The sequence below is a fragment of the Cuculus canorus genome, chromosome 7 (genome assembly GCF_017976375.1).
Source record: "Cuculus canorus isolate bCucCan1 chromosome 7, bCucCan1.pri, whole genome shotgun sequence".
Classification (NCBI taxonomy): Eukaryota; Metazoa; Chordata; class Aves; order Cuculiformes; family Cuculidae; genus Cuculus; species Cuculus canorus.
Genome location: NC_071407.1, coordinates 3,308,724 through 3,452,902, shown reverse-complemented (window position 1 = coordinate 3,452,902; position 144,179 = coordinate 3,308,724). Strand labels below are relative to the sequence as shown.

At 42.9% G+C, this 144,179-nt stretch overlaps 3 protein-coding genes across 3 annotated transcripts; 2 read left to right on the top strand and 1 right to left on the bottom strand.

Annotated features, from left to right (window-relative positions):
* The first annotated feature begins 141 nt into the window (after positions 1-141).
* Positions 142-6,668, top strand: KCNK18 (potassium two pore domain channel subfamily K member 18). The gene is made up of 3 exons (XM_054071528.1): positions 142-280; positions 1,422-1,568; positions 4,753-6,668. The coding sequence occupies exons 1-3, from the start codon at positions 142-144 to the stop codon at positions 5,550-5,552; spliced, it is 1,086 nt and encodes a 361-aa protein (XP_053927503.1). The 3' UTR covers positions 5,553-6,668.
* Positions 6,669-36,124: 29,456 nt separating this feature from the next.
* On the top strand, positions 36,125-67,518 carry SLC18A2 (solute carrier family 18 member A2). Its single transcript, XM_009570565.2, has 15 exons — positions 36,125-36,331; positions 37,944-38,295; positions 46,991-47,049; positions 48,952-49,035; positions 51,847-51,939; positions 52,338-52,427; positions 52,531-52,574; positions 52,650-52,710; positions 54,597-54,692; positions 59,504-59,582; positions 59,822-59,873; positions 60,320-60,383; positions 61,862-61,981; positions 63,237-63,370; positions 66,067-67,518. The coding sequence occupies exons 1-15, from the start codon at positions 36,211-36,213 to the stop codon at positions 66,169-66,171; spliced, it is 1,554 nt and encodes a 517-aa protein (XP_009568860.2). The 5' UTR covers positions 36,125-36,210; the 3' UTR covers positions 66,172-67,518.
* Positions 67,519-68,860: 1,342 nt separating this feature from the next.
* Positions 68,861-123,623, bottom strand: PDZD8 (PDZ domain containing 8). The gene is made up of 5 exons (XM_009570591.2): positions 122,689-123,623; positions 103,920-104,042; positions 99,245-99,347; positions 74,082-74,244; positions 68,861-73,433 (listed from the first exon to the last, which is right to left on the bottom strand). Exons 1-5 carry the CDS (start codon positions 123,528-123,530, stop codon positions 71,236-71,238), a joined length of 3,429 nt encoding a protein of 1,142 aa, XP_009568886.2. The 5' UTR covers positions 123,531-123,623; the 3' UTR covers positions 68,861-71,235.
* Positions 123,624-144,179: the final 20,556 nt, after the last annotated feature.

The following is a 144,179-nucleotide window of genomic DNA, read 5'->3' as shown; positions in this document are numbered from 1 at the left end:
ATCTGAAAGCTTGAAGCAGAACAATCCTTGTTTTCAGAGCAGAAGCTTTTCAAGGATGCAAAAGCTTTTACATCCTCAGCCTTGTTTCTAAAAGCTGTGTCTTCTCCACAAAATCTGAAAAAAAACCAAAGTGAGCTTAGAATGGCATCAACATCACGGACTCTGCGAGGTAAAAGGGCATGTAAAAAAATATTTTGGGCGGTGTTTCCTCACGCCTGCTTCATTCTGTCTCTTGTGATCTATGCATTCCTTGGGGCTCTCATGTTTTCCCACATTGAAGGTAACCGGCAGGTCAATTTAAGTGAAGAATATAGGAATTTTCTGCAGAGTCTGTGGAACATCTCCAGAAATTTATCAGGTATGTAATGGAATTTCAGAAAGACTTAACTGTACAGGAGGTTACTCATTCCCTTGGTTTTTGTATGAGATTTATGGCTTTTGAAGACATTCTTCAAAATGCTGACAGCTGAGCCGGCAAATAAGTCTTTCCCTCTGCCTCACTAATGACTGCTGCTGTTTGCTTGCCAGTCTTAGCTGTGATTTTTGACTAAAAGTTTCTTTTGTTTCTGTGTTCCTGCCTGAAAAGATTTTTCCTGAGGTTCCTGTGTTCTTTTTTGCCTAAATTACATAAGGTCTTTAAAGAGGAGATGAGATTCTCATGGTATTTGCCTCCGATTGCTGAATCCTCTCAGGAAGTTCCCAGCTCCTTCTTCCCACCTCTGAGCCTCCCTACCAGACCTCTGGCAGTGGGATGCTCGGATGGAGGCAGGTGCAGCACTGGTGGTCTTGGTGAGGAGGAGGTAGAGAGGAGGAGAAAGGGTAGAAATCCTCCTGGTTCTATGTTGGGGCTTTTACGTGGGCTTGGACCTTCTTTCAGAAAGCTCTGCTGACATGATGATGTGTCTGGGCCAAGCATCCCTGTGGATAATGTCCTTCCAAGCAGGGCTCAGCTGCAGGGAAGAGGAACGAAGGCTGCAGGCTCTGGGATTCACAGCGGGGCTCTGGGTGGTACCGCGAAGTTGTTCATGTCAGTCATGTACTGATGACCCCAGGTCTTTGGGTCAAAAGAAGACTCTTCTCCTAGGGAGACCAAGCTGAAAAAGGACATTCAGGATGGAAACTGAATATTCAGTCTTACTGCCCTGCTTCTTTATGCTTATTTTTATGACATATTTGGACTTTGTTGGAGTGTAGCTTTTTTGTTTGTCCTTGTTTCTTTATTCGTCAAAGCCACTGAACCAACCTGATTTTTATGGGGGGGTGGAGGGGTGTGGAGAAGATGATGAAGTGAATATCTTTCTTCTCTGAAAGAATATGAGCAAATCCTTAGCTGGATTAAATTTCACTGGAATAAGAGGGTGGCTGCTCCTTGGCTGGTGCTCTGCAAACACTTGTGGTATCTCCTGTTGTTACCGTAACAGATAACATGACAGAAAATGAGGAGGTATTTAAGGAACAAATCCGTGCACTGCTCAACACAGCTGAACAAGACTGGTTTGTCAATCCAAAGGATATATGGACTTTCTTTGGGTCTCTCTTTTTCTGCTGCACAGTGTTCACAACTGTGGGTAAGTTCAGAGGTAAAGTAACCCCCCCCTTCCCCTGCAGAATCAATTGCTGTTGCTGCTTTCTCTGGTGCATTTCTTCCAGAGCATGAAACCAACAAACCAATCAAACAAACCCCCCAAATTCCCTTGGATTTTTCTCCTGAGTATTGACAATGAGTCTGGGAGGGGTTCTGTAAAGACAGATTGCAGACCTGTAGCTGAGTCAGAATTAGTAACTAGTTATGGTACTCGTTAATTAGCTGAATCATTACATGCATACTATAACATATACTCATACGTGATACGTGCATAAAACTATTATGGTAATGTAAAAAAAAAATCTCATTTTTCCAGTCAAACCTTGTCTTTCCCACTATTATGTGTTATGTCAAGTAATGCTTTCTTCACTGGCAGAGGTAATTCATTATGCATGTATTGTTTTTCTAATTGATTTCTTGTTATTTGTGGTTAACTCAGCTTTGTGAATCTATGGCTCTATAGCTAACCGTGCTGCTGCTGTTCACGCTTCTCTGAGTTAACAGCAACACAACGACGTTTAACTCGCACCTCTGAAGTCTTTCACTCTGATTTCATATTTCAGATCAAATAGAAATATCTGCTCTAGTTTTGGCTTCTTTTGCTTTGCTAAATACAACTCCTCACATTCCTTCCTAAAGCCACTTTTATCCCTTTGTTGGTCTTTCTCAAAAGCTGTAAAATGCAGACCTTGACTATCCAAAGTTATCAGAGTCAAAGCTGGATGAGAAATAGTCCCAGAGCTTTGTGTCAGATTGCAAAGACTTCTCTCTACTGCCCCAGGAGATGCTCAAGATCCCATCATGGATATGCATTGTAATACAAAAGAAAAACTACCTTGAAAAAGAGCTTATGCTGTTCAAGGGGTAGTGTGAGAGTTAATGGATTCACTTGGAGCGTGTAGGAGACCGTTGGATGCTGTCTAAGCGGACAGCAGAGGCTTGAACCTCAGACTCTGATGCCTGAGGGGACTGTTCAAACTTAGCTTCTCGCAGCCTCTGAGTTTGAAGACAGTCATCAAGGTCGTCAGGGACACATAGTGGAGATGCAGACCTGAATCCTCACACCCCAGTGAGTACTTCCTGGACAGCAATGGACAGGAATGTCTGAAAGACGACATTGTGTCAGAAAGCTTTGCCTTCAGCAAACTGCTGAAAAACCACGTTGTTGACGGCTTCTTGCCTGGGTATACTTACCCATCTCCATTAAGATGGGACTTAACAAATGTCCCCATACACGCTGACCCAACGTGTTTAATTCTAAATTACCATCATTTTTTGCCCTCATAGCACTGAGCATCAACACAGCTTCATCAGGATTTGAGCTGAGTTTTGGGATCAGTAGGAAGCCTGGAGTGTTTCTTGTTAATATGTGGCTATTTCCATTGCAGTGGGTTTGATATTTGCAGCAATAGGAACAGATAAATTACTTCAGGTTAGAGTCAACTTAGCTACCTTAAACTATCTAGGAGATCTAGGAGGCATTTGGCCTGAAGATCAGTGGTCTGAACTGCTGTCTCTTCACTGCCTGCAGAGGTGGTGTTTTAGCTCAACTAGGCTGGACGTCGGGATAGCTAAATTTAAGCTCAAGAGATGTTTTAACCATTGAAACTGCACTGGGTATTGTTAATATGTGGAAATGGAGGGGAAAAAAAAAAGAAGAGAAAATCACTCTGTGCAACTACAATAATTAATCTTCCCCAATTACTTCAGCAGTAAGGATTAGCATTCCCAGTGAGCCAGCGGGGAACAGGGTGATGACAGAGAACAAATAGTTTTTCAGCAGCTCACAGCAAAGGAGGGGCCAAAGTTGGATTCAGACCAAAGGGTACAGCAGCTGTTAGTGAAAAACAAACAGGAATGGATGAAAAAAACAGAAGAAACCATACCTCAGCATGTGAGATAATAGTCTTACGCTAGTACCTGGCCTGGAAGGTCAACTAGAAAAGAACGTTTTTGAAGGGGGAGAAGAAATGCCTTATGTCTTTTTAGAGGGTAAGAAGAAAAATGGTTGTTAAAATTCAAGACAATTCATATAACGCTGTTGTTTTCTTCCAGTGTAATGGAAAAGCACTAATTTACAGTTTAAGTTTCACATCCAGCATGTTAGAGGAGGGAAATATAAACACCCAAATTGAATCTAGGGCAAAGGCATATCTTCTGCTACCGTATTTTGTATCATAAAGGCCTTGTGTCTTGTAGTATTTCCCTATTTGTTGTAATTGATATTTATAAGCTCTAGTACTCTAGAATAAACATGCATTTCTTCATGTGATAAACGTATGCTTCCTCACTCAACCCCTTGTTTCTGTGACTGCATTTATAGACTCTAAAGCTACAAAGCCAGTACAAACACCATGTCAATACATCTGCCAGTGGAGCTGGATCTGATGAGCCAGGGATGATTTCAAATTATTCTATCAGCTCACCAGTCATCTCAAGTAGTTTGGGGAAAGCAATGAAGTTTGAGATATGGGTCTCATTGTCCCAGTCTGATCCATAGTGCTGTCTTGGTTTCAAAACTCAGACCGTCAACCAGTTCTGAATCTTCTCAGAGATCAGGGAGTTTCAGCTGCAGAGATCACTTGGTCCTACTGCAGGATCCTGGAAGCTGGCCAGGAGATGGTCCCCCAGATCCTCAGGCACAATCCATTAAATCCCTCCAGCACCTGCTGTTGTTTCTCTGAGCTCAGCCTACAGCTTGACTTGCCCTGGAGGGTCCCAAGACCCCTCTTGCCAGCTTGTGTTTTGGATCCTTCTTGACCAGATTACCAGGTCAGGCAACCTTCGTGATATCAGTTTCCAGCAGGACAGAGGCTGCACATCCATCTTAGGCTAGCCCAGCCCTTTTGTTTCGCCTTCCTAAAGGGCCTCTTGTTGTCAGGCAGTTAGTTCAAACAACCCATAAGGTGCAGATGAAGTAGGAAGAGTTAATTCAACAGGACCGGCAAACTCCAAACCTCCAAGTCCTTGAAGACGTAGCACGTCTGCATTAGGAACCAGCATTTGAGACTCAGAAATGTTAATAGCTTCAAAGCAAAGTCAAAAAGAATAGTGTGCTCTGGACAAAAGAAAAATGCCTTTTAGAATTGACAGCAATAAAAAGTGCAGAGGATGTGAATACCTAATAAATTACAAAGTTGTCTCTCTCTCCCTGTCCATTCTCTTAGGTTACGGTAATACCTATCCTGTGACACGGGCTGGAAAATATCTCTGCATGGTGTATGCTTTATTTGGCATTCCTCTGATGTTCCTGGTCCTGACAGACATGGGAGACATCCTTGCGACTGTCTTATCCAAGTCTTACAATGAATTCAGAAAACTACAGTCGAAAATTCTAGCCTCTAAACTCTGCTCTGGATCCACGTGTAACAAGGGGGATGAAGCCCAGTCGAAAGTAGTCATCAGTGAGCCCTTGACTATTATGGAAGTGCTGAAAAGTCAGCCTGGTGTTAAAAAGAAGCCAATCAAATATCGCAACGCTGAGATTTTTGAAATGTTAATTGCCAGAGAAAATGAGTACGCAAAACCAGCAAGAAACAGAAGCATTGAGAGATGGAGTTCATGTCCTGAACTGGACAGGGGAAAGACAATGTCCAGAGTAATGGAGAATTTTGATAAAATAGGGAAACAGGTAGAAAAATTGGATGTGCCCATTGTATTAATGGTGCTAGTTATCTTTGTGTACATCTCCTGTGCAGCTGCTATTCTGCCAAACTGGGAAACCAGGTTGGATTTTCAGGAAGCCTTTTATTTCTGCTTTATCACTTTGACAACTATTGGATTTGGAGATACGCAACTGGAACATCCCAAGTTCTTCTTGTTTTTTTCCCTCTATATTATTATTGGCATGGAAATTGTCTTCATTGCTTTTAAATTGGGCCAAGACCGCTTAATTGTTTTATATAAAAAGGTGATTTCATTTTGTGGGGAGAAAAAGATGCCATCAAAGAAGATATATCCAAAATAAAAGCACTCGTTTCTTTTTCACTTGCAAACATTCGCCACTGCAATGAGAAGAAACTGTTCCTGTTCACATATTCTCCCTGCCTTGAGCTGGCAGGAGGCATATTTTACCCTAAATTCCTGTAGGAATCTGCTATACAATGTCTGAATACCTCAAGAGAGTCTTGATGTAGGCATCTCCAGGGGATACTTTCCAGCAGGGTCCCATCTCCTAAATAATAGATGATGACGCGTGATGAAAAAGCAGGTTTTCCCTGCGAGCTCTCCCCAGCACTTCTTGCAAAGATCTTCCAGCAGCCATTCCATCCCTTTTCCCACTGCCAAGCCAATTTAGGATCTTTGTTCCATCACTTGTCAAAGGAAGGCCCAGATCACTTTCTCAGCTCAACATCTCGCCAGCAGCCAGGGACAGTTTGGTTGTGGCTGTTGGTACTGAAGTCTGACAGCATGCTGCTGTGATGTGATTCATCATCACAGATCTCTGGGGAGAAGAAGCAGGAACCCAGCTGCTCTTCCATCACGGCTATGCGTGTTGCAAGCATTGCATCTTCGTGCCGGCCAGAGGGATTTTGAAATTAAAGGAAGGACTCTGAATTTTCAGCTCTTTCTCTGTCCCTTGTCCAGAAATTAGTCAGAATATTGTCCGTCTCGTCAGGGCTTAAACTATTCCTTTCCTACCATCATTTATCGTATTGTACTGAGCCCAAAGTCAACACTTGTCTGATGGTGTCCAGCTGTAAAAGTGCTATGAGGAGTTCTACTCTTGAGATGACCACCTGGGAGAAGGCAAATGACAAACCCAAAGATGACTACAAACGTGGAAGAAAGCTTCATCTTTTTGCTGTTAGAGAAGCATGATTTTCTGGGAACAGTGATTCTAGAAGTCCTCACTTCTAATCCAGGTTTTATTCTGCACAGACTACTTGACTTCTTTCTGCTCAGAGAAAGAAAGTCTACCTGAGATGGTGAGGATCCTGTTGTATATATTTGTGGAGCACATTACTGTGTGAGTAATGCCGTTTCTTTGACATTTTGCTTAGATTATTCATAATCTGAAACAAGATATGAACAGTAGATTTTTTTTTCCTGTAAAAAAGCAACACGAACCACACTCTATAAAAGAAACCACCTGTCTTAATTAATCACCTCTAACTGGTAAATTGTATGCATGCCCATTGAACATGAAAGATGTCTCTAGGTATCAAAGCACGCTTGATTATCAGAGAATGTACATTATTCCCCATAGCAGGTTTGCCATTTGAAGCTGAGATTTTCAGGATGTTTACATGACGACTCATCTCCGTTACACTCCATGTACAAGGCAATGTGTCTTCGGTCCTTATGAATAATTTGTCATGATTAAGCACTGATGATACACAAGATATATAATGAATGATGGTATGTAAAAAAGTGCTATACATGAATAACAATAAAGAATACAGCAGCTAGAAGGAACTCTGGTTGACGTCTCGTGTTTGCTGCATCGTTGGCTTCACATATGAAGCTCCTCTATTCAGACTATTTTCACATCGCTTTATTTTCTGTCTTTGGATTAAAATCAGCGTCGAACTTTGGACCCATGCCAAAGTTCTTAGACATCAATGAAAAGACTCAGATGACTTAGTGGGATTTAGATCAGAGAACTGTGCTTCCTGCTCCTCAGGGCTTTTCTCTGTGATAGGCCCGATGGCACCAGCATTAGCAAGAACTGGTCTTTATATCATTTGGCTTGTTTTCCTCATAGCAGCGAGACCTGATTTACGGAGAGGGATTTATCCTGAGTTCACAAAATGGTCAGGGTTGGAAGGGACCTTTGGAGATCACCCAGTCCCCTGCCCTGCAAAAGTAGGGTGACCTATAGCAGGTAATTCATCTGTAGGTTTCTCCCTGATATGATACCTCGATACCTTCACATTTACTCTATGGACTTAAGGAATTTTGGCCAGACTGTAGTAAAGATTCTGCACCGGTCATTCCAGTTATGGCCAAGGGATGGCAGTAAACAGCTTTCCTTCAACATAAGCCCTGTCAGTTGTGGGGGATAAAAATGTGTTTTATAGAAGAGAGAATAAATCACATCATCATGAATATATGAAATAACAATGCACCTGCCCTTTGAATACAATACGCAGCTCTCGTCCTTCACCTCCCAGAGGATATGTAAAGTTAGAAAAAGTTTATAGGTCAGGGAAAAGAATGAACAAAGACAGAGGACAACTTCCATATGAGACACGTTGAGAAGCTCTCTAGTCTGGAAAGAGGCAAGAGACTAAAGGAGAGTAGTGTAACATTATGAGGACATGGAGGAGGGAAAGAGGGAATGATGGAGTGATTGTTAAACATCTTTCATTATAAGAGCTAGGGCTACCAAATATAACTCACACGTGGCAGGTTAAAGAAAAGAAACAGAAAGAAGAGAAAATGGCACTTCACACAACATATAATTAAGCTGTAGATAGTCCTTGGCATGAGAGGATGTGGTGTTTAAAAGTTCACATTGGATCAATGGAGACGGAACAAAACCACGAACGAAAAACTTGAAAAGCAATTAAATATAAAGATAACACTCTTGTTCAATAATCACTGAGTCCCAAATCGGCAGGTGAGGAGAAAGACTTTCCTGTCCTTTCTGCCTTTGCAACCTGCTGCCTCTCAGAGAACAGAATACTGGTCTGCATGGCCTTGTTTTGACCTGAGTTCAGTGCCTGTAATGCATCAAAACAGGGTGTTGTATTGCTAGCAAAATATTACATAAATTTTATTTCTAAAGAGCTATTTCGTTTCACATTTATGTATCAGGTAGACAAACCTGATTCTGTAAAGCATATCACAAACTAAAACGTGGTTTAGGCAACCCAACCAGCCTGCAGCAAACAGAACACGGTCATTTGTTTTGTGCGGTGAGCCTAAAAGAAGTTGGAGAGCTGGATGCACACTTGAATATCGGGGTTAAAAAGGTATTTCTCAGGTGCACTGGAACATTGTTCCTACGCAATGGGGAATATCTGGCCCTAATTTGCTTTCTGTCAAAGTTGGAAGCCAGTTTCCCAGATGACAGAGCAGCCTGCAGGAGCGTTGCCCTGACAGTGATAGCAGCGGTTTGGTCTGGATAGCAGGATCTGAATGCAGCTCAGTAAATACAGCAACAGTTAATGAAAATGAAACAAAGCAGCGAGTAGTGCTCATTTAGCGAGCCTCAGGCATAAATATTTATGAGTTGACTGCTCTTATCACGGTCTAAATCCTAGAAGCATTCACAACCTCTGCTTCTATTCAACAAAATTGACATGGAAATCAACTTTTTTTGCATCAAAGCAATACAAAATTCTGCTTTTCATAACTTTTTTTTCCACCACGTGCTGCAGGAGATGCTGTATTAGCTGTGAAAGGCTTCATGGAAGAACTTTTGTATCAGGAAAGACGTGACTGATGGGGAAATAGTTGCTGGATGTGTAACCCACAAAGGATATGAGTTATCACAGAACCAGCTGGAGAGCTTTACAGATCAAATGCACTTCGAGCTGAAGGATGCTGGATCAATCGTTCCTGATTGGGCCAAGATGGCAGCTGTCACGAGCACTGAGGAGTGGAGAGGAGGGTATTCCTAGTGTGGGAATTACAGAAGGAGGGTTGGAGGAATGAATGGAAGGGGTAGAAAATAGTCTTTGGGTAAAAGTGTTAGGGGCTGGAAATGACAGCAATGGTAGAGGAAGGAGCCATTTGCTGTATAGATGTAAATATTGTGGAATCACAGACTCATAGAGTGGTTTGGGTTGGAAGGGACCTTAAAGCCCATCCAGTTCCAACTCTCTGCCATGGGCAGGGACACCTCCCATGGACCAGGCTGCTCAAGGCCCGTCCAACCTGTCCTTGAACACTTCTAGGAAGGGGGCATCCAATACTTCCCTGGGTATATGACAAAGAAAGGCTTGAGAGATACTGAAAAGATGGTAGGAGTTGATGCTTCTGGTGTGGTGAATGCACAGCCAGCCCATGGTCAGAAAGCCCTTTAGAGGTCACCATGGTAGTCATGGTTGTTGTGCTCCAGCACAGTTCTCTCCCTTGGCAGCCACAGGGAAGGCAGAAGAGTCTGTACAAGGAAGCCTCCAGAAAGAGAAAACAGTGGCAGACGTAAGATACAGGAGGTGGACAGAAAAGCCATTAGTGAAACCATCAGAAATATCCCTCACATTCTCTGCTTTGACATTTAAAGGATGGCAACCCATTCAGAAGCATCGTTTACATGAGCGATACCTCTGAGGACTCAGGAAATTTGCGATGGAATGTAGGACTTGTCATCTGTGTGCCAGTAGTTCAGATGCAGTCCAGATTGGAGTGGGCTCAATGTTAATAACATCTGATAGCGCTTTGATGGCCTTTTCAACTCGTTCCAGGTGGAGATGCGCCCACATCACAAAACCACTCTTACATAATGAATGTTAATAGCACGCGTGGTGGCGGGCTCTGCAGAGGCAAAGGCTGAGACTCCAGCTGAGAGGAATCCCAGCAGTCGCCTTTGCTTCCAGGTTCCCAGCATACCTCGGGATTCTAATTTCCAGACCACAGGGTGCATCAAATGTAGCATGTGTGGCTGTTGCATGCGATAAGTGGTTTGTGAACCCGGAATGATGGCTCCTATTATTTCCCTTGGATTTCATAAACTGAACGCTGCTTTATTATTATTACTATTATTATTGTTGTTATTATTATTATTTACAAAACACCTTCACAGGCTGTATTCAGCCGTTCTGCCAGGATATATTATATTCTAAGAGTAACTTAAAGTATCTAGTTAAACTACCTTTCCCTTTTTCCTTATCCATGCCCCATATATACTGTAGAAAAAATGTTTTGCACGCCGTCCAAAACAATACACACAAAGCAAAGGAGATTGAGTCGCTCAGGATACATTTCAGTTATCCTTGTTAAAGTACGTAGGCATAGATGGTAACAGAAATACTGCAAATGTTCTCCATCACTCATAGGAAGTACAGCTGTATGAAGAGAACAGATCTTCCACACGTGAGGCCAGGATTTTTAGGAGAGCAGCCCAAGGTATAAGTGCAAAGCTTCATGGATGATGAAGTCCATGAATGCATTGATTGTGCGTGCCAGTAGGCGGTTGTCTGCGTATGGTACTCATTAGAGTTTTAGGAAGTGCTTGGGCAAATGTTAGTTGGCTTGTGTGCTCACGGTTTTGCGTGTGAACCTGAGCTGAAATCAGTCTCTCAGTAGAAAAAAATCTAGTTGTGTTGAGGTTAGTTCAGAGTTTTTCAAGCCCTCAGTGTCTGGGAACAGACTGAATCCCCCAACGCTGAAGTTGTGCATAAAACTTTACACCTGCACCTTTTCAGGATGGACCGAAGTCCAGAGGAAATGGAGAGAAATGGACAAGAAGGGAAGGGAAAGGAAAGCAAAAAAAAAAAGAGAGTGGAGAGATTTGACAGCAAAAAATGAACTGCTGTGTTAAGCATGAGAAATTCCAGTAGCGATGTTCTCTAACAATGTTGACACTACTTTATATGCTTCTACCTAGTCCTGTGTGATGGCAAAAGTGAGACAGAAGGCACTGCAAAATCAGCATATAAAGTTGCCAATGTACATGATGCACTGCTGGAAGAGTTATTTGATCTGCCGTGTGCTGTAAAGTGGCGTCATGGTCTGTGATCAGTCCTGTAGAAAAGCCACCAGTGACAAAAAGGTATAATAAGCAGTGCCAGAGTTGGAGGTCCGGGCTCTGACCATGGGTTTAAGACACTCAGGTTCTACCATTTCCCTGCTTTGCACTTTTCTAGTGACAAGCAATAGAAGTTGTTGCTGCTAAAGGAATCTGGGAGGTTGGGGAATTCAATACGTGTATGAAGCCTTCCACCCAATGGCTTGATCTTACATCTAGTTTTAAGCTGTTTTTCTCTCACAAAGTCTCAGGAGGGCACTGGCTGTCTAGATTTCACTGATGCTTAATAGCTTTCCAAATATTATACAATTGCCAAAAGCACGGGGCTGGTTCGCTTCCAGGATGATAGAATTGGATAATGCCTGGATGAAAACTCCAGATGACGCTTAAAAGGAATCTGAAGAAAAATGGAAGGTTTGAATATATCATAGCAACATTTTCACAAAACGTTTTCAAAGCAAATCTGAATTTGTAGGAGAATTTTGGGTTGAGCCGCAGAAAGACGATGGTCAAAAGAGGGATTTTGAAAATGTTTCGGCAATATCACAGAATGATTTGGGTCAGAAGGGACTTTAAAGCCCATCCAGCTCTGAACCCCCTCCATGGGCAGAGCCTGCTCAAATCCCCATCCAGCCTTTGAATGACTCCCCAAGATGAGCCTTTTGTGGGAGAAAGAAGGGAAGAACCTGAAAGATAAAGCCCTTTGTGCTCCCACAGTGCTGTCACTATAGCTCCTGCTTCTCACACAGAGACCTTGAAGTGTCAGGTCTCTCTGGAGGTGAAACAGGACTGGTGTTCTCCAAGGCCAATTCCAAGTTTTTCCACATCCCACAGGAGAAGCTCAAACTCTTGTAAGATCTACTTCAGACAAAGCAAGACATGGCATTCTTATCAAAAGATGATGCTCAAAGAGCTTAAATAGTCTTATGTTAAGACAGCTTTGTAGTTACTGGGAAGAGGGGGCGGGGAGGAGCAAACGAAGGCTTATGACCTTTCCTTGGAGTTTAAGAGCAAGACATGATTTGCAGTACTAAGAAACTTGATTTACTGTCTGGGTCTGTAAATAAAAAGTGCGTGCTTGGGCTGACATTTGACAGCCAACAGTGTTTCTTTCCTATCTGCTCTGCAAGTTACACTGCCAAATGGTTTTTGCAGCGATTCGTTATGCCGATGGAACAAATATATTTTGTGCTCAAAGAGATTAAGGACTGGCATGTATACATGCTTTTAATTTATAGAAAAGCCACTTATAAATTCTACTTAAGAAGCTGAATTCTGATCTTCTTGAAATCCACAGTAAGGCTCACAGTGTCTTTAGCGAATCCAGATTGGGAAATAAGTGACAAATGGACTATGTGTTGCCATTAATCCCTTTGATCCTGGTTTTAGAAGGGCCTTTTCATACCTCAAGTGCCATTTCATGGAAGCATTTTTTTTGCTACACACCAACTGGCTGCCTTCCTGATGGGTGTGTCTTGTCTTCTCTTTTTCTCATGAAAGCGGTGCCTGTTTTTCTTTGCTCTCAGCAGTGACCAGTGGTCAGGACATGATTGCAGATTCTGCAGACAGAAACTTCTCAATTAAATAAACCCCTAATTTTCTTGCTCGGGAATAAGAAAACGCTAAGGTGTGTCGTAAAGCCACATCAAGCACTCTTGTGGTGATTAATGATTTTTTCCTGTGGCCAAGTTTTGTCATTGGTTTTGGGCTGAGGTCCACATCTCAGTTCCTGTCAATGACCCAGGCAGAACCCGAAACGTGGGATGTGCTCCCTGGGATACCGAGGCTCATGCTGAGATCCAGAGGGCCAAAGGTTCACTCCTTCCTTGAAGAAGCATGGAGATTCCCTCTGTTGGCCTTGTTTTCCATTAAAATTAAAAAGGGAAACAGATGATGAAGGCTTTCAGAAGAGAAAAGGGAAACAATGCTGTAAACACAGCAACCAAGGAAGTAATTTAACTCAGCCTCTGGGTGATTCTAAAATAGATTTTAGAGAGGATGGTCAACTAAACACTTTGACCAATCCTTAAGCTTCACTGAAGCCCAGTTTTTTTAACATGAAACTTTTTATTTATTTATTTATAAGATTTTACTGATGGAAACAGGAAACCGTGAAACTGTTCTCAGTATTTCTGCTGTTCGGGAAAAAGGGGTCATTAAAAACATTAGGGAGTCTGTTCCTATGAAATTCTCCAGCCTGCCGCTTCAGACAGAAGAAAGAATTCGAAGTGATTGACTTTGGTAAAAGCTTTTTTGATCTAAAAATCCCACCTGCTTTTTAGTCTGAATAGCATCACTGAGGGGCTATAGAACCTCTCAGAGTAGCTAAGATACAAGTACCAGGGGCAAAAGGTTTGGACCCTGACTCTGATTACACTTCCAGCAGTTTCAGAGTGAAGCAGTTCTGTCAAAGCCAACGAAATCATTATATTATAAACCCAGCATAGGATTAGGGTCAGACTCCTTGAATTCTGTTAATAATTGTTATTGCTAGTGTTCATTATTTTTCTTGTGGCAGTTCCTCGGGCTATTTCAGATGAGGCCCATCCTTTATCTGAGGGTTTCTAGCTACATGCTCGCTGCAGCATGCATCTTCACTGTAACGAAAGCAGACCTTATCGCTTCCTGCCCGCGCTGGCGAAGCAAGAAAGAAAAAATCTTTATGGCGAATGTACAAATATGTGTCACGGGGTGATTGAGGAGATCTGCGAAGCAGCTGCCGTGTATTTCAAAAAGGAAGAAACCTAGTGAAATAGGAGCTGCGAAGGCAGAAGCCTCATGCAACACAATGAAATTGCATGACAAGGAAAGTCTGTGCATCGCTTGGTTGACCTGTTCCAGCTGCGTCACTTCACCCTGCCAGCTGCAGTCCAACTCGTGAGCACTTGGCTGGCTGGATCCATCAGTCAATGCCTGCCTAATGCATTAGGTTTTTTTGTGTCAGTGTTTATAAATACCTATTGTGATCTCCGCATAAAACTTTTGGATCACTCTGACTGTTGGGAAAAGCATGAATTTGCCAGTCTTCAGCTGTTATTTTTGCATTCACTGGTGATGCGGATCGCTTTGGTTTCAGGTGCTCGCAGCTGCCTGGAAAGATGCAAAAGCGGGGTGATCCAAATTCAATAAGCACGTAGCAGGTAAAACACTTTTCACCTTTCCAGAGAGGGTGAAAAAGAGAAATGCTAGGATTTTGTAAAGCTGCAAATCATCAAAAATGTTTTATAAAACTAGAGGAGCAGGCACGTAAAAGAAGTGCTTATATTAAAGTGTTTTTATGTGTATTATTATATTGTCAAGACCACGTGATTTATTGTAAGAGACTCTGTATTCATGAGTCCGTGAGCATCGCTTGTTCACAGAAGCAGTGCCTTCAAACCAAGCTGGAGCAGGTGCAGAAAAGAGATCAGTCAGGAGAGCACCCACACTTGAACGCTTCTTGTTTGGTGAGAAGAGACCAATAGATCCTATGGGAAGAAGACATGTTTCAGAGTCTCCCCGATTTGCTGTCTGGTACATAGGTCAGAATTGGGCAGAAATGTGCTAAACTGGGAGAGGTCTTCATAGCCGTTCCCAGAGACTTTTAAACCAAATAGGCTCCTGATTACCTCCTGCTTGTGCAAGGCAAAGAGAAGCCAAAATGTCAACAGAAGAAGAAAGTAAAGAAGCTGGTCACCCCCTCTCTGCCCGAGTCCTGAGAGCACTAACAGGCTGTAACGTCCCTGCATAGGACAACCCCAGATTTCACACCGTGTGTTGAGGATATTGTCTAAATGCTCCTGGAATACTGTTAGGCTTTGCACCATTACTGCTTCCCTGGGGACCCTGCTTCTACGCCTCGCCACCGCGCCCGTCTTCATGTACTCTGTGACTCCCCCTACTTCTGGTCAAGCAGAGTTTAGTTGTTCTTCCCGCAGCAATAAAAGCTGAGGTGTCATAGAGTACTGTTGATCTCTCAAAACATTTTAGCAATGTCTGATTCACTATTCTTTCAGCTGAGAGTTTTCTTAGCACGCATATGATCTGTTGCCTCTTCTAGGCACGCGGCAGCCTTCAGAAGGACAGTCAAAATAAATAGGTTATGGCATCTAGTAAGGGCTTAAATTCCTAGGAAGGCTTTCCAAGTCAGTGTGCATTTATGCTCTGACCAAATCAAAGGCTGTTTTGAGTGAAGGATGCAATTTGCCAAGAACTTAGCCCATGTGGTTTAGAAGATCATGTGCTTAGCTTGCAAAATAAATGGAGGCAGATAAATTAATAAGCGACCTCAGTCCTCACCGAACAACTGTGCTAGGAACTAATTTCTTTTTTTTACTTCAGCTTTTCTTTTTGTTCTGGAACTGGAGCCCTTCGGTGGAGGCAATCTAGTAGGCTCTTTGGGGTACCAGGGATCCCCGACACGCTTGTGTTTACAGACAATACGTCAGGTTTGGTGGCTGGTTCTCTGAAACTCATCTGCATGTGGTCACCATCAAGATGCAGATCTCAGCTATTACCTCTGTTCCACCCCCATCCCCAAAACTTCTGCATTTCCAGTTGTCCTGAGAGACATAAATTGTTTCCTAATGGGTGAAGCTTTACTTTCTATATACACCATACTGTCATAGTGAATGAATTATTTGGATTTGAGGAAGTCTACAAGCACCTATTAAATCTGACCTAGAACTTCACAACCATGTGCCTCTGCCTGGATGCTTTACATCCTCTGATGGGATTCAGGTGAATCTCTGTGGTAAGAGGACAAGGTGCTGCTTGCGGGACTGACACCAACTGCAAAACTCTTCTTCAAAGGAAAAACAAAGACCTTAAATGTGACTCTGTCCCTTAATAATGCACCTCCTGCCATTTTAGTTTGGTTGCTAAAGTCATGGGAGATGCCTTAGTGCATTTCAAAGACAGTTCTGTCATTCAAACCAAGGGAAGTATTGACTCAGTAAGACATGTGGAGTCAAAGCCCTTAATTGCCCTCTTCTCTTTAATTGTGTGTGCAGAAGATTCCTGGTGATTACCAGCTTGGGGATTTCCTATATGTGCCTCAGCATCCATTGCAGCATTAATACGGAAAATCATTCACCCAAAAATAATATTCAACAATACTCTTATGTCATATGAAGTATAGAAATAATGCTCTTGTATTTTGTAAGTGAAAGTCTTGAGGTATCAACTTCTGGGAATACTGAGGGGGAAAAGTAGGTTATTTGATCCCAGCACAGGCTGTCCTGGTTTCGGAAGATTCTCTTCGGTACAATGGTTGCAACTGAAAATTAATAAGAATGTGTTTATGGGAAATGATATTTCCTTTTTCTTTATAATTTCTCCCTAGAAACATCCTTTTTGTCCATTCTTCACTCAATAAGAATGAGGGAGACTCTCTCTCTGTACCATCGCTTTCGCAGGTCTGCTCCTCTCTGGAGGAAAGTAAAGCTGAAAGTAAAGCAACTGCAAAATGAAGGATGTGTGATAACGATAATAGCAGCTTCCCAGTACGGAAAAGGGGCCCACAGGAAAGGTGGAGAGGGGTTCTTGATCAGGGAGTGCACAATGGGGAACTGTTGGAAGCTGAAAGAGGGGAGACTTAGATTAGATATTAAGAAGAAATATTTTCCTGTGAGAGTGGGGTGGCCCTGGCCCAGGGTGCCCAGAGCAGTGGTGGCTGCCCCATCCCTGGAGGGGTTCCAGGCCAGGTTGGATGGGGCTTGGAGCCCCTGAGCCAGTGGGAGGTGTCCCTGCGCATGGCAGGGGGTGGAACTGGATGGGCTTTGAGGTCCCTTCCAACACAAACCATTCTCTGATTCTATACGAACGCTCTGACCTCCATAATCTCATCCCTCAGAAGTGAGGTTGGACTAATGCCTTTTTTCTTATGGTGGAAGAACTTTCCTTATCATTCTCTTTCTTATGAATTCTGATTTTTGTGCTTTTAACGGTGACGCTATGAAATAAAAATTGGGGAAAAAATAATTTATGATAAAAAAAATCTCATTATAATAGTGTAGGTGAGTTTGCTTAGAGTTCCCTGTAGCTGCAAATGCCTCGCCTCTGTTTTTATTCTTCAGGTTTGTCGGTCATTTGGACCGTGAACAGAAAAATCTCTTGAGCTCGGTTACCTTAAGCCACTAGATGGTGCAACTGGACCTCCTTCCTTCGGGAGGGCAACCACCACCAGATGGCACTGCTGAGAGCTGGAGACCTGCAGGGAGTTGTCCTGAGTCCATCTCCCCATCTCATCCCAAGGCAGGGGAGTTGGAACTGGGTGATCTTTAAGGTCCCTTCCAACTCAAACTATTATATGATTCTGTGATTCTATCTAACGCTGAGAGCGTTGGGCAAAGCCTCGGGATCTGGTCCTGCACTGCCAGTGTTTGTCGGCTTTGATCACCAGAGAATGACTTTTAGGCAATGTTGGGAACAAGATGCTTTCTGCTGAAATAGTGGCATGTGTAGGTGGAGACCTTAGAAGGAATAGCAGATCAGTAAAGTTTAGGAAGGAAAGAATAGCAAAATGCTTAAACTTCACATAGAAAACTCCATCTATTATTAGCTGAAAGAGGGGAGACTGAGATGAGATCTTAGGAAGAAATGTTTTGCTGTAAGGGCGGTGAGGCCCTGGCCCAGGGTGCCCAGAGCAGTGGTGGCTGCCCCATCCCTGGAGGGGTTCCAGGCCAGGTTGGATGGGGCTTGGAGCCCCCTGATCCAGTGGGAGGTGTCCCTGCCATGGGTGGAACTGGATGGGCTCTGAGGTTCCTTCCAACCCAAACCGTTCTGTGATTCTAAAATTACTTTTAAACTGACACCATAAAGATCAGTTAGTGTTATGCCCTACATTTACCTAGAAAGAGATAAGATAGATTTTAGGATGCTCCTCAATCAGTTCTTATTTTAACCTTTCTTTTAGACAAAAAATATATAGCATGTATCAAAACATCTCAAATTCCTTAGCCATGGTCATATGAATCATAGAATCATAAAATGGTTTGGGTTGGAAGGGACCTTTAAAGATCATCCAGTCCCAACCCTGCCATGGGCAGGGACACCTCCCAGAAATCTTAAAGCCATACAGCAATTCAGGACTAGTGCCAGAAACTGGGGCTGCTGACTCTACAGTGATGCTGTCCTCCTCCAGCTTTCCCCAAGTCCTCTTCTATTCCTCAGAAGGTAAAAATAGAATTTCCTCCAGAGGAAGTGATAAAGTGCCCATTCCTCAGCCAGACCCACCCAAATCCATGCGGGAGGCAGGGAAGGGAAACTGAGGCCTTTAAAGCCCTTGTTCATGAACCACTGGCTGGAGGAGAGAAAATGTGATGTAAAACTGGGTGCATTATGCTCTATTTTTAATTTTTCATCACTTCAGCTTGATGGCCTAAAGCAAATTACAAACTTCCTTGGCTTCATTTGCCCTCATCCATTGAAATGTGGTAATAATACCTTTGAGGACTGTGGCAAAGCCTAATACGCCGTTCAGCATAGGATAAAAGGTTTAATTAATACCAGAGGAGGGACTAGATTCTAATTCTTTCTTCTCAGAATTGATCTCTAAAGGCCTTTCTAGCATTAGAATACGAACACACAAAACACCTCAGACAGAAAGACTTGCTTTGAAGTTTTTCTCTCTTAAAGTGCCAAAATATCACTGGGGTTGAGGGGAAAGGATGCAAAAAGGGCAAAACCAAACACCACTCATCACACTAAAATTAATATAATGGTCCAAACAAACCCTAGCATGGCCAGAACAATGCTGTCTCCAGGGTGTGTTGGAAGGCAGCGAGCTCTTGGAAGTCATGCCACCAAGTGTACCTCGTGCACATCTGGTGGTGGAAGATGAGTCGTCTTTTCAGGAGTTCAATGGAAAGGTGTTTGTTGTCATTTCAGGATGAGGAACAGAGCAAGAAAGGAGAAATAAACCCTTTTGTACTTGATTTTCTTTGAGTAACAACTTTCTTGAAATAAAGAAGCTGCAGGAGCTCAGCCTTTCTGCTCTCTGGAAACAGTTGAGGAATAAAAGTAATGTAATTTGGGGAGGAATAAAAGTAATGTAAGTTGGAGAGGAATAAAAGTAATGTGAGGTGGATAGGAATATGGTTACTTCTGGAGTTTTATAGTGGACAGGTACAGTTGGATTTGATGATCTCAAAGTTCTTTTCCAACCAAATGATTCTATGATTCTGTGACTAGAATTGCACTTTGAAGTGAATCTTTTGCTTGTCCTTACTTATGAACTTGGATTCGCACTCCAGAGAGTGCACATGGATCCCCGGGAAACTGAAAGGTTCTCACCAGGAATGTGCTTGAAAGCACTTCCACTGCTGATGGCTGCTGGGTAGACGGGAAGAAACCAGATGCAGACAGGCGTAATCCAAGGTAAAACTCCTGGAAGCCAGACAGCGTGGAGAGGAGTCCCCATTGCCAGCTGTACCACCCTGCAGACCTGCTCCTGCTGTGCTGCTTTACTTGCTAACGTAGGTATGTAGTAACCAATGCTGAATCCTGTTGGAGGTGAGGTCCAGGAAACTGTCCTCTGAAGATGATTACAAATGGTGATATTCATCCTACCTAATGAATGTCTGGAGACACACAGAAGCATACAGTCTGAGTTGCTTCAAGACCTCCCTTGTCATCAGAGGGAAGAAACAGGTATTTCCCATCCGTCTCAAAAGACTGATGACTGAGGAGCCCAAGCGTCTTCCTTCTTAATGGATGAAACCACAGACATGTCTGTGCATACCTTCTAGCAATGACTTATGCTGAGATCGTGATTTGATGTTGGAAAGGATCCAAGTGAATAATAACCTGAATGCACAAGTTTTCTTTCGGGGCAAATCGATTACCCCACCAGTTTTACACCATGCCTATGAAAACAGCTGCTCAGGGAGGATGTTCTCTCCATGACCTCTTCCATTCATGTCACCACCGAGCGCTTCTAAATGTCACATAGGAGCCTGGGGGGAAATTTATATCTCCACTCAGATATCACAATGAAATAGTGTCCCTGAGAGAGCCCACTCAACGCACACAATTTCTTTTTTTCTGTTTTGGCGTCCTGACCTTTGTTGGAAGCCTCCAAACACCGGTTTTGTTTTGCAGGTTATCACTGAAGCAAACTCAGCCATTTCCATCGCACGGCGAGCAGTGATTTTCCTATTCTGTAGCTGGTCAATATTTGATTTGGCAAGATGGTGGGTGTTACAAAGGACAGATAATCTTCTGTTTGTTTTGTTCCAACCTTGCTCATACTCGGCCCAGAATTCTGCCTAAATGTCACTGGTTTCTATTATTATTACTATTTTTAGTGGAATTTAAGTTGCAATGGTAGAGGCCATGGGGTCTGAATCATTCCAGCTTATAGCCTTGGTTAGCATGGTTGATTATAACCTCATGAGGCAGATCTGATGTAAATACATGAAATGTCAGCTCCTGCACCGCAGCCCCATCCAGGAATAACACCGACCTCACCACCCCTTTAAATGCTGCTCCTGTCGCTGAACTTTCCCTGCCCTGAATGCAGGAGGAAATATAATGCACGGGGAAATACGCCCACCAGCAATGGCAATAAATACATTCAGGATGACTCCATTGGAATTGTGAAGGAAAAGGAGATGTTAACCAGCGGTGACACTCTCCTAAATGGCATTCCCGGGCCATGGAGTACAAAGTGTGACCTTGGGGGATCGTTCTGTGAGGAGAGGGGGTGCAGACGCCTGCTGACAGCGCCGTGCTGCCTCTTTCGCCTTCCCTACAGCCTGCACGCTTGCAAGGGTTTCGCTGTGTTTGCTTTGGAAGGAGAGGACAGGGCAGGTGCTGAGCATGCAGAGCAAACACCGCGGCCATCGTGCCCTCCCCCTGTCCCCATCCTCTCCATCTGCCTTCTCCCCTCTGCCTCTCTCCCAGTAAATCATACATCATTACGGTCAAAAATCTGGGAGGAAATCAGCGTTGCTTAGGGCAGAGTTTATTTGCCAGTGAAGACTTCAGAGAAAGAAAGAGATGGAGACAAGGGCAGCGTGGACGCTGTGCCGAGCAGGCTGCCGTGCAGATCCGAGCCCTCAGAGGCTGCGTGGAAGGGCGCAAACTGACCCAAATTCACCTCCCTGACACAGATTTATCACTCTGGGCTTCGTTAATGTCCTCGTTTGCGCAAGCAGAACTGTGACTCTGTGACTCGGAGCTGCAACAGGCCGTGTTTTCCCAGGCAGTGGTTATTGTCAGATAAGAGCAAGAGAAAACAGAAGTGCGTTTCACACACGTAGGGAGATGGTGGCTCTATGTGTACGGAAAATGAGTAAGCCCGAGTATTAATTGCAACATCTTCCCAATGAATGTTGTTTCTTTTATTTGAAAGGAGTGACTGGAAATCAATAACAAAATGCTTAAGAGTTAAACCAGAGCAAGCAAATTATTTGGGTGCGTATTTGTTAATATTTATCAATTTTCATCTGGGACAAACTCAAATTTCATGGATTTTTACAAGAACAAGGTCTGCTCCCTAACGGTACCATTTGAACACATATCATCAAAGCAGTGTACTTTAAATAGCATTGTATTTCCATGGATAACCCCTGGCAAGGCTGATATGACCCAGAAAGAAAATGTTTAACATGGAAAGATGTTTCTTTTTATTGATCTCCTTTATGCACTTCCGATCCAGGGCTCTTCCTGCTTCTATGAATCTGGTATATAGAACTGACAAATAGAAACAGAAACACGTTATCTGTGCCATTAAAATAGAATCCAATCACACGCAAAAGAGTTTCTAATATTATCAGCCATTTATGCTGAATCACTTGTTGTCTCGTAAAGAAATTAAAATCAATTACAATACGTGATAATTACCAAGAAGGTGTGCTCTGCTTGTGCAATATCTGCAAGGAGAAGTTCCAGCTACAGAACACTTATTCTTTTGTAAGCATTTTAAACGCAGCACTGCCCAATGGTTAATAGAAGCACCGTTTGCACTTAGCCAGTCGGTCTGAAATGGAATAAAATGCTCAGCTCAGTGCTGTCTAATAGAGGAGTGTTCCTTATAGTAGTGGTAAATCTCTAATGACGTGATAGTGTGTGCACGGAGGTAGCTTGAAGAGCGCCCAGTCCAGGACCAGAAGTCCTTTCTGCTATACACTGCGCAACTAAATAATATCAAGTTAATGCCTGACCCAAGCAGCATATAATCTACAACAAACAGAAGAGAGGCATGGAGGGCTGCATTAAGGAGAACAAAAGGAAAAAATGCATCATCTAAAGATCAATTAAGCAGCAATTTCTATGAGCCAGCTGCCCATCTGGTGGCCAGGATTTTTGTACTCATCATGGGCTGAAGGAGGACAACAAAGTTCCTTCAATTTTTCTTCGGAGAACGCTTTGGAGAAGGTCAAGAGTAACAGGAAAGAAAGCAAAAGATGTTTCTTGAAAACATAACAAAGTCTGAGCAGCAGCAGCGCAGTGGAAGCATCCTGGTAGCACAGAAGCACCCAAGGACACCCCTTCAGCCAGGCTCTGCGTCTATTTGTAGCAGCAAGGTTTACTTTGGCATTCACAGCCACAGCCACTGTGCTTTCCAGCAGGTGCAGTGAATGCAATTAGTTGCTATGGATATTGGTCCTGCCTTTAGAGTCTAACTTTGAAGTTGTTTTGGGTTATCTGAAAAACAATAATGCAGCATGATGCTTTCCCTCAACTATGACTGCAAATTATTTCTTTTATCCTTGATGTTTCCAACTATTGCTTTGCTTCCTATCTTTTATTTATCCTTGTGAAGAAAGAGTCTATGCAAATATTGTGATTTGAAAGTCTAGGCGATGGAGGCAGCCTATTGAAATCCCCTTTCATGTAGTTGCAGGGTCCAGCAGAGCTTAATTAGGGGTCATTTTTTTGCAAAAAGGGGAATTTGGAGTACCTGATTGTTTTTGACAAGGAGAAAGCACATCCGAAGCAAAACATATAGTCTTTAATGATAGGTGACTTTATAGAGATGTTCAAGGTATGTTTGGATTCAAAATGAGAATGAGGACAGTCCAGAATTCAGAAGATGTTCAGTTCAGAACAAAACCAGGGGCTATTTACAAATACCAAGATGTGAGTGCTGAATTTCCAGAACTCCTGAAGTTTACAGGAGATTCTATGATTTTAAAAAGAAATATTTAATTTTGGAAATACATCAGTTATAGATATGCGATGTTGAACAACTCTGTTCTGTTAATATTTGGTGGTTCATATTTTTTATTAGAAGCTTTTTGTTACTGTGATTGTTCACAATTTCCAACATCCTTCATTTCCCCAAAAAGGATTTTTAATGAGACTACCAGGAAAAGTTACTGGGAAACACATCATTACACAGAAACCAATTAGCAGCTTCATCAGTTCTTCACCTTCTTTACTGTAGGCGATATAGATCATTAATTATAATTACAGCTACATATATAATTTGCAGCTTTCAGTGGATAAATCTGACCCGGATTCCTCATGAAGAAAGGCACAGAAAGAAAAGGAAAAAATGAATCACAGAATCACACAGAATCACAAGGTTGAATGAAGATCATAGAATCATAGACTGGTTTGAGTTGGAAGGGATCCCAAAGCCCATCCAGTTCCACACCTCCCACTGGATCAGGGGCTCCAAGCCCCATCCAACCTGGCCTGGAACCCCTCCAGGGATGGGGCAGCCACCACTGCTCTGGGCACCCTGGATTTCAACCCACTGACTGCAGTAATTTCTGAAAATGCAAAGCCTACTTCATGCAATAATTTCCTTGGATAAAAAAGAAATGCAAACAAACATAGCCTTTAAACCTACAAATACTTGTCCATAAAGCTGTTCTTGTCCATAACTTTGTTCATATGACGAGACCCACTTGAAGCTAAAAATCAAGGAAGTTTGTTCAAATATTCACTATCAGAGAGTCGCAAAGCTGAGTAAGACCTCGAAGTTGAAGGGAAGAGGTTATGAAAATAACTCTCCCTTAATTTAACCGAATGAAGCAAACAAACCTTTGGAAAATGAAAATGAGGAAATCAGATAATGAATAACTATAAAGGCTCATTAGAACTTAAACGTGCTCCACTCAAATATAATTATGCTTAATATGATTTCATCAAATGTCACTGAAGAGCTGGAAACTCATCATGATGAAACACTTTTTGTTCCCTCTGCCCTTCAGTGGGAAGGACTCATCAGGCTTTATAAATATTGACAATGACTGACTCTTCCCGCAGGGAAAATCTGGTGACTGGAAAATGTGGATGCTTAATCTAATATCCAGCCTGGCTAGCGTCACAGGCTGGGTGTGAGATGGAGCCTCTTGGCCCCACGCTGAACTGCTCAGCCACGGTGCCTGCATCCCACACACCTGCAGAGAAAGCTCTTGCTCTTTTCCCTTGCTCCAGCACCTCCACATCAGCTCTAGATGGTTTGCAGGTTGACCTGTCATACCTGGCACAGAAGAGGGACGGGGATCCAGTGAGGTGCAGCTGGCAGGCACGTCAGCAGGTGGGATGCTCAGAGGTGGGAAGGTCTGTCATCTCCACTCATACCTCATCTATCAGGATGCTAAACATCTATCAGACCTGAATATGTGCCTGTGGAAGTTCCCTCCCCTAAAACATTTAGACTCTTCAGTGATTAACTAACCTGTATTGGATCAAAACTTCAGTTGTGCTGAGCTGCCAGGAAAAGCAGTGGAACTTGAGGGATTTATGACCGCGGAAGAGCTGGCCCCAAATATTTCATATGTGATTGGCTTTATTTCACACATAGAAAACCTGAAGAAGGAATTACATAAGATGGTATAAGTTATCTAAAGGCAGGATTGTAAGACAAAGAAGATATTCCATGCAGCAGAGTCCTGACTTTACATAACTTCTCTCTTGCCTTTTATAGGAAGGTAGGAATTCTGTAGAGTAAAAGTGTCATGCACACAGGAAATCCTTTATTGCTTTTGTAGAAACAGTTTCCTACTCACGCGCTCATCCCTGAATTAAGGTGGATGTACCACAGGTTTTTAAATGCAGCATTCAGCAAATCACATTTTCCCATTTCTATGGTCTTATCCATCATGTTGCATTCTGCTATATTAAATAAAATAATCTCCGGTTGCCAAATTAAGCCTTCGTAAAGCTTTCAGGGAAAGCCTTGGGCTCAGCTTAGTTTTTACAGTTCAAGGCTTCTGAGTTCAAACGAATGCATCTTTTGACTCAGCAGTAGCTTCATTCTTTGTAGTTAACTTAAAAGGGCTGCATCTCTCCCTTCCCTAACTCTGTGAAGAGCTTGGTACCACTCACTGGCTCCGAATGACTGAGTGTTGGGTTGTCAGAGATGCTGCAAACTCCCTCCTCCATGAAGGCCCTTCTTCAAGTCTTTTCCCACCTGCAGGAAGGCTGGTAGCCTTTGGCTCGCTGGTACCACCTGCTTCACATGCACACATCCCGTTTCCTACATGCAAGACACAACTAGTCAAGTTTTCTTGCCATTATGTCCATTAATTAGGGGTTTGTTAGCCATCTGGCACCATGGCAACTTCACTCCTCTGTTACATCAGTATCAATATTTGAATACCATGGCAAAAAGAAGGGCATAGAAGAACGCATTTTCTTGAGCTCCCCAAGCCCATGTACCACTGAGAGCTCGTCTTTGGTCTCCATTGACCCCAAGAAACTATCACTGACAGCAGATCTAACACCCTGGGAATGATGTCATCTTTAGAAGAAGAATCTCACATGAAAATGCGTGGCGAGCTTGCCAGCAGCCAGAACTTTATTCACCACCTGGAGCTTTCTGGCTCATATTTCCTTCCTCTTTCTCTGAATGCGTTTAACACAGCTTCTGCTCAGTCAGAATCAGAGTTCATTAATATTTTGCTCTTTGTGTCCCCGTGGAGAATATCAATAAAGACATCAGGGAAAGCTTTGTCAAATATGCTACAACATAATTATGCAGTTGCAATGCATACATTACACGGTTTCACGTCTCTTTGTTAAGTAGGGTTGAAAATACAACTGCAGAGCACACTTTATACATATCATGTAAACACACAAACATATATGCGTATTTATATATCAACGTGACATTACATGTCCATGCTCATGGATCCTTGCATGTGCAACACAAAATTGTCCATCTCGTTAAGCCTGCACGAGGATAACAAGAGCTCAGAACATGGATGGAAAATAGAAAGTAGCACAGCCAATTTTGATGGTTTCCAACGTGAAATCATAGAATTATCATAGAATGGTTTCAGTTGGAAGACATCTCAAAGCCCATCCAGTTCCTCCCCCTGCCATGGGCAGGGACACCTCCCACTGGCTCAGGGGCTCCAAGCCCCATCCAGCTTGGCCTGGAACCCCTCCAGGGATGGGGCAGCCACTTCCCTGGACGAGCTTTGTTCTACAGTTATGCCAGCACAGGGCAGACATCACACATACAGGCAAACCCTGCTAAAGCTAATGGGAATAGATCCATTAGCAGCTCCAATTTATTCTCTTTTCACTTTTTGGTTCTATAAAGCAAAATAAAATAAGAAGGAAAGCAGGTTTTATCCTAAGGGAAACGCAATTTTGAATTTGAATGAACAGACTCGGTTTTGGGCGCTGACAGGAAAGAATCATTTGTTCAGTGTTTTGAAGGTCCGTGAGATAGCGCAGTGCAATCAAGCACAAGCTAAGTTTGCCAGCGATGGTTCTCGTAGAGCATGGAGTTAATAAGCCCCTCTGAAATTCCTGCACAATCCTTTGTGGATTTCTTTCTGAAGAAACTCAGAAAGTCAATATAAAAGTTCATTTTAATGCATTACGTCTCCAGTTCACCCTTTATTTTTCAGGGTAGGACCAGGAAGAGTATCCCAGTCTTGAAGAATATTCACATCTCATTATACTTGTAAACACAAATGCTATTCTGATTCAAGTCCTATCCTGCCCTGCTTGCGATCTCCATCATTTACTTCTATTCCCTTCCCTCAAAGGCTTTCTGTGAACAATGGTTATGAAGACACCCTCAGCACTGGTGGTCTCAGGATCCATTCTCCTACCTATCACAGAATCACAGTATCACCAGGTTGGAAAGGACCCACTGGATCATCGAGTCCAACCATTCCTAACACTCCCTAAACCATGTCCTAAGCACTTCATCCACCCGTTCCTTAAACACCTCCAGGGAAGGCGACTCGACCCCCTCCCTGGGCAGCTGTTCCAGTACCCAATGACTCTTACTGTGAAGAATTTTTTTCTGATATCCAACCTGACCCTCCCCTGGCGGAGCTTCAGGCCATTCCCTCTTGTCCTGTCCCCTGTCACTTGGGAGAAGAGCCCAGCTCCCTCCTCTCCACACCCTCCTTTCAGGTAGTTGTAGAGAGTAATAAGGTCTCCCCTCAGCCTCCTCTTCTCCAGGCTAAACAACCCCAGCTCTCTCAGCCGCTCCTCGTCAGACGTTCTCCACCCCCCTCACCAGCTTTGTTGCTCTTCTCTGGACACACTCCAGAGCCTCAACATCCTTCTTGTGGTGAGGGGTCCAGAACTGAACACAGTATTCAAGGTGCGGTCTCACCAGTGCTGGGTACAGAGGGAGAATAACCTCCCTGGACCTGCTGGTGACCCCATTTCTGATACAAGCCAAGATGCCGTTGGCCTTCTTGGCCACCTGGGCACACTGCTGGCTCAAACTCTCACAAAGTTACAAACTCTCTATGTTACAAACTCTCACAAAGACTTCCTTAGCAGACTGACAATGCATTTTCTCATCAGCTGAGCAGGACCATCAAGGATCAGCGAAAAATTACAGGCTATGAAATCTCTCTGTACTGTCCCCTCTTCTAGCGGGAAGGATCTTTGGAGCTGAATTCCCTTCCCAATCTTTAAAGTGTGTTCCCTAGGAATACTCGAGCTAACTCTGCTCTAACCACTCACTGTTGGATTATTTCTAGGCATTAAAAGATTTTCTTCAAATAAACACATTTAGAATTTTCTAATAGCAATTTAAACCTAATCTGAGAATGTCTGGAAGTGGAAAATGACTTCTACATGCTGAGGATAGTGTTCCATTACCAGTAATTTATTGTCTTTAAGAGCATCGCTGGAACATTTATTGACACAACAAAACACAGACATTTCTGGTTTATTGTAAAATCTCATTGTGCTCAGCCATTTGTGACTAAGCACAGCAGTGTAATTTATATTCCCAGGCAGAGCATGTGTCTTTAGACTCACATGAAGATTGTATAATCCAAGGGACAAAACGTTGAAAACAAATGCAAGAACACAAGCACTCTTGGTGGAAGAAAATCGATTAAGGATTTTAAGAAGGAATTTGGCTGAAGACATTTACTACAGCATTTCCAGGAACACGTGCAGGTATCTAAGAGATTAGCACAGATTTGATAAAGCAAAGGATTTCAGTCATTCTAGATTATAAATCCTGTTTCTCTGCGCTAAGAGTTACAATTCAACAAGCTCATGTAAGATATAAACTTAGATTGTGTCCATTATGTATATTCCAGAGAAATATAATTTCTATTAAAAGGTTACACAAAAAAGCACCGTTCAGAGAGCTTATTTTAAAAATACTTAATGCTAGCTCGTTTTAGGATCCAGTCCTGCAAAGCCATATCTTGAAGTCAGGGATTATGCCTGTGTGTATCCATGATAGGATGAGAGTAAATGGCCTCAAGTAGCACCAGGGGAGGAGCAGATTGGATATTAAGAATAATTTCTTTACTGAAAGAGTGCTGAAGCCCTGGCAGAGGCTGCCCAGGGCAGTGGTGGAGTCTCCATCACTGGAGGGGTTCAAAGAGTGTGTAGATGTGGCACTTTGGGACACGGTTTAGTAGGCACAATGGTGTTGAGCTGATGGTTGGACCGAGTCTTGGAGGTCTTTTCCAACCTTAAAGATTCTGTGATTCCATGATTCTATAAAAAGGCTCCATGGGGCTGCTAGACATTAGCTAACGAGCATTAAACTCGTTACACTGAGGCAGCAAGAGATTATGTTGTGGGTTTGTGTCTAGTCCGAACTCATACAGGTCAGAGTAGAGAGGGGCAGGCACAGAGGGCAGTTCAGGCTGCAGGAAGGGCAGCCGCCCTCTGAAAGGGTCAATCGCCCTTCTTTGAGCTCTCTGGGAAGCCATAAAGGAAAGAGAAAAGTGGCATAAACCCCTCCTCTTCTTCTGCCATCTCACCTGTCCCATATGACCAGGATGTTTTATTTAAGGCCTTGTCCTTGTGAAAAAAATCGATTCCCTCCAAATGCAGTCATTTCTCATTGTCTGGATTTATATATAACATATTACATACAGGTCTGAAGAGATTTTATTTACACCATGAATACAAATAAGCCACAAAAAAGCTTTTCATTTCCTAGCTAATCTAGTATCTTTGTTCCCACATTACGGTTGTTTGTTTTCTCCCAAGCTCTGAATGTTTCTTTGTGCTCTTATCCCATAATTATTTCATTAGGATCCATCAGGCTGTTGCATCAGCGCAGTACAATCAGCCCAGGTGTTGCTAGAATTATAATCCATGGGCAGCAATCACAGCATTCAGCAGCCTGCAGGTCACGCCTGCTCCGTGTAGTTGGCTTGGTTTCCATTACGAATTTTCCACAAGGTTTAATCCAGGATAATATATTTAGATGTAGGTCTGGCCATCATCTCAAGGATTTTAGAGTGGGTCCACTTTACACAGTGGATAAGATTTTCTCTTAAACATTACTGAAGTACGCCAACTTTTTGGAGCCACTTCCACTAATACTGATTGTGTATTTAGGGGATTCTACTTGTAATATCATAATTCTTAAACGTGGGAAATGAAACCATGCTTTATTTTATTGACACCCAACTTGTGCTTTAGAAAGACAAAGTTACAGCTTCGTTTAACTTTTTTACGTAAGCAGCAGCCAGCTAACCCCTTTCACCAACTCTCGGGTTGTCTTGAAAATACAGAGAAAATTGGGTTGAGTTCAAGCAGGATATTTTCTATAACTGATTGAAGACTCGGCAAAAGTGTTCTCCTGTCCAATAGTCCTCCTCTACATGTTTCTGCCTCTGCAGTTCCACTTCAGTAACTTGTTTGGCTTCTCTTTTGGCTTTTTGACTGTTGCTGTCTCTGAGCATTTCCTTTCTTCTGCCATCACCGTAGCTGATGGTGACTGCATGCCATACTTCAAACTTGCCTCATCTCACTGATGGGATCTCTTTTCCTCAGGAGATCATAGAATCATAGAATCATAGAATCATAGAACCAGTGAGGTTGGAAAAGACCTCTAAGATCCCAGAATCCAAAGGTCAGCCCAACGCCACCATGCCTACAGAACCGTGTTCTAGAGTGCCACATCTACAGGTTTTTTGAAGACCCCTGCATTGGTGCACTCAGCCTTGGCCAGTTCTGCAGAACACAGTGGTGCTAATGCAGACAACGTTGTTATATGCCCACAGAAAGAAGAAAGTGAATCCACTTTCCAATACAGAGCTCTGTTGTGGCAAAGGGCTTATGATGTGCATGAAGGCTGGCTAATCCTTCAACCAGTCAACAAATGTTAAAGGTGAACAACTACTTAAACCAAATTGACTTCAAAGCTTCCTGTACACTCCGAGTTACTGCACAGGCTGATGCCTCGGCTAAAAGTGCAGGAAGGCATTTGCTTCGGAAGCCCAGCCACTGAAGGAAACGCTATCGCTTCCTTCTCCCACAACCTGCTCACCCTCTGCTTTGCCTTCAGACTTCCCAGGGTGTGTGGCTTGTGCAACGTTGCCCGATGCACGGTGGCATCTTACACACACATGTATCTATAAGCAGACAACCATTTATGTGCACCTCTCCGTGTGTATAAATACAAACACACACAACATTCTTATTACTAACAATATTTCTTAAGATACAGAGCTCACAGTTTGTGCCCGGAGGGGATCTAGTTTTCTTGCAAAGCCACCTAAGAGGTATCAGCTTTAAAAGACACATAAGCAGCCAATATAAACACAATTTGCACGCGATGACTGAATTCCTCTAAGCTCCAGGGATAGGAAAGATTTTTTGTCAGATGCCTTTTCGTTTCAGACAGATTTCTGAAGAAAACAATTAAGCTTGTAAAACTGAGGCCAGCGTGTCTTCCAATTGATCATGGAGCAAACAGTGTGTTGCCCTCAAGGCTGCATTCACTGCAAACAGAATAACGGCTTGGAAAGAATGGATGAAACAAGGTGTTATTTAGTCTAGCAATTTTCTGCCTTTTAATCATCTTGGCAGACCTTTTTCTCTTGTCAGAGCAGTGAAACGCATCAGAGCTAGACCTTACCATCGCTAACCTGTGGTCAGTAATACCAGAGTGGTTGGACAAAGCCTGCCACAGAAAACACTAAAAATAGGTTTCCTGGTCATCTGGCAGTGCGATGGTTGTACAGGCAGGTCACGAGGACAGTCACATTAAAGCCTCAGCATCACGCGGCTCTTGTTAGTGTTTGCTCTCAGGAAGGAAAGATATTCTGGGTGCAAAAAGCCGGCAGAGAAACAGTGGTGTTCTGGGTTGTGGGACCAAATGGAACCACCCCTCCCTCCTCTCATGTTGCAGATAGGCAACCTAGCACTGAAAGACAGGAGGAGAAATTACAGCCACTCAGGGCCAGTGTTGAGTTTCTTTAGGCTGAATTTTCCAGTAAGTCTAAAAGAACAGGATATACACCTGAGCCATCCCAGGAAACCATGGCACCGCTCAAGCATTGTTGACATTTATCATTATTTACTGCTTGTTCCAGGCCAGGTTGGATGAGGCTTGGAGCAACCTGATCCAGTGGGAGGTGTTCCTGCCCATGGCAGGGGGTGGAACGGGATGGGCTTTAAGGTCCCTTCCAACCTGAACCACCCTATGATTCTATGACTATTCTGCCATTACTGTAGCTCCTGTACCCATACCGAGTTAACACCCGGAACACCTCCAGGGATAGGGCAGCCATGACTTCTCTGGGCAACCTGTGCCGGTGCCTCATCACCCTCACAGGAAAATATTTCTTTCGAAGACCTTATCTAAATCTCCCCTAACTATTCCCCCCCACCCTGCGCTTTCTGACAGAGCCCCTCCCCGGCTTTCCAGTAGGGCCACTTTAGATACGGGAAGAAATGACCTTCTTAAAAGCAAAATTCCACTTTTTTCCTCTCTCTGATCTTAACCTGTGCCAGTGAACTCTCCTATATAAAACCAGACACTTACTATAGGCTCTATAGAAGAATATTAAAATACAATGCATATCCTCAATGCCTGGAGAAGAGGAGATGCATTATTCAGTGGACCTCACTACAATACAGCCTTACTACACAGTAATTAGTAGCATGACTACTGGGCACAAGCTAAAAAAGAGTCTTGATAGAGCTAGTAATGTTGAAAAAGCTGACAAAATGTATTACTTGTTACTAGTAAAACACAGGCTGCCAGGTATGTCTTCCAACTTAAATGGTAAGAATTATTCATAGCAGGAATTTCCCCCGACAGCAAGAACTGCAAATGATTAATTCATAGAGTAAGCTAAAATAATTATGAATTATTGCAAATTAAACTCCAAGCACTAAAAATAAATGTAAATCTTAGGAAGAGACAGCTTTGAAAGGGATTACTTTTCTCACAAAAACCAGCAAGGCACTGCATTCCTCAGCCTAGGTGATGAGAACTGAAAGTGTTTTTTCCTTAATTTCAGCACTTAAGGAATCTGTAGGCAAAAGAAAAGTCACTTCTCGCTGGTATTTGTATCATAAATTCATCGAGGATGTTAAAGACCTCTAAGTCCATCAAGTCCAATTGCCAGCCCAACACCACCAACACACTAAACTATGTCTGGAAGTGCCACAACCGCGTGTTTTTTGAATGCCTCCAGGGAAGGAGACTCCGCCACCGCCCCGGGCAGCCTCTTCCAGTGCTTCACCACTCTTGCAGTAAAGAACATTTTCCTAATATCCAATCTAAACCTCCCCTGGTGCACCTCAAGGCCAAAGAGTCAGATACCACGTGAGAACAAATCTTTCACCATGAGCTTCATGACACGCGGTGCTTTCAGCCCATGCCCTGACTGCCTTCCGGTGTTTCACACGGAGGGAAGTACTTATAAGTCCTCAAAAGTTTGATTCCTAAATGAATATGTATTTTCGGATCTAATTTCAGAGTTTGTAAATATTTCTTATTAAACAGTAATAGAGTGATAATATTATCAAATCTGGATATAATAAGCACACGTATTTTAAAGGAGAGTTAAAGCAAATTAAATGTAGAGGCTTCACAAAAGAGGTGGAGCTGATTAGCATTTTTCAAAGCACAAAATTTCACTCAGCTGTTCTGTTGAAAACTCAAACAACAACTGGAAATAACCCTAAGCCTTCCTTCCCTCCTTTTGGATCAATCTTAATTAACAATTATATAGTAGCAAAAAGGTCAATAGGAGAACCAAATCATCAACCACTTCCCAAATGTAACCGGTGGTTTGGCTGTGGTCCTATTCCTTTTCTTTGGTAGACACAAAGATAAAGAAATATCAGAGAAGGAATCATTATTTGCTGAATACGGTTTACACCTGTAAAACAGCAAACCCTGCTCATGTCCTAGAGGTAAGCACCGTTTCATCAGCCAGGTTAGTAAAGCAATAGGATCCATGCACAAGTAGGCACATAAATAAATGTATTCCAATGCTCTTGTGCTTATCCATGCAAATAGTGCGGCTGGGATCTCATATTTTAGCACTATTTACCAGTCAGTTATCTGAAGATAAACCACGACAGTAGAAATGGGGAGTGGTGTGAAGTCCATCAACGTGGCCAAGAGCTGTCAGTGGGAATGTCGGCACTGCAGCAACAGAAGGATGAAAAGAAATATTCTAGAGGAAAGAACTGGAAGGGAAAGCAGAGGGAAGGGGAGGGTCACCTTGTCACACAGATGAGACACAGACAGAAACCAGTTGTTTCAACAATCACGTCCCTTATCAGAAATGGCTGGAAAAGCATCTTTTTTCTCTTTCCAGCTGCTTTCTGACAAGCGGCAGACACTGAAGCGAAGAGCAGTTCACAAAGTTCAGGACTGGGTGACTAAAAGCATCAATCGATGCATTACATGACACAAAAGACCATATTTTAAAAGAATGCAAATCTTCGTTAAAATTAAATTCATAGGATCACAGAATGGTTTGGGTTGGAAAAGATCTTAAAGCTCATTCAGTCCCACCCCCTGCCATGGGCAGGGACACCTCCCACTGGATCAGGGGCTCCAAGCCCCATCCAACCTGGCCCTGAGCACCCCCAGGGATGGGGCAGCCAGGACATCTCTGGGTAATCTGTGCTAACTAGTTCTTGAAGAGCTTACACAGTTGATTTCTTTTCTAACATAGATTGAGAAGAAAGCAAACTCATAGGGATGAGGCTCAAATGCCACTGGCTGGGTACAACACCCGGAATTCCGTGCAGGCAAGAAAAGCGAACAAGTTTAATGCCAGCTGGTGCAAATTCCTGATTTTAGAAAAGAATCGATCAATCAGTGGCATGATTTCCAGCTGGATCTCCAATAGGGCGCACTGCTTGTGTGTTTAAGTGAACGAGCAGAGACTTTTTCCCTCTCTTTCTGGCTACACAGTGTTTCTGCCGTGGTCCAGAGCCACAGGCAGCCCGACCCGCAGCCCGGAGCATCCCGGGGAGAGGAGAGGAGAGGAGAGGAGAGGAGAGGGGAGGGGAGGGGAGGAGAGGAGAGGAGAGGAGAGGAGAGGAGAGGAGAGGAGAGGAGAGGAGAGGAGAGGAGAGGAGAGGAGAGGAGAGGAGAGGAGAGGAGAGGAGAGGAGAGGAGAGGAGAGGAGAGGAGAGGAGAGGAGGGGAGAGGAGGGGAGGGGAGAGGAGGGGAGAGGAGGGGAGGGGAGGGGAGGGGAGGGGAGGGGAGGGGGAAGAGGAGAGGAGGGGAGAGGGAAGAGGGGAGAGGAGTGGAGGGGAGAGGGGAGAGGAGAGGGGAGGAGAAGGAAGAGGGGAGGGAAGTGGAGGGGAGTGGAGGAGAGAGGAGGGGAGAGGGGAGGAGAGGGAAGAGGGGAGAGGAGTGGAGGGGAAAGAGGAGGAGAGAGGAGAGGGAACAGGGGAGAAGAGGGAGGAGGGGAGGGGAGGAGTGGGGAGAGGAGAGGAGTGAAGGGGAGAGGAGGGAGAGGGGGAGAGGAGGAGAGGGGAGTGTAGGGGAGAGGAAGGGAATTGAGGGGGGGGGAGGGGGGAGGAGAGGAGGGGAGAGAAGCGTGACCCGCAGCCCTGAGCATCCCTGAGAGAGGGGGAGAAGAAGGGAGAGGAGGGAAGCCCTCCCCTGGCTGCTTCCACCACCCCTGGGCTCCCACAGGGACCAGAACTGCGGGAGGGGAGCCCGACCCGCAGCCCTGAGCATCCCGGGGAGAGGAGAGGAGAGAGGAGAGGGAAGAGGGGAGAGGAGAGTGGAGAGGACTGGAGGGGAGAGGAGAGGAGTGAAGGGGAGAGGGGAGAGGAGAGGAGAGGAGAGGAGAGGAGAGGAGAGGAGAGGAGAGGAGAGGAGAGGAGAGGAGAGGAGAGGAGAGGAGAGGGAAGAGAGGAGAGGAGTGGAGGGGAGAGGGGAGAAGGGGAGGGGGAGGAGAGAGGAGAGGGAAGAGGGGAGAGGAGTGGAGGGGAGAAGGGAAGAGGAGGAGGGGAGAGGGGAGAGAAGAGGGGAGGAGAGGGAAGAGGAGTGGAGGGGAGGGGGAGGAGAGAGGGGAGGGGAGGAGTGTAGGGGAGAGGGGAGAGGAGGGAAGAAGGGAGAGGGGAGGAGGGGAGAGGAGTGGAGGGGAGAGGAGGGGAGAGGAGCACGACCTGCAGCCCTGAGCATCCCCGAGAGAGAGGGAGAAGGAGCGAGAGAGGAGGGAACCCCTCCCCTGTGCTCCCCCGGGGGTGCAGAGGTGCCGCCCCTCGGAGCCGGGCGCGGGGCGGGGGCAGCCGGGGCTGCTCGGGGCGGGGGGAGCCCGGCAGCTCCTCCGCCGCTGCCGCCTGTGCCTCGGCAGCAGAGCCGGGAGCGGCCATGGCGGGGGGCGAGCTCAGCATCCTCCGCTGGCTGCGGGAGAGCCGGCAGTCCAGGAAAATCATCCTGCTCATCGTCTTCATCGCCCTGCTCCTGGACAACATGCTGCTGACCGTAGTCGGTAGGTAGAGCGGGCTTTGGCGTTGGTTTCCCCCTGGGTTTATGCCAGCAGTCACCTCCAGTGCAGCCGCACCACCAACATTTCCAAGCGCTGCTTTTATTAAACGCAAATAATATTCCAAGACACAAAGCCTTCCTCTTATTTCTACATTAATTCCAGGATAACAAACGGTAAAAAAATAAATTCATAATTCTTTTTCTCCTTCATGCCGCTAACTTCGCAGAAACGGCAGATAACGGTATTTTTAGCGCATCATCTTTGTTTTCCTCTTGTGGTCGTGCAACTGAGTCAACAGGATGGGCAGCGCTGGAGGTGACTGTTTCCTTGTGATAGTTCCCCTTCCTCAGCATTGCTCTTAAAATGAGAGGTCAGTAAGGAAACTATCCAGCTGGGCTTTGAGAAAGGCACTGCTATCAGTTAGGTGAATGAAATCACCCGAGTTTTGGTTAACGATGAAGGTGCAGCTTCTCCTGGTTTCGGTGGGACGGTGTAAAGATTTCGGAATCTACTCCAATACAACACTTGGAAGGGTTTTCCACCGGTAGTTTTAGAAGTAGTCGTATTCAAATGTTTACAGGAATTGAAAGAAAAGGGCTCGGAGTAACTGACGGTCCGTGGATGCTCCCAGGCACGAGGGTGAATGCCCACGCTTCTCTTGGAAGCCAGTTGGGCTGTGCAGAGCCAGCGCTCGGACAATGCTTTTCAATCAGACTCCCAAGTTTCTTGGGGGACTTCAGCTTAAAAGCAGCCGCCACGATGTAGACCTTAGCTAAAAACATCTCTATTTTTACCAAGTCGATTCTGGATTTTTTTTCTTTATTAAGGTACTTCATAAGAAAGTTATTAGCCTTTAATTACTTACTCGGTAATATGTATGCTAAAAATTATCGTGGTTTGCAGACTTAGCGAAAGCAGAGATGGAAGAGAAAGAGGGGTGATTCCATCACTTGTGTTAAATTGAATGAGCCTGGCGTCTGTTTTTACAAATTCTGAAATGCTGGTTTCTGAGGTACCTCGTAATGCAATTAAAATGCAGCTAAGATCTTAAAGCACACAAAGAAGATCCCTTCTTTTCACTGTAAATTTAAATAATAAGATATGCAAACAGCAATACATTAGTTCTCATTACTTAATACAGACATGTATGGTTTTTCTTCTTAGGGCTGTTACTTATCAATAGTTTTGGGGCTTATTTTAGAAATGTGTTTTATTACATTTGTAATATTTTGGTTTAACAATAGTTTCAATGCTCTTCTCATCTTTCATATGTTTACAATCTAATAAGTGGATTTGTGCAACAAAGACACTCTTTAGACACTAGAGTTTGCTTTCTGAATGATGTCTGTGTAGAAAAACCTTATATTTACGAAAACTGGCAAAAAAAAAAAGACTAATGTAAAAGAACTTCTTTTGGTTTGAACTGCACTTCTGAGTTATAGGTGTGTTTTTCTCCCCACGAGCAAACTTCTGTTTTAGTGTTTCTGCTGTTCAAAATCTCTGTGGGAAAGCTTTGTATTTCCTAATCAAAGGCAAAGCAAAAGAAGAAACTTGGTGATTACCTTTACAAATAACCTGATAGTAAGATGCCAATATATTCTATTTGTTTTTCCAGTGCCAATAATTCCCAGTTACCTTTACAGCATCAAACATGAGAAAAATGCTACAGAAATCCAGACTACTAAGCCTAACGTAGTCTTAGCAACGATGGACAATTTTCAGAGCATCTTCTCCTACTACGACAACTCAACGATGCTTACTGGAAATGAATCTGATAAGACTCAGCCCAGAGAGCTGCATCATACCCAGACAGAACAAATGATAGCTAATGTGACTCCTTCCCCGGCTGATTGCCCCAAGGAAGATAAGGACCTGCTGAATGAAAATGTTCAAGTTGGTCTTTTGTTTGCGTCCAAAGCCACAGTGCAGCTAATCACTAACCCTTTCATAGGGCCGCTGACAAACAGGTACGTTCCTTCTGCTGCCTTACTCGGTTAGGATTTGATAAGGATGGTTTAGTCCAGACTAATCTTTCAAACAAAGCATCTTTAATTCTATTGTGGCCCTGACTTACCGGTCTTTTTTTTGCTTTATTTGGAGGAGTATTTTAGTGAAATATGTTTGGTCAACACATCTAAACACCTACATCCTTTCCAAAATACGTTGGTAAGCTGCACATGAGCCATGTGATACATTCAGTGCCGTACGCTTTTCCTCCACCTTAGTTTTATGTAGAGACTTTTGCTGAAATGGTGTTGAAACCTCTTCAATACGGGGCCAAAAACCACTACAATGCAGTATTTACAAAGAATTAGTGATGTACCTGTTACACCTACATCAGGCAAGTGTGATATAGAAACTGTAGGCAGGGTTCGTATCCCTCCCTTGCTCTTGTAGAGATGTGCAGCTCTTGGTGTTATTTGGTATTCATAGAATCATAGAATAGTTTGGGTTGGAAGGAGCCTTAAAGATCATCCAGTTCCAATCCCTCTGCCACGGGCAGGGACATCCCACAAAATCAGGATGCCCAAGGCCCCATCCAACCTGGCCTTGATTTGAAGGTGTCTGAGGTAAGAATCCATGGGAAATCCATGTGGACTTCAGTGACAATGAACAGGCATCACACTTTGCTGATCATAAAATCATAGAATGCTTTGGGTTGGAAGGGACCTCTACACATCATCCAGTCCAACCTCCTGGCAGGTGCAGGTACGTCTTTAACCAGATCAGGTTGTTCAGAGTCCCATCTAACCTGACCTTGAACACCTCCAGGGATGGGGCCTCCACTCCCAGATTTCCACCAGTACATGTTCTAGCTCAGCCTTCAAATCATTCTCTCTAAATTCTTGTATATGTGGTATCTTGAACAAAAGATGTTTAAATGGTACATTATAGAAAACCTATCTGAGCGAGAATCGAGGGTATAACAACCAATACCAATGACTTCCAGCCACGCCCCCAATCTGAGCGCTCATTATTTTACATGGAGACTAGGAAGTATTTATAATATCATTTAGATTTCTGATGTTAATAATTAATTTAATTTTATTGCTAGCATTTTGTGTAACTGTTCCCCACAGGAGCAGCTGCAGTCTTCTCAAACTAAACACGAGATCAATCTTTGCAGGAAATAAACTCCAAATTGTATTTAGTCAGCTCACTAATTTTCATATTTCTTGTTTAAGCTATCTTTACATGAAGAAATTTTCCTTTCAGAAAATAATATGCTGCAGAGATTTGTCCTTGTAAAACACTTCTGTTTAGGCAGTCAAAGTACAGGTTGAATGGGCCGTGAGCACCCTGCTCTAGTGAGGGGGTTGGAGCTGGATAGGCTTTAAGATCTCTTCCAACCCAAACCATTCTATGATTCTATGATACATGGCAATAAACAAAGCAATCAACACCTTTTAATGCTACATAGGTCAGGTTTGGAAAACAAAACTACCTTTTCCAGATGTTACAGCCTGTCTATATTGTCAGAGTGTTAGAAGAGTATCCAATTGAGGGCAAAGCAGCATTATGAATTCAAACCTGCATTCAATCCATGGGGCTGATCTAGACTCAAAGCCTTTAAATGAGACAGACAGTTTCATTCTGTTCTCATTTCACCTCATCTCCTCCTGCATACAACCCATGCAGACAAAAGTATGTTATTGCAAAAGTAGTTTTCCACAAATATTGCTGCAAGATGAGGAGGGAAACGAGCTTTTGTGACCCAGCTTTTCTTTATTTTGCAAGGATATGATAGCTCATCCACAGGCAAAGTAGCATAACGTCAAATAATATATTCATAACTATTCTTCGAGTATTCTGGATTTTCCTAAATTGCCCCATTGATATTTGTTTTTCTCTGGATTCTGTTGTCAGTAGCATCTCAGCTCCCAAACCAGGAGAAAAGCAGCTCCACTTTGTCAACAGCCCTTCTAATAACGAAGTTGCCGTATACTGTAGATATGACTTCTGCTCTTTGGTAGTCATCTGCCTAAGTAAGAGGTTGCATGTCCCTGCCTAAGCCTCTCCGTGTCTCTGCGCATCCCGGGATGGGAGCCTGGTGCTGCTTGTGCCAGGGGGTAGAACCTCTCCCCTGGAGCCGGCTGCCAGGACATACGAGACGATCCATCCTTAGGTTTGGTGGTGAGGCAGCAGATGTTCTAGTGGCATCTCATCTTTGCTATTGGGAGCAACACACCACTGTGAACATCAGTGCTGTGAGCCGAGATTTCCTCCTGGAAATGTCCTTCAGGTTTTTATTTTGACTGCAATCACAAGGGCAGGTTTGTAAGCTCAGATGCTTAGCAAGAGAGAGAGAAAAATCAAGGAGCACGTCACCCCAGCAGCGTGTGCATCAAACTCCTCTCTCATACAGCAGAAATAAGTGCCTTAGTGGCAAAGTGGCCCTAAATTAGATTTAAGGATTACTGGTTTTCTTTCATGCGTTGTTTGTATCTTGGCCCCAGTATCTGCATTTCTTCTGAGAAATGTTCAGTGGGAAATATCAGTTAACGCGTCTATCAATTAACTGTAGAAGTCACGGGCAAAAAAGAAACCCCTAAGGTTGACATTTCCTAGTAACAATGTATGCTATCATCAAAAACCAGTGTGAATATTGTGATTATAAATGAAACAGAAAATATCTGAGTTATCATTATAAAGATCCTTCCTTGCTGCTGATAAGCTGTTCAGTGATAATTGTTAGTGTCATTATTCCTTTTGCAAAATTTCAGCAGAATATCACAGCTTAAGGAGAATTGGTTGCTTAGTGCAATGTTAGTGTGCACAGTTGAAGATGCCCAGTAAGGTTCTTTGGCAAATAGCACGCAGTGTTCATGGTTTTACTTTGCAATCGGATATAGTTGCTCAGGAGCAGTTTAGATTTTTAATCGAGTAGGGAGTTACCAGCTTTCAGACACTGGCTTTGAGTGCTTGAGTTGGTACAGGACTCAACAGTTCTGTTCATGCGAGTCTGTGCCAATAATTACTTTCTTGGAGGTTTTCTGGAAGTTGTGTAGGCTGTTTCCCCTTTTTTCCATATCACTGGAGGCGTAGATTTTTAAAAAGAAGTTTCAGAGTTGGTTTATAGAATCATGGAATCATTAAGGTTGGAAAAGACCTGCAAGATCATCCAATCCAACCCTCAGTCCCACACCACCATGCTGACTAAAGTGTGTCCCACATCTACACCCTTTTTGAACCCCTGCAGGGATGAAGGCTCCACCATCTCCCTGGGCAGCCTCTGCCAGTGCTTAACCACTCTTTCGGTAAAGAAATTTTTCCTAATATCCAATCTAAGTCTCCCTTAGTGCAACTTGAGGCCATTTCCTCTCACCCTATCACTTGTTACCTGGGTTTCATTCAAGAAGTAAGTTCTGCTAAAAACATTTCTTGTTTAAAGCCCAGCTCTTTCCATGGAACACCTGACAAAACACCCACCTGGCAGTGTGGACTAGTTTGAAATTTATGAAACAGCACATTTTTCCCTTCATCTAACAAAGTCCTAGCAAAGGAGACGCTAGGGGATGGCTTTGCCATTGGATGTCATCACCACACTTCCCACCACGGCATCGCTTCGGGGCAGAGCTGATAGGATTGTGTGACTTGGATGCACATTATGTTTCTCCTTGTAGTGAAATTGGTAAGAGACTGTAGAGATAGCACAGCACTTGATAAGAGAGCACTTTGTGAGGAGGATGCATTGGCGAGGGGAGATTGAAGGCTCTGCCTGATCCTTTCCAGTGACAAGAGTAGGCAAAAGGCTGCTGTGCCCTCTGTAACCAACAGATTTGCTCCATTATTTTTCTCAGACTCTTAGCAAGCTCTATGAATGAGGTTATGAACCCAGCGGTGCCATACCCACAATCGAAAACACCAGACCAAATGAATGCCCGTCCTGCCATGTCTCTCTGTCTCTCCTTTTATCCATCTGCCTGAAAAAATGGGTAATTTTAGCCTTGTTCTTACCCATATTTGCCTCAAATAAACAAATATTTTCATCTTCAGTTTTTACACCAGCCTGACTACAGCTTTGAGCTTCTTTTCGTGAGAGAGACTGGCTGGGACCATGATATGTTCATAGAATCATTAAGGTTGGAAAAGATTTCTAAGATCATCCAGTCCATCCGTCAGCCCAACACTACCCTGCCTACAAAACTATGTCCTGAAGTGCCACTTCTACACACTTCTTGAACCCCACCGGGGATGGAGACACCCCCACTTCCCTGGGCAGCCTCTTCCAATGGTTCACCAAGATGCATGCAAAAAAAATGAGGACGATAAATAAATAAATAACATTTATAACTACTTAGTTAAGTTCAGTTCCTATGTAAGCTTTTCTTTCAGACTTTGGCAGGTGATTGAAATGACAGATTCTGCAGGCTGGACAAAGCCTTTCTGCTTATGCTGTTACATATGTTACAGCACAGAGCATGGAGGTAGAGAATGCCAGGACCACACTCCCTGTCGCTGCTAACTCTGCACGTTTTTCCTTACTTTGACACATATTCAGCACTTCTCCAGCTCATAACCTCAAGGAAAAGGCTCTTCTTGCCATATGTCCTCCACAGTCTTCACTGGAGGTGAAGAAGATAGCCAGACTGCCAACCAGAGCAAACCTAACCAGGGTGGTCACGGTGATACCAATGTAGCTGTGTAGTAAGACGGTTGAAATTGGTGGATTTGCAGGACTGTAATGGATAGATAATTAGGCTGTGATCATCCACAGCTGCTAACCTGGTCAGTGTAACCTTTATTTTACTGCAGCACAGGACCCATCAATCGGTTGTCTGATTGTAAATTAACCTTATTAATGAGTGCAATCCACTTCTAAAGAGCCCTGCGACATCAGGTCAACATGGCACTGAAATGGAGTAATTTAGGCGTTCTCCACCGGTGGCAGTCTTTCTTCTCCCTCCTTCAGCTAATGACTTTGGCTTTTTCAGAGATCAGAGATACTTGTAGGAAGCACTTTTAGCTGCAGGTAGCCTTGATGAAACATGTTAGGCTCTGCTTCGGAATGTCTTGAAGGGTTTTGAAAGCAGTGCCTGAGAACATGATACTCTTGAGTGTGATAATGAGAAAAAAAAAAAGAGCTAAGACAGGCTAAAATATTATCTTCTGTTACGAGGAACATACTGTAGAGGTAACTGTGACAGCGCATGTCATTGCACGGCCGAGAAGAAACTGCGTATTCACGTGTTGCACGTGGCAGGAACATGAACAGCCTGGGACCAAGGGACAGAGATACTGAATAGTTGGCTGTTACAGGTAGCGCCTCTCCTTTTTGACATTATTTATGTTATATGGTGTAATTGTTCTGATAACAACTCCCAGTCAGTGCTCTCTGATAGCTGTTGGACAGATCAGGGAATGCAGCTGCAGATTAAACACTTGTGGAAGGGCAACTGCCAAGTAATTAGCGCTGCTATTACTGGAGAAGGCAGCTCAGATTATGCAGGAAAGGCCAATCTGCATAACTAACTAAATGCCAGCTGGATGTGGCTAAGACTGTCCCCTGAGCAAGAGCGATCGTGACCTCAGGAGGTTCAGCAGTCTTGTGCAGGAGCAGCACACCAGCGTCGGGCATCTCCAAATTGCAGGTGAAGTACCAGGCAATTATTACCTTTCCAGAGGATTATGACTTGTTTAATCCAGCATAAATGCATGGCCTGTATGCCTTTGAATCATCCTGTGTCACGCACCACTGGCAATGCAGACATGGGCTGAAAGGACTCGCTGTGCCCACGTAGAATCATAGAATGGTTTGGGTTGGAAGAGACCCTCAAGATCATCCAGTTCAACTCCCAGAGTCTAATTGTGAAATGATCGAGGAGAAAAACGTACGTGTTAGACCTTGGCAGTGCGATAAAGCATCGTGGTCTGCTGGGCAGTAGGAGTAGGATCGAGTTCTGCACCAGTTCTGCCCTCGTCACCCTCTGCTGTGTATCACTTCACATCTTGCTGTGACCCTGTTTGCCCAGGATAAAGGAGGAGTAATACCCGTGGCTGCAAAAATTAACAATGATGCTTAAATGGGCTCTTTATCGGGGAGTGCACGGGTAGGATGAGGGGGAATGGTTTTAAGCTGAAAGTGGGAAGGTTTAGATGAAATATTAGGCAGAAATGTTTTGCTGTGGGGGTGGGGAGGCCCTGGCCCAGGTTGCCCAGAGCAGTGGGGGCTGCCCCATCCCTGGAGGGGTTCCAGGCCAAGTTGGATGGGCCTTGGAGCCCCTGATCCAGTGGGAGGAGTCCCTGCCCATGGCACGGGGTGGGACTGGATGGGCTTTGAGGTCCATCCCAACCCAATCCATTCTATGATTAAAAGTGACTTCCCAAATACTTGTTTCCTTACAGCTTTCAATCACCAGAAACTCTCCAAGAAAGCCTATTGGAAGAATTTAAATCTGCTTTAGCTTGACAAGAGTATCATCTAGGACTAATAAGATATTATTCTCTTTGTTTAACTCATTCATGTTTATGAAAGATCTCACAGCTCACATCTATGATCTAGTGATGGAAACGTGAACGCAGGATCTCCTTTGGATGGCATTTGTTTTCATGCAAATAACTGAATTTTAATTCAGTGTACCAGTAGCAGAAGCAAATTGCTGTGTCATGGCCCCTGTGTCAAATCTAAGCATTGCTTGACTTCTGTACTGAAATCAGACATCTCCCCCTACCGTGTCCATCCTAGATATCCCTCGGGTGGCCTTGACAGACACAACCCTACTTTACAATGGAAGAAGGCGGAAAGTAATTCAATGTTTGGTTTCATAGTACTCCAGAGAGAGATAACACGGCTCAGCGATGGCAGCAGCCATACCTGTAGGGTTTTTTTAATCTGTACTTCTATCAGTGCTTTCTTTAATTGAAAACCTCAAAAATCAAAGCAATTATGATCAGCCTCTCTGTAGCCTGTTCTACCTGCTCTCACTGGGGAGAGAGTTATCTACTTCAACTCAGAGGCAGGCAAGAAGGTGGTAACAGGAGAAGATAACTTTATTTCCCTGAGTACACAGACACATCAATGGGGATCACCATCCCATTGTAAAATATCTCATTTACACGCTGTGAGAGATGAGTCAAGCTTAGAAAAATCATCCCCTTTAAATCAAGCAGATAAAAAAAAGCGCATTATTCTTTTACAGCCAGGTATCAAGGTGCTGAGAGATTAAAATGATCATCATACAGTCACAGAGGAAGTCTGGGACAGTGCCAGGGATTTAATTCCTTTTGGGGATACTGGCTCAGTTAAGAAACCACAAGAGTAACTAGTCGCCTCTATGGGTAACACCCACTTACAAATTCAACTGGAATAATCTGCACAATAGTTTTTATCATAATTTTAATGTGGCAATGATATTTAAGGCAAAATTGTTTCACTGCTCATCATTAGAGGTTTCTGTGGCATGCAGAATTGTGCATGCCAGGCTTCCACCATTCACAATGCTCAAACAAATGCTGCAATGAGACGTGTAATGAACAACGAGCCATGCACTTCAGAGAGTTTTCCCTTACCCATGGTCCTTAATTGTATGAAAAACATATTAGCAAAAAAAACAAAGCTGAGAATATTTAGGTTGGTTTATCTATGTCAGGCTGCTGTTATTAAAAATAAAAAGGAATTACAGTCTCTTCCATTATTTGGGTGACATACTTAAGACAATACTGCCATTATAAACACTTAATCTTGTCAAAGTGGGCATTGGAAGTTGAAGCCAGTTGGTTCTCCTTTGAAAGGCATCACCTACTGTTGAAGAATCTGGCCATTAAATAATACAAATTAAATAATACAAAAAGATGTGGAATCTTATCAAAAAGAAGCTGTGAATAAAGTGTGCTGAACAGAATACACGAGTTGTCTTCAGAGCTACCTGGGTGCTGGTCTTAATCCTAGGGTAAATTTTTACCTGTGTGAAAAAGAGTAGATTGTGATGTTTTTGTTGTTGTTGAAATTTAATTTTTAGCTGCCAAAAATATGTGTTTGCTTGCCAGACAAGAAATCCTTTCTTTCCTGGAAACCTGAAAATGCTTACAGCGATTAGGCATTTCTACAGGCTCTTTAGAGTCCTGGTGAAGAAGTGGGCTGATGAAGAAAGCTCTGATCAGCTCCATTTTTACTCCTAAACTCCTGGAAAGCAAAAATATTATTCTCAGGCTTTTTTTGACTCTTCCAGTGCTTTTGGCTGAGGCAGAATTCCCAACAAAGCGATAACAAATTTTCCCGGTAAGAAAGCCATTGGTTTGACTGTGTCTCATTAATAGTCAGTGTCTCATGGGGATGGAGAGAGATGAGCAGTGAAACACTGCTGGGATATTTCAAAGCTCAGCATGCTTTGAAGACAAATCTTCCCTTGTCATATTCTAGACAACCCCATGGAGGCCCAGAAGGGCTTTGTTTGGAACAACTACAGTAGAACAAGAACAGAGCAACCAGGTTCTAACAAGAGAAGGATTTCTTCCAGGGGTTTCAGATACAGAGTCTGCTGTGCCGGATGAAAAGGCATTTGCAACACAGACAAATTTGATCATGAGGTCCACAATAAGCAGTTCAAAGCCTACTGAGGAACTACAGGTTGGGGTTTTGTTGTGTGGGCACTCGTGAGTAAGTCTAATTTGGAACGTCAGTGAAACAATCCCAGAAATCTGAACATTCGTTTTGTTTTCCAGAATAGGCTACCAGATCCCCCTGTTTGCTGGCTTCTGCATCATGTTTGTGTCAACGATCAGTAAGTGTCCACATCTTATTTGATCTGGTCCAGATGCAACTTTTAAAACAATGATCTTTAATAATTATCAATAGGAATTCTCCTTGTTGGTGTAGAGGGACTGATTTCCAAGGAAGATTTGAAGGTGGTGCCTCCATACGGATAGTGGTGCCCATGAGATTTGATGAGTACCCTCTTAGTAACGTGCTCTGAGGAATTCACCACCTTCCATCCCACCTGGGTGGGTTTCTTCCTCAGCTGAGTCTTTCTCTCAGGTTCTTACAGTTTGAAGCAGCGCTTGGACAGTTTTAAACAGTTTGATAGCCCTGGGAGGGCTCTCAGCCACGAGAGCTATCTCACAGGGGCTGTAACATGTAGCTGTCGTAGAGGCTTATCAGAAAGATAAAGAAGATAAATCAGAAAGAGGCTGCAGCAGCTCATGAGTAGAAGATGAGCCAACAGTAGCACAGTGTGGCTAAATATCGCTGTGGGTTGTGCAAACAGGAGCATAGCCTGCATGTCAGCTGAGATAATTTGTCCACTCTAAATGACATTAATAAGGCCTCAGCTGGTGTTTTATCTTCGGATTTGGTATGGCACTTAGTTGCGGCCCAGATGGAAAGGGTACAGAGGAGAACAGCAAGGATCATTGGAAGCCTGTGAGGAATGGTGAAAGAACTGGCTTTGCTGCAGAAGGCAGATGTAAGACTTCTCAGAGTCGATGACTGAAAGAAAGGGAACAAACAGTTTTCTATGTCTATTGTACGTAAGAGAAGAAATAACAAGCTTTAAACCGTGTCATCAGGGGGACTGAAATGCTGGAGAAGAGGACCTGGTCTTAAGAGTCACTGAAAACTCTCCTTTTTAGGAACACATTAGACAAATTTTGGTTGGGATATAGATAAGAGTAGTGAACACAACTCGTGGCAGAAGGGAGATATGCTGGTATCCTTCCTTCCTTTATTTATCTTGGTTTTCCTCTGTCCACATGGGTAGGGATTTTTGCAAGATCTGGTGAAAATCCCAAGGGGCACAATAGGAGAATCCTGGATTCTTGGGTTTAGCTGCTGCGTAACAGCTTCCCCCTGCTATGAGTTGCCAGGCAAAATTCCTCAGGTGGCCAATAAATAAGAGCTGAAAAGAGTTTTTAAAACCTCCCTGTGGATTTAATGGTACTGAGCATGACACAGGCTCCACAGAGACGTGCGTGGGTTTCTGGGACACTCCTGCTTTCCAGTTTTGTGGACACAGAATTTAGCCGGACTGGTGAGTGCAGCACTCAGGAGCTCTGTCCTAAAAGGCAAAGTGGAGCGTGGGGTAAAATCTCTTGGGAAGAGACAGAGAGACACCTCCTCAGGTGGAATCTCTCTGGTGGTCTCCTGGTGGGAGGCTCTTGCTACAGCCCAGAACTGGGTGGAGTTGGCATCTCTGCACCTTCAACGAGCACAGCATCTATTGCAGACCTGGCAACACCAGAGTAAAACTTCTCTCCACCCATTTATCTATTGGAAGAAACACCAGTGTGTGCACGTGGGTGCGTGTGCGTTAAATCCTGAATGCCTGGAGCTTCAGACCAGGCAGCCTTAAATAAAGCAGTGTGGGGAAGCAAGGCTGCAAAGAAAGGTCTTGTTACTTCTGCGTGCAGCTGAATCAGAGCAGGATGTAATCAAATCCCAGGTAATTAGTTAAAACTCCTTGTGCGCTTGCATTCTGAGTTATCGGGAGGCTCAGACAGCTGAGAGCAATTCAACACTGACACATCTAAATGCAATAAGAGGAAATAACACAGTTAGCATTGGAAGTGGCACAAGTCTCTGTAAACACTTGGCTAAACGGTGTGAAGTTGTTGTGATAGTTTCAAGAAATCTAACTTTTTAACTTAGTTAGAGCTAATCTAATTTAAAAAACTTATTTTTCCTGTAGTGTTTGCCTTCTCTGGAAGCTACACATTACTGTTTATTGCCAGGTCCCTTCAAGGAGTGGGCTCCTCTTGCTCTTCAGTAGCAGGTAAGAGAAGAGATGATGGAATAAAATGCAGACCACTGATTCTGTCTTTTTTAGTGATTTTCTGAGTTGCGTTTTGTCTGTGGCTTCCATAGTTAATATAAAAATATTCAATTAAATAATTTTCATAGGGTTTTTTCTGTCCCTTTCATATAAAGTAACTCGAAAGCAAATGTTTTTCCAGACTTCCTCAGTATCTGGGTTGCAGCGAGGCAGAGCACTAAATGAACTGCGCTCTCCCTGGGATTTCTGTATGTGTGTCTTCAACATTTTAAATTCGTTTTTAGCCATTTTAAAGGTCTCCAGGAACTTGTGTTGGTACTTATTTTAGTAGGGATAGCAGCTTTGTCTGTTACTGAATTTTCTGTTTTAAAATGGCCTTTTCAAGGATGTAGCATGCTGTCTGCCTGTTTGGGCTTGTGTTAATTGGACCAGACTGCCAATACAAGGTTTTAATTTTTAAACAAGTAGCGTGTCCAGAGAAGAGCAACAAAGCTGGTGAGGGGCTGGAGAACAAGTCTGACGAGGAGCGGCTGAGAGAGCTGGGGGTGTTTAGCCTGGAGAAGAGGAGGCTGAGGGGAGACCTTATTGCTCTCTACAACTGCCTGAAAGGAGGTTGTGGAGAGGAGGGAGCTGGGCTCTTCTCCCAAGTGACAGAGGACAGGACAAGGGGGAATGGCCTCAAGCTCCGTCAGGGGAGGTTCAGGTTGGATATCAGAAAAAAATTCTTCACAGTAAGAGTCATCGGCACTGGAACAGCTGCCCAGGGAGGGGGTCGAGTCGCCTTCCCTGGAGGTGTTTAAGGAACGGGTGGATGAAGTGCTGAGGGACATGGTTTAGGGAGTGTTAGGAATGGTTGGACTCGATGATCCAATGGGTCCTTTCCAACCTTGTGATTCTGTGAGATGGAGTATGTGTCTTCAGCCCAAATTATTCAACCTGGACTGAGACTGGAGAAAATATATGTTGGGATTGACCTGTGCGGGGACAGGAGTTGGGCTCAATGATCCTGGTGGGTCCCTTCCAGCCCAGGACGCTCTGTGATTCTGTATTTTCTTCAGGTTAGAACAATTTGCAGGCTTATCCTTGGAAAAACTTCCTGTGATGGCAGCAGAAATATGACTGTGACTTGGCAGAGAAAGTGAAGAGAGCTTTTTTGTCAAAAATGCGTCTTTTGGCTTCCTCAGGAAAATCCCCCTCCCGACTTGAGCTGGTCTCTAAGCAGGGTTCACATAGAAACTTAGCAAGAATCTGGCAGCTGGGTTCCTCCCAGATTCCTTTTGTTCCAGCCCACACCCGGGCAGTGCTGGTTGGGGCAGCTGGGGAGGTGCAACACCCCACACCGAGCATTCAAACTGAGCAAGAAGCACCTTGCGCATGAAGAGAGGTTTGAATCTCGGCAGCAAACAGAGGGATTAAAGCCTGGATGAGTAGTGGGAAGAGTGGGGATGTGGCTAAGGGAGGAGGCAGTGCCTGAGGTGAGGAGCTGGGGATAGGGCGGCAAAGACAAGCAGGGGGAGAGAGGCAAGGAAATCCATCTTTTCTCCTTGTACCAGTTAAGGTTACAATTCTTTCCAAAGGGAAGGCATACAAGAATCAAAGTTATTGTTCAACTTTAACTGGGTCCCTGTGCAAGTGTGCACCTTGAGCTACGGCTCTCAGATGAGTGCGTGATCTTTTTTTCACTGGCAACCTGCAAAATAGAGCAGAAAAGACCAAGAGACCACATAGTCCACCTTTTTCCTGAGGGCAGGATCAGCTTTGTATCCATCATTCCTTATGCATACTTGACAAATATGTTCTCTAAAGTCTCCAGAAAGGCCCCCAGCATTGTGTCTAGCATTGTGATTAACTACCTTTACTGGCAGGAAGTCTTTTCTGATGTCTCATCTAAAGCCCTCTTACAGTCATACAAACCTATTTCTGCTTCTCATCCTTGAGAGAACATGAACAGTTTCTTTTCTTTATCTCTGTGGCTCTTTTTCATATTGCAAGACTACTATCTTGTCTTGCATCAGGTTTCTCCTCCCTGGTTTTAGATTGAAAGCCCTGCAATTGTCCCTCACGGATGTTTTTCTAAGTCTTTGCTCATCCTCCTTGCTTCTTTCTGGCTCGTGTTCAGTCACTCCCACCTTTTTTTCCTGTGCTGTACCAAAACCAGCAATCAGAAGAAGTTCTGACCCCTTGCAAGGGCCGAAGGGAGTGAGGGTCACCTTGGGTGCCATAGAATCATGGAATGGTTTGGGTCAGAAGAGACCTCAAAGCCCATCCAGTTCCAACCCCTGCCACGGGCACAGATACCTCCCACTGGATCAGGAGCTCCAAGCCCCATCCAACCTGGCCTGGAACCCCTCCAGGGATGGGGCAGCCACCACTGCTCTGGGCACCCTGGGCCAGGGCCTCCCCACCCTCACAGGAGAAATATTTCTTCCTAAGATCTCATCCAAATCTGTCATTTTTCAACTGAAAACTATTCCCCTTATCCTATCCCTGCGCTGCGCTCCATAATAAAAAGCCCTGAAGCCTTCTCTTTTGCAGGTTAAACAAACCCAACTTTCTCAGCCTGCCCTTGTGTGGGAGTCTCGCCAGCCCTCACGTCATCTTTGTGGTCTTGGAGACCATTTACACTGCTAAACACTCTTTTACTTTGAAGTGACTTCTGTGGGGAGGAAACATGTATTTATATTTTTATATATATATTTATGTAGAGATACCTGCTGTCATCTCAGTTTAGTGTTCAGCAGCGCTGACAGATGATCACCATGAACTGTGGTACACATATGCCTGATTTTGTGTTGTCATTTTATCTTCTAGGGATGGGCATGCTCGCCAGTTTGTACACGGATGATGAAGAGAGAGGCAACGCAATGGGGATTGCACTGGGAGGCCTTGCTATGGGAGTATTAGGTCAGTGAGTTGGAGGCTCTGCTGGCCTGAAAGCACCCCCCAACCTTCCTAAAGCACCCCCCAACCTTCCTAAAGCACCCCCCAACCTTCCTAAACCGCGTGCTTGTGATCTGTGCAAGCAGCGCAAGAGGCTCGTTGAGCGTAACGCTATCGCGCCGTCTCCAGATTAGACTTATGGTGCATGTTAAGAACAGTTTCTCCCACAGCAGCACATTACTTGTGCAGATCCTTACGTCTGGCTGTAATCTCTGATTAATCCACGATCTTTGTGGGGATTTTTAAATGGAGTCTTTTGGTTGTTGAGTGCCAACGACGGGATGCCCAGACACTTGCGGAGGGTGTTTGCTCAGAATAAGAGATGTGGCTTCGCAACTGTGTCCTCTCTTTCTCCCTGGCAGTGGGTCCGCCTTTCGGGAGTGTCATGTATGAGTTTGTGGGGAAGAGTTCTCCTTTCCTTGTGCTGGCGGCACTCGCTCTGTTGGATGGAGGTCAGTAAATCCGCTGAGCCTATACCCAGCACATCCCTTCCGTATTACTCCCATCCAGCTCCTTTGCTTGAAGAAATGTTACAGTATTGATTTCTTTTCACAGCTGTCCAATTATTTGTGCTGCAGCCATCCAGAGCACAAGCAGAAGTAAGTATTAAGGTAAAACACTCTAGGCAACGGGTGGCACTTTGCCTTTCCTAATCCCAAGCTTTTGTTTCACAGAGTCAGAAGGGGACACCATTACTGACCCTTTTGAAGGACCCGTATATCATTATTGCAGCAGGTAATCCTTTCTTTTTTCTTTAAATCCACTGTTGTTATAGCTACCTGGACGATATTGTCCTTTGCTGTTTGCATTAACATAAAGCTTAAAATAAAATATCATCTTTTAATAATAAAGGTTAAATATCCCGTAGCAGTGTAACAGGCAGAAAGTTTAAAATCATAGAATCATAGAATGCCCTGAGTTGAAAGGGACCCACAGGGATCATCGAGTCCAACTCTTGTCATTGCATCTAATTCGGTACTTTGTCTTTTATGGTGGTTACGGAGGCTTTGAGCAACCTGATCCAGTGGGAGGTGTCCCTGCTCATGGCAGGGGGTTGGAACTGGGTGATTTTTAAGGTCCCTTTCAACCTGAACATTCTATGACCTAATGAGAAGTAGGTGCAATGCACACGTGCTCATTTCTTTGTGGAATTTGTTAAGAGTAGAATAAGAGCTCTACCATTTAAGCCATCTCTGCTAGAACGTCCCTGCTTCCTCTGGCTGCGCTTTGTGTGGCCTGAAATGTTTTTCAAGCATCATGGATCTGCTTGAGCGTGGCTGATTTTTCCTCGGAAGAAGGCAACCCTGGAGGCGTTTCACTGGGACTACTCACAGACACTACACTAATGGAGTTTGCAGCAGAGTGGAAAGGTTATCTTTAGCTCTAACCTTTCATCTTTAGGGTAAAGCAGTGCTGAACAGTTGCTCCTTGCCCCAGGAAGGGAGTGAGCCAGCCAGTCTGCAAGTTCATTTTAGGAATCCTAGATACAGTCTAATGTGTTCTGACAGGTTTAAGCAAAGAATGACATCGGTGCTCATTTTGTTGTTAACCGTACGATGAGGAACTTGTTCCAGGAGAAATAATGTTTCTTTGACCTCAGACAAAGTTGGCTTTTTTCCTTATGATTTTAAGAGTCTAGAATATTTTTCCTAAACTTCAGAGACTGTAAATATTAGGAAGAAAAATGGGAACACAAGTTTGAGGCTGTCACTTCCAGCAGTGGCTTCCAAAGTCCCTTGAAAGCTGTTTTGTAAGGGTTTAGCAGAGGGGAAATGTCATGTTGCCCTGTGTTACACTTTGACTGCCTCAGAGTCTTTTGAGTAAGTGAGAAAAGGCATCTTGAATCCAAAGAAATCCTATGAGTTTTAATAATCCCGGCGCTAAGGCTGAAGTGCACTACTGAGAACAGGAGATCGGATCTGCAGGCGGTGGCACGGGGCAGAGCTGAGCCAGAAGGAAGACTGACTCAGCATTTCCATTGCTTGTTATCCTTTGCGTCTGGGTGACTAAAGGTCCAGAAATTCAAAAGATATTTGGAACCATTTGAAATTCACAGGGTTGGGCAAGCTCAGCCAAACTGTTGCTTTGCTGCATGGACTTACTGGCTGCCAGCTATAGGATCTGGACGCAAAATTCCCTTTTAAAAGGGATAGACATCTCTGTGCTTGTCTCTTGGTATTTTTAGGATCAAGACCTCCACATTTCATCGTAGTCATTCTCAGATGACAGAGGTGCTGGGTCGGAACCTGTGCCTCACACACAACGGGGCTCCAGTTTTGCCCCAGGATACCGGATAAAGTCCAAAAGATAGTGGTTTTCACGAATCATTTGTACAACAGTCAGACCTCGTGAACTCTCTAAATGTCATCAAGCTCACTGCAAAATTTAACGTGATGAAGATAGCTTATCCTTTATTGCGGAATTTTTAGGAGAACAGAAATATATATAAAGTCTTCAGCGATTTCACATTCCGTTCTAATTAACGTTAATCGACGTCTGATGCACAACAAATATGACTGTACAATGTTTCATGTAAAAGCATCCATTCTTTGCATGGCTTCTTGCTCATAGCCAAAAGAAGTAATTACTGCTACTTTTTGTTCTCCCTTTCTTGCTCTTAGGGTCGATCTGCTTCGCAAACATGGCTGTTGCAATGCTTGAACCAGCTTTACCCATCTGGATGATGGAGACTATGTGTTCAAAAAAGTGGCAGCTTGGTAAAGTACAGTATATTAATTGCACCTTTATCTTTTGCCTAATGACCATTTTGGTTCTGGTCCTTTTAGTGATGGTGTCTTTATGAGCTTCAGGGTGGTGATTTCTTTTTTTTGCTATCATTAAATTGTCAGTGTTCTCCCTGCACAATTGCAAATGCTGATCTGTAAGAGGAATAGGTGGTGGATTGATTGAATTGCAATAGAGGCTGCGGTAAGGGGCAACACTCGATTTGCAAAGAGAAATAGTTGCAGGCAGCCAGGGCACTGCGCTTGTCCCGGCTCCCAGCGGTGCATCTGGCAGGGAGTGTTGGCCGGAGTGGCTGCAAGATGCCCTGTGAGCTGCAGAGCCAGCCCAGCAGGGCAAAACAATTTGTTTGGGTTTCTTCCCAGAGGGAATCCTTCTGCAGTTCCAAGTTTTAATTGCCAGGAGTGGGCAGCCTCAGAAATCTGCAGCTGCGCTAGGTTTGGTGCTGAGCATACCCGTGCCAACGCGTACTCCTGCCAGGGCTGCTCCTGGCAATGCATGGGAGAGGGATGGACTTAAAATGTAGCCACAAGAACACGAGGAGCATTTTCCTCTCAAATCCAACAAAATTGACACTCTTTCAGTGGTTACTTAGTCATCCCATCCAACTGAAAGCAGTGGGAGAGCCCCAACTTGGACCGCCTTATAACACAGTCTTGGGAAACCAGCATCCACAGGCAGACTGGGAATTTGTCCCGAGTATCAGGTTAAACTAGAGGGAAAAACTGGGGCAGTTGTTTTCTCTTTGAGATGAACAAGGGGAGGAGAGGGAAAAAGGACTGACTTCCAGTGAGTCAGAATGTGTGTGGGAGGTACTACACCGTGTACCAGTCATCTCTGTCAGTCTCAGCAATATTTACAGTTGTAATAGTTTGTAGGAAAGGGTTATTGTTACAAACGCAACAGCTCGATCATCTTAAAGAGTGTTCTGTGTTGTCATTTTTATCAGGTTATTTTTAGTATTAATCTATGGCACTTGAAAGAAAAAAGATTACAGAATCATTAAGGTGGGAAAGGATCATGAAGTCCAATCATCAGCCCAACACCACCATTCCTACATGCTTTTTGAACACCTGCAGGGATGAGGGCTCCAACACTCCCCTGGGCAGCCTCCTCCAGGGCTTCACCGCTCGTTAAGTGAAGACGCTTTTCCTGATATCCAATCTAAACCTCCCCTGGTGCAACTCGAGGCCATTTCCCCTCCTCCCATCGCTTATCACTTGGGAGAAGAGACCAACACCGGCCTTGCCACAACCTCCTTTCAGGGAGCTGCAGAGGCTGATGAGGTCTCCCCTCAGCCTCCTCTTTTCCCGGCTAAACACCCTCAGGTCCTTCAGCTGCTCCCATAACTTCTGTGCTCCAGACTCTTCCCCAGCTCCATTCCCCTTCTCTGGATGTGCTCCAGCCCCTCAATGTCCTTCTTGTAATGAAGGGCCCCAGAATGAACCCAGGATTTGAGGTGCAGCCTCACCAGTGCTCAGTACAGGGCGACGGTCCCTTCCCTGCTCCTGCTGGCCCCACCGTGGCAGGTCCGAGCCACCATGCTGGTGGCCTTATTGCCCACCTGGGCCACTGCTGGCTCATGTTAAGCCACTGTCAACCTGTTTCCACCAGGCAGCTTTCCAGCTGCTCCTCCTTAGGCTGCAGCGCTGCGTGGCGTTGTTTTGACCCTATGACAGAAAGAGAACTTCATGGAAACAATGTTCAGCAGACGTCCAACAACTATCCCTACTCTATCTTAATGCAGAGGTCCCTACACCATAGAGAAAACACAAACCTTAGTTCTTACTAATGCAAACCCAGCCCCAGGGTGGCCTTCACCAGCAGTCTGTAATGTGCTGCTGTCCTGTTGAACGTGATGATGAGTTCTACCCTGAAATACAGCAAAATTAACACGCAAACTTTGATATTTTAAACCTCGTGAAGAAAAAGATTGCTTATCTGCCTCCCTTGCCGGAGTTTCCTGTCACTGGTGCAACGGAAATGAGATTTACAAATCCCTTAGTTGAATAGAGGTTCCTAGAAGGAAAATATCCATTTTAAATTAAGACTAATTTTACCCCTTAATGATATACATAATTGGCTCCATTACGCTTTGTCTGATTAGACAGCATTAATTAAAGTTTTTAAGCCTCTTAAATTATATCTTGAACTGCAGGGTTTTAAGCAAATTAGTATCTTATGCCGTTTGGAGATCCAGCTGTTTGAAGCACAATCTGGAGAAAGTAAAACATCTTTGGTTTGATCAATTAACGTTACTGTGCATAAAGCTTATTTAGAAAATTAAGGTTCTGCTTCCCTATACCACAGCTTACGCGCTAACCTGCGAGTCTGATTTAATGAGGCTTTATAGTATTTTGGTTTTTTACTGCTTGAAGATCTGTTCTGTGTGAACATTCGGTATAAACAGACCCCCTCCAAGCAGTAGCAAAACAGCTGTGGTTACACAGGTGAAAATGTTTCTGCAGCATCACCATTGTCACCCACAAGGATTTTAATCACAGGATATTGCTGTGCTAAAAATTACCTCCTGATTGTTTTTTCTCTTTCTTATGAATATCAGAGCGATAGGAAGGAAGATGGATAGGCAGGAAATGAGAAAAGTCTATGTTGCCTTGGTGAAAGATGAGGACCATATACACATAAAGGGAATGGTTTGATTGTGTCCCCTAATGTCTTGGCTGCTGGCTAAATCTGAATTACCTGATTTAACAGTCATCAAACTGAAAGCTTGTTGTGGCCTGTGCTTATTTGTCAGACTTGCCCAGTTTTGTCTGCGTTACCAGTTTTGTTTTTGATATTAAGATGAGAAATTTAACAGGAATATCTGAAAAAGCCTGTGCCTGATTTTGTCCAAGACGCATGAACCGTTCAGCGTTCATATTTCACAAAGATCCACCATCAAGCAGAGCTGCCCTATTCCGCTGCCTCCGAGATATTTTTAGAAGCATGGAATCACTAAGGTTGGAAAAGACCTCTAAGATCATTCAGTTCACCGTGCCTACTAAAATATGTCACAAAGTGCCACATCTGCGTGGGGTTTTTTTAAAACCTCCAGGGATGGAGACTCCACCACTGCCCTGGGCAGCCTCTTCCAAAGCTTCACCACTCTTTCAGTAAAGATGTTTTTCCTAATGTCCAATCTAACTCCCACCCTGGTGCAAGTTGAGGCCATTTTCTCTCATCCCTTTTTACTTGGGAAAAGAGACATAACAGCCACCTCCCTACAACCTCCTGTCAGGAAGCTGCACAGAGCAATAAGGTCTCCCCTCGGTCCCCTCTTCTCCAGACTAAACAATCCCAGTTCCCTCAGCTGCTCCTCATAACACGGATTCTCCACCCCCTTCCCCAGCTCCATTGTCCTTTTCTGGATGAGCTCAAGCACCTCAACATCTTCCTTGTAATGAGGGACCCAAAACTGAACACAGGATTCAAGGTTCAGCCCCGGGATTCAAGATGTGGCCTTATCATATGGTCTTCTCCTTGAGGGCAGTCCCTACCCTCTCACACGCTTGCGTCGTCCTCCCTGCTGCTCTCCAGACAGCCGAGGCAATGGCATGCTGTGCTCTTCCCTTAGCATTTCTTCCTTTGACGTTTTCCCCCTGGCTGGGTCCTGCCCTGTGACTTCCATGTGTGGAGAGGCTTTGGAACCAGAGATACTTCTGGGCACCACGTAGCCTGCAGGTACTCCAAGCATCACTGCTGCTGTGGAAACCTCGGGATTAGAAAACATCGGTGGTCCCAACAAGTTGGTTTTGAGTGGATTTGGGGAGGTGAGAGAGTCTGGGATCAGAAGGGATTCAATTGGGTGTCCTCATCTGCAACTTATTGCTGATAATTATGGTTTGGTTTTTTTTTAATTTAAATCAGTAACTGTTTGTTGTTTTATTTTAAATGAACTTTTACTGTAAATATATCAACTAAATAATTTCAAATGTATGGTTGCAATGTTTCCTCCCCTTTACATTGCTGATATACACTTGGCTTCGGTCACTGCGGTAATATTTCTGCTGTAACGTGAGGCCTCACAGCATCCATAGGTGGGTGGGGGACCATGACTTGAAAAGCCACAGCGGTATCCCTGCTGTCCCCTCCTCCCAGGAGGGATTCTCCAACCCCTGACCAGTCTGGGCTTGCTGCGTGTGCTGAGCCGTGCAACTAAGAAAGAGCTTTCCTTGATCTATCTTAGAGCTTATTGTAGTGAGCAGAGAGGTTGTTGAGGGGTGGGTGTTGGTCTCTTCTCCCGGGTGACAGGTGATAGGATGAGAGGGAATGGCCTCAAGCTGTGCCAGGGGAGATTCAGACTGGACGTTGGAAAGAACTTCTTCATGGAAAGGGTTATCGAGCACTGGAACGGTTGCTTGGGGAGGTGGTTGAGTCCCCGTCCCTGGAGGGATTTAGAATAATGGGTAGATGAAGTGCTTAGGGATCTGGTGTAGTAGTGGATGGGTACAGTTGGACTCGATAATCTCAAAGGTCTCCTCCATCCTAGGGATTCGATGAGTATACTTTTTGCTCTGTTGTTCCGCTGCCTGTCTATATCACTTCTTACAGCTGATGCTGAAAAACTCTCATCAAAGGCATGGCATCGCTCCTGAGTTTCATAGATGAACTCCTTAGATTTCATTAAAAAGCTGCAGCACACCGGATATTTGATTTTTTGAGCTATGTACAAAGAGTCTATGAGATGCGTTCAAATAGAAATTGCAGTGTCTGGAATTTATTAGTTTCTCCTAACGCTTCACTGGAATCCTTGCTGATAAAATGCCTCATTCATGTTTTTCAGGCATTGCTTTTCTTCCAGCCAGTATCTCTTATCTTATCGGGACTAATCTTTTTGGGATACTTGCGCACAAAATGGGCAGGTATGGTTAATTTATAAACACTAATAATCTTCTAAGCTGTTCGTGTGCCATTTACAGTGTTTTCCAGAGCGATTTATTGGTGGACATTATTAAAGTTTGTTCTGTAGTAGTAAAATATCTTCTTTTGAACACATTGCTATTTTGGTTGTGTAACTTGGCACTTCAGACTCTGAAATGTTCAAGAAGAGCTCTAAAATCTCAGTATCGCCAATCTCTGAGTGATGTTTCTCCCTTAATAGGTGGCTTTGTGCTTTACTTGGGATGCTAATCGTGGGAATAAGTATTTTATGCGTAAGTAGATCATGGAACTTTCAAACCATATGAATGTTCTTGTGTTCATCTTCAAATATGTGCTTCCCCTGTGAGATTTTGCTGGAGTTTCTGCTTTATGATGCGTTGTTAAACAACGTGTGGTTAATAGCCTCCAGATCACACTTTTGAATGCTTTCAAACTTCAGTGCTGTAGTTATTTTGAAGGAAGAATGGCTTTGAAAGGAGGAGGAGGAGGAGAAGGAGCCTTATTTGAGCTGTCACTCATTAATTTATTCTTGCTCATAACAGTGTCAGTGGTTTAATGGCACAGTTGTCCGAAATCATAGCCCAGAATAAGGATTAGACTCTACCGGCCCATTTCTGTGTGCCATAGCTGCTCTGAGACTTTATCTTAGAAACAGAAAACCAACCTCGTTAGCCTGTGCAGTGTGACTTTAATTAACTGCCTGAAATTTCCTTTTCAGGTGCCATTTGCCAAAAACATCTACGGCCTCATAGCACCAAATTTTGGAGTTGGGCTTGCCATTGGTAAGACAAATCAGCCTGTAAGAGGGATTTGAGATGAAGTTACATGGGAAACGAGTTTTATCGCTTTTCTGATCTTACAGCAGTGAGGTTTGAGCTGTGGCCCACGCTGGTAGGGAAAGCAAGGAGGATGAAAGGATGTTGCTCGGGCAGTTTGAACGAGGCTGCTGTCAGACAAGCTGGATTCTAAAACCTGTCCAGAATTGCCCCAAATGACCTAAACAGATCATTCAAACTGTCCATGAGTTTATACTGTATTTTCAGACATAAAGCAACGCCCTGGCCAAAGCCAGATCTTTCCTGTTGTTCATAGGAAAAAATAAATGAATAAACGGGCTTAATTTTTTGTTCACCATTAGGAATTCCCGAGCCCACGTGCATGTCCTCTTTGTCAAGTAATACACGTGAGCTTTGCTTACGCTAGACCTTGCAGTCAGCGTAAGGAGAGGGGGTCATGGCTTGGATTTTCAGTGCTCGGCTGTTCAGCAAACGTTCTGGGGCATCTTTGCACACGTGGGATGTGTAGGTAGGAAAGAAGCTAAAGGCACAACTACGAATCCCCGGTGTCTCAGCACTGTTATCGGCTGTATCGTGCGGTTTCTTGCTAGCAATGAAAGTTTGGCTCAAAAGGCAGGTAAAATCCACTGTAATGATTTTGATTGACTGGAGTCTAATGCAATCTTTTAGACATCTAAATTCGTAGCAAGACCTTTCTCCTAAATGAAAGGCACTTGGCTGGTAACGTGAGATAGGAGCCTTTGCGTGGACAGTTACTGAGCAGCCGTTGATATGCTCTAAGCTTGAGTCTCTCTATCTCAGAGGAGGCCACAAAGATGATCTGAGGGCTGGAGCACCTCCTGTGTGAGGACAGGCTGAGAAACTGAGGGTTGTTTAGCCTGGACAAGAGAAGGCTCTGGGGGGAACCTCATAAAGGGTTCCAATACCTGAAGGGGCTCCGGGAAAGCTGAGGAGGGGCTCTTGATCAGGGAGTGCAGGGATAGGATGAGGAGGAATGGTTTTATGCTGAAATAGGGGAGATTGAGATGAAATCTTAGGGAGAAATCTTCTTCTGTGAGGGTGGAGAGGCAATGGAAAAGGTTTTCCAGAGAAGGCATGGCTGCCCCATCCCTGGAGGTGTTCAAGCCCAGGTTGGATGGGGCTTTGAGGAACCTGATCCTATGGGAGGTGTCCCTGCCCATGGCAGGGTGGGCTTTAAGGTCCCTTCCAACCGAACCATTCTATGATTCTGTGAAGTGTCACACACACACGTCTATACACACCCGTGTGTGACCTCAGACAGAGCAAAGATCTTGAGCACAGATAAGAGAGTCAAATTTAAGACTAATCTTTTGTTTACTTAAGAATAATATCCATTTAGTTGTTTTTGCATCCCTTTTCGGCACATGATTGGCCAAGATATGAAAAACCAAAAAAAAAATGACAGTATTTTCCTGAAATGCATTTCCTTTCCTCACAATCAGGAATGGTGGACTCCTCCATGATGCCAATTATGGGTTACCTCGTAGATCTGCGTCATGTGTCGGTCTACGGCAGCGTCTATGCAATAGCTGATGTTGCCCTTTGCATGGGCTTTGCTGTAGGTAAGTCCGGCCTTTCCCTGCCTGAAAGGCACTCAACTGATAAGAGAATTATGCTACGATGGAAGGTGTGAATCCTGGTGGTATTTGCAGGCTTTATGAGCTGGGGTGGTTATTTTCTACAAGAAATCAGAAGCAGATTTCTGAAGGGAAAAGATGTGGGGAGTTCTGGTGCCGGTGGATAAGAAGCTCGACACAAGCTGGCCATGTGCTCTCACAGCCCAGAAAGCTGAACATGTCCAGGGCTGCTTCAAGAGGTGTGGTCTGCAGGGTGGTGGAGGGGATTCTGCCCCTCTGCTCTGTTCTGGTGAGACCTTGCCTGGAGCCCCGCGTTAATTTCTGGAGTCCTCAGCGCAGGAAGGACACGGATCTGTTAGACCAAATCTAGAAGATGCCATGAAGATGATTCAAGGGCTGTAACACCTCCTGTATGTGCAGAGGCTGAGAGAGTTGGGGCTGTTCAGCCTGGAGAAGAGAAGGCTCCAGGAAGACCTTAGAGCAGCTTCCAGTGCTGAAAGCTTCTCCAGGAAAGCTGGGGAGGGGCTCTGGATCAGGGAAAGCAGAGTCAGGATGCGGGAGAATGGTTCTGAGGTGAAAGATGGGAGATTGAGATGAGATCTTAGGAAGGAATGTTTTGCTGTGAGTGGGGAGGCCCTGGCCCAGGGTGCCCAGAGCAGTGGTGGCTGCCCCATCCCTGGAGGTGTTCAAGGCCAGGTTGGATGGGGCTTGGAGGTATCCAAGTGGGAGGTATCCCTGCCCATGGCAGGGAAGGTTGGAACTGGATGGGCTTTAAGGTCCCTTCCAACCCAAACTATTCTATGTTTCTATGATTCTGATTGTGTTTTGGCATCTGTCCCCCTCCTCGATGCGACGCTGTGCTCAGCGTCATTACCTGTAAGAGGCTCGAAGGTGTCAGGTACTGAACTGAAGTAGGATATTCCTAGGAAAGAGGCCTTGGAACACTTCAAACTAACATCACTGCTGTGCCCTTAATCGTCTCTGAAGGAATAACTCTCCGCTGACCCTCTGCCTCCCTGAGTGCCTGATACAGATGCCCAGGGAGCATCTCTAACTTCTTCAGTTAATGTGGCTTATGAAGCCAGGAAAGGTTTATAGTATAATTACAAGCATTTCTTTACGTTCTTCAAATCAATTTGTGAAATGGGAGTTTTGTATAGGAAATGACTATTGTTTAAAGTGACTTCCTCAAACGTTATTCTTGAGTGATCTTCAGAAAGGCTCTTTTCATTTACACAAGGTCCCTCTGCTGGTGGTGCCATCGCAAAGGCCATTGGATTTCCGTGGCTCATGACAATTATAGGGATCGTGGATATCCTCTTCGCTCCTCTATGTTTTTTCCTTCGAAGCCCACCTGCCAAAGAGGAGAAAATGGTAAGCAGAACGTGTTTGGGTTTGCTTTTGGGTTCTGATATTTTGGGTTTTGTGTTTGTTTTGTTTTCAGTGAAACACATGAGAATTTATTTCTGCATTTTTGCCTCTGCCTTCCCAGATACGGGACCAGCACAGTTTATTTCAGCCCCATACATCATCTATGGAATGAGGTTTCCCTTCTTAGGCATATGATTTAGTAGTGAATGGGTACGGTCAGGCTTGGTGATCTCAAAGGTCTCTTCCAACCCAGGGATTCTATGATTCTACGCTTCTTTCTAATTGCAAGTTGTAGAAAGGAACGCTTTTTATTAGTTACGTTTAACTTTTTTAGTTAAGTCCCATATTCGATATCGTGAAACAAAGAGCGTCCAGTGGATGTTCATTTGCCTGCAACAGCATACGCTGAGGTGGAGCCGGTATAAAAGGCATTTTTGTGTTCGTTTAAGTGCCTGACTGTTCTGCCTTATTCCTTTATGTGCCTCAATCTATTTTTTTCCATGCTCTTCTGCAGTATATTTTGCACCATGTTTTTTCCTCCTCCTTCTTTCTCCATACAGCTCACCTGTCCTTATAAACGTAACAGCTTTTCTTATCCTGTCTGTACCACAAGTCTTATCCTGACCATTTTTTTTAACATAGCTTTGCCAATGCCTTGATTTTCTGTAGCAGCCACCGCTCCCCAGGGTGGAGAATGGTGCTTGGCCAAAGCTTGCCTGGTCCCTTCCAGATGAGTTCCAGAGCAGGTGAAGGTGTTGTGATACGTCCCTAAAATTAGAGGCTTAAGACACCCAAGTCAGTAGCGATACTGCAATTAACAGCCTTTAACAGGCATTTCCCCCTCATCAACATTCACATTTTCTCTCTCTATACATGCAAGTCTACTTCCCCAAGACCCTGACTGAGGAGTTCTCCTGGTTATCCCAGGAGTTCTGCCCCAGAACACACACAAATGTGTCTGCAGGAACGTTTTACTCCTCTGGATGACTTTTTGCTTAGCCTGTGACCCCCCCAGAAAATCCCTGCTTTGGTTTTGGTATTCCATTTCCTCCTTTTTCCCTCTTATCTCTACTGTTCTCCTCTCTCCCTTCCTTTCCCATTCCTGCAGCTCAATTTGCTTTTAGTTGTAATGTCCTTTATCTGCTCCCCTATTCTGCTGTTGCAAGCCTTGCTGTTCCTATAAATCGATACTAAATCGGGTTCAAAAGCCCTCTTACTGCAGGAGGGGACCCATTGTTTTGCTCACGAGGTTTCTTCTGTTCACCGAGAAGGTGGGAAGCTCCCAAAGGAATTAGAAGGCAGAATAATCCCTGTTGTTACTCCAGGGCTGGAAAATCCTTGGGCATAAAATGTAGTTGCTAATTGTTTATCTGAGTGAAAAGGCAATTTAATTTTGCGTGGCCGTGGTCTTGCGTTGCAGCCCCACATCCCTGCGAGGCAGGAGCAGAACCCGCTGGGAACGATGCTCGCTCTTTGTCCTGGCAGGAGCAGAGCAGAAGCTGCAAAAAAATAAATCTGGCTGAAACAGCAGCGTACGTGAGGCCAAAGACCTTTCATTTTGCACATATTTGGACAGCAGAATCCCAGAGATTCCAGTTAATCCCTTCTCCCGACCTTTGCGGACCGCACTGATTTATTATTTTTTTTTTAACACCCCGACTAAGGCTGAGGAACAGCAAAGCTGCTGTTGTTTGGTAGAGATATGACATTTATCGTGGGCTTTCCTGGTCACTGACAGGGTTTCAGGTGTAACAGAGTGAGTGCTGAAGGGACGGGATCTCTCCCCACTGCCTAAACACCTTCCACAGTGTCTGCATCCCCCAACATAACTTTAAATCATTGAATCATAGAATGGTTTGGGTTGGAAGGGACCTCAAAGCCCATCCAGTCCCACCCCCTGCCACAGGCAGGGACACCTCCCCACTGGCTCAGGGGCTCCAAGCCCCATCCAACCTGGCCTGGAACCCTTCCAGGGATGGGGCAGCCACAGCTTCCCTGGGCAAATGCAGAGGTGACTCGTATTTCCAGCGTGGCTGCTCTCACTGAACTGGTGTGTCATTTCTTTTGGGTTTGGAAAGAGGTAAAGGAGAGTCCTTACTTAGTGCTCTTTGCATAATTAATTAAAGCCCAAGCTTAATCACACTCGACACAAAACGAGTTATAGAACTGCTGTGAGTGAGGCTCTTAGGAAAAGTTCACCCTGAAGGATGCAGTATTGTGATTGGTCCTTGACTATGACAACCAAGTTTAGGTGACCATGGGTGTTGAGTTGCGACGTTGTGGCTGCTGTTCCCAGCAGAGACTGGTTAGGCTGTTCCGGAGCTCCATGGAAAGAAGTGGGAAGAGCAAAGCTCATAAGGGGGTCTTGCCTTGGGCAACAGGACTCTTCCTGCTCATTCATTTGGCTTTTAATGGATGGCGATCCAAATCAGAGTTAATTGTTGTAACTGGAGAGGAGGCAGATGTATTTGAACTTAAGATGTGGGCGGAAGCACTGCTTCCAATACAGTAATAGAAAGTGGTTGGTGATGTCTCCAGGGCTGAGATCCCACCTAAGGACTTGATATACTCTCATTGAGATCCACCTGGATTCTCCTTTGAGAGATCCCTGACTGGTGGATGGCTGTGGGGTGGCGGCAACCACAGAGCTCAGCTGGACGCAAAGCACTGATGCTCATATTCCCACTGTTTTCTTCCAGGCAATACTCATGGATCACAACTGCCCCGTGAAAACAAAGATGTATACTCAGAACAACATCCAGTCCTACCCCATATGCGATGAAGAAGAATATGAAAGTGATTAAAATGAACATGAAAAGCCATATAATGTATTTTTGGTGTACAAAATGCAGTGTTTCATGTGAAACATCTCATCCAGAAATAGGTTCTAGTTGTACTGTACATTTAATAGTGAAATGGTCGAGCAAACCAAAGGTATATTATCCATCGCAGACTGCCAACCGCCTTATTGGGAGGGAAAAGCTTTTATAGAGGATTTGTATAGTGTTAATCTTTATTTTCTGTATTTAATTTTATTGAATATCACACTATATTTTGATTAAATGTGTAGTATAAAGCTGTATAAATGTGAATTTTCACTATTTGTTTTTTAAATCAGACTCATGAACAAAATATTCCATGTTTTGTTTGGAGTCATAAGTAGCTGCCGAGAGCTCGGGTCCCTCTTAGCTAATTGGAAGGAAAAAGAAAAGGAAAACTCAAGGAAAATCTATTACTTTGCATCCTTTTAAATGGTACCCTCGTAAGTACATCGACAGGCCCTGAAGGCTGCGTTTCAGACCACAGACGTCACTCTGAGTGTTTTGGTCGACTTTAGAATAAAACAAAAGGCACAACTTTGCCATATATGAGACATGAGCTGTTCCTGAACCGCTCATGGAATGTTGGGGGAAACTATTTTCAACAGATGAGCATATTGCTATTAGTCAGGACTGTTTAACTAAGTTTTAATTAACCAGTTGTGCACTATGAAGCCTCCAAAACACCAGGTAAACAAGTAGGTATGAGTGGGCACTAATTTCTTACCCTTAAGGGAATAAGAACAGCATAAGGTAACTTTTTCTGTCTTTTGAATCTTCTCTTTTTAACATATCTCAACTTTATTTTAGGTGCATCTTGAGTGACCGGTTAAGAAATCTGTATTTAGTCTTAGCTTGTACTGAAAAGAAGGTGATAAGTAGTTCAAACAAAAAACTATTTTACACGTATTTGTAAACACATCCAGAAATTGAATATGGAATCATAGAAAGGTTTTGATTGGAAGGTAACTTACAGATCATCCAGTTCCACCCCCTGCCTGGGCAGGGACACTTTCTTCTCCATGCCCTTCTCAGACGTGGTGTAGCTCTTCGTTTGTACAATTCAAATCTTTATGTGCCTTCTTTCCTGTAACTGCAGCTGGTTTATGTACCACAGCATAGAGACGATGTTTACATAGAGTTTTGTAAAGTGTATATACTATGGTCAGAAAAATACGATACATAGAGTGGATCAGATTTCCAGTATTGCTTTGTCAATAACAATGCATTCAGACCCCATTAAAATAAAGTTATCTGAGAGGAACTCATCATCTATTGTAATGAAGTTAAAATAATAGTAATAAAAAAAAGAATCCTCCTCGTGCTATTGTTGTATTTTGCTGTGTATTAGACAGGGGGGAAAGCTAACACATAGTGGAAAGCACATCTCATTATAAGGTCATTTGGAACTCAGAGAGGTCATCATTTTCCCACCAGTTCATAAACGCACACAACTTGTTTCAGTAACTGTGAAAGCTTCTACGCTCAGCCCATCCGGTGGCTGTCGGGCGGAGGAAATAGAGAAAGCCGGGAGCCGCAGCACCATGGCATTCCCTCCATATTTATTAAGTATGGGTGAGGAATCATGGAATGGTTTGGGTTGAAAACGACCTCGAAGCCCATCCAGTTCCACCCTGTGCCATGGGCAGGGACACCTCCCGCTGGATCAGGAGCTCCAAGCCCCATCCAAGCTGAACCCCTCCAGGGATGGAGCATCCACCACTGCTCTGGGAAAGCTGGGCCAGGGCCTTCCCACCCTGATCGTGGAGAATTTCTTCCGAAGAGCTCATCTAAATCTTCCCCTTTACAATTTAAAGCCACTCCCCCTCCCCCTGCCACTCCAGGCCCTTCTAAAAAGCTCCTTCCCAGCTTTCCTGCAGCCCTTTCAGGTACTGGAAGCTGCTCTAAGGTCCCCCCAGAGTTTGGATTTTCATACCGTGGAGGAGTAAGTGATCCAACACAAACTCTCTTTGCCAAGTCAGGAAGTAACTTCAGGTCACAGCAAATGCACACCAAAATATGGGGTTCTTTCCTATTTTGTATAATTTTCTATGTGACTTTAAGTGCGATAAAGTCACTTGGTTCATTTGCTCCCACGGCTTGGTTCTCCCCTGGAGTGGTAAGCTTCCACGCATGCTTTATTTCAAATCTGAGAGGGGGGGGAAAAAAACCCCGAGGGCCAGGAATTATAAGGAAAAAAACTGATTAGTAAACCAGTAAAAGTTTCTTTAGTTACGCATTAAGATTTTCTGAAGGACAGGGCAAGTCAGAAGAAGTATTCTTGTGCAACCTCTTCCCCTGCCCTAACTCTGGTGGTCATTGCTATCGCCAATAATTGAATAGCAATACTATTTGAGCAGAGCTTGGAGGTCTTAAAGCTCACAAACGCCCTTAGCACTTTATAAGATCCTCTAGCCCTGTGGACAATCAACTGGAATCACCATTTGGAAAGATATTTATGTCTATTATTAAACTGTGTAGAATAAAAACAAGAATAAGAATGCCTAAAAGGCCAATTAACCCAGCAAGTGGTAGTTTTAGTTAACGCAAAATGTGTGTTTTTCTCCCAAAAATCTTTCCTGTAAGTAGTGTGCTTTAGATGCTGCAATAAAAACGTACAAACAAAAAAATATTAACACAACGCAAAGAAGTTAATAATTTAGCAAAAACTATTTTATTAAAGCTTATTCTCATGATAAAATAAGAGCCAACAAAATCATATTAGGCAGATCTTCTGCAAATGTGTGTAGCTGCCACCTATTTGGATATCATTAAGTCAAGATATTCTTGTTTTCTGTGGTATTCTTTATTTTCAGCTATTTACAGTCAAGCACGAAGCGAAGATTACACCAGGAATGTAGTATTACAATTTTCCCCTTGAGATTCACCGCTTTTTGTAATTAATGCCAAATGGGAGTTTATGTTTTCCTTCTTAATCACTAAACTTAATCACAACTACTTTGCCCTTTCCCATTCGGCAGCTTTAAAAATATTGCACTACGTTGAATTTCTCTCTCCCAATCATCATTAGCAATGCTCTACAAGGAAAACCATACTCAGCTTTTCTCACCCACTGCGTTACACGAGTCAATTTAAATGCATATGAATGCATTTTTAAATGAGTATTTGCATTGTTTTCACAGCTCCTTCATGTGTATCAGGGTTTGAATCAAGTACTGGGATATATCTGAAACCCTTTATAGTCCGTAAGAGCAAACACTGATGGAGATTGACTGCAGATCACCACCAATGGTAAAGCCACCGAGAGAATGGAGTGGGGAAGTTCTTAATAGGCATCTCAAGCAAGTATAGGTTAAATAATTTTTAGTCAATAAGGGAAGCTAATTTTGTGCGATTATTTGCTGAAGCTTAATTTTAAAAGTGTGTCACATGCTTATTTTAGCATGGATAGTGTTTTCCATACATCACCTAAGTATCAACTGCCCAGAACTCACAAAAAGTGCAATACTTGCATGAGTGGAAGTATCCGTTTTTTTTAGAAGCACAAGTAGGCTTTTCCATCTGTGAAACCCACTGCTTCTTAGTTTTACCCATCACAAAAGAAACCAAGTAGCAAATTTAACGGAGAGGTACATTACCTGAAGATTTCAATGAGTTATTTTACCATCTCAGATTCAATTCCATTTCCACAAAGGCTTTTTTTTTTTTTTCCTACTACCAGTGATAACGATACCAGTACCTAATGCAGTACCTAAAATAAAGATGATATATTTGATGTGGCATTTCTATACATAGAAGATGGAACAAAGACACGTTTACAGGAAATAAATAAGAACAACAGCCTTAGCCAGGTGATGCTAAGTTCCACGGTTTACACGTAGCACAAGACCAGACAGTTCTTCTCAGAAGCTGCTGGCTGAAAGTCTTCCTCATCTCTACTCGCTTCTTTTGACCCAAACACAACCTATTATACACACTATAAGACATTCTTCTGACAAACGCAATCTTTCTGCTCTGTCTCCTGTGCGTGACAAGCTGAACACGACTTGCCACTCTACGATTACTCAAAAGCATTGAGAAAATGCCATTTTGTAAAGTATTTTGTACCTTAAGCCTTTGGAAATTACAAAGTCTGCAGCAAAATATTACTTTTTTTTAACTTAAACCATCATCACATACTTTTTAATAGAATGAAATTAAACCTCCAGCTCCTGTGAAGAACAATTCTCCTTTATCTAGTTATGAGATAACACAACAACACTCAAAACATGTCATTTTGCTTTTTAAGGAAGCCAGCTTCTTATCTCAAACATTCCCAATTAAATCATTACGAGATACTGGTACGTCCTTTGACACAGATCATTATTCAACCGCGATACAATAGCCCAAAGTTCTAAGGAGGACTATTTTTAGCATAGCATTACTACGTTTCATGTTAAATCCGAACTGTGAAAGGTTCTTGTATTAAAAATATAGAAAACAAATGATATGCAATGTTAACTGTGGTAAATATTAATAACAGACAAAACAAAATGACCTTTTGTTTGCTTCCATGGCGTGTTTGGCAAAAAAGACACAACTACCTACAAGACGCACATTAACCATGATTAACACCGTAAAGCCCGGTCCCTCAGTGATTTCTGTGTCAGTCGTCAGCTTCGGCATGCAACAAGCTTATTTGGTTTTCATCACAGAATGGAAACAAAACGTTTCAAAACTTCTGCCAGCTTCCTGTTGAAAACACTGGCTCAAATTAAAAATAATAGAGGAGGGAGAGGGGGGCAAATAATACACACAGGACACCACGCATGGACATGAAATGGTAAGGTTGCATACTTAGAAAAAATAAAAATAAGTTATTAAAAATAAATTTCCAATATAAACCCCAAACTGTAGTTTCACCCAGCCAGTTTAACCAAACGATGGCGCTGTAGCTGGAGAAGAACCATAATTAGCCGTACTCTTACACAGGCAAATAACTGTGGAGAAGCAGGACATGTACGTTATACCAGTGTTTTAATTTAATTTGTGTGTTTAAGTGCAAAGTAATCTTTTAGTCCAATCCTTCAAAGGTTAAATACCTAACTATCAGCCTACTGCATCAGGAGGATCAACTGGTTCTTCCGATATGATGTTGCATGTTGGAGCCTCCATCAGACCGACATCTTCATTATCCATTTCTTCTGCTAGACTGGATTCCTCTGCATCTTTAGTCACTCGCTTGGATTGCCGCTCTACTGACATGTTCTCCAAAGACTCAAGATCCTCGATGCCTGCCCTGTAGTGGATCATCAGCAGCGTAAGGGCCTGCAGTCTTTCACCAGACTTAGCCAGTGCAGCAGAAATCAAGGCTTTTTTCCTTGCATCGGTTGTCTCCTTCTCTTCTTTAACAAGTGAATTATTGTTTTCCAGCTCCTGGTCTATCTCGTTCTGTAGCTTATCCAACATAAATTCTAATTTCTGCAAACGCTCCTCTGTGGGTAAACTTCTATAGAGATCCCGTCCGATCTCCTTCACCGCAATGAAGACGCTGTCATCCAGACCGCCCTCTTTTTGGACCAACTTTATCCCAGTACCTCCTGCACGTTTGGAAGGACTGCTTGGCCCACTGATTTCAGTATCGCTACTTTCATTATCAGAAGTGTTTGGTGTGTGCTTTGGTGAACGGTCTGCCGCCTCTGGTCCTTGCTCCGAAAGGCGAGTTTTGGGAACCTGACGCAGGTTTAACAAGCGAGTGCTTGTGTTGATGATATGCCTGGTCAAACCTGTAGTTCTGTTAACAGATTTGGATTCTGAATCAACACGAGAGGACGCAGCTTGGGGAGCTTCCTGTGCTTCTGCTCTACAAGCTCCCACAGTTCGATCAAGCCGCTTCTCAGCTCCGACACAAAAGGGCGTCTCACTTAGACATTTTTCTTGACATTTTTTATGGCAAACGTAAGCACAGAGCATGCACTGCGAAGCTGCTTTAGTCCACACTTTCTTTTTGCAGTAATCACACCACGTTGGGTTCTGAAACTGAGTATCTTGAAAGTTATGCTTGTTCTCTGTAAAAATAATTTGTCCCAAATAAGGATCCTCTTTCTGGACTGTACGAGCTTCTTCTTCCAAGTGACATTCCCTTTCCTTCTCCAAGAGAAAGGCTGAATCATCGACTTCACCTTCTTTTAAATATTTGAAGTGTAAAGTTATATCGCCATAACAAAATTTTTCATTGAATCCCTTGTGCGTTGTCAAGTTCCGCAATGCTGTTCTAGTGACTGCTGCTTTGGGTGCAGGCGGATCCAGTTTAAACGTTCCAATATATTCCATTGAGGATGTAGCTATAGCATCTAAAGCGATTTCTTCAAGTTTTATGCTTGCATATCCTAAGCAGATGAACCCACCTGCTTTGAAAGGGTCCCTGCACCACAGTGCAACATTAAGGTACTTATGGTATCTTTCTACCTCAAACAGACAGGAGGATGTTCTCGTCCTTGGCCATTGGCCTTGCCGGGTTTTGTAAGGAATTTCTGGTGATTCCCATGTTTTATGATCATCTCCACTATCTTTGTAACTACGTGCATTTTCTGGAAGTCCCTCTTTAGATGTATCTTGTTTTGGTGCTGCTATTACTTTTGATACCGTTGGGTCTTCTATTTGATCACTGGTTTTTACTACCTTCTCTGTACATTTCTCTCCATTATTTGCAGGTGGAGGAGGCCTCTCTGGTTTCTCAGAGGATACACCTCCACTTTCTAACAGATTTTGAGTCTCGCTAGTAGACAAAACAGGCTTACTTTGTGGCCGAGGTGGCACAGGAGGCTTTGTACCGGATCCTTGTGTTTGTTTACCCGATTGCTGTGATGATTCTGAAATCTCAACAGTTTTGGGTGTTGCCACTTTAGCTCCATCTTTTTGTTGCGTCTTTGATGTTGTCTGATAGTTTCCTAAATGCAGTTTTCGATTCAGAATTGGAGATATAGTTCCAAGTGGTTTAGCAGCAAGCGTTACTACCGAACGTTTGGGACTCACGGTAGTCGGCAGATCTTCTTTTTGGTCGGGTAATTCACAAGCCAGTTCCTCAAATTCTGAATCAAAATCTCTGTTATCAACATCGGCTGATATACTAGCTTGGTCATCTTCTGGCTGGGTCAAGAAGGCAGAGTCTTCCAATTGTCCAAATCCATCCTGCAGTGATGAACCGTGCTGATTATACCCAACTGGCCTTTCATAAAAGACTAAAACTCTGTCCCCAGCCTGTCTAATGAGCTTCAACACTTGGACAGTTGATGTGATTTTAACACCTATTACAAAAGAAAAAGAAAGGTTATATTTTAATCATGATAACTATCTAAACGGCCCCAAAAAGTCAACAAACATGCTTAGATCTTTCATTATTATAGTAACAATACTGTTGCTCACTAACAGAGGAAGTCAATTGTGACAGCAGAACTTAATTAAAATGTAACAGACGGATCCTTTCTGTTTTACAAATATACCACTTCAGGAGCTGGAAATTATACTAGGATACACACTCCAGCTTCCTGCTTGTTATTAATGCTGTAATTTTATAGAGTAACGTTGACTTTATATGCTAACATTTCTAACCTTAGATTATAAGTTTGGACTTTTCAGCTGCAGGCACTGGTTAAGTTCTGGTCCGTAGAGAATCTCACTGCATCACTATTAGAGTAGTTTATAATATACTTCCATTCAAATGTTTACCCAACTTTATTTTGGCTTTTACATAACAAAGAGTAAATAAACATGCAAGGAGATGAATGAAGTGAATGATAATCTTAAGTAGCCATAAATACACAAATGTTAGTTTTTATTCTGAGTGCCAGGCATAGTTGTAGTTGTTAAGAAAGGCAGTCCAGTTGAACTGTATGCAGAAACGTCCTTTCCTTTTGCAAGGCAACGCTTATTTTAAAAGCTGACATATTACTCACCGCCAATCGCTAGAAGTCTGTCTCCTCTCTGTAGATCAGCAGCTGCAGCAGGCGAGTTTGGAGTCACGGTTTCAATAACAACGTGCCCTGCATCTTCCTCCTTGGACTGCACGAGGCGGAGCGTGAGTCCAACGCTTTGCAGATTCCCTTTCACTAGTTCTGCCTAGAGAAAAAGAAGTTAGGAGTTGAGAATCTGTCAATATAGTTGACTGCAAGGATTCCCAGTCACTAATGATCTTGTTTAAACCAAAATTAAGTGATATTATGAAAAAATTTACATCAGGACATCCATTGACTTCACTGAGCATCACATAATGGATTCACTTTCTGCCAATCCAGTCTGCGCTTTGGGAGAGAGATGGAACCAAATGTCACCAGTTTGGAAGGGCCAAATATGCCAAACTAGAAAGCCGTGAACTGACAGCAAAATAAACATAAATACAGAGGTGTTTACATCTTTTCCACAGTTTATATGCTAATACAACACTGAGCAAGCCTGTACAAATACGAATCAGACAGAACAGCAATACCTGGCTTATCTTGGAGCACTCCAGTCCTAACAAAGCCACAACAAACCACAACCTCATCATTCATTTTATTGGAAAGAAGATGTATCTAAAAGGAGTGCTGTACCATGAACCTAGGCATTGCGCCTTGATTATATCGTATTTATGGTATAAAAACCCGTTCCTGTAAGTATCTCTTCAGTACAAAAGGTATTTGGAGTGAAAAAACTTATTACTTACACATCACTAAAACAGATTTAAAGCAAATCTAAATTAATGACAGTCTAAGAACTTTCTTTAAAGACTCAGAACCCTTTCCTCATATTTATCTTAAGAGATCAAATTTAAGTCCAAAAAGACAGAGGTCGACCTCTGTTGCAGTTTCACCTCACGCTCATGCAGGGACCCATTATAATTTGTAAGTCCCTACCGAATAACATATCTAAATAGCAACCAATTGTTCACACATCTCAAAGTCAGAGAGCTTTGCCAACTTCTTTCTTAATAAAGACTGTCCTTAATGAATTAAAACTAAAACCCCAACCCACTCTTTTTGCCCAAAGGGCATTCTCTCTGGGCTGTTTCAAATGACTGCGTGCTATCATTCCACCAAAATCCACTCTGTCTGATCGAAAGGAGAACTCGCAGTCTGTTTCAGCTCCAAGGAGAGAAGTTTAATTTGCTTTTTTTGATTCCCAAGAACAGAGAGACAGACACTGTTTGTAGAAAATCTCTATAGGAAATGTTCTATTTGGTTTCAATTTACTGAGTTGAGGCAGACAGCCTTCTCCACCGCCCTGCATTTACTTTGCTGTTATTCAATTGTCTGTGTTTGAACTGTCTGGAGCTGATTCTCCTCTGCTGAGGATGCGTTCATTTGCTTAGGTTTATACAATGCTTTTCCACAGATGAAGTGGGTTATTTAACTCCAGCACCTGACTCTCTCCTGGGCTGCATGGCTCTCACTCCTCTCCTATGATGCAAACAGCATCGCACTTTTGTGCTCATTGCTCAGTTCCTTACAGAAATAAAAATACTCTGCTAATTAACAATTGGCTTAAGAACAGCACTGAGTTTGAAGAAGACTTGCAACAACTTTCTCAGCTTTGCCTCTGACATTCTGCATTTCCCACAGCCACTTGAAGATAATGTTTCCTATCAGACTTTGTTAATATCTGTTGTGACTATCCAGTAATGTACGCAAGAATAACAAGACCAAATAGAAGCCTAATTGCAGCTCCAAGATTCAAGGTCCTTCCACAACGCAAATAAATAGAGAATTGCCTATAGAAACAACTGTGGAGAGGGGGTTGTTCTGGGTTTGTTTTTCATTTAATTAAGGTCATTCCCATTTACACCAAAGAAACCCTGATACATAATTGAATACAAAAATTACGTGTTAAGAAACAAACAAAAAAAAGTATCAGAAATACCCGCGGAAGAAAAGAGAAACTTCTTTTTTAGAAGAAAAGAATAACTCTTCTGCATTCATCACTTATTTTATGTATATACAACATATAGCTTTAAGCTAGCAATTTACTTGCTGTATGGAAACACCATGAACAGTTACTACAATTTCAAACTGAACTAGTTGAATACTTTATTGGTCAAGAACACAAATGATGTGAACTTGCTGTGGCAGCACAAAAATCCACAATGAAAACTCCTGAAATCACTCCCCTATGCTATGCAGCTCTGCATGTTATCATTGAACAACAAGGAGACATTTCTGGGATTCACTGCAGACCCCGAGAACTCAATTTCACTGTGATGGCTCCTTTCACAGAATGGTTTGGGTTAGAACAGACCTTAAAGCTCATCAGGTTCCAACACCCCACCCTGGGCAGGGACACCTCCCACCAGACCAGTCTTGCCCTCAATCATGGTTGGAACACAATTTCCAAATCCTTGTGTTTACTAGATAAAAACTACCAGAGTGGAGATCAGAAAGTATCTTCTGACAAATATGAATATCACAAAGGACTGAAAAGCAAATTAAAATATTTTTACCCCTAATTTCCGTTAGCTGACTGAAGAATAAAGCCCTTTAGGAAGAGAATTTCATAAAAGAAATGGATTTTTAGACAGAGTGGTGGAGGAAAAAAAAACCAAACCAAAAAAACACCACACCAAACCAGGATGATTTTCCTCTTAATACTAAGTTATTCTGGTCATTTAATTACACTCCTTTAAGGAAGTGTCTATTTGGATGATACACAGTCTCTTCTGAAATCTTACATAAGCTCTGGATTTTACCACCTCTAACTGGAGTTAATTAATAAGATGACATATTAAAGTTGTGGCTCATACAAGAATGATTGTTAGTTTTGCATCAGAGCAGAAGAAACATTGCTCTAAGTTTTTCTGCAACACAAGTAACTCTTGCGCAAACTGTCTTGATCAAAAAAAATACATGCAGCTACTGAAGGAAGCTGGTCATTGCAAATCTGCTTTTCTTTGCAGTTGGATATTCTTGCACCCATTCAAAGAGTGACACACAGAACTTGTACCGTTTCTATAGACCCATTCTGCAGAAAGCAATGAGCCTTTCTTGAAAAAGAGAGTCAAAGGCAAAACACGAGCTGGTACCATAACATTTGGCACCCTGAAGAAAGGCAGCAATTACCTCTGACCACTGTTAGTACTTGCACTCATGGCAAACCGTCTGATGAACAAGAGATGGGGAAAGGGCATAACTGAACATTAAAAAGGAAAAATGTTACCGGGAGCTCCTTCTTACAGTGTTTCCCGTACAGATCCTCATCCTTTTGAGCTTCCTTTGAATCCAAGAACTTCTCTGAGCAGATCTCAATAGTGGATAACTTAACAGTGCCAATATTCTCTACTGTAAAAGACTCAAAACCTCCAAGGTGATTCCCAGCATTTCCTCCCTTCCTCCTCTCCCAGAGCAAGACCACATAAAAGAAACAAAGGGCAGCTGGGACTGGAGACACTCAGGTGTCTTTGAACATTTGGCCCCCATGCAGGGACGCTGACTGCAGAGCACAGCACGTACAACTCGCTGATGGCGAGGAGGCTTCCGATATTCCAGCAGTATCTGATGGAAAGCTGTTTGTGGAAGAAGAGACCCTTTGAACATAACAAGCAACGCTCATCTTTTCATTAACTTTGGCAACATCACAAGCTTTCTCACTGACTAAACTGGTCAACCCAAACCAGAATAGTTTCCTTGATTTTTCTCTCTGTAAACACCAATGTTTCATCAAATGATGATCCCACCAACACCTGCAGCACAGGTAAACACTGTCTCAAACTCTCCAAACACCCTCCACTCCAACAAGGACACTTGCAAAACTACGTATCTTGTGTACACTCAAGCACAGCTACTTTATGCCTTTCTGCCTCTTGATAATAAACACGAAGAGCCAACGATCTGCTGGAACATGAAACATCAGAAAGACAAAAATCAGCTGACACAGAGCTTAGAAGAAAATTGCTGATAACAAAAGGACATTTATTGTCAAGGCAGCTTGCTGCAGGAGAGAAAAATTAACAGCTGAGCCTAGGAGAAAGGTAAATTTTAACCAACTGTCATTACCGTATTAAAGCAAGATTATTTTAACTTGATATAGTTAATCGCTTTGTTATACAGGTTCCTGCACTCCTTAGTAGTTACTTAAATAATGAACAAGGCAAACAGTATTAGATGCTTGTGAGGGAATGGCATACACTCAGAGTAATTTGCATTAAAAGAACTAGAGCTAAAGTGTGTCATGGAACTTAGAAAATGTACCTTTTCAAAAAAGGGAAGCAACCTCTGGACTATTTATGAAATACTTGTTGAGATCAAAATGCAACAGAACAGGAATGACTGCCAAAAAAAAAATGAAAAGAAGTAATTTCCTTTAGTGTTTTATTATTCTATGAAAAAAAAACCCAAGAAGAGGACACAAGATGTCCACTCACTTTAAAGTTAATAAAACATTTTCATGCGAGGTTGTGAATGCCTGACTTTTAAAGAACAAAGTCTATAAGGCGTGATTTCAAACCGCAGGCTGTACTTCATTTATATGCACCAGTGTACGAGCTGCTGCAGAGCACACACCCCCCCACCTGCACTTCAATACTGGAGAACGCTCTGCAAATACAACACAGCACAAACTTACATTGCATCTCACGGCTCTTCCTTACCTCAGCCTTGTCATACAGGTTGGATGACAGTGAAAATCAATTTTTCCAACCTTTTTTAACACACTGAAACTGAACTCCACAGCTACACAGTGATCATTTAGAAGTTTAGAGCTTGCTAATACCATTTAAATGGCCAGATATTTAGATTAGTATCAATGCAGGATGCAGTATTAATCTTCAAAAGCATCATTAAATTATCAGTCTGAAAGAACTTGAAAAAGGGATTATAAACAAACATCTCTCTTATAGGCAAACACAAACGTGATTCCATCCCATTTACTATTTGCTATCAAAACTGTACCTATGAAGTTGGGTTATTTTTGAACAGGGAGGTGAGAGCATCATCAATAAAACGGTAGCCACGCAATTACAACGTAAGTTAGCTTTAGATATAATGTTAGACATAAATAGTGTCCATCAATAAATACAGAGATTACAACACCTGCACAAGTATGTATGACAACTTGGTGGTGCAATGTCATCCAGGTGAAGTTTAAAAACTATTAGCTGCAGATAAAACCAAAAAGTCACCAGATTAATTTAAAAGCAGGAGTCTTATGTTCTAATTCTCATGGTGTGGCTTACTTATTTTCAGGAACTTTTAAAGCTCAATTTTACTCTGTGACGGATATTCCATATTTGCTTAGCAATTTAAGGCTCAGTTTGCCAGGGTGCTGGGCCATCTCACTGAAACTGCAGATCACCTAAAACAGTTGAACCAGATGATTCTTGAGGTCCCTTCCAACTGGCATTCTGTGATTCTGTGATTTGTAAGCGTTAACATAATAAATGCTTATTAGAATTTAGTAAGCATGTCACATTCTTTTGACTAAATGCTAAGAAAAGTTTGATCACCCAAGCACATAAGAAATCCGATTTCAATGACTTTACAGCAACTAAAGAATACTATTTTCACAACTATTTCCCAGCCCCTCTCTGTAGTCTGTACCACACTGTGTGTATCAAACTGACACCACGTCAGTGCTGCACTGGAGAGAAAAACCCTATTTTCCAACCCATCAGAGTTATGACAGTGGATCTCAGGTACTCTTGCAAGGTATGGTCTAACGTGTTTTGGGGGAACAGAAGAGATAATGTCTATGAACACGCCTGTAAATACATGCTAGGAAATACATTTACAACCTAGGAAATCAGTTTACTTATTTGTGGATTATTTTCTTCAAATCATTCACAAAATGGGTTTCTTAAAATTGCTTGAAAAAAAGAAAATCTGACTACCATTGTTTCCATAATTGAAGTTAAATCTTAAAAGCTAAGCTGTTTCTGCCCTAAATTCTGTATCAAGACTTCTATGATAATAACTAACATTCTATTTCTTGCTCTGTGAGGCTTCCTCCATGCCAAAGAAACACACCCTGAACACCAGACCTGGCTGAAAATCTTCATGTATTTTCTCCCCGTTCTCAGGTTTACATTGATTCAGTTAAGTTCAAACATATTGATTTCTTGTCCCCCATTAATTTTTTTATAATATCTTTCCAAAACATATTAGACAAATATGTTGGATGAGGGTGCATTTGTTCCTGATATACCAGAATGGGGAACGGGGGGGGCTTGTTTGTTTTTTTTCAAAGCAACGTATATATGTGTCTATAAATTAAGTTAAAATGTTTAACTATATGAATAAAGCTGTCAATATGAAATTAAAAGGAAAATATCTGCTGCTCATGAAAAAAATTCACGTGTCAAACAGCAATCCCAAAGATCCCTGTTTTCGTCCTCGCACAATTCATTTTACAGCATATTCTCTTTTTTTCACTGGGAAGAAGAAATTTGATAAAACCGTCAACTTAACACGCAAAGCCAAATCAGTTTGGAAAAGCTAATAAGTGCAGAGTGAGCTTTGGCCATAAAGCAGATATCACCAATAAAAAGAAAACTTCAAGGCAAAGAGGACTGATTTACGGTGAATATAAAAAAAAATAGGAAATTTTTTTCAAAGATCTGCCTCCCTAAGCATTTTATGGAATTCATTTATTTGCAGAACTGCATTTTCTTAAACCATCCTATCCCACTTCGTTTGCTCATTAAACCCTCCCTTGCGCCTACCCAACGTTCACTGTAGAGGGTTTCTGGACCAAGGTGATCCCTCACATTTCAGATGATGTTACTTGCTCGGTTTTTGCTTTCCCTGGTGTCGTGCTTTTCTCCACTGCAGCTCTTATTCTGCCCTGAAAACCCCTGCCTCTAGAGAGGTTTTGCCGCTCTCCGCAGCAGTTCACTCACCTCACCGGCCTTTCCCCATTTGACCTTTCACCAAAAGCCAACCCTTTACTGTGATCACCTTTCACACCAAATAACTCCAACCAATGCTTTCTGCCTCAAAAACAGCCTTCATCAATAAAACAAAGGAACCAGCCAACACCTAAAATCATCTCAAACTCAAAAAAGAAATATTCACACAATTTTTCTAGCACAAATATTTGCACTATCGGAAAATACGTTCTTCAGCTTGTTTACTTTTATTCAAAACTGTCAGTTTTGCATCTTTATATGTATATTTGCATTCTTGAATCAGCTGAAAATGCTTGCAGATCGGGGTATAAAAACCAACTAAAACACCGATTAACTGGCAAATCAGGTAGTGATGGCCCCACTGATCATTCACTGCACACAGCTTTATGGGACTGGCTGCACCTTTATGCCTTTTTGGGTGTTACTGAATGGATACTAAAATCATTAACTTGTGGACTCTTCATGTTTCCAACCCAGAAGGAAATTCCAAAGGAATTTCATAAAATCACCCACATCTAATGTAACGGATTGACTCATCCCCCAGCACAGGTATCTCAGCAAGTTCAGCATGGCCACAACAGACTTCTCAAAGGGAGCTCTGACCACCGAGTGATTAAGTAGAGGGATTACATCGCCATTTTGAAAGCAACAGCTTAAGTTTAAACACTAGAAAACAAAGCTTTCAGAGAGCAGTTTAGAAAGAAACACTGTACTCCTAATAGCACTGCACTTTTTAAAGCCCCTTTTTAAGCTGTGAAAAGCTCAGGTCCAGAAAATGATGTGTTTATTTCCAGCTGCAGCTCCTATTCTCCCATTCAGCTGATGATGCACACGACCTCCACACCACTTTCCCATTTCTTCTCCCCTTCACGAAGAGCAATAAAACCCCAAACCAACCAACACATTGCCCGACACGCACACATGAAACACCTTCGCCTTCAAAAGATTCATTCCATTTACTGGCATCTGGAAACGGCCACCAAGTAATCAGTTCTTCTCCTTTCCTGGAGTGAAACAGAAGCGTACACGCTGACTTCAAACCCACCAGCCTGTGTTCTGATGGTAAAGCAGTCACACAAGATCTATCAGCCCACTCAGTTCAATGTTGAGACAGCGCTAAATCTTAGCACAGAGAAGTTGGTGCAGCTGAGTTACGTCAGGGATTACCAACGTTCTATCACCGTTCTGCAGTGTGGCCCCACTTTCCGCTGCTCTGAGAGTGGAAATGTCAGATTTTCTCTTTTGTCCATTGTTTTTAATCCCTTCTTGTCCATTTCAAGTACCTAAGTATAACAGAATTTTCTCCAAGCTATACTGAAAGCCATTTTTAAGGGACAGAATTCCCCATTAACGGGTGCGTCACACTTCAGCCACCTCAATTAATAAAATAAATGAAGTGTGGCACACACATTCTATTAAAAGAACCAAACAGCGTTATTAATGAAAAAGTCTGTACAGCAAATGTGTCACAGAAAGGGAAACCAGGCTTCGAAGCAATGAACTCACCACCTCTGCTTTCTTTGCAAGGTCTGGAATAGCCACCAACTTTGCTTTCTGCAGAATATTAGGAACAACAGATTTTTTTAATGACAATAAAACAGGGAAAAAAAAGAAGTTAGACCTTTTGTTGTTACTTTTTCCAGCTACAAGAGGACACAGCTACCTCAGGTGAAGGCAGTAGTTTTCATTTGGGGTGGGGTGGGTTTGGTGTTTTTGTTTTTACTTTTAGGAATAAGCTTATTTATGGATGCATTTCTTGAGGGTTTTTTTTACTAGTCACTTTATACAGTGAGCTAGTGGGCCTCATTTTCTGTTCTACCCCATACCTTATAAAACAAAAAAATATGTTACAAAACATGACGGTAATTTCATTCTGAAGTGCGTTGCATATTAGATCAAGAACATATTCAAAGTAATAATTCATGAAGGCCACAATACTGCAAATCTTACACACATGTCCGACTGCATCGTTGTTTGCCTGAAATAAATGTGACAATTCACAGTAGTGAAGTTAAATACCTGCGTGTTTGCCCTGCAAGGAGCACTACAAACATTTGACATCAGAGAAATCCAGAACAGGCTTATGGAATAAAATAACGAGCAAAATCTTATTTCCCTTACTGTTTCTGCTCACTGCAGGTTTTCTTCTAAACAGCCAGTACTGAAACCTGCACTTTCCAATTGTACGGCCACACGGGTTGTGTGACATGCAAAAAAATAAACTGTTTAGCAATTGTCATGAATTGCTGAGCCATTCTGACTAAACAGCAATTACAGGAGCTGAATGGAGGAGTTGAAGACAAACAAGGCAGCAGAAAACCTGCATTTAACTTCAAAATGTCACCAGCAGGTAAAACACAGACCTTCAGTTTTACTGAAGCTCTTCTTTGGAGAGCAATTTAATACAAACACCAATGTAGCTCCTCTTTAAGTGCTCTTACTCACTGACATCCTTTGAGTCTTTATTAAACCCAACCATGACGATTTCCGTTGGCGCTGAAAAAATGGAAAAAGATTGATTTCTTTTTTCTCTCCCAAATCTTATATTCACCATTTACATCTTTGATAGAAAACCAGGCTTCCTCCAATATCGCTTAAGCATGGCTCAGCTATCATACAGCCCTTCCTGAAAAACTGAGGTTGTCTGATAGCAAATACGCCTCCTGTATGAGGACAGGCTGGGAGAGTTGGGGCTGTTCAGCCCGGAGAAGAAAAAGGCTCTGAAGAGATCTTAGAGCAGCTTCCAGTCCTAAAAGGGGCTCCAGGAAAGCCGGGGAGGGGAACTTCATCAGGGAGTGCTGTGGCAGGAGGATGAGGGGGAACGGTTGGAAGCTGAAAGAAGGGAGATTGAGATGAGATTTTACGAAGAAATGCTTTCCTGTGAGGGTGGGGAGGCTCTGGCCCAGGTTGCCCAGAGCAGTGGGGGCTGCCCCATCCCTGGAGGGGTTCCAGGCCAGGTTGGATGGGGCTTGGAGCCCCTGATCCAGTGGGAGGTGTCCCTGCCCGTGGCAGGGGCGTTGGAACTGGATGGGCTTTAGGGTCCCTTCCAACCCAAAACATTCTATGACTAAAACCAACACAGAAAGTTCATTAATACCACCATGTGTGATACCAAACAATTAAAAAAGTGTACCTATTTCATATTTTTTTGTATAAATTTATTGATTGCTGCAATATAAATTAAAGATACTGAACAACGGGAACATCTGAGAGTTAATGCACTGTATGTGCACATGTGAGGTCAGACAAGGTTTTGTTTCTCTGACATGAAAGCAAACAGAGAAAAACACTCCAGTACATACATTAAAAGCAAACCGTCAAGAACAGCCAGTAATTACTTATATTTATCTTGAAGTGCCTAATTAATAGTAATAAAAATTCCTATTAATCTTCATGTAATAAATTCCAAATAGAGTATCAGGTAAAGGTCTTTATAATGGAAATAACATTCATGGGGAAGTTTTCTTCTCCACTCAGAGAAACTGCTTGACAGTGCTGACTGTCACACCCAGCGGTCCCAACCACTTGATTACTGACATGCATATCACCATCACAACTCAAAAATACGAGGAATTATTATCCACTGTCATTACATTAATATGCATCATAGACCCCTGTTTCCATGGAGATAAAACATACAATACTTCTTACTGATCATAACACTTATATCTCACTAATGGGCTTAAAAGTCACATTTTAAAGGGCTTAAAAGTTACATTTCCAGAGGAGAAGTGTTGATTGAAAGAATAAATGCATTATTTATAGGCTGATTTTATTCTGCAGCAGAGACATTTGGTCTTGAGCAGCAGCAATGTCAGCAGTCACATCTGGAGCACGGCACATCTATTGGAACAAGCAGGTGCTTCACAAATACTTCTCACCTGGGAATTGCCAGGAAAAGGCCAGGATTAGAAACAGGAGCAGAACTGGTGGAAGCACTGGGTGCTGCCGAGGGCAGCAGCAGGGCTCGGGTGCACGGCAATCCCAGGAGAGGCCAGTGCCGCAGGTGCAGCACTGGTGTTCCCGGCTCTCCCCATCCCAGCAGCCTGGCTGACCCCGTACATGACCTTCAGCTCTAACAGGATTATCAGATTAAGCTCTGTACCAGCATTGAGGAAATCAGTGTCATTTCTTATTAAAGATGTGACAGATCTCAATGATTACTTACACAAGAGTGCAAAAAATTGGTAAAAAAATACTCAAACAAAACCTTATAACTTCAAGTAACACAAATTACATCCTTAGCAATAACACAGTCAACACAACAGGGACCTCAACCATACCTAGAACCAAGGTAATTATACAATTTGAAATATTATAGGACTTAAGTGAACACTGTTTGCGACTTCTGTGCTGCATAAACACACTATCTTCCTGAGAATTGTTAATATTTCTCATCAATATTAATGGCTAGAGGGCTATTAAAGAAAAGCACAGCCTGAACTATATCCTGCAAGACCTGCTAATTTTTCAGACTCCAGCATTCCCACCAAACTGGTTAAACCCAAAGGAACTAAAGAGGATGTAGCGAAACAATTTGTCATCGTAACAGCTCTTCAGAGATTAAACAGCAGATCCATCTGTACTAAAGCAAAGTTCTGCTGCACACAATCCCGACTCCACCCATTGTTTGGTGAAACCAGAAGATCACTCTTCTGAAATTCTACATTATCAAGGCCAGAAGAGATGAAGATTTATATCTATTCTGAATAATTGCTGCGAGGAGGCCAAGGTTTTCTGTATAATAATCTTTCTTTAAGTAAAAAGGCAGCCAAACCACACTGATTGTTTTCAATTAAGTTCTGGACAAAAACAGTGCAAACAGACAGCCCTCTAACCAGTAAAGATTGCCATGGCTGTACATTTATTTCTGGTTATTCTGTTACACACATCACATCAAATCAATTTGTCTATGGTTACAGGGCACAAGTCGCTGCTAAGCGGTGAAACAGCAGCTCGGTGTCACTTCTAATCAGCAGCACCAAGGCGACGGCACACCTAGAAGCCAGATTTTCATACCGTTACTGGTCATCACTTATAAAAATTTCCACAACTATTAAACTCAAAAAGCCCTTTACGCCAACAGAGTCAAATACTGGCAATTCACTTTGCAAAAGAAATCAATCCCTGGATACATCTGCTTTGCACTTGAGAAATGCTCTGGATTCCACACACACAGATGGCTTTGCACTAAATCTGAAGAGTGATTCAGAAACTAAACGTTAGCTATGAATTGGAATCCACACACTATCCAACTTAGCCTGACTTGTAGAAAGGCTTCAAGAGGATCCCAAGGTCAGAATCTTTCATAGAATCATAGAATAGTGTGGTAGGAACCTTTGTGTTGCAGCTTTCTTTCTGTACAATCAATACCATCATATACTTGCCTAACTAAAATACCTGAATTTTCTCCTCTATAATTGTATAGAATAAAGCAGAACTGGTGTAACTACTTAGATAAATAGCTGAATATCCTCTGTTTCTAGGCTATGCAAAAGTTTTATTATGATGCACATCCAAAAAATAAAACAAACAAAAGCCACTTGGCTATGGCACAAAGATTTCTGTTAAACATTTGAGCCTGAGACTGTGCACTATCACAAGGCTTAGTCACAATTCTGGTGGAACTCGCTCCCACAATTTTCCTCCTGCCTTTATTTCTGGAGGCAGCAGAACACGCGAGTTCTCTATAAACCAATTTTAGACCCCAAAGCACTAACGGAGAAACACACAAATGATAAAAGAAAAATACTCTTCAGAAACACCTTATTAGGTGTTAAAAAAATTGTAATTACGAGAGGAGTAGGACACTACCCATAAATGGAAGGAAAAGTGCATTCATTTTGGCTGGGTTTTTTAAAGTCTTTTCGGGCTCAGGGAAGAAACACGCACAAATTCCTCAGCTCCCTGTCTTAAGGCAAGTGAAAGAGTGAAGAGGAAATTGTGTCAAGCTTAAAAACATCTTCTTTTACTTCAGCACTCACTATAACGTCACACACTCCAGTCTGATGCTCTATTATTTTTAAATTAACAACAGATCTTATTGACAGCTGGTGAAATAAAAAAAAACCCAAAAAAATTCATAATGCAACATTATTTCCCTCTTCCCCTCCTCTTCTGCCACCAGACACAGGTCTCCCTTGGGACTGTGACCAGCTGCCTTCCCCAGGGAACTTACAACTCACTCCTTTAATTTAAAAATGCCTGTGAAAGAAATATATTTTAAAAATAAATTGTAGTGAGTGAGGGATGAGGTAGGAGTAGACTGTAAAATGTACATGCACAGAAACAGAATGTCCCAAGTTGGAAGGGACTCACAAGGATCATTGAGTCCCCTTAAACAGATCTTTCTTGTTTACTTAGAAGCCGTAAATATTTGTAAGGTGGCAAATATCTTTCTACATATTACAGGGATGGGATCTGTATCAGTTCTAAAACCATGAGTGATTTATTTCTTTGATTTCTTTACTTAGGTATGGCAAATACTTCAGTTTACGTAATGTGAATGGACTTTAGCACACAAAAAAATGGAAAATTGCATCCAAGAAGTTGATAAAAACACTCTGTGCGAAGTAATTTGAATACTTGATATCAGGCCATGATACTGTACTTTCTTGACCATTATCCAGTTAAGTCATGGATGCCCCATCCCTGGAGGTATTCACTGCCAGGCTGGATGGGGCTTTAAGCACCCTGACCTAATGGGAGGTGTCCCTGCGCATGGCAGGGGGAGTGGAACTGGATGATCTTCAAAGGTCCCTTCCAACCCAAACCACTCTATGATTCATTTGAGGAGTTATACAGAGATACTTTATTTTCTGGTAAATCTTGTTTACTTTCATTCTAATTATTAGACATGAGAGAACCTGGCTCTAATGTCCTTTTACAAAATTACTTCCACCTATTTTTAAAATTCAGGAATTAATTACAATTCTTGGTTACCTCAATCGGATGTAACCAAGCCTGTGGTTCCCAATGCACGTCTACACATCAGCTGGCCAGAATCCAAACGCCTCTGCTCAAAACAGCGGCCAACAGCCCGTTCCTAGTTATTACAAACACATTTTGAGATTCTATGTTATTTCAGATTCTCTTCCAACGGCTAAAGCTTCAAAAACTAGTGGAAATAGAAACATTTATCAAACCTGGCAAAAAGACTTTGTTCAAAAAAAAAAATAATTCTTTGCTAAAATACTGTTTGCAAGGGAGTAAAAATCCATGATAGATGTTCCCATATTTTGGCTCAACACTCATTGCAGCCAGATTGTGGAAGATTAATAAGACACACAGAAATATTACAAATGAACAATTTTCTCTCCCCAGCAGGTCTGTGAGCTCGGGCATAGCCTCAAAGAAATGTTATGTAGAGTTTTTAGGCTAAAATTGCCTGGACCACTTGCAACACAGAAGTTTTACCCCACCTGAATCCATCCCTATACAAGTGCTCCTGACTGGTCTCAAGACTAAATCACTTTTGTTTTGAATTACTTGTAGTTTACTAGTTGAAGTGAGTTCAGATAGCTCCGCTCCCCTCCCTCCCTGCAGAACAGCACAGTCTGTCACACAGTATTTTGTGAAATAATATGATGAGAAAGATGTCGTAAACAACTGGCAGTAAGCAGGATCCTGAGCAGCCGGAGCTAGCGAAGCCCTGACCTGATGGAGTCAGGACCAGGCTACCTCCAGAAAGCCCTTCTGTTCTAAATCACTGACCCCAGCCCAATAATGAAGCAGATAACTTGTCCCAATATCATTTAAATGGTATTTGGAATATTACATACATAGATGAAGAAATGCTTGAAACCAAGCCAATCTTCCCACTGAAGCCAGCTGTTGAATGCTTCTGATGGTCCAACCACACATTTCCTGGGAGTTTCTATAACCCTACAGTTCATATACATTAATCAGATTCCACACTAGCAAATATTTACGGCCACGCTGCTCCCGAGACCTTACAATTCCTTTGACTGTGCTGGTAGTATTGTTCTCGTCATACATCTCTGCTCTCTGTTTACGCAGCTGAACTCACCACCGCACCTGGTCTCCTGCCTGCAACAAGCTAACAGCCACTATTTGCTCTCCCTTACTACTTTCTCCTTTAATAATTAACAGATATTACATCTGAATGCTGCTTGAAGAACTGGTTTGGGTAAGCAATACAGTTCCTAGCACACAGGGTATTTTCCTTATGGAAGCTTTCAAGGAAATTCTGGCTCACTGAACTCTTTTTCTTGAGCACCTTATTCTTCCTTTCCAGCACAGCTGCATAACTGGCAATGCCCTAACCTTCCTAAGCTTCCATGCTGAAGATGAAGTGCAGCGTTTCCTCCTAACACATCCTCCCCCACCTCAATGGAGGCCCTTCTTCAGGTCAAAACTGTGTGCCTGCAATTCAGGCACATTCAGACCAGTCTTGGAACAGCAAAGCCAACCCTACCCATCAACAAACTCCCTCCATCTCTCTCAAGTCTCTGTGCTTTAACAAGAGAGAAAAACTCAGGAGCATCCTCAAAGTTCTCAGCTCAAACACTCAGCACTGGACTTGACTCCGCTAAAGTAAAGCAACAGCTCAAAGACATAAATTATTACCAATGCAAGTGTGGCTGCTTCATTTTAGGCACACAAGAAATCAGGTAATCTAGACTGAAGAACATATTCACCTGCACCTCATCTCTACTGGTTCCTTTTCCATTTCGAGCTATTTTATGGGGTTTTGAGTTGTATACATCTGATCTATCCTGCCTCACCCACAGTTTCCCCCTTCCAAACACTTAACATAAGGGCAGCTAGAGACCTCCTGGGTTTTCTTCTCTTATGCTGATCCACGAAATGCTTTTCTTCCACATCTCTGATCCTTTACAGAAAGTGACTTCACTCAGGCATCAGACTCACTGCATCATCTAAATGCATTGACAAAACCCCTACCTGCCTGCCACCCCACAGGAGGTGAGGTTTGGCCCAGGCTTCAACAGCCCCTCAGTTACTTCTTTATTCTGCCTTCCGTGAACAGAAACAAACAAAAGCTTGATCTAACTTTTTACAGTTAGATCTGTGCCACATGCAGGACAGTGACAAAACAAATTCTTTAGCCCTTAGCCCCCAGGCTGTATGACTTACTAACACTGCGGCAGCCTAAGCATCCTGCTGTCAACCGCTTGTGATACAGACATCCACGTTCCAAACTGTATTTCATTTATTCATATATACATCTCCATAGAGGATAATTCTGTACAAGGCCAGGTCAGATGGGGCTCTGAGCAACCTGATCCAGTGGGAAGTGTCCCTGCCTACAGCAGCGAGTTGGAAGTGGATGGGCTTTAAGGTCCCTTCCAACCCAAATCATCCTATGATTCTATGATAATTTTGTTTACGGTCCATAACAGGTCTCAGATCCAAAAGTTATGAGTAAAAGCTTGTTACAGACAAGTACGTACAATACCCATCGACACCTTCATCACACAGTGTTTTTCTCATACCCTAAGAACAGGCTCTACAATTCAAAGAGATTTTGACTCCACATTTCACAAACACACGGGACTGAACAGCAATTTATAATTTAACCAAGTTACAGACTTAACTAGCTCACTGAAATCATACAGACTATGTATTTTCATCTCCACTAATTACAGATTTGAGAACAGTGAAAATCACTGGTCGGAAAGGGGGAGGGATTTCAGTGGAGATGGCCCACACGTTTGTGTCATGAAGTTATGAACACTGTAATCCTGTGCTCACTTCACATGTAGTTCACTTTGTTACATAAAGCGATTGTACTTGTAGCTCTCAAGCTGCTGTACAGCCTGCTCTTACGATATTCCCACAGATGCGAGACTTAACTACCAAAGAACCCAGAAACAGATTGCTGCCACCACTCTGATAAACTTCATCTCTGTATTTCTTTACGCTTTACAGTGGAGCTGTCAGAGCTGGTGAACTTCAAAGAAGCCAATTTCTCAGGGCTCATTTACTGTATTTACAAGTATCTACAATTTTAACATGCGTGGTCAATTTGACAGCCATGAGACTCCCATTTACATGTCACAGAATCATGGCATAGAGGAGTCTTCGCAGTCATTATTACTCCACTTCAAAGTCTATGAACAGATAAACTGTTTATACTTGGAACTAAGAGATATAGATGGCTGAAGGCAGTAATGGGTCAGAAGCGAAACCTCACCAGTTTTGCAATAACCACAAGCACTTGCCCATCCCTCTGACAATCTGCAGAAACTACAACATAACTTTCTTCTTCTTAATTCCAAGATGAACTTCCAGATGATGAAGATGTTGTGGAAGTAACTCATAGACAAGTTACCACCGAGCAGCTGGCAGTCAGCAAACATCCCTACAACTTTGCTATGTGTCAAACGCCGATATGTCCCACACAGATTTTAGAAGTTATCCAGTTTTAGGAGAGCGTAAGAGCACAAAGTGCCAGTACCTCACTATTTCTTAGCAAATATTTTTACTCACAGCACCTCTTCCAAGATTCTCTCTTATGCCCCCAGCTTACTCTGTGTTCTTTGTGTTGTTATAATCCAGAAAACACATTTTTGTTCCACAATTAACATTCCAATACAGGCTCCCTTCTTAGTTGTCAGCCGGCCACAAACAAAAGACAATGGTGTTCAACGTGCCCAGGTCCTGGTTTGATGGGGAAGCACTGGGACATCACTAAAGTCCATACAAAAGGGTAAATTGGTTTCAATTCAATTATTATTTCCTCAATAGTAAGAGATCATAATCTCTCAATCTGAAAAGAAACAAAACTTTAAAAAGGAAAAATTTAAACAGATGGTAAACTTCTATAAAAGTGTTCTGAGAAAATATATTTAAGAAGTAAACTAGAAGGCCAAAGAGGAAAAAAAAACACCTACAAACCAACAGTTTATTTTTAATAAGCTCATTTCTTATGAGAATGACAACAGCTTATTTTTCCAAAAGTGGCTGTGGATGTCTGTGTTTAAGTGAGTCCTCCCTTTACACGCTAGTCGTGTGCAGCAGCTTCCAGCCTGAGCTGCCAGCTCACCTGGGTATGGAACTTTGCAACAGGATATACAGAATAGTTTAGAAAGTCATTCCAGAAATACATTGAATTACCTAGAAACCGCTTTGTTTACTCTGGTCAATAAAACCCTCTTATCTCTCCTGCAATGGGCCACACTGTTTACGCAAACAAAGTTTGCTTTCCTGCATCAACCATCTATTTATTTAGCAAGATCAGCTATCACTGTAAATCAATTTCTTCGCAAATGAGAAACACAGCTGCTGTAAAACCTACTTAAAACTTTTTCATATATCCAATAATTGGACATGCAGCAGAAGAGATTACAAGAATAAAATGCATCAGCACCACACCTAATGACACACTGAAACAGCGCGCCCATCGTAGCTTTTACATACACTCGTTGAAGGAATAGACGCATGCCCGAGGATGCAGTACACGACAGATTGAATGAGTTGAGGGAGATGATCCTCCCCCTCTACTCTGCTCTCATGAGGACCCACCATCTCATCCTGCGCCCAGTTCCACAATCTCCAACATAAGAAGGATATGGAACTGTTGGGACGGATCCAGAGGAGGCCACAGAGATGATCCGAGGGCTGGAGCATGTCTGCTATTAGGACAGGCTGAGAGAGTTGCGGTTGTTCAGCCTGGAGAAAAGAAGGCTCTGGGGAGACTTTATAGACGCCTTCCAGTAATGAAAGGGGCTCCAGAAAAGCTGAGGAGGGACTTCTTACAAGGCCCTGGAGTGACAGGATAAAGGGGAATGGCTTTAAATGGGACGGGGAAGATTTAGATTGGACATTAGGGAGAAATTCTTCATGCTGAGGGTGGGGAGCCCCTGGCCCAGGTTATCCAGAGAAATTGTGGCTGTCCCATCCCTGAAGGTGTTCAAGGCCAGGTTGGATGGGGCTTGGAGCAACCTGATCCAGCAGGTGTCTCTGCTCATGGCAGGGGAGGTGGAACTGGATGGGCTTTAAGGTCCCTTCCAATCCAAACCATTCTATGATTCTATGATTTATAAACAGGCAAGAAGTACCAGGTCAGGCTGCGACTACGACATCTGGTTCTGAACAACTATCTGACTATAGAGGTACTGGAAAAAAAAGCTGTTTGTGTTGTCTGGTCTTTTGTAATGTTCATATTCAACAGCCTCTGAGCAGTAAAGACTTACAATGCATTTTCACAGAAGGTCTCTTATTAAATCACAAAAAGCCTTCTGAAGCCACAAGCCAGAAAGCTTCAATGTTTAGGATGAGACCAAAAAAATCCTGATGGCCTTCAAGTTTATTTGAAAGGTGGATTACAGAACATTATGTAAGGCACAAAGCTCAGGACTATTCCCCATTGTATTTACAAATATTATCAAATTTTACAAGATCATGAATTTTCATAAAAAGTGACATTTTCAAAAAGCTTCCCTTGCTTTAATCCTCCCTCTTTCTTTTGATAGGATTAAAGGCTGAAATGGCAGGCTGTTCCATAAGCACACTGAAATGCCAACTGTGAGGCATTTAACTCCATGTATTTACAAATTAACGTTTCACAGTTGCTTTAGATTTTGACATTATAGTTTAGTATCTTCAGGCAACTCATTTCAGAAGGTGCCAGATTTGATTTACATTGTTTCTCATTTTATATTCATATATTACAGTACTGGAATGCCTTTAAGTTTCCCTTAATCCCTGGTAAATGCAATTTAGCTTTATGAAAGGCTGAGAAATATTGCTTTGTTTTTATAAGCAGGTACCAACCAGCCTGCCTACAGCAATTCCAGCTACTGTTAAATTTACCTATAAAAGGCCACATCCACCAAGACAACCACACTAAAAGAAGCGGAGGTTGAGGCCTATGTATGTGTACACAGAATCATAGAATCATTTGGTTGGGAAAGACTTGTGAGATCGAGCCCAACCGTACCTGTCCACTACTAAACCAGATTCCTGAGCTCCTCATCTGCCCATCTTTTAAATACCTCCAGGGATGGGGACTCCACCACTGCCCTGGGCAGCCTCTGCCAGTGCCCGAGAACCTTTCTGGTGATGAAACGTCTCCTTATGCCTAATCTGAACCTGCCCTGGTGCAACTTGAGGCCATATACATACGCAAAAATTCAGAACGCAATACTGTAGCACTGTGTTAGTGGTTTCCCCCTTCAGCCACTCCAGTGCTGACCATGATGTTCAGAATAAACTGCAGAAAACTGTCAAGCAGAATTCCTAAAAAAGTGGTGGGGTGCTTACCTGAATTCCTCGACTCTTTCTATAATCGGGCAACTTTGGAGGATATTTGTGTGCTTCTGAGAGAATTGCTGCAGAAGTAAATCCCATGGGCTACTAGATGTGGTGTTACAGATGGAATTTTTTTCCTTTGCAGAATAAGAAATGCAGTTTCTATATTGCTAAGTTAGGATTTACAGAAGGGGTTTCCAAAAAAACTAAAGGACCCCACAACCTACAAAAAAGCCCCAGTACTTATGGCATTTTGAAGTGCAAAACAGTGGCCATTCCTACAGTACCTCCCTCAGACAATGCATTAGTTGAAACCAGAATATAAATGTGTTTCCTCATCTTTCTCTTAGATTATCTGACTTGATTATTTGAAGATCCAGCATGATTCTCTTGTGCTCCTGAATTTCTAAGAAAAATAAATACTTCAGAGAGAACTTGGGATAGATCAATTTTGTTTTGCCGTTGGGCACCTCTCCCCCATTACTTTGCAACAAAAAGCACAAACCATTTATCATTTGTAAATGATTCCTGGGTAGCAGGGTATCAGAAGATACCAATCTCTTTGCTATAGTTTCTACAATTCGTAGAAAACTAATTTATCTGTCAGAAAAATCAGTACTCAAAGAAAGGCAATATGACTACCAAGATATGCAGAGCAGTTCATAAGAAAGAAGATCTTTAGTTTGATACAACTACGGCCTATTCATTCTTCCCTGCACTGCTGGACCCAGAGGAATGTGCCAGAACTTGCCACTCGCAGGATGCCAGGCATCCACAAAGCAGTCAATGTAAGGGTACTTAAAGCTTTATATTACTCATACTTCAAGATCATCTCTATTTCCATTCTTCTGCCACTTTTAAGGCAGGCAGACTATATTTTCCTTTTATTCATAGAGCAGCTTCAGTTTCTGCTGAAAAACTGTGTTATTCTTTCACAACCCTCCAAGAAGCAGTGGCACAGGTAAAGCCAGCAGCCAGACTCCCACCGAGTGCAACAAGTTCAGGGTCCACTCTAAACAGACGGGCTCCAAGGAAAAACAGAACAACTCTTGTTTGTAGAAATTACTCTGGTATCACTGACCGGCAGCTCAGTAGACATTCCAGCCTCCATTTGACATCTACGAACACATACCTGATGATTTAGACATATCTGATGATTTAGCTGTAGAACACCTGTCTAGTAATCCAACACTGCTAATGGTCATTACCACATCCTATCCTTACACCATTAAGTCTTACATAGCAATGCAGTGCTTCACGTTAATTCCAGCAGCATGTTCTTCTAATTAAGATATTTAAGAATATTAACATGTGACACATCACCTCTTGGAAGTCATATTGGTGTTCCAGACTGATTTGATAAACAGAAGCCCTAGACACCTCGGTATTATAACACACACTTCAATAACCCTCGAGATATGTTCAATAACGCAGCAGCATCTTTCAAAACCGATTTTGACATCTCGTAATGTTCCATAAATAAGATCAGATTAAAGTCTCACCAAAATTCATTATGAAGTATTAAAACTTGTCTAATCTTTTGTCACTGTCACTAACATAATGAAAAGAATGAAAATGCCAGGAAGTACACAAAGTCATGAGACTTTCCCTCAGGAATGCTTTCAAACACACTCTGGATCGGCGGATGTGTTGTCATGCCTGTGTGAGACTCTTTTAAACCAGAACATATCTTTCTACTTTTCACTTCTACTTAGCCTATCATTTCTCCTCCATTGCTTCTGAAGTTGTTATTAATTCCAGCAGCAGCATCTGAAATAATTATTGCATGTGTAGGCATTAAAAGAAAGATTGAATAATATATGAGAGTATCGCGATCACATGCTTCATGATTAACATTGCATTAGAGCTAAAAATCACAATTAAAGATACAAGTAAACTGTTTGTTTGGAAAATATGAAAAGTTTTTTCTTTGTAACTTCCTATTTAACTATTCACACAGTCATAATTTCTGAGAAAAATAATTAATTTCCAATGTTATGTGTGTTAGCAACACTCCTTGAGGATCTCTGGCAGCACTCTTGCCACTCAGTGAGCGGATCTAATGTTTCATAGTTTAACTTGAACCTTTAACCTGATTTCTTAAGGAAGAGAGACTTTCATGATTTCATAGAATCATGGAATGGTTTGGGTTGTAAGGGACCTTAAAGCCCATCCAATTCCAACTCCTGCATGGGCAGGGTCCCACTGGATCAGGCTGCCCAAGGCCCCATCCAACCTGGCCTTGAACACCTCCAGGGATGGGGCAGCCACCACTGCTCTGGGCAACCTGGGCCAGGGCCTCATCACCCTCATCATGAAGAATTTCTTTCTAACGTCTGCGCTAAATCTTTCCCCTTCTGATTTAAAGCCATTCCCCCTCATCTTATCACTCCATGCCCTTGTAAAAAATCCCTCCCCAAAATTCATTCCGTCTGTTGAATGTAAGGTGAAAAGCAAAAAGTAGCTCTGCAAGTTGCTAATTTTCAGTTTCCATATACTACCACATCAACCTTTTCAAAGCAGGATATTAAAAATCAGTGGCCAAAACTTTGAGATGTCTGAGCAAAGTGAATTGTCTGAAGGAGAGCTAGAGATGCAGCAACTCACATCAAGGAGTCTTCGTTCTCTGGCACGCAGTGTTCGAACAATGCTGCCACACCAATGCATAGAAAATTCTCCCGTATATTACAGCCCAGATTTCTAAAAGCTTAAGAAATCTTAAAAACTTGCTGTTTCATTTTAGATGCTGGAACAGGAGACGAGTTCCTGAGTATTTCTCTGTAGTTTTAAAAAGGAGCCATTCCACCCTCCATCACTTTAGTCCTGCTGCCATCTGCTGTCACACATACACCAGTGCCACGCTGTCTGCAGAGGTTTTTTTCTTCCCTCTTCCATTGTTAGAGCATAAAACAATTGATTCCACTATTACTACTCAGAATTCTCTAAAAATAAGCACAAATTAATTTGTACAAAGAAGCATGGCAAATCAGTGCACCGCCACCTTAACTGCAGGACGATTAACCCTGCAGATGTGTGTGGTTTCATATGTAGCTAATCCCAACAAAAGGATCATTCAAAGTATTAGCAGGATCAGGTCAAGATTCTGATATTGTTTGTGGGTTTTTTGTGTGGTGTTTGTTTGTTGGCTATATTGAAATATTTATTACTATCAAGAAGGGTTAAGGCTATGAACTGCCCAGACTACAAAGGCTGAATTGCTCCTACCTTATCTTTACGTGACCACATGAAGAGGCTTAAACCTTTAGATTCAAACAAACCAGAAAAAGTTAAGCAAAATTTAAAACTACTGCATAAAACAGATTAAATAAAAAGGTCTGAAAATTAATTACTCAAATTACCTCCTACCTAGTACTTCAATGAAGTCTAGCAACCTCCAGAGTTAAGCAAGCTCAGCAATTCCTCTCAGGGCTCCTGGAACGCTTTACACCAGCACCTCTGTGGAAAACTTGCTGAAGCTGCTGCCATCTCATCCTTCTTTCTCCATTCCACCAGTACCGGAGCTATCCTGCAGGCAGTCAACTCAGGGAGCCGACATAGTAAACTCACAATCACAACCACCACTGGCTGCCTTAGGGGCAGGTAGAGAAGGGGCCACGACTGATATCTCAGGAGAATGGAGTCCTGAGCTGCCACTGGATTCGGTGATGTCTGGCAGCTGAACCACACTCTGGGAACATTCTCTCTCTCTCGTCTCGGTCTGCACTGCAGGTGCTTGCTCCCTGGTTGTCATTTCCCTGCCGCACTCAAAGCTCATTGCCACCCAGTGTTACGGGTTCCTAAGAGAGCACAGGTGAACCTCTACCCTCCGTTCAAGTCTTTCACTTGACTAAGAATACAGCAGCTAAGACAAAAAAAGGCTTTGTGTCTGCCATTCAACCATATATCCTTCTGGAAAAACATCATATCCAGTAAGCTGACAACAAGTTTCATAGCATTCATCACAAGGAGCTTTAAAAAACAATGCAAAGTGGAATTTAATTGCAGAAACCAAATGAGATGCTGAAATTCTGGATTCTTGCTGCTCCAGTGGAGAAACAAGGCTGGTCTCCAAGCATAACTCCAGTCAGATTATAAAGGCATAGGGTTTAAGCTAGTTGCACACAGATGGTAAAATGCAGGACATTGATTTTTGTCCCAGTGATTTCTTTGCATGAAACCAATTGTTAATATAAAGTACTTTTCAAATTTGAGTTCTTTTTTTCAATAAGCACATTACTTATTCCTCAGCATAGGCCAAATTCAATTTGATGACTATCACAACATCACTCTAATGTGAAACTGGAAGGCTTCCTTACACTACACCTCTTGTTTGAAGAACAAAAAAGGAAGGTAACTCTCATTCTCACATACACACAAAAACAAAGGCAATTTGTAGGCTGTATGCTGCCAAACTCATATTAGCAAATATGATAATAAGTAGAAGACTAACTCGCAATACCATTGTGATTACTACTTCCTACATTTGCAGGCACTTGTCTTTAGCAGGAAGTATTTGTCTTTAGCAGAGTCAGATTCATATGCTTAAAGTTAGAGATTTATGGCAATTGCCTGCATTATCACAAAATGCAGGGGAAAAGGAGAAAGTCATCAAATCAGCATCCTCTGACCACGCCTGTCTTCACTCACGTCACAAGGGCAAACACTGCTGGCCAGCAACAGGCAGGTGAATCTTACTCACCGTTTTCTAAACATTGCCCTACCCAAATACAGCAGCACTATAAAAATGCATATTATACCGTGTTTGTTTTAATGCAGATGGACAGGTGACAATATAATCAAACCAGGTTGTGCTAAATGAACATGATGTTAACCACACAAGGCAATTTGACAGTGAAATACCTTGGATTAAAAAGTAAAGAACTGCTCTGTTCTGTTTAGAGTTTTTTTCTGCAATACTATCCATTTGGTTTTGCCCAAAGACACACTGTTTCTAGACAACCTATTCAGACCATAAGACATACTGCAATGTGCAAAAATTATACCCTTTTTTACCGTTTTAATTGAACTTCTTGATTTTTCTTCCCAAACACTGCTGCTCAGCTCCATTGTGCAATGGACATTCGTTTCTCTTTCATAGGATCCAAATATGAGTAATCTGAAATAGAAAAGTAAGAATTTCCTACGGTAAGAATTGTTAAGGCCATTACATACATCCCAGATGATCTCATTAAACTCACCATTCTTCATTTATACACTCTATTATTACTATCAATGTGAACATATAGAGAGCGCCACGCAGAGAAGATTCCACTGGCACAGCCTCACTCCAAAGGAAAGACACTGCCACCCTCTAGTGGAAGAATTCAACAAATATCAAATATAACTTAATTATTACATGGGGGGGGTTGTTAGGGTTTTTTTTTCTTTTTGCTATTGTGCTTCCCTTTCTCTTTTCTTTTTTAAAATAAAATATTCAATGGGCAGATCAGTATTTTTCCATAAAAGAGCTTTTTTATTTTAAAAAACAGCCACAAGAGTCTTCCATTCCAGTCTTAAGCTTCACAATATGCTGCAGCTGCTCACGGTTCAAGAGAGCATTACTGTAGATTAAAGCCTCAGTTTCCTACTGCTTACGTTATTATTTAATGAAAATGCAGTCCCCTCATATCTATAATCTTTTACAACATTCATAACATGAGAGAGTGGTCCTTCACGCATGATACTCTATTAGAGAAGGCTATAAAGCTCTTCAGGTCCTATAAAAGACAAAAAAACAATCTCTAAGCTATAGAACAGCAATGTAGTTGTACGTAGCTTATCACGCATTAGCTAGAAGCAGATAAATACTTTGAAATAAAAACTGCAAACAAATCTTACTCTGATTTCAAAGATTTTAAATCCCCCTCAAAACTTTCAGTTCTCACTTTACAAGGACAGTTTCTAAGCTTTCACCCAGAGGATCTTACTTGTGACTGGGACGTGTTACACAACTCTTCAGAGTATACCGCAAACATACACTGAAGATTAAGATAAGCTATTGAAAACAACTTTACCAACAGTCAGAATGGGTAAAATTGAACCAGTCCCAAGGCAAAAAACACCTCTGTGGCTACAACAGCTCTCCAGCTTGCACTGCACAAGGAGAGGTAAGGAAATACTTCTTTTCTACGTCTCTTTGTGAGGAACTCCGATTTGTGTTGATACCAGTTCATTAAAGCTTCTCCACAGCTGGCTACTGGTTGCATATATTCCTTATTCTGGTCACCTCACTTCACAGAAGACTTGCAGGGAAGGGAGGTGTGAACAGTTCTCCTCAAAGCAGACAAGGTGGTAGAAATTCTCCTCCCAGCTTTGCAGAAGAGAGGGAAGCAGAGCGGGACAGTGAAACAGGGGGAAGCAAACGATGAAGCTGATAGACCAAAGACACAGTTACTCAATGCAGTTAGAGAGAAAAAGACAAACACGCTGCAGGGAATGTTCCAGGAGTACTTACTGTCCCTCTAAACCATCAGCACAGTAAGCTATTTAGCTGCTTTGTACTGGTAGCAGCTCAGAGAGAAGAATGAGGACAGGAGGTGTCTCACAACGGGAAGAAAAAGTAATTTTCAGCCAGAATCATCTCATGAAAGTCACATGGAAAACAATTAACCATAATGACATTTCATCTTGCATTAAGTTACCAACACCCAGCTTGAAGAAAGGCACTGCAAGACAACGAAGCTACACACTGAAACTTTAAAGAGCAGCAGGGGTTTGTAGATGCTTCATGCTGGAGTTTGGAATCCAAATCCCAATTTCAGAAAAACAAAGGGGAAATGTTACTTGCTACTACACCAAGGAAATGTTTGTTTGAATAATACCCACAGCAGCATACAAACAGAGGTATTGTATCCTGTAACGCAGCTGCAGATAAAAACCGACATTAAGACTGTGTCGCAACACACCCAAACCAACTGGACACGAAGAAGTTACCTATACTGTACAGACACAAGATCTGTAAATCAGTATGAATGGTTGTATGAAGAATACCCTAAAAAGATACTCAGCTACAATTAAATCAGTAAAGAATTATGATTAAATTACCACTAGAGTAATTAAAATATGCAACCAGAAAGTGCATTTCAGTTCTTTCCCTACTTCTAAAAGGGATGGTTCCCTGCAGCAAGGGAGCAGGAGGTAACAGAGCGATTCAACACAGCAGCCATGGGTATGAGAACAAGTTTTTGTAGCTGTCCTGCTTTCCAGTCCGAGACCTACGAGGACACCAGGATACAAAGCATGTGCTCTGTGATACAGAGCAACAGAACCATGTGGTGGCTGTGATCATCTCAATGCTTGAGCCAAGCCAAGAAATTTAGCAAGTCTTTATAGTTGTCCAGAAAGCAGGATGAAATACTAGGCTATTAAGTTTCCTGCGCTTTGTGCGATGATGCAGCTGATCTGATGTAGTGCTGATCTGCAAATGCAACAAGAATCCGGTATGTGCAGGCAAAGTACACACCAGCCTTTAGTAACATGCTATGTATTTATCAGGTACTTACAAGCAAGCTGAAATTATTTCTTTCACAATCCTTTCCTAATTTTTAAATTTCAGCTGTGGTCGCTCTGTTTGCAAGTATTTTAGGAGGTGAAATAAGCAGAATATTTCCCAAACATTAAGAATATCAAAAGCAGATTCAATATTCACACACTTAAATGTGCCACTGCCACACACTGAAGTCCTCTTAGACAAAAAGGAAAAGAAGCCATAAAACTCTGTTTGACAAGACAGTTCCAGGTACTCTCTATTGTATTTCAATAAGTGCCCTTGCCCACAAAATTTATCTACTGAAACATGTGCTCATTTAGTTGTTTTGGAAGAGCATTCTCACCGGCTATAACCAGTTTATAGGCTTTAAGCCTTTCTTCACAGTATCTTTAAAAAAAAAAAAGAATGCTGCAAGATTTAACAGCACATAGTTTTGTTCGCCCCTGTTCCTTAAAAAATTAAGGGGATGACAGATACCAGCATTTTCACAACGATTGAGTTCCACGATGGCATTGCAATTACAGTTTCAACAGGTCAGACAAAAATCTGCAAAATTTATTATTTACACCAAAGTTCCTATTCTTTCATTAATTTAATGTTTAAAATCACAAAGGTGAGTTTTTCTTTCAATAGCATAGCAGAAAGGGAATATGGCCAAGCCTCATCAATACCTTCAGGTGCCAAGTAAGCAAGAACCTCTACTCAGAGGGAGACTCTGCAGGCAGCAGCTGGAGTTTAGTTCAAAAAGATATGGGACACCTGGAAGAGCTGAGGAACTTCTATGGGACCCAGAAACAGGCATTTAGATCAAGAGGTTTCTGTTGCAAATTTCCAAGCTACATAAAACACTTGGATTAAGTCAGACCTGAAGCTTCGAAAGCAAGCAACTGTATCCTCTCTCAGCCATCTGATAAGCATCTGTGACAGCTGAAGATACAGAGAGGTCAGATGGTGATGTCAGACTAAGCAATCTGGCTTCTAAAAGGCAATGGAAAGAAACACAACAGCAGTGATATCCCAGCAACGTGACACAGTGTTTCAGACTCATTCTGCGAGTGTTTAAAAATACTTTCCAAACCTAAAATGCCTTAACCACACACAAGTTAAGGTGGTTATTTTGGTCCCTCTGATAGGAAAAATGAAGATACTAATGAACCAGAATCGGAGACTGCCTAGAAAGAGAGATCGTGAGTTCAGTACAGGTAAGGAGGAAATGTTTGTCACAGCCAAGGAGTACAGAGTCATTGAGTTTTCTTGGATCATTCACATAAAGTGTTATCACAAAGCCAGGGAGACAGGTAGGCAGCGCTGTTATCACAATAAATCCCTGCTGTGGCCCACACAATCCTTAGAAGCAGAAGAGCCTTTTCTGTGAATCCCTAGCACTGACAAACCATGTTAGTACATCAAATACAAGGCAAATAGGTGTACTGGGCTACAGAAAAGTGCAAAAAGAAGCTCATAAAACTACACAAGTAATGAAAAGCAGAGGTTAAAGGAATAAATCTTACTGCAAACCAGAGTTTAATTCATAAAAAGCAGAAGGGCACATGAATGGATCAAAGCCTAAGAGCTACTAGGGGAAGATTTAACATAAACCAAGAACTAAGAGGTCTCACAAAAAAATAGCCCAAAAATCCAAGCGCTCAAACACCTTTTCCCCAGCTTTAAAAAGAATTATTTTCTCTCCCATGAACATAGGAAGTAGATTTTATTTCTTTCAATTCTTCTGTTGAAGACAAAGACAATAAATACTGCCTTATATAAGTTAGTTGGATTAATGTGAGTAAGACTGAGTGAAACAACTACTTCCCTTTGCTTACAACATAACGCAGTAGGATAATTACAACACTTAATACTCTCCTGGAAAGACTGAGAATTTGATGTGCCAAAAAACCAAAACAACCTCCCACTCTCCCCCCCAAAAAAACAAGAGGCACAGATTAGCTTGTAACCAGGCAAAACTCAAATGAAAGGCAAACGTGTGTGCCCAGAGACAATGCATCCGAGAAACTTCCTGCAACCTTGGTTTGCTTATTTTTTCTTTAAAAATATAGATATTTCTTGATCAGAGTTTACTCACTCACAACCCCAAAGCTGCAACTTCTTAAATCACAACAGGCCTGCAGTTATAATTACTACAGAATTAAATACATGTACTCGTTTAGTCAGCAGTGAGCAAGAGACTGCAAAGCCTACCTCGTACATTCAATTAACGTAACTCTTAGTCGACCTTCTGTCAACAGCAAATCCTGAATACAGAAGTCTCTGTCTTCATATTCATCAGGTGGCACAACTTGAGATGGAAAAAATGGCTTCAATCTGAAAAATACAGAAGAAATTCATCTCAATTCAAGTGACATAAACACTAACATAAAAATAAAGAGAAAGGTAACAGGATTACAGTGTACCTTTAACACTCCTAAAGAGAAATACTACCATTCCTACATAGTCATTGGTCAAAAAGAACAAGTAGAAGCTACTAAAACTTTCTGAATACAGACAGGGACATAAATATACACAAGGATTGCTGGACAGGAATAGACTGCATTATACTTACCCACACAGACAATTCTGAGACAATAGGAAGCTATCAAATCACAGAATATGATTGCAAATAGGACTTAACACAGTTCTTTTGCAGTAAATATCTTATCAGGTCTTTATTTTAAGTTCATCTGCATAAAATATCACAGCGTTGAAAGGTGAAAACACACTAAGACCTTAAAGTGTAAAATGTTATGACATGGCTATACTTTGAGGGCTGGCAGATCCTGATGAACAGTCACTTCAATTACACAGACTGATGCTTCTCTCCTTCTGTGATAAACATTTGGGTGCTCTTTTCAACCAGTCTTTTTGAATTAAAACAAAGATATTCTAAAGCATTCTAAATATTTGCCCTGGAGCTTTATCTCCATCATCACAGCATGTGATTTACAGGAAGAGCAGTTCATGTCTAAAATACTAAGTGTTTTACACACGTTATCTCACCCTATAATTCTCTCCGATTAGAATACACTGAGTTATAAATACTGATTTTATTTTGAAGTGATAGTTCTTCAGTGTCAGACACAGACGAGATCTAAGGGGAGGAAAGAGGGGGAGCGGCTGCACCATCCCGTGGCAGACACACACATGTGATTCTAACAGCAAGAGTCACAACCCTGCAAAGAGAAAGGTATTGTGGAGTCTGCACTGGCTGTTATATGAAATATTTGGAAAAGCACTTGCAGAGTATTCCTTCTTTCTTTTTTTATTGATTGCTCACGTCCTAGCAGTGCCCTGCACCTTGGTTTCCATCTGCTGCCACGGACACAGCCTCTCAGCAACGATCTCTGCTGGGAAGACTTACAAACAGCAGACCATGAGCATCACAGCCTGCGGGATGGATCTGCCATTTCATGAGAAAGGAGTCTTTCATAAGGACCGTTTGCTCAACCAGAGGCATCTGCTTGTCACATTCGGGGATCGCAATATGTTCAGGAAACAGTCACACGGATCTGAGCTGAGGAGGTTCAGAAATCCAAATCCATAACTGCGTGCCCTTGAGCTGTCGGCACACACTTTGGAAGGGAGCTCGATGCTCCAATTCAAGACACTTCGTTTCTGTACGAGAATCGGGCTCAGACAGAGCTATGAGGCAGACACTTCTTTTGTTCTCCTTGTGAATAAATGCAACTCAACACTCCAGCTATTTTCCTGAAATCTGATTCAACTTCTAACTTTAATTTGGTTCCAAGTTTCTGCCTCATTAACTCCTCTAGGAAGGAAACTTCTGAAATCGGTCAAGTGAAAAAAAAAATCATTTTTAAATAATTCATTCCTTTTTGTTTTAAAAGTCTGTGTATGCGAAATAGCTGTTAAATCACACTAGTTGTGGTTTAGGCTTTGAGTATACCATAAACAACCAAGTCAAACTACGCCTTGTGCCTGTACTATTCAGTCTGATATTTTACTCATAAACTTCCTTTATCGTTCTTGAATTATCAAAGAAATAATAAGAATCACAAGGGCAGGGAAAATACTACCAAGACGACACCATCCTTTTCACTCTACAAGATGCTAGCACGCTGGAAAATAATGCCAAGGTTTGAATGAATAAATACTTGTCGGTTTAGGGGTTTTTTTGGCCCAAACAAACAACTTTTCAGTTAATCCCAGCAAATGCCCGCACAGTTTCTCCAAAACCTGTTAGCAAAAAGGGAACCTGTAACTAATGACCACCATCAGGAGCCTCAGTGAGGCACTGCAACGGGATTTCTGGGCAGGAGGAACAGACAAAGAAAGAGGATTCAGTAGGTTTGAATTTCTCTAAATGCCAGGCTTCAAAGTGTTAGCATTGACAACATCTTTCCCTTAGACATACACTCCCCCCCCCTCCATAAAACAGCCAGCAGGATATTTAACACAAATACAAACCTGGACAAACCTATTATCAATAAAAATAAGAACAAAAAATCAAAATAACAGGCTAAACTATTCCAGTAAGGAGGCAGATGCACCTATATACATGTTCAAATCAAAATCATCATTTCTTGAGCAACTTCAGAACAAAGCGTAAAGCATAGCACACGCTGCAATCTTCTGCTGCAGCACACAGGGATGAAACAATCCTCAAAACAAGCCTTCTTCTTGGTAGATTAGGACCTAACGTTTACTAGCATTTTTATTTCTATTTTCAAAACGGACTTTTAAAATTAATACAATAATTAATTAAAAGAGGAAAAAAATAATCAAAGATGCAGTTATACACAATAATATGTAAAACACTTAACTTTGTATGCCAGACTTGGTGCCGCATTGCTTAAATTTTCCACAAACATGGGACTAAAAAGCAGTATGAACACCCTTTTTCATTTACAACAAACACTTATGCACACATTCTCACCACTGCAACTAATGTGCAAGATCCTTAGCAAAAAACCTAACACGTTACCTATTTCCACTGGTAGCATTAACGTACAAAGAGCTACAAATCCCACATTACATGCACTTGTAGTATAAGTGCTCTGAAGCATTTAAATTTCATAAGATTAAACGTATCTATTTAAGGTAATTTACTGATGTACTTTGTACATTTCCAAAATTAAACAAACCACTATTTCAGACAGATTTTAATTATGTACTACGTAAGTGAACTGTTGGCAAACTATTTCAGTACAAGGTAACCCAAATTCATTTGGAAAGACTTTCCTATGGGAACTGGTGAATAGACCCAGACAGTGAGAGTCAGGAACACATTGAGACTCTACCCTTGTGTTGTAAAACCACCTGCAATCCACGCACATTAACCAAGTCAGGCATCACAGGTTCTCCCATCTTTTAACCCATGGTAAGGAAAGCCCGTGAGCTACCCTACCTTCTAAAAACACAGCCATATATAACAAAGGGCGCGTTCTTACAGAGTGATCCCCGCTGCAATTGTTTTCTCTCTAGGAGGAGCGCAGCAGAACAGCAACAGATGTTCTCCTCTCCATAGAGAAACCAGATTCCTCACCTCTGCAATGTTTAACTTTCCTGCTTGAAAACAACCGTGTCGCCAGACAAAATGTAATTGTGAAGTTCATTTCATAAAGTATTTACAGTAGGGACAACAAAACATGCTTTTAATAAGAAAGCAAAGCTTTATTGCATCGCATTAAAGTACCAAGAGTCAGCCTTTAGCTAATACCGCCACCAGCACAATTCCGTGAGAGAAACAAGAGACAAACTTGATTCTCAAGCTCTGCTGACTATGGCACCTTCAGCAACTCAGTATCTTCCTGTCCCAAACTTTTCTATGTAAAGGAGTAGTTTTCTGTCATTCTAGGTTCATTATTACAATGCAGAACTTACTAGATACTTTGCGTTACGTGCTGTAACTTCTGTAATAGATTTAAGAGTTTATTTTGCTGTGCTCTAACATTCAGTCCATCTTTAAATAGCCAAAGTCCTCTAATAAAGGCCAGAGAGGAAGACAAAAAGAAAATAAAGAAAGAAAGACGGAAAGAAAGAAAGACAGAAAGAAAAAGTCATGAAAGCCCATCAGTAAGCTTCCATTCAAAAAGTCTGTAAAGAAACTTCCACCACAAAGTAAACGCCTCAGTGAATCTCAGCTGGTCTCTGCCCCCATCCCAGCAGTCACCCTAGGCTCTGGTCAATTCTGGAAGGTTGATCCTGTGAATTCAGGGCTCTTCGCAAACTGTGACTGAGATAAAAAAAAAAGTGTTTTCTATTTCTATTCTAAAGGCAAAATTCATGTTCACATCACATATCCTTGACCTACAAAGCAGGATTAATCCATCCATATCTAAGTCTCCTTTTCAATTCCAAACCTGCGAAGTGATACTAAACAACCACCAGAAGTAAGGTAGATTTTGTGGGGGAGAGATTTTACTGTCCTTAAATCTTTTTCCTTAAGCGTTTGTAAACATTTTATCTTTTCCAGTGGGACAAAATAGGCACATTGTAGCTATATGAGAAAAGAGACCCCTTCAACCACTGCCCTAAACCCCTGCTTGGACATGCCATGCAACTAAAACCAAAAATCTTTAAAAGTGCCTTATATTAGATGCTTATAGTCTTGTTTTCAATTTGTTTTTAAATTATGTCTCCCTCCACAAATTTATCACTTTATTTCTCCAAAAGTCAGAAATTCAAATAGGTTACTACTAAGAAAATGTTAGCTAACCCTCAGCATTTTAACTTAGTAATATGAATATGAAGAGGATTATCCATCTATCAAACTTCACATGAAATTTTAGCAAGTGGAAAAAAAAAACCAAACAAACCCTTAAGCTTAAGAAAAGCTATCAAGTAGCAAAAGTGTTTATTAAAAAATACCACAAGAGACAAACAGCAAAAACAGTCATTTCCCATGAAGAATCATCAGATGATGATACTGTAAGAGAATTAAGATAAAGTTATTCAGTTAAGATATAGGATTAAAGTTAGATGTTGAAATAGCCTAATACTGAGCTCTTCTACATACAAAGCACAGCAAAAGTGTTTCCAGACTCTGCACGCAGCCAGGGTGTCTCCTTATTACCCTCCATTTGTGCTGCATTTCAGAGTCTCTTCAGTGGCTCCTTTGCTGTTCTCCCATCACTGCCTCAAAGTCTAGATCAAAACTGCACGTAAAGAAAAAAAAGCCAAACAAACCCAGTTTGTTCCCTTCGTTTTGGATGTTTGCAGCCCCTGAGCAACTCTGCTCTCCCTTCCCACTGCCAGTTCTGCGAGGAAGGAACTCACCTACTTGGAAAACGGCTTTAATCCAACAGTTTAGTTTTAGAAACATCTGACCTGTATTCACAAGAATCTGTACTCATTATTCCATTATAGTTGTTTTGTGGTCCTTTACCCAACTCTTTTTAAAGAGAAGGGGACAAGTCTCTTAATTTAACCTATTACCTAAATGAACTGCTCCCACTAGCACCTACATAACTACAATATTTCGGTTGCACAAGGAAATCTGTAAGAGCTGGGGGGAAAAAATAATCCATTTATTTGGCCAAAGATAAGCACACACTTCTGCATTTCTGTTCATGGCATCTGTTAAGAATATCCCGAAATCATGGTAAAACAGATAGAAGCAAACTTCAAAAGCTCTCCGTATTCCATTTCCTACTTGTAGATGCAGACAGAATTCCAGCGTCACTTCTAAACGCAGGAGGTGGCTGGGATTTTGCAGAGCTTTGGCTAAAAGTGAGAATGCTTTACTAGGGAAAGTTTTACACTATTCTCTGGTTTTATAAAGGAAATTAGATATCTCAAACAGCAGTCTAAAAGTCGCTGGATATCCATTTAAGATCACATTAATCACTTGCTTTATACGAATTCCAGCGCCACTCTACTGCCAGAAAGATTAAACATTATCAGATTTATGAATTTTTTTAATCGAGTTACATTAACTGAACATTTAAATCTTAATAAACAGGGCAAAGAGAGACCTGAAATCCCAGAAGAGCCCAGCTAAAAAATGGAAGTGTCCTTAGCAGAAGGCTATTCTGTACACAGAAATTTTTTTTACTTCTCTAAGTGAAAAGTAAATATGAAGTTGAACAATGTTTAGTAAAGCATCAAAGTACTGTTGTCAATGCTACTGGATTTGCAAATTCTAGTAAAGTATTTTTTAAAGAATAACAGCTGGATTTAAGTTCAGTTTTCGGAGCACTCAGAAGTTTTGACCAACTACAGATCAGAATGCCGTCATTTCTGCGTTGCCTTTTTTATCCGATTCACAGAAATACAAGTCATGTACTTGTAAAGTGTATACATTTCACAAAGGAGTGATAGACACCAGATTTTTTAGTCATAAAACGTCCTTATTTTTTCACATTGTGTGTAATTTAAGATGAAGTTTACTTCTACAAAAGTAAACTACTCCTAAAAATGCATGTTCGTATTACTAAGATTTTAACAGTACTTATGGTCTACCATTGAAGCTTTTCAGGCTCAGGGATTACAGCACAGTTTATATCTTTCTACACACTGAAGACATAAAGATGGAACTCACCCTCGTTTTGAAAAATAATTAAAAAGAAAGCTTTGCAAAAGGAAATCTCCAGCTTCCACTGATTTCTGAAGAAACATGAGCTGCAGAACTGAGTCAGTACTCATATGCAAGGGACTTGAATTCAAACTATACTCTTATTCACTATAGAAATCTAATTTCAGCTTTACCCACGCCCATGAAAATCTGGCTGACAAACAACCTGGAAAACATCGCAATGAGAGAGTGGGTTTATTTTCTAGGAAATTGTATGGAAAACTGCGACTGAGTCCTAGCACCCCACCCACTGCGTTACAGGATGTTTTGCCACAGGCGTGTGGGAGGCTCACACACACAAGTTCTCAATATATGAACAGTCACTTTTTAAAGCAAGACCTCAAAAAAAAAAAAGGCAAGGATATTTCTTCAAAGACATTTCACAGATTTCCAGATTCTTAAACCACAGTTTTCTTTCTTTCCATGCTATCAGGACCACTGAGGTGCATCGCAAATCAGACGCTCGAGGCAAACACTTCTCCAAGTTTCCACAAGGACAAATAAAAGAACAAATGGAAAGAGTCAACCAGCTCCTTCCAAAAAGGCTTCCAAAAAGTTGACTTTTTTCCTGCTTAGACGACAGAAGTGATTGTAAATATGGCAAGGAGAATTCAAAGGACTGCCATTGAAATGGATGCTTTTTCTCACTTTAGCAATATATCCTCCCACTAGGAGGTCTCAAGTCTTTCTACAAACATCAACCCTCTGGAATCCTGGTCAGAGGAAAACTATGTCAATGGTCTAAGCTCCGTATGCGACTCATTCATTGAGCTCAAGTTTCAATCCTCTGCTTTACGCACTAGACTACATCCATTGAAAACTAACATCATTTTAGACAGAAAATGACCATCTCACTGCTGAGAACAGTCTCTGACAGCTGTAAACCAAAACTGAGAAGGTATTTGTATCTATTCTGAGTGCTAGACATGATAACTTTGAGGTTTATCCTCACTTCTCCAATAAGTTTCAAAAATACTCAAACTACAGCAGCTTCACCTCAATCTACATTTATTGAGTCACTCTGACAAGACAGAAGATGGTCCAGTTCACAGCCTTAAAGCCTTCCAAAGTGGTGGAGACAGTTTAGCTCAGGATTAGCAGTGCCATTTTCAACGACAAGATGACAGTTCCTTTTAAAACCAAAAGCAGCAACACTGAAGGATCTGTTTTCCTGAGCGCTCAGCTATTCAGGCTGCAGTGGTGGGGAGGGCACTGATGGGGACAGTTGCCAGCTGTCCCCAAAGCAAAGGTGTCAACATTTGCGAGTCAAAGCATCTTACTAATTGACCTGTACTGCAAACAAACAAACAAGGCACAAGGTCAATCTGGACACGACCTGTGACACCACTGTTAATGAAATACAGGAGGGCTTGCAAAATTAATTAACAGGAAGGATTTCTGCACTTTCAAATCTTGCATAACTGCTGGTGAGTTACAGTTGGGCCTTGCGATTGCACTGGAAAGCAGCTGCTCAAACTACCATGATCTTCTCCCCCCACGCCCATAACAAATTTGGATATTTGCTCTAATTTGCCCTTCTTTCAGAAAAAAAGAAAAACAATCAGAGTGTTTGCAGTATTGTTTTAGAACAATACCGCTGACTAACACTGCTGTTCCCACCCTCCCTATGTAATCCACTGGGGTCTTTGCTTGGCAACATTAGGGTTTGTTTTATTTATCCTAGCATATTGCATTAAGTTTTGTTAGCAAGTATGCAGAGTTATTATAACAAAAATACAAACTGTTGAAGTTTCAGTTACTGAGGAATTACTTAGGATTTACTCACTATGCCAGCTCATTCATAGCACTGATTCAACCACCACCACAAAGCCTTCTGCCATGTCACTGCAAGACTATGCTCATTAATTGTGACTCTTCCTATTTTAACTCTGGTAATCAGGAATAATGGTTCAAGTCATTTACCACACAAGTGACACGCATGTAGAAGTCCATTTTCGTTCTTAAAACACAATGGCTTACATTTAAAATACTACATTAAAAGTATATTTTCAAAGCCTCTAGCTTAAAGCATTTTACAGATGTGGTATCAGTATTTTAAGTCTTAGCACCTTCATTTCAGTGACAATGGCAAACAAAATAATCTTGTACTTAATGCCATTATAAGGGCAGATCTTATTTTCCTTCTGAAGGGGTATCCTGAGTTGCATCCAAAGCAGCGTGGCCAGCACATTGAGGGAGAGGATACTCCCCCTCTACTCTGCTCTCATGAGAACCCATCTGGAGTCCTGTATCCATTTCTAGAATCCCAGGTATAAGGACACGGAGCCGTGGGTACACGTCCAGAGGAGGGCTACAAAGATGATCCGGGGGCTGGAGCACCTCTGCTATGAGGACAGGCTGAGAGAGTTGGGATTGTGGAGACTTTATAGCAACCTTCCAGTTCTGAAAGGGGCTACAGGAAAGATGGGGAGGGGCTTTTTACAAGGGCCTGGAGTGACAGGATGAGGGGGAATGGCTACAGATTGGAAGGGGGAACATCTAGATTATACACTAGGAAGAAATTCTTCACGCCGAGGGTGGTGAGGCACTGGCATGGGTTGCCCAGAAAAGTTGTGGATGACCCATCCTTGGAGGTGTTCAAGGCCAGGTTGGATGGGACTTGGAGCCCCTGATCCAGTGGGAAGTGACTCCACTCCATGGCAGGGAGTTGGAACTGGATGGGCTTTAAGGTCCCTTCCAACCCAAACCATTCTATGATTCTATGATTAAAACTGATACAGGACAACATATTGCATCTTAGTGTTAAGACTGAGTTAAGAAAGTCAGTAACAAAGTGTGTAAGAGTTATGATTTCCACGAGATCCATAGATAATGTAAAATATTGAGACAGAAATTAAGAAGTAACTTTGTGAACTTTTATTCCTAATTGTCCCACTAAGTTTGACCGTTAAAGCAACACAAAAGTGCTAAAAAAACCTATTCTCAAATGACCATCCTAATTTAATGTTTTGCTAGTCAGATCTGGCAATTAATTACTGCCTTTGAGCACATGTAATGGTCTGATTAACTATACCAGCAACTGATCTCTTTAATACACCCTTTACTGCTAACAGATTTTTATGACATCTGGTACTTCTACAAAACCGTTCAAACTGCATTCTACTGTAGTAGAATCCCTGTGTTTTCCATTACATAGAACATCTCTAATGAAGGCTGGGTGCATGGCTCCTTCCAGACCGTTCTGCTGCACTACAGTGTAGCTGCAAACTGCGCAGGGGAATGAAGTACTTAAAAGGTAAGTTGTTCCCATGTAAGGTTAAAATTAATTACAACAGCTAGTGGGGGAAAAAAACCAACAAAGTAGCTCTCCAGAGGCCAACCCAGAGCTGAAAACAATTTCTGCCTTTCTTCTCATCTCAGAAAAAATTTTTTCCTTTCTTTCTTCTCTGCTACACTCTGCATCTCCTCAAACAGTTTTCATAGCTATGGCCACAAACAGGTCTAAAATGCTGCTGGGCTCCAGCTGGGTCCTGCAAACAGAGCTGCACTCCCAAGTCCTGAGAGGGTCCGTTAGCCCAGGCAGGGCTCCACGAGAGTCCTTCCAGAAACAGAAATCCTTCAGGAAGCAGATGCAAGTATGATGTAGAAGCCTGAGCTATGAAACCCAACACAGCAGGCGCCCACCTTGCTGGGTAGAACCATTCAGGAGCATCTACATCCATGACATCGCGCTGCTACAGTCATTTCACTGCTGGTTGGGCACTTTAATACAGAAACCTCCTTCACAACTCCAACTGCTGAAGTCTTCATCACAGAGTTTTTTCACTCATTCACTAGATGCACTGGCCAGGATCAGTGAAAACCTCAAAGGTGTGAATTCTAGCCTAGATTCAATCAGGTTGTGAAACAACGGCAACTCATTAAACAGTGAAGGTAATAAGAGGAAAAGCTTTCAAAACGCTTGAGAATCTTATGTCTTTTAACTCAGATGAACACCATTCCAGCAGTAAATTCTTTAGTTTAACTAGAAACTCAGTGACTGCAGCAGAAACTACTAAAAAAAGCATTTATCAATTCTGTGTTTAGCTCAGGATGTCACAGTTAACCTGACAAATGTTTATAAAGCAACACCCAAATACCCTTCACACAACTGGCAGCCACGCTCGTTTCCACTCTTGGGAACAAGCCCTCTTCAACCCTCCAACATCAAAACATTTTCAACGGAGCATTTTTTTCTTAATTATATCAACTATTGATATTCCTGTATCATACAGAATAGAATTGCTCGAAAAGCTAATTGTTCTCAGCTAATATTTGTAACATTGAATCATTGCTTTCTTCTGGACAAAACCAGTTTGAGATCCTCATGCAAAGGTTTCTGTAGTTACACAATTAATGGATTTTAGCAGACTGGGGTGGCACACATTATCTTCTAAATTAACAAACCACATAGGTATAACAACCTCTCCGTATTCATTTTAGACAATAAAGCTTATTAATCCTAGAAGGAGTTTTAAATTTAAAGTCTTTTACTATTCTCTAAAGAGCAATAATATAAAGAATAATCAAACATTGAAATAGTTTTAAATCAAACAAGAGTGAGCATGAACTGTAAACATAGGAGCATATCGGGTGACTTCAGGCAATCTCTGTAGGAATGCAGAATAAGCAGTTTCCCATAGAAACCCAGGAACATGAAAGGACTGGCTCCAATAGCGAGATCAGCAGCTTGAGACTAAGCCTCACCATCCCTGCAGCACCACACTGCTCTACCGATTACTAAAATCTACTGTTCTTAGCCAGGCTGCTTAATTAAGAGCTTTCTGATCGAGTATCATTTGTTAATAAAAATATTAACTATTTCACATGCTTAATACATACAAAAATAGGTGCCACAAGACTCTATTTTTACACCAAATGAGCCAATGAGAGCTGTATTAGCTACCTATTTTTATAGGTAAATCCTGTGCCTCTGCTCCTTGAAGCAATCTCCTTCAAGGAAAATCCAGTGTTCGGTTTTGTGACCGTCACACTATTTATACACAGAAACTCAAAGTGATTCAGAGCAGCCCAACTCCAGTGCCTGAACACACCTCCCTGCTACAAAAGACCACCCAGAGCCATGCTCACACATCTGTCAGATGACTATTGCAGCAATGTCAGTATCTCCTACACGCCCTTTACTTTCCAATCAGTTACCTTCCAGAAAATACAAAGTGCTACTCCTTATTTCATATTTTATTTAAAAGAAACTAAAGTCAGTCAAATTACAAAAAAACGAATAAGAAGTACTGTTCTCACTGAGCAGCAAGATCAGCTGAAATGTTTATGATCACATGAACAGAACAGTGGAGTCTCAATGCCAGGGCATGCAAAATGCCATGAAGTACCAAATAAATTAATAAGATTTTCCAGAGCCTTCATTTTCTACCCACATGAAAGAAGCCCATTGCAGGACTAAGATCAAGTTATTTTTAAATACAAAACAGCAAGCATTAAATAATGCAATTCTGTTTTAATCACTATTATAGAAAGAATCTTTCAGATACTGTTTCAAGCAAGAGATGCTGAAGGAGGTTTTATTTTCCCTGACAGACCAGTTAACCTTAATGCCTATAGGATTGCTATCTGCAAATGCAAGCAGTCATCACCAAAACTCATTCTTCACCCATCTCTCCCTCCAACCAAGACTTCCTCCCTCCTCCGACTACACCTCTGGTCCCCCAGTTTCTTCACTAACCCACCACCAGTCAGTACTGTATTAGCTCCTCACTTCACATTTGTTACACAAATGTCACATTTGTTGACTAATCAGAGGAAAAGGGTGGCTCTTGGCTTGTAAAGAAGGCCACCTGTACACAGGGAAATGCACAGTATGTGGCTGGTCACCCGTTAAATCTGACCTCATAACGAAAAAGTTTCAAATCTTTCAGAATTACCTCCTTCCAGTATGAAAGCCTGTGAAGTGCTGGAGCTGGGGATGATGACTACAGGGATTTCAAAACCCCTAGAACCAAGGTTTTGAGCTTGATATCTGCATAAGGATATTTACACACATACTTTGTACCACATATTGTCATTTAATCTGAAGAAAACTGTACTTAGCCATCCCTCTGGAAACAAGGTACATCTGAGGCAGACCACTCCCCAAAACAGACATTAAAAAGCTCTGCACTACAAAAAGCTTCCTTCCACACATGGAGCGCCCTTGAAGAAATGAAAATATTTAGTGTTCTAGGGTTTAGGTTTGTTTACAGCATGTCAGGTTGCCCACAGATCCATTTACCTGACTCTTGTATGAATAAAAAACCCAACTTGTCCACACACTACATGATAATCTGCCAAGTATAGAAGTGCAGTCGGATCCACTGACTCCAGTTATCACCGCATTGCCATTAGCAGAACAGGGGTTGGCGCTGGCATCATTCAGAGCATTACCTCTCTGGAACAGTTTGAAAGCCCCAACTATCACAGTGCTGCTTCAACATCAGTTTTTGCAGAGCAGAAAAACTCAAAACTTGGATGGGAGAAGATTTTTGCACCTAGAATAGGTATGGCATGAACAGGAGAAAAAAAGAAAAGCCCCCTCTGTCCTTTCAGCAGCAAACAGGAATGAGAATTTGAAACAGGCGTGCCTTACAGATTTAACTAGTGGGAGAGGTATGTATCACAACTACAGCAGAAATCCACTCAGAGAAGACTCTCCACGTCCTCTGCTTTTGCAGAAGCTGTAGAGCAGATGGTATCGCTACTGGTGATTTCTGAAGTCAGAAATGCTCACAATCCCCATCTCTACTATTAGTTCTGGTATTTCTGAACCTAACTGCATTGCATGAATAATACATACTTTAAATTGTGGACATCTCCCAATAACTCTATCACCATATCATGAAGTCATTGCTATTATAAAACACGCTCCAAATCAATAGATGCTTACGTTACTTTTCAACTTAAGTTTTGCCAAAAATAAGAAACTGCTGTGCATTCTATAATGGCAAATTAAAATAGGCTTCTCTAATGGTGCTTCCCAGTGAAGCTCAATATATATCAATATATCAATTCACTTCCAAATGAAGCATAAAACTATTTAACATGCCTAACTAAAACCCTTCAACATACCTAACTATACTGCAAATAATCAGCTCTGAGGGCAATTCATGTGGGACGGGACATCAAGAGGTCATCTAAATACCAGATATAGCAGTGTTAGAAGTAATCCTTTGCGAGATTACTTCTAAAGAAAAGAAAGTTATTACGCTCTGTGGTAGCATGCATTAAAATAAAGCAAATTATAGTTTCTCAAACAGGCTTGTATTAATATAAAATATTAGGTTTTCTAGTGTAACAAACTAAGAAACCAAGCATTCTTACAATACATAGAATTGCCTCTCTGATCAGACAATAACTAATCTGCTTAGAATCTAAATGGATGAACTTGCAAGACCTTAAATTTGGAAAAAAAAACCAGGAGCTGTCAGGTTTTGTTATGTCACTGATTAAGAAATAGTGGGAAATTAAATTCTGTAGGGAGACCCAAGACTGCAAGTACATCCTCCTCACCTTTATATACACACATAGGGCTTTGTAGTTTCATTATGGCAAAGTGTATTTTCATTGTCTAGAAAGAATCCAGAATTCCAAAGCTCTGCAAAGCATACACAAAGCAACACCAAGATCTGTTCAAAACAAAACTGCAGCTGACTTGAGAACAGGCTAGAAATTACAGCATAATTGTGTACCAATACACCTGACATGATGGGGGGATACCAAGGTCACCACTACTAAGCAGCTTAATAGTAGGTTAATGAACAAGGTACAGCTCGTTAGAGAACTAACAGAGATGAACCTGTGGTACCTACAACAGCACAAGCAAGGAGAGAGACACCTGAAACACCCCTTACTACGCATCTCTAAATACTAAACATGCTATGGCAATGCTAGTAACTACAGCTCAGCATTAACCACTTTATCCTGCTATTAAAAGCACACCATATAGGAAGTTAAAACCAACAAGGACAAAGTCCATGGTACCACCCTTAAAGAACCATTTTAGTGTATATAATAAAACAAAGGCTGGATTCTGGCCATTAGATAAATTCCACTTTGTGCTAATAATTGCCATCCACCCTCCTGCTCTGGTAAAGGAAACCTATGTGAAAAATCCAGCGCCAAATAAGGCTACACTGATGGCCAAGTGACTAAATCTGGTTGCTGGAAGCCCCAGCATTGGAGATTTTGGGGCAATGAGACACGGTTGTTGGGTCAGTGGCCACCCTGCAGAACACCGATAGTTGACATCACAACCAACCAACAGTAAGTCAACGCTTTCCATGTTCATTCCCAAGCTCCACCACTAGTCAACTTATCTTAGAACTAAAGTAGCATAATTTAAACAGAATCATAGATCATTAAGGTTGGAAAAGACCTCTAACATCATCCAGTCCAACCATCAGCCCAACACCCCTGTGCCTACTGATCCATGTCTCAAAGTGCCATGTCCACAGGCTTTTTTAACCCCTTCAGGGATAAAGACTCCACCACTGCCCTGGGCAGCTTCTTCCAATGCTTCACCACTCATGTCAGTAAAGAAATTTTTTTTCTAATATCCAATCTGAACCTCACCTGGCACAACTTGAGGCCATTTCCTCCCACTTCCTCTCATCCTAGTTAAGTCAAAATAGTTATGGATTATGCAGAGCCAAATAAATGATAGCCACAGCTCTTCATTACCTGCCTGAAGTCAGGGCTAGTTATAAAAAACAAATCTTAGCTCACAGGTACCTGGATTCTCAAAATGACATCAGAGCCCATGTATCTTGGAGAAGGACAAGAAAACCCCTGTCATTTTCCATCTTCCCCACATCTGAACAAGAAACTGACAGACCACAATGCTTCAACAAAAGCTGTTTGTGTTTCTATTACAAATCAACAACAAATACATTAAAGTCAGCTGTAAAACAGTAGAAACTTTCACTACTACCAACTGAATTGCACAAACCCTTTATCAATGATGACTGAAAAAGAAAAGCCCACCATTCACTGAGTTTTACCAGCAGCCTTGTTTCCAGAGACTTAACCAAATTCTGCTACAGGAGATAGCAATTACCAATCAATTGCAGAGCAGCTTCAGAATAGAGCTTTCTGCCAGACACAAACACACGTCTTAAAGTGCCAAAGGGAAGTGATTACACACTGTTAGAATAAAACACAAATTACTACTTACTTGTTTAGACATCAAGTGCATCCCTCCTTTTTGCAATTAACAGACAATTGCTTTTATGGAGACAATTGTACATAAAGTGCTAGACAAATGTTAAAATGCACTCACTAGTCTGCACTGCCTCCCCTTACAGACATTTAAGAGGGCATTAGGAACGCAAGATGCCACCTTCTGCTTTCAAGCCACAGTTACACACATCACACAAGATCACTCCTAGCAACGGACAATACAAAAGAAGATGATCTTAGTAATGACTGCTTTGCTGCATAAAGTGTTGTACATAACTGGAAAGACTACAAAAGTATGTGTGTAATTTGGCTACAGCAAAAGACAACACACACGTGAAGACCCAACACATGTTTTTAATGCAGTATTTTACAATTAAATAACAGAGGATGAAGGATGCGCTTTACACAAACTTAGTTACAGGATGCTCAAAATCAACTCCTGGCACAAGTTCTCCTCTTATGCCATTCACTACCAAGCAATAACCTCTAGAAGTTGTACAAAAGGCAAAGAAAATGGCATATTTTTACTTTCAATGCTACTTAGCATCTTGAAACAAGATAAAACTCCTTTGTGTACTTCAGTCTGGAAGCTACCAGGGTAACAAAGTGCCTCTCTTAACCAGCTGAAAAGAGAACTCCTCCAAGTGCTTTTGTTTACAAGGTTGTAATTACTGCCATTTAAAGATTTATTCATGAAGTTACTTAAGAAAGAGTAGGGAAAACATCAAAAAGGTTCTGAACTACACATAGAAGCAAACACTAACTGTGTACTTAAAGGAAATTCTAATAGGACATAGGAAAGATACGGGGAGGGGATAAGCACATTCCCTGTAGATGAGAAATTGCTAAGCTCTAAGTAAGGTAACAGGTTATTAAGCAGCTGTGAAGCTCTGACTTCTTCCTATACATTCTTTACTAAGCAATATGTTAACATATTATAATCTCAAGCCAATGCACTCTTACGCATTTTATTTTACATCTTAGCAGTGGGCTTGATTTTCCAAATCAGTTCTCCATGTCACTTAAACTAAAACGCTTCAGTTTTCAACCACATCACCACATAAGAGTGCACCATTACCACTCAGCTATTACCAAGTTTTGCTGTCTAGAGATCTAACTACATAACCTCATCTGAGACACGCTAGCGTGGAATATGTGGTTTTAGCCACCAAACTTTGGGCAACTGTAGACATCTGAAGGTTCCCAGACAGCTAAAGGTTCCCATGCCAGGGTCTGTGTTCCTGCTTGAAGCTTTAAAGGTGAAGTTCTAGACAGTAAGGACACCAATGATGCCATCTTCCTTCCTTAAGATAATTTCATTAATGCGCATTAAGCTCAGTGTCTTGTCTTCCTCCTTCACGACACAGGAGTCAGAATGACACATTCAGAACATGGCAACTTAAAGGTCAAAAGCATCACATAAAAGGTTGGACACTGTTTCACTGTGTTATCAGCCTACTATGCAGTGTGATAAACACCTATAGTACTCTGTTCCCCTCTCAAGCATCCACAGATGCCCAATTCCTTATTACATAAGGAGAATGTTTTCAAATAACAGTTCATTCTTCTTAGTTCTGTAATAATTTATGCTTCGTACGTTGTTCTCAGTGTCATTTACCTTTTGTCCTCACACTACTGCTCATTCCTGTCCCAACCACTGTGCTCTGCTTCCTTCCTTACTTCCCCCTCAAGGCCCTTCAATGTGTCAGCATAAAGTGTGAGGAATATGTGAAAAATTCATTACCTCTAATTAAACCATGAGAGCACCCTGTGGCCCAGCTGCATCTCCCAAAGGAAAAATGAGAATGTTCTTCCTCTGCTGAAGGGGAGGAGCATATCATCACTGGTTCCACAGGCACCCTAAAAACCTGTCTAGAGAGTGTAAAGATCATTTGCTGTACCTGCTCTTCCCACCTATGCCAAGAGTGCTCCCTCTGCACGATGACTGTGCTACCCCAGCCTCTCCTGAACAGTGGCAGCCTCTTTCCAACACAGTGAAGAGAATGGAAGCAAACTTGTTCTTGACAGCTTCCGTGGTGCCCACGGATTTCTCTCTCTTCTTTTTCTCTCTTCTGGAGAGCAATTCACTACCACAAAATCAGAAAGAACCACTACACTATTCGAAGAAGCTACATATTTCCCTGTCAGAGCTTTCTGAATATTGGCTGTTTTACACATCCACTTTCATGAGAGCTTTTACAAATTTGATTGTAGTAGAAGTAGGTGAAAATGAAAAGGTTTTAAAATCTACATCACTGCAAAGCCAATCACACCTTAAAATTCCAACAGGCATTTTCAGTTACTCACCTCTGAGGAATTTCAGAGAAAAGGCTTATTGCAGAAGAAGGTGGCAAACAAAACAAAGTCCTTCCCCAACACATAACACAAACAACAGAGATTAAGCAAAAGAGAAAGGAAACAAGGTATCCTGAGTGGTAAGGCACAGGACAGGGATGGAACATGGTACCTGAACAATGGTAAGGTATTCAGTATCTTTGAATCAGAAATGAGGGTGGAATCAAAGTAAGGATGCCACTTGCCATTTCTGCTACAGAAATATCACTGCATGTTTTATTATGCTCAGACTATAATCCATTCTGTGCTGCACTGGGCTCATTTATGAAACATACTGTATTACCAAAACAAACCAAAAGTTCCCCCTAAGTTTTACTTGCTACAATAACAGCAATACTTCTCTTATCAACTTTTGGATTTACTCAACGTTGTCAGCAAACCAGAAAGTAAACCATCTAGCATGGGATCTCAAAACTGTTCCCTAAAGATGGAACTTCATCCTTTCTCACATTAACAACCACCTTGCTTCTACAGGTAAGCGTAAGGCACAGGTCTTGCCCAGGTGGCTCAGCAGTGGCAGAGGCTTGGGAGAAGGACACACCAAACCCACGCACAGCGTTCCACAGTACTGGTTTCGACCTTCTCTAAAGCAGGCTATCATGGTCCTGTTGGACACATGGGCCCGCTGGACACCTGACACTCAATAAAATACTCGATACCTACTATTTTCACCACTTAGTTTTATGTGGTTTAGGGCATGTCACGATCACACTGCGCACTGGCTTCTTTGTCTATTATAAATGGAAAACCAGTTATCTTCATGGAAAGCTTTTGGACAAGCAACGTACAAGCACCCCTATTGTAAAACACCAACAGAAATCTTCTTCTGGTTATCAAAAGCAAAACTCTAACACACGTCTTCCAAAGCAACACTGAGGACACAGGATATCTTACCTGATTTTATAATTGGGTAAGGTGTGCTTGCGCTTAATAACCTTCTTGAACTGGTTGACAATGATGGATGTGAGTTGTGGCATGGGCCTCCCTTCAAACTGAGACGTCACCTCAAACAGTATGACGGGGTCATCCATGAAAGAGAAGGACCAGTGCGTGAAGGGCAGGCGCGTGAAGACCAGCTTCAGCTTCCCAATCACCCGGGAGATCTTGACGGAGAGGTAGGCCGACTTATCGAAGAGCAGGTCGGCATCGATGGCCAAGTGGAAGCCGCCGTTGTACTCCAGGTCTACCTCGAAGCCCAGCTCCTCGGGGCACCCCTCTTCGTTGCAAAGCACGGGTCGGATCAGCTTGACAGCCTTGAAGACGGGGAGCACGTTGCCAAGAGACACCTCCCTGAGGCTGAGCCCCTCCAGCAGCCTCCCAGCCACCTTGGCCTGCAGCAGCTCCTCGAACTCCACCTTGATCTTCTTGGTGACCCAGTGCCTGACCAGGGGCTTGTCCCTCAACTCCCGGAAGAGGAAAAGGAAGATGGCATTGAGGAAGTGGCACGTTTCCTCGCGGGACGAGGGGGTCGGGGGGGGCTCCGCCGCCTGCTGGGGCTGCTTGGCGCCGGGCTCCGGGCCGGGCTCCGGCGAGGCCCGGCCGCCGGCGGGCTCCGAACCCTGCAGGTACTCCCTGAGGCCGTGTTCGGCCGCGACGCGCTCGTAGACGAGGCCGCCGGCAGCCCCAGCGGCGGCGGGAGGCTCCGGTTTCTTTCTGTAGAAGAGGAGGAGCTGCAGCAGGAGGGTGAGGAGGCAGCCGGCCAGCGCCGAGAGCGCGATCACATAGACCAACGGCATCCTCGCCGCCGCGCCCCGCAGCGCGCCCCTCTCTCACCGCGCCGCCGCCATGGCGGGGGCCGCGCCCGCCGCCCCGCGCGCCGCATCCGGGCACCGCGCTGCCAAGGGGCGGGGACAGCGCCGGCGCGGAGTCCCATTGGCTGAGCCCTGCCCTCCGCACCGCCCCATTGGCGGAGCCTGAAGCCCCGCCCCGTTGGCTCAGTCCTGCCTTCCCATTGGCTGAGCCCTGCCCTCCGCGCCGTTCCATTGGCGGAGCCTGAAGCCCCGCCCCCTGTCTCAGTCCTGCCTTCCCATTGGCTGAACCCTGCCCTCCACCCCGCCCATTGTCGGAGCCGAGCTGTACGTCACGGCGCGACCGTGCGGTCCTGGAGCGTCGCGGGCTGAGGGCACCTGTGCCTTTCGCCATCATCTCTCCTTTCCCTCTCTCCCCCTTTCTTCCTCTCTTCCCCTTTCCTCCTCTCTTCCCCCTCTCTTCTCCCTCTCTCCCCTTTCCGCCACACCTCTCCCTCATCACGTCCCCCATCCCTGTTCCTCTCCCCCATTCCCTCTCCTCCATTCCCTCTCCCCATTCCTCTTCTCCCCAATTCCCTCTTCTCCCCCTTCCCTCTCTCCCATTCCTCTTCTTCTCCCCATTCCCTCTCCCCATCCCTCTCCTCCCCATTCCCTCTCCCCATCCCTCTTTCCCATTCTCTCTCCTCTCCTGCATTCTCTCACCTCTCCCTCATCCCCCTCCCCCATCACCTCTCCTCTCCCCCATCCCTCTTCCTCTCTCCCACTCTCTCCCCCATTCTCTCACCTCTCCACCATCCCTCTCCCCCTCATCCCCCCTTCTCTGTCCCCCCCCGTTGTTCCCCCTCTCCCCATGTCCCTTGGCAGGCGATTCTGTGGTGGCTGACTGTGACTGTGGCTCAGCTCCTCTTGGTGCTTCACCAGGCGAAGGCTGGGGCGGTGACGTTACCCCGGTGCTGCTCATAGTTGATCAGGAGGTGTCTGGGAAGGTTAATGAGGAATGGAGGCATTGCTACTGAGCGGGAGGCAAAGGGGGAAACCACCCACCCATGGGAAGGTGATCAGTTTCCTTTGGATGCTTGGTAGCCTGAGGAACATATAAGGTGTGATGAGAGAGGCAGGACACTTAAGTCTCCTCAAAAACAGCCAAGTGGATGGGGTTTTTTTTAGTAAAACTGCCCTGGAGAGGGGCAAAGAGACAAAATCTGGTTTTGTGGTAGTTCTGCGACAGGAAGGGCATGGATCTGTTGGAGCGAGTCCAGAGAAGGCTACAGAGATGATCCAAGGGCTGGAGTACCTCCCATACAAGAACAGGCTAAGAGAGTTGGGGTTGTTCAGCTTGGAGAAGGGAAGGCTCCAGGGAGACCTTAGAGCAGCTTCCAGCGCTGAAAGGGGCTCCAGGAAAGCTGGGGAGGGGCTCTGCATCAGGGAGGGCAGGGACAGGACAAGGGGGAAGGGTTTCAATCTGAAAGAGGGGAGGAAGAGATCTTAGGCAGAAATGTTTTGCTGTGAGGGTGGGGAGGCTCTGCCCAGGTTGCCCAGAGCAGTGGTGGCTGCCCCATCCCTGGAGGGGTTCCAGGCCAGGTTGGATGGGGCTTGGAGCCCCTGATCCAGTGGGAGGTGTCCCTGCCCATGGATCAGGGGGTTTGGAACTGGATGATCTTTGAGGTCCCTTACTACCCAAACCATTCCATGATTCTATGATTCTTAGAACCTCTGTTCCCTGCTAATGAGAGCTGCATTTCACAAATATTGAAAATACAGAAAGTACACTTAATCAAGTTCTGCCATTATTGGTGATAAGATATAAATCCGTTTCCATCCTTTCCGGCTCTTTACTAATGCTTAAAACCTGTCATTGCACAAATGAAGTAGGAAGAAAAACAACCAAACATACGGAGGAAAGGAATATGAAGAAATGAAAGCTGAGAACTTTGCACAATAAGGTGATATTTCAGCCTGGGAGGTACATGAGATCACTGTTGTCGACGCGTAGGACTGAACTACTGTGGCAGTGAAGGACAATCATTGCTTTGTAGGGCAGACAGCAGCTTCACTGATGTTGGAAATGTAAGGAGAGGAGGGCATCTCGCCTCCCAGAGTGTGCACACTCTCTTTTTTTTTATGAACTCCCTTTTGAGGGAGGCAACGGATGTAATCAGGGCAGGAGGAAGGCGAGCAGCTGCTGTTCAAACTGAGGACCAGGAAGAATGGACATTTATTAAAATGGCTTTAAGTGTAATGAAGAAGGGTAGAAAGAAGAAACGCGATGTGAGACAGGGCTACAGTGAACGGGAAGAATTTATAGAGACTTTTCAGAACAAGTAGTTTTGGACATTTTGAGAGACTGGCCCATTACATTCAAATTTGATTCACAGAAGTGCAGTATAAAATAACCATATTTTTACGTGAAAATACAGACAAATACTCCCCCCTCCGCCCCCCAAAAAAAAAAAAAGCTGTTCTTCTAATCCAGAAACTCATGAAAAGCCCAGATCAAAGCTGGAGAATGTGCTGTGACAGCTGCACATTGTTGTTCCAGGTGCTTCCCTATGTCAGGGACTGTCTTTTCTTTAAATCTTGAAATAGAAGCCTTATAATTTCTGAAAGGCAGCCACAGTTAAGGCAGAAGTTGCATAAATGATAGAGCTTGGTTTTTTACACCTGTTTCCTTTCTTAGCTATCTAGCTGAAAAGTTCTTACATGATGTTATACTTTAATAGAATAAAAGAAAACTCAGGCTCACATTGTCAGTTGTCCAGAACCACTTAAAAATGCAAAGAGGCGGAGAAGAAAACATGAAATTCAAACACCAGGGAGATAGAAGCCCTCTTCCCCCTCCCCTTTCATAAAGCGTGTGGGGTGGGAGGATTGAAAAGCTCTCGGTGATGCAGTGCTGTGGTTTGAAATGAGAGATTCAGAGTATGAATTTTTTATAGGTCTTGTGACTGAAAGCTGAAGTGCCTGGGTGTTGAACAGAGCATTTCTATAGAAATACCAGAGAGGTCATTAGCCCGGCGTTTGAACTGCTCTGTTACCGGCCTTTTCCATGGCTAATACAGGCAAACGCGGCAAGAATGGAAAGGGTTTGGATTTGCAACTAAATGGCTTTTCTGATAAGGAGTAATAATATATTCCGAAAGGCAAGGGCAGCTTGGGTTTGGGTCAGGAGGAATAGCAGGAGAAATAAAGTCACGTTGCAGATGTCTCAATTATTTTCTTCTGTTAAACACACGGAATAGGAAATTTGGCACACTTTATGCACCTGATGGCAGCTTAAGTGCCTGTGAAACGTTCAGCCTAGTAATCGCTTTTCTCCTCTCCCAGGAATGTTTTCAACAGAAGCTGTGTTATCTTAAAGACGAGTTAGGAAGCAAGAATTGGTCATGTTTTAGCATTTTCAGTGAGAATGAAAGAATGAAGGGAAATAGAAGCAAGCGCATTAACATGAATACAAAAAGGATGTGCAAAAATTGTTATATAACATAAAATGGGATTGAAATAAGAGAGGAAAGAGAATTATTTGAATTTATCAGGTAAAGGAGGAAAAAAGATTCATCTTAATACCATCTAAAAATGGGCCTTAAGAGCATATTTTACTTTGGCTTCAATTTGGAAGCTGCTATTTGCATTTTGTGGAAGCCTGAATAAATAGAAAGGTATATGCAATCCCAGCAGTTTCCATCCTGGTTACATAGAGCTTTGTAAAACTGTCGAATATACTCAACTATGTGCACTTGGAACGGCTGGAAATTGTTAAATAGGATGCAAAACATGCAATAAGAATAATGACAATAATAATAATAATAACAACCCTATCTGTATATTTTAATTTTTTTTAAAAGCGTGAGGGGAGAGTTTATTAAAAGGGATTTTTCACCTATATTTACACCAGGAAAAAAGCTGTTTTCCTTTTGCAAATCAATTAAGGACGCAACGGCAACAAACCTCTAAGTTTCAAAACCAATTTTCAACGTTTTACAGGAGATTGCACCAGAGATAGAGTACAATGATTGCAAAATATAGAGAACTTGGTAATTTATTAGAGAGTGATTGGCATCAATTCACAGGCAGGAGATGTGCTCGAGCCAATTCACCTGTTCTGAGCAGAGAGTAGCGACACCCAGGAAACATTTGTCCTTTCTTTAGCCAGCAGTGCCCTGGCAGCCAAGAGGGCCAACCGTGTCCTGGGCTGCATCCAGCGTGGCATCGCCAGCTGGGCGAGGGAGGGGATTGTCCTGCTCTGCTCCACACCGGGTTGACCTCTCCTCGAGTACTGGGTGCAGTTTTGGGTGCTAGAGCATAAAAAGGATCTAAAGCTGTCCTTCGGGAAGTGTCCAGAGGAGGTTACAAAGTTGGTAAGGGGAAGCTCTATGAAGAGTGGCTAAAGTCACTCGGTCTGTTCAGTGTGGAGAAAAGGAGGCTGAGAGGAGACCTCATTGTGGTCTACAGCTTCATCACAAGGGAAGGAGGAGGAGCAGGCGCTGAGGTCTTCTCTCCAGCCACCAATGATAAGACCCCAGGGAACAGCAGGAAGATGTGCCAGGGGAGGTTTAGGTTGGACATTAAGATTCTTCCCCCAGAGGGTGATGGAGCACTGGAACACCTCCCAGGGAAGCAGTCTCGGCGCCAAGCCTGACAATATTCCAGAAGCGTTTGGCCAAAGCTCTCAGCCCCACGGTGTGAATGTTGGGGTGTCCTGTGCAGGGACAGGAGCTGGACTGGATGATCCTTGTGGGTGCCTTCCAATTCAGGACATTCTATGATTCTATGATTTGTCTTGATTCATCTCATTCATGACTGACCCAAGGATCTTTGGGTTTAGGAGCAGTTTTAGTTAACCCCAGGCAGTTGGATTAGTCAAAAGGGTACACTATAAGCACACTTTAAAGTTTACATCACATCACTGAGGAAAGAAACATCCATATCACGAGCTTAGAAAAACGATTACAGGTGGTTTTTTTCTTTCAAAACCATGAAGCAATCTAAATGGATTCTTATTAAAGCAGGAAGTGCTGGGCTGGTTTGTAATGAGTGGCTTCAGTACTTTTCTTCATCATTGGACTGGAGTCCTCACCTGCTTTTGTAATATCTGTTGGCAGACGCGTTTCATTCTTTCCTGGGCCTCCTGTTGTTTTTGTATTGCATGTCTTAGAGACCCAAATTAGATTATCATTCTTGTGGTGCTGCATGAAATGGGATTTAGAAGTGATTAGGTAAATTCATGAAGAAAAAAATCCACTGAAGGCTGTTCGACACACATTGCTAGAAGTTATGCTGGTGACAGACTGCTGCAGGGTGTCCTTTCCTTTTAACTGACGGGAGCTGCCGGTCTGGTCCAGTTCCGAAGATCTGTTAAACAAAAAAAGAAATGCAGTGATCCGACCTGCTTCCAGTTCCAGTTCTGAGCTCTGCCAAGCACGATGTCATCTTATTATCGGGTGATCTTTCCTTTTATTGGAGTGAACCTCATTAAAAAAGGCTTTAGAGTGTGTAAGGGTTCCTTTGATGCCATCAAAGTTGCTTTTGTGGGTTTTGTTTTCATTCTGCCTTTGAAGGGGCAGGTTGTAGGATGAGTCTACTCCCAGTGTTGGCAGAAAGGGCTCTCCCCACCTCCAGCTGGTCCCTGGGAAGATTCTGTGCAACTCACCTGGAGGAACTCATCTGTCACGACCCCTGGAGCCCATTCCTTGCAGAGAGGAGAGCCCATCTCATGTGGCTCATTTCCAAACCCCTCAAGGACATTTTACGGTTAGAAGCCAAGTTCCTCCACTCATAGATGCAGTCAGAAACTACGGTTTGGGTAACTCAATTCTGTTTGGGCTCTATTAGTGTTCCGGAGAACTGCCAGCAGATCGTCGGCTGGAATGAAGGGCTGGATCCATTGCATTGAATGTATTCATTTATCCTACTGAAAAATCTGTCCCTACAATTTCTAGATATTTTTAAGGATGCCAAGAGACAAATTTACAGGGAGGTTATTGGTATCCTATGAATTCAGAAAAGGAAGCCAGACCCAAGTTTTCATGACTGGAAAGCACTTTAAATGCTGCTTTTTGGTTGGGTCCTACCTGAGACATCTCAACCTCAGTTTTCTGAAGTACTTGAGAAACTGCAGAGTTTAATTTGGAATTGTCAATACTGTGTGCAGCGGCAGGAAAAAACAAAAATCTCTATTGACTGCCCAGAGATGCAGAAGCCCCAAATTGACGTTCACTCCTGAATAAAGAGGCTTTTAACGTTCTGTCTCAGTTTACTGATCTAATATAAACTACATTTACTGTGAGGGTGGGGAGCCCCTGGCCCAGGGTGCCCAGAGCAGTGGTGGCTGCCCCATCCCTGGAGGTGTTCAAGGCCAGGTTGGATGGAGCTTGGAGCAACCGGATCCAGTGGGAGGTGTCCCTGCCCATAGCAGGGGTTGGGACTGGATGGGCTTTAAGGTCCCTTCCAACCCAAACTATTCCATGATTTTGCAACACAGATGCTCTGGTTGGTTATGAAACAGCTTCGCAACCTTACATGCAACAAGTAAAGCACTTGAGTGGTTGGCAATAGTGACTGAGCGCCCAAACATTTGGGGTTAGAACATGTCAAAACAAAAAGCGAGCAAGCATTTGCATCCAAGGTTTAGTTTGGCCCAAATACAAATCCAGTATTTTGACTGCAGCTCATCTTTAATTATCATCAAAAGCATGTTCTGCTTGTTTAATCAGGAGCTTAACATTTTGGATGGAAAGGTGCTTTGGATACTTACTTATTTCAAGAGGCTCATGTTTAAGCTTAAAGTATCCTGGCTCTTAATTAGGGATTCCCTCACTATCTCACCCAGGCCCTGGCTTTTATTCTATCATGGAACAAGATCCTCCACTTAGGAACTGTAGCGCTGAGATAACTTGTCCAAGATTTTTTTTTAAGCCATTTTAAATGTAAATATACAAATTCAATCTTTTTATATTACCAGTATCCAGGCAAACGGAAGGTTTCCTTTATTCCCTGCCTGCTGTTACTTCTTAAGTCCAGGAACTGTTCTTTAATTCGCAGACACGAGTGAGGATTGTCACAAGTATTTGGCTTCTTACTGCATTTGCTTTGCTGACTTCTGGTATTCATGTAAAAGCTGGCTTGCTTAAGCTTTAGAAAGCGATATATTTGGGATAGTTATCATCACATATGTCATTTAGTGTTCACTCAAGCACTTTCTCCTTACATGCTCTGAAGCAGATTCACCATCCTTGGTAAGAATTCCTGGCAGCCTCCTCGAGGCTCTCTTGCGTGCTCCAAAATCATCTTTCTCAGAGTGGAGATTGTTTTAGCTACTTCCCCTAATACATTTCAAGTCTAATTACCCTCTGATCAATATGTTTTAGATGTTCCATAAGCTCACATGATTAATTTTAATACTTGGCTCCCTTCCTAGTCCGAAGCAGCCTGGAAGCATCAAGAAACTGCATTAAAAAGCAATTTTGAGTTTGTGTAAGGGGTTCAATGAATAAAGAGTTAATATGCCTTCAGAGACAAAGGTCATTTTTTGACATGAGGGTCCATGCGGGGCTTTGTGCCTCACTTGCACTTCATTGAAAGTATAATTCCAAGTGGTTGGTTACTGGGCTGGGGTTTTTGCCTCTAGTGCTGGCAGCAGATGGTCACAGTGTTTCTGCTCTCTCATTAGCCTCCAGGTGAGCTCAGTAACATCAGGCCATGGTGAGAAGCTTCCTCCCTTCTTCTAGAGGTCACCCACCCTGCGGTAAGGTCAGAGCTGAACAGCTGTTTGTGGTGCAGAGCTGAGACTTTTTCTTAGCCTTTATGACCATGGCTGGGGGCACAAAAGAACTGCACGGGAGAAGTGGGAAAGAACCACCTTGCACATCAACGCTCCGAGCCTGAGGTCCGTGTCCTGGTCTCTGGAGAATGCTTACTTGTGCAAATACTGGGTAATCCAATTTCACCAGCTACAGTCCTGGGCTCGGTGACATGCCTTAGCAGGTCTTGGGGTGTCTGTAGCTGCTCGCAGCTCCCGTGTATCCCAACACTGGCTCAGGCAGAAAGAAACACTAAATAATGGGGCAGGAGGAGATTTAAGAGAAGCCGCCCCAATTCTCCAGGCCAGAGGGAGGATGGCAGAAATTTTAGTTCAGATTGATGAGATTTCTTGGAAAAGGAAGTGATAGGACAATGGCAAATCTCCTCAAGTTGCACATGGGGAGGTTTAGGTTGGATATTAGGAAGCATTTCTTTACTGAAAGAGTGGTGAAGCATTGGAAGGGGCTGCTCAGGGCAGCGGTGGAGTCCTCTTTCCTGAAGGTGTTTTAAAAGCATGTAGATGCAATACTTCAGGACACGGGTTAGCAGGCACGGTGGTGTTGGGCTGTTGGTTGGACTGGATGATCTTAGAGGTCTTTTCCAGCCTTAACGATTCCCCGATTCTATGATTCTAGTATTGCTGCAAATTAGAAATTCCTCCCACTACCAGCCTACAACTTTTCAGTTATTCCAATAATTTTAGAAGCGTGTCTCAAAAACCACGGCTGCCTATAATGCAGCCTGTACACTTCTATTTGAATTTACTTATTGAGCTCTCAGTCTAACAAATGGAAAAACCGAAGTAAATATTTTCAATATGAAATTTAAAACTTCACTGAAATAAGCCCTAAAGAAGCTTGGCTTCCTGAATAATTTCTGCTAAAATTTGTCATCCGTACAACGTTATTTAATCTGAGTCAATATTAAAAAAAAAAAAAAGCAAGCCAGGAAGATGAAAACTGTCATATAAAAAGTGAAACTGAAGTTCTGCAAGGGCTGCGTTCCCAAATACTGTTATTTTTATTGGAATGGGTAAAGCTTAGAATATGGTAATGAAACCTCAGAGGGTTTTTTCGCCAAGATTTTGGCTTAACCGCTTTTGATCTGCAATGTTTTCTCAAAAGCATTTAAAAAAAGCAGCCCATGTAACGACATGGGCACCAGCGATACGTTTTCTGCCTTTGCTGCCGTGAGCTAATCAACTAGGCTTGAAGACAAATAAAATCTTTAATGCGATCAATACAATTTTTGTTTGAATGCCGTGTGTTGAAACCACTCTGATTTAACTGAGAGTCCTCCAGATGCATACACTGCCAGCCCTATGAATTGCAGCCCTTCGTTTTATAATAGGATTGCTGCCTTTATCACCCCAATTACAATGATCCCAAGCACTTCTGCTTTAGGAAAGGCGGAATGTATTAAACAAGGGCAAAAAACTGTTAATGGAGTGCTGAAACTGCACATCCACACATTTTTGAGTTGAAAAACGAAGTAAACCTCCTCTCAACTGTTTAGTTCCATAACCACTATGCCCATCTATACCATCTTTTACAAGTTGTGGTGAACAGAGGTAAATCCAGTTGGTGGACAGTCACAAGTTTGTTCCCCAGGGCTCAGTGTTGGGGTCAGTCTTGTTTAGTATCTTTATCCATGATCTGGATGAGGGGATTGAGTGATCCCTCAGTCAGTTTGCAAATGACACCACATTGGGCGGGAGGGCAGGAAGGCCCTGCAGAGGGATCTGGATGGGCTGGAACGATGGGCTGAGGTCAGTTGTATGAGATTCAACAAGGCCAAGTGCTGGGTCCCACACTTTGGTCACAACAACCCCATGCAACGCTCCAGGCTTGGGGAAGAGCAGCAGGAAATCTGCCCAGCGGAAAAGGCCCTGGGGGTGCTGGTCAACAGCGGCTGAACATGAACCAGCAGTGGCCCAGGGGGCCAAGAAGGCCACCAGCATCCTGGCTTAGATCAGCCACGATGTGGCCAGCAGGAGCAAGGAAGGGATCGTCCCCCTGGACTCAGCGCTGGTGAGGCCGCACCTCGAATCCTGAGTTCAGTTTTGGGCCTTTCACTACAGAAAAAGACAGTGAGGGGTGGGAGTAAGTCCAGAGAAAGGGAACAGAACTGGGGAAAGGCCTGGAGTGTTATGAGAAGCGGCTGAGAGAACTGGAGCTGTTTAGCCTGGAGAGGAGGAGGCTGAGGACAGACCTCATCACTCTCTGCAGTTCCCTGAGAGGAGGTGGTAGTGAGGTGGGTGCTGGTCTTTCTTCCCAAGTAACAAGTGATGGGATGAGAGAAAATCGCCTGGAGCTGCACCAGGGGAGGTTTAGATTGGATATTAGGAAACATTTCTTTACCAAAAGAGTGATGAAGCACAGGCAGAGGCTGCCGAGGGCAGTGGTGGAGTCTCCATCCACAGAGGTCCTCAAAAAGCATGTAGACACAGAACATGGTTTAGTAAGTACATTGCTGTTGGGCTGACAGCTGGGCTGGATGATCTTAGAGGTGTTTTCCAATCTTAATGATTCTATGAGTAGGAGTCTTGTCAGCTTCTCCTAGTCTGAGAGAGAAATGTTACCTACACGGAATGTAATCAATGCACATCACGTACAACGGCTGTAACAAAGGTCTCCGTAGCAACATTAAGAACAGTTATTTTTAAACGTTCTACCTTAGTCTCACGTTCATGTTTTTTTAAATACAACTCTAACTGTTTCCACTGCAGATGCTGCTGTGAGCCACCCATCCAGCAAAAACTCTTTGTCAAGGCTTGAAAAGATGATCCCTGCCTCGTTGTTCTGCAGATTGCTGCAAGCTTGCTTTACTTTGCAGTCAGTAAATATCCACTAAATATTGCATAATGATTTGTCAACATGCTACTGGTCTGGAAAATGAACCCATAAGACCTCTCTCTCCTCTTGGGAGGAGGATGAAAGGACCTAACGAGGAAAACTTGAGAAGGTTGTGGCCAAAAATCCTCAAAACTAGTTGCACTGGAACAAGAGCAGTGAAGCATTGGAAGAGGCTGCCCAAGGGAGTGGTGGAGTCTCCATCCCTGGAGGGGTTCAAAAAGCATGTAGAGAACTGGAGGCCGGAGAAGCGCATTGTCTTCAGGAGCAGGGCAGGGGAAAGGAGAGTTTGCAGGTAAGGTGGTGAGGAAGAGGAGGAGGAAGCTGGAAGGCCCCTCCCCAAGCCCCTATGAACATTGCTTCAGGCGCTGCAGCAAAGGAGCTGCTGCAGGAGCAGAGCTTGGTTAAGAGAGGAGGAACAACAGAGAACAGCTGAGTTCATCTCCAGGATCAGAGATGGCTGCTTCTGTCAGAGGAACAGGAAGGATGAAAACTCATCCTGAGACCCGAAGAGGCATGTGTGTATTTCTTGCAGACCCCTCCTTCAGACCTGTTTTCCCAGAACTTCATCCCCTGTGGATTCCACTGTTAAGACCAAGCGAAGGCTGATGAGGGTTCCCAGACCACCTCATACCTGGCCTTTTCCTTTGTTTTCTCAGGGTAATTCTGTTGGCTTTCCGCTGGATTCTTCACTCTTACAGAAGGCAAAGTAGTTTGCAAGAGGAATGCAGATTTCAGGCGGGTAAAACAGGTTGAGTGGACCAAGCTCAGCCCCCTGCTTGGTGCAGTAGTGGGGCTTAATTGCCGGAAGGAACAGAAAGCTCTTTTTCATTCTTAAGAGGCGACTAGCAAGGGCCGATAATAGGAATAATTTATACACAGTGATATAGGAGTAGTAGAGGCATATACTGTGAAACTCTTGGATTTCATTAATAATGTATAAATACGCACACTGGGTAAAAAAAAAATCCTCTAAGTTTGTTAATAGACTTCAGAGATGCTAATCTTTGTTTCATTAGCTTAAATGCTTAAAACGTAGTCTGGCAATGCTATTTGTACCATGTAGAAATTATCTGCTTTAAAGGGAGCAGAAGCCAGGAAGCATGAGAGTGTACACAGCCGTTATCCACTCTATTAATACACACACGCCTCTGCTCCATCTCTGGAGCAGCTTAGGCACAAAGGATGTCAAAGGCAGGGGAGGAGAATCACAGGTGAACATGTACAAATTACATGGTAAGAAGGGTGGTAGGAAGAAAATGAGTGGGGTTTTGACAACAGACCTTGTCAAGAACACGGTGTCCGTGGATGGATAAGAGGAGTGAGTTCTGTCCCATGCTAAAGCTCTTTAACAGAGATGGGAAAAGAGATGCATTCGTGTAACAGAATTGCCTGGAGTGGGGGGGAGCTGGTCGCATCCTGGGCTGCATCCAAAGCAGTGAGACCAGCAGGGCGAGGGAGCAGATTTTCCCCCTCTACTCTGTTCTCGTGAGACCCCACCTGGAGTCCTGTGTTCAGTTCTGGAGTCCTCAGCACAGGGAGGACACGGAGCTGTCAGAGCGAGTACAGAGAGGGGCACAAAGATGATCCGAGGGCTGGAGCATCTCCTACATGAGGACAAGCTGAGAGAGTTGGGGTTGTTCAGCCTGGAGAAGAGAAGGGAGACCTTAGAGCAGCTTCCAGTGCTGAAAGAGGCTCCAGGAAAGCTGGGGAGGGGCTCTGCATCAGGGACTGCAGGGACAGGACAAGGGGGAAGGGTTTCAATCTGAAAGAGGGGAGGATGAGATGTGAGGAAGAAATGTTTTGCTGTGAGGGTGGGGAGGCCCTGGCCCAGGTTGCCCAGAGCAGTGGTGGCTGCCCCATCCCTGGAGGGGTTCCAGGCCAGGTTGGATGGGGCTTGGAGCCCCTGATCCAGTGGGAGGTGTCCCTGCCCATGGCAGGGGGGTTGGAACTGGGTGATCTTTAAGGTTTCTTCCAACCCAAACATTCTATGATTCTATGGAATTTAGGGATTCTTCTCTTTGCCTTCTATTAGGAAGGAAGCATGAATTTCTTTAGCTAATTACAGCTCTGTCCTGAATGATAATTGCCTAGGACATTCTCCTTCTGAAGGCTGCACCTCCCTTTCTCTCAGACCCTACGCTGTTTTCCTAGGAAAGCCTGGGAGAGAGCCTGTGGATGGGATTTGGCCAAGCTGCCCGTATCTCTAGGAAAAGGGCAGCCATCAGCAGCTATGTGAACGCTTGGTGTAACCGGCAGGGCTAACAGCCGAGCAGATGGGGGAGGAAGGAGGTGTCTGAAGATTTAGGGCCAACTGTAAGGTCTGTGAAGGATCTGCGCCAAAGAGCAGCTGGACAGGCTGCTAGCTGAAGCCTGTTACACCACCGTGGTTCATAACCAAGGTAATTGTCTGTGTTTGATTTTACACAGGAGATTTGTGGGCATCAATACTTCCTCCGCACCAGTTGCTCAGCATATCTCATGCTGTAACGTGAGCTGCTTTCTCGTTGGTTAAAAGGGCACCGTCAAGGACGTTTTCAAAGTGTGTGCCAAGTTATTTGCAAAGCACTCTCGAAAAAACAGCGATAATATTGCTTTTCCACAAGGCCAAGTTGTTCTTTGTTTCCTGCAGTGTCTCTCCTCAGCGTGACTCTACTCACAGCATCTTTCTTTTTAGCATCTTTTATTGGAAAGATGCATTTACTGAGGGAACACTGTTCACTGGACACATGATAGGTGACACTGAGAGCAAGCACCGGTTCAAATACAGGGGAAGGCAGAGGTCACAGATGCAAAGAAGATTTAAAAACAAGTTATTGCTGCTCTACCACACCTCAGGTTCAGTTTGGGGACCCTCACTACAACAAAAAAAGACATTGGGGGGCTGATGTGCATCCAGAGAAGGGGAACAGAGCTGGAGAAAGGGCTGGAGAATAAGGGTTATGGGGAGTGGCTAAGTGAATTGGGATTGTTTATCCTGGAGAAGAGGAAACTGAGGAAACCTCATCACTCTCTGCAGTTCCTGAAAGGAGGTTGTAGCAAGGTGGGTGCTGATCTTTTCTCCCAAATAACAAGCAATAGGATGGGAGGAAATAGCCTCAAGTTGTGCCGGAGAAGGTTTAGTCTAGATATCACGGAAAAATTCTTTACTGAAAGAGTGGTGAATCATTGTAAGAGGCTGCCCAGGGCAGTGGTGGAGTCACCATCCCTAAAGGGGTTCATGAAGTGTAGATGTAGCACTTTGGGACATGGTTTATTAGGCATAGTGGTGTTGGTCTGATGGTTGGGCTGGATGATCTTAGAGGTCTTTTCCAACTTTAATGATTCTATTATCTTACCACAAACCACTGACTTTTCCTTTCTATTTTGCCCACTTTTAGTAGCATTAGTAATACATCATGGTGTGTGCTTAGTTTGCATTTTGTCATTCATTTTATTGTTGTTTTGGTTCTTTGACACAAGTGTTGCCTACAGAAATATGCAATGCTCAGAATTCAGCAGCACAGCCCTGTCTTCCCTCTCTACTCATCGTTCTGCCTCAACGTTTTGCTCCTGTGTTATTCTGTGTCTGGGCTCAACTTGCCCAGCTTCCAGGGTGATTTTGCTTTGAATCTGACCCATCCTGACATTCAAGGAGGGTATTGTAGTGATTTGGATACCAAACATAGAATCATAGAATGTCCTGTATTGGAAGGGACCCACAAGGATCATCAAGTCCAGTTCATGTCCCTGCACAGGACACCCCAACATTCACACCAGGTGTCTGAGGGCCTTGTCCAAACGCTTCTGGAATATCATCAGGCTTTCCTGGGGAGCTGTTCCAGTGCTCCCCACATGGGAGAATTCCATAATCTCCGCACACGGGGAGAAGGACAGCCCTGTTAGAACAGCGGTGCCAGGATTCCCACCCTAGTTCTCATCACAGACACCAGCAGAGTCATTCCATACCTTCAGAAAAAGTGCCGTCATCTGAATCTTATGAGAAGATGGGCTTAGCTCTTCAAGCCTTAACATCACACCTGTAAAACTACAAGCTCTTTAGATGACTTGGTCATGTAAACACATCTGGGACAGCTGGAATAAATACCCTAAAACTTCATCTGCTCTGGTGAGCTGAATATTACTCTTGTTGGAGGCCACAGCTACAGGAAACTCCGTTATGCTCTATCGAAAGACCACAGGGCGAGTGAGGGTGCTGTGGTTGCTCACACTACATTTTCTTTCCCTGTGGCTTCATGACTCATCTTTCACACTTCCTTATTATCCCATTTACCAACAATACAAAGTACCCTTTTCTAATAGAGAAGTATTTAGAAACACTGGGTTTTGGTAAACAAAACAAAAAGGATTCTTGGTAGCCATTAAGAGTTAGAGTTGACAGCTTTTCTGAGGAATGCTTATCTTTGTGCAAACACATCTCCTTTCCATAACCCTCTGTTTCCACATGAGACCCAACTGTTAAAGAGTTTCAGCAATACCACTGATGTGCTTAGTGCTTCTCTAGTCCAGAATTTGTGATGGATGGTGAGAATTTGCAACATTGAATCCTTAGCATCTGAAGATTTCATGCTCAATAAATCTCATGCATTTCTTTTTTTCCTTATTTTTTGTCTGAGAACAGAAATTTCAATGACTTTTCTGCAATCGCCTTGGTTCATTCTGCTTTAGCTGGCGCCTCTGCTGATTAGCTCATCTAAGGAAATTAAGTCCTGAGCTGGTCTGGCAGACGGGGCGTATGTTCTTGTGCGCTGTGATGAAGTGGCAGGGGGAGAACTTGAAAAACATAGCCTGTTATTTGTAAATGTGATAAAGATGCCAAGGAGTAACTGGCAAGGTTTTGCTGGACACACAGAACCAAACAGACTATGGCTAAGAAATACCGTAGACTAATACAGCTGAGTGGATGAACGGTTTTAATCAATGAAAATACATTTCCATGGAGGTAAGAATGGAAGGAACCCTCTGTCTTCTCTTATTACAGATGCTGAGGTTTGTGATTTTTCTTTAATTTATTTTGTTGGGGTTTTTTGTTTGCTTGGTTGGGGCCAAATTATTCCAGGACATTACCTGAGTGCTTCAGGAGTTAACCACATCAAAACTCATAGCTGCATCCCTGAGATTTCCTGGGGCATTAAAAGCTTTACTGACTAAACAGCATCATAAAAATGCATGATACTCTGTGTAGCTTCTTCTGGAGACTGAGGAATATTCTTGACTTGAAGTCACAAAATATAGCCCAAAGCTTCATCCTCACAGGTATTCAGGGATGTGGGGCTCTAGAACTTCATTCTTTTTGAACAGTGAAAGATGCAAAGTCAGCCCGTCAGCCCATACTTCCTCCCAAACAGATCAGCACCAGGACATCAGCCTGTGAAACAGAACAGAGAAGAACATGAGATCATTATATCTTGCCAAGGTTTGCCCAGTCAGGCTTCCTGTAACGTGATACTAAATTTAGCAACAGAAGGATACTGGAAAACCTAAGAGCAGTTCCTTCACAGGGCAATAATATGCTGTTATATCTTGTCTTAATGATTGATTTCAGTACTCCTTATTGATGTTAACAGGAAAGCTTTGTAGTTGTGTAGGCACACTCAAGAAATCGTTACAACAAAAAGGACTTTAAGCTTCTTCCTTTATTGGCCTCAAATCGAGCCCCCATTGAGCGAGAATCAGCACAAGAAGACTTGACCTCATCATAAATATCAGAATCATGGAATGGTTTGGGTTGGAAGGTACCTTGAAGATCCCCCAACCCTCTGCCACGGGCAGGGACACCTCCCACTGGATCAGGCTGCTCAATTCCCCATCCAACCTGGCCTTGAACACCTCCAGGGATGGGGCAGCCACAACTTCTCTGGACAACCTGCGCCACTGCCTCATCACCCTCACGGTGAAGAAAATATGCAGAATCAGAAGGCTGTTTTTCATCTATGACAATGATGCAACTGCTACCGCCACTGGGGAGCATGACTCTTATTTCTTAATAGTTGTTGAAGAGCATGAGTACATTTTCCACCATGCAGCTGAGTTTCCTCTGCTGTATATGATCAGTAAAGCTACAATGAACTGTTGTTTTTTTTTCTATGAGAGAGGTTCTAAAAGAGAAGCTGAGAGAAAATAAGTGATAGCCAGCAAGCATTACAGTTCTCTGCATTCAGCAGATCCTGGGAGAGCTCCACTTAAAATCAGCTTTGAATTCACTCATCCTTGGGGGATCCAAGTAACCTCTTTCCTCAGTGTCTCAAGAGCAAAGGCGTTTCTGGAGAGCTGCACAATATTTTATCCTAAGTTAATATCTTTGTACCTTACTGGCCCCTCTGCATTTCTCATATGTCTTCAATGGGAGCCGCGTTGGCCCCTTTACTGGGCTTCAGGACAGACTGATGGTTGATGCAGAATTGTCTCTTCAAGGTATATCATTATACATTTTGAGGGTTTGCACTGTGTAAATTCCCATCCAGCGCAGGAATGAAGAAATCCTCTATGGAAAAAAAAATCCCAGCAGGTCAGGTATTGTCTCTCCTTCCTCAAACATTTTTCTTTTTCAGTGTTAGGGTTAGGAGCATGAGGCAAAGGGTGAGCTCCAGCCTTCCTGAGGTGATTGTATTACTAATAGTCACCCCTACTTTGGCCTAGAATTTGCGTTCCAAATGCCTACATGAGGTCTACAAGGGGAAATGGCCTCAAGCTGCGCCAGGGGGAGATTTAGGTTGGATATTAGGAGGAATTTCTTTACTGAAAGGGCTGTCAAGCACTGGCAGCAGCTGCCCAGGGAGGTGGCTGAGTCCCCATCCCTGGAGGGGTTTAAAAGAGGAGTAGATGTTGTACTTGGGGACATGGTCTGGTGGTGGGCTTAGCAGGGCTGGATCGATGGTTGGACTCAACGATCTTAAAGGTCCATTCCAACAGAAACCATTCTGTGATGGTAATAATAATAACAGTAACCATCATCATTGTCACCTAATCACCCTTCTTAAGGTTCCATTTCTTAGTGAACTGCCCAGCCTCCAAATCTCAAACCTCTGAGAAAGCAAATCTCACTATTTGCTCTGAATTCAGCCAAATTTAATCCTACTACTTTCTTTTAACCCCTGCTAGACTTACACTGCCTCATACAGATTCTGCTACAGAGACTGGTATTCTCTCTCCCTTTTTCCTTCATATCAAGCTACTCTGTCACGCAGCCTTGCACCGATGATACAAAGCTTTCCATTTTTAACTCCTCCCTTGCAGCCTGATATTTTTCTCAGATGTTATCCTGACGTCTGATAGTGCCGATCGGTTCACTCCCTCGTGGCTGGTAGGATGTTTCACATCCCATGACAGCAGGGAACCCGGGTAGCAGCTCACACGTAGCAGCTACTATGGGGACAGACACCTCTTACTTTCCTCTTCTGTGTCCTTAGCAGGAATCAGCCTTCTAGATAAGGATGAACTTCTTGGTCTGTTCAGCGCATTAGGAGAGAGGTGGTAGGTTTTGATTCAATTTCTTGGAGAGAGGGGGTAACTTTACTGCTGCAGTATGAGTAAGTTCCTTGGATATCTTTTGGGAAGTCATCCCAATATCTTCTGTAAGGAGCAGCATCCAGATTTTCCAAAGATTTCTAAACTCTAATTTCTAACTCCTGTTAGAAATTAGTACGACTGATCCACGATAGGATTGTTAGCAAGCACTAGCTGAGTATAAGTAGTTGCATTTGTTTGGTGCTTTACCATTAAATAACACGAGCTTGCTGTCATCTGTGTCCTGTTTGTAGTCTTAGCATCTTTGAATCCCCAAAGAAAATGAAGCATTGCCAAGTAAATAAACAAACATTATGAGAAATGGAAGAAGAGAAATGACAGCCATCCTGCAATCACAAAACAAGCCACATGCTGGAAATGTCAGTAGTTGCACTGTCCTTAAGCAGTCATCCTAAAAAGACAAACAGGATGTTTTATCAGGCTGCTACCTCAGATGAAGCATCGACAGGATCAGAAAGGCTGGTTTTTTAGTTTCAATACATACATAATTAGGCTCTACATTTTGTCATTCCTCAAAGTATCCTTATTCTAAATACTAACAATGAGAAATGAGCAGAGAGTTTACTCCAATGCTTCCCATAGCTGTGAATCAAAGGTTTGGATCTCTGTGCAGGATTTGTTGCTCGAGCACCTAAATATAAAACCCTATCTCAAGCGCAAAGCAAATATACCAGTGCCACAAACCAGACAACAGCATCGCCAAAGCCCAGGGCTCAAAAATGAGTGAGCTCCTGCAGGGTAAGGAGTTACTGAGCATCAGTGGAGACAGATGCTCTTGGCCATATTTGAGGCAAAATGTGTTCACTTAAATATCAGCAAAAAAAAATTAGATTTAAGATAATGCATTTTTGCTGCATGTTTGTGAGAGTCTGGAAGTATGCCTGTGGTTTAACCCCCAGCCTTGACAAACACAGTCACCCTCCAACCAACAGTAACTTGATTATCTCTCCCAACTCTGCACCGAACCGCAGCAGTCACTTCAGATTAGAACCGAGAAAGCGGCACGAGGCTGTCAGAGTGGGCATAAATTTAACATCTTAAATTGCAAGCGAAAACGAGTGAGAAACAGTATTTTACTGGAGATTAACTTTATGGAGCCACAGCGTCAGCACTTTCCTAAAGAAAAGCCCGTTGTCTCCAAGGGAGAGCTGAGCATTTCCTAGCACACATTTTAGTCAGTAAAAAAAACATTCTGTGCCTGCCTCACGCTGGGCTCTCCTCCTGACCACACGCTGGGCTGCTCGGTATTTTTCTAACACACCAAGAAAGAGAAGCGAGTCCTTCTCCAAGTTCCTTGAACTGTACAAACCAGCTGATTCACTCGCTGGTGGCCTGGTGTGTGTTCCCCAGCACGAGTTAAGTCACTCTGCAACCCTGCATCAGCGAGAAGTGCAGCAGGTGGCTGCAATCCAAGGCAGAGCTTCTGTGTCTGCTTGCTCAAGGTCAGGGAGCTATTTTGACGCTTGAAGTATGCACTTCACTGTATTTAACACGTTGTGGGTAGGAATACCATGAGAGCATGATAAGAAAAAAATAATGATGTAGGAAAAACCACTCATGATGTAGGATTTCCAAGTTGGACTTGGACTACCTAGGTCCGGTGGCCATTTCTAAAGTTCTGGAAATAATGCTATGAAAGTTTTGGTTGGTGTCTGCGCTGGGAAAGTCTGTATTTCATGCACGTTTCCCTTTAAAAAAGCGTTAATAGCAGTCCCCTCACCCTATCATACACAAACCACACCATCTGCACAACTGGCCAGTGCAGATAGCCCCTCTGTTCAGATAACATTTCCAGAAGAAGCGGAAGAAGCTGAGCAGATAAATAGAAACCATCCAAAAGCCACAAAGCCCTGTAAGAAAACTGAAAAAAAACCCCAAAGTACCAACATGCAAAAGCAACCTAAGCTCTTCTGCAGGACCTTTCCCTTTAACTTACTTCCAAACACCTTGTTGAGAGAGTTAAGCGTCTTCCAAAGATCAGCCTCAATGGGAGGAACATACTTGACTGTGTGGGGCAGAGCAAAGCAATAGCTTCAAGGACAAGAAGCTGTGCCAGTAGCCCTGGAAAAATGACTTGAGTGGATATGGTGTTTTTCTTCATTCCCTGGACAACAGTACTTATAAAAACTGTAGACAGCTTTTTGCATACAGAACACTTTTAGGATATATGTAACTAGTAGTAAATTGGCTTTAAGCTGAAAGAAGGGAGATTTAGATGAGATCTTGGGAAGAAATATTTTCTTGTGAAAGTGCTAAGGCCCTGGCCCAGGGTGCCCAGAGCAGTGGTGGCTGCCCCATCCCTGGAGGGGTTCCAGGCCAGGTTGGATGGGGCTTGGAGCCCCTGCGCCAGTGGGAGGTGTCCCTGCCCATGGCAGGGGGTGGGACTGGATGGGCTTCAAGGTCCCTTCCAACCCATACATTCTGTGATTCTATGATTCTAAATCCAGAGCACTCTTATTAC

Excerpts from the sequence above, each read along its gene's own strand:
- KCNK18 (XM_054071528.1), top strand. The coding sequence starts at position 142 with ATGGCATCAACATCACGGACTCTGCGAGGTAAAAGGGCATGTAAAAAA. Across the intron at positions 281-1,421 it reads CATGTTTTCCCACATTGAAG|ATAACATGACAGAAAATGAG; the intron begins GTAACCGGCAGG and ends TTACCGTAACAG. Across the intron at positions 1,569-4,752 it reads CACAGTGTTCACAACTGTGG|GTTACGGTAATACCTATCCT; the intron begins GTAAGTTCAGAG and ends CCATTCTCTTAG.
- PDZD8 (XM_009570591.2), bottom strand. The coding sequence starts at position 123,530 with ATGCCGTTGGTCTATGTGATCGCGCTCTCGGCGCTGGCCGGCTGCCTC. Across the intron at positions 99,348-103,919 it reads ACGTTAATTGAATGTACGAG|ATTACTCATATTTGGATCCT; the intron begins GTAGGCTTTGCA and ends TTTCTATTTCAG. Across the intron at positions 74,245-99,244 it reads CAAGAAGTTCAATTAAAACG|GCAGAACTAGTGAAAGGGAA; the intron begins GTAAAAAAGGGT and ends CTTTTTCTCTAG.
- SLC18A2 (XM_009570565.2), top strand. The coding sequence starts at position 36,211 with ATGGCGGGGGGCGAGCTCAGCATCCTCCGCTGGCTGCGGGAGAGCCGG. Across the intron at positions 51,940-52,337 it reads CCTTGCTATGGGAGTATTAG|TGGGTCCGCCTTTCGGGAGT; the intron begins GTCAGTGAGTTG and ends TCTCCCTGGCAG. Across the intron at positions 63,371-66,066 it reads CTGCCAAAGAGGAGAAAATG|GCAATACTCATGGATCACAA; the intron begins GTAAGCAGAACG and ends GTTTTCTTCCAG.